We start from the raw sequence: 144,179 nt of genomic DNA, 5'->3' as shown, positions 1-144,179 counted from the left end.
CATGTCAGCACGTTTAAAAAATAAACCGTGAAAGTTATATTCGGACGATACCTGATGGTTGACAACGATAATGGAACATAGTTCTGAAACAATTGTAATCAAGTGTAGCCAAAAGCGATAACCTGGCGGATGTCACTCCTTGTCTTTTTGTTATTATACCATAAAATTTGCCAAGTTACAAAAGTAACGGATAGTGTTCAAATGATGATATAATTTTTGAGACGATATACTCGGATAGTACTAAAAGAAATTTAGATGTAACAGAAACATTTTCAAAAACCGTTACACGATATAAAATATGCCGTAATCTGCGGTCCCGTTCTCGAGTTCATATGCTCTTGGCTGTATGGACAACGCCATGTTTGGAATCGTGAGAATTATCTACTCAGTATCGGTTTACCTAAGTTCAAATTAGAAATCATACCGCTTTCCAATGAAAGCTCGCCGATGATTGGATGTGTGCATAGACAGCAGAAATAATTTCGTATATGGTCATGCTCAGATCTAAAAGTGGAGCCTTAATGAAAGGAGATATTAATCAGATTGTGGGGTTGGTCATTGAATGATATGCAAACAGACCAAAAAAGTAATCGAAAATCGAATAATGACAGTATCTGCAATTGGAGTTCAAGTGTTGTAATTCAAAAAGATTTCAATTATATTGCATAACGCTCCATTCGCAGCTCAATGAATATACACTCCCGATAGTGAGCGATAATAAGATATTCGACCGATGCGCAGGACAGTTATATTGCATATACCCATTAAAAAGTTGGGCCAGTTTCCACATTGCATGTCTACAGCGATCCTGGGACGTTTTTACCAAACTACGGTAAAAACTATGTACAAAACAAATATTGGCCAGTATGCTCTTCACATTTTTCATAATTCATAAAAAAATGTTTATAAAAGAAGGCCACAGTCCAATGGAATCTTACTTATTGATTAAGTAAATAAGCAAACAGTTGTTTCAATTAAAGTATATTATTTAAAACCTTTCTTTTCAAATGTTTTCTTTAATTTTATGTCAGTATGTTTATATCATAACGGTAGATTCTGTTTATTTTTTTCCAGTTTAAACATATCCATACTGTATCATTGTTGAATCGGATAGAAAAAAACCCCCACACAATTCCAATACACGTTTGGCCGTCAAGTTGTTCTTAAACTTTAAAACTTAATAAGCAATACTATGGCGAGGTACATACAATTTGTTCTGATTATTTTCACAATAGCATCTTCAGTGTATTCTCAAGAGAATATAGCCCCACAGGACTCCGGGGATGATAAAGTTGGAACCGATCTAGACGGAATGAAACAACTCTTCAATGATGTTTTGTCGGAGTAAGTACTGTCTTCTATTCTATATGCTATAGCAGTACATAAACATAAAGATAATTATATTGAAACGCGAACTCGAACTTTTGAAACTTATGTTAAATCAATATAAACATATAATTGTCAATGTAAGGTGGTGTGAACTTTTGATGAACAATGTTTTTCACCAGGATAGCACTTTTTACCCATATGAAGTGTTAAGAATATTGCAAGAGTAATATATTTTGCATCTCAAAACGTTCATTCATTAGGACGATATGTTTAAATTTGTGTGCATGGAGATATAACCTTTGTTGCACTGTATATTTTTTATATACAATTTTAGGCAATATTCTAAGAACCCAACCTGTGATAATTTCTCGGGATATGTGTGTATATAATTTTATATACATTTTTCAGAAATGTTTGCTTGCTTGGTATACAATCTTATGTTATATTATAACTTTCATATCAACATTTTTTATGTGTTTTTTCATTCAATAACTATTTAAAGACCATCTCAAAATTTCTAGTTACTTGGATAACTTTCATATCATCATTGTACTATTTTAAATATGCTTTGCTTCGTCATTATTATTAAATGGCCATTAAGATTTATTTTTGAAGATTGTCAAACAGAGGAAACATCATCAGACAAAAATACAACAAAATTGAAATATTGACAATGTTGACATATATATTATAGTTTAAATATGTTTCGTATTTTGTCTACCATTTATTGGTTTGAGTGTGTACTTGATATACTCGTATATAAGGAAGCGTCCTGGTGCTAAATCACAACGTTTTACAAAACGAACCAAATTTAAATAGGATTTTTAAGGTCAAACCATAAAATTGCAACATTTTTAATTCCTAATCAGAATTTAAAAAGCCTCAATAGAATAATTGAAATCCTAATTAGGACTTTGTAAATAGGTTTATTTATTTGTCCTAATTGATATGTGTTTTAAAACGATTAATTAGGAGAAACCAAACTTCAGATTTAAAAAGTATCCTATTAAGGGTTTTTCATCTAATTAGAAGACTAAAGGTCTTTTCTTTTCGTATTTTTGAATTATTTAATTGTGCAACCTAACTATCAAGAAAAAGTAACCCATGCCCTGCTAATGTTTTTAAATAGACATGGCCCATCTTCCAATCAATTCAACCATAATCATTTATTATTGCTGGGAAAAAATAAAAAGGCTGGCTGAATAAACGAAAAGTAAAGACCATAATGAGATGGTTTAAGTAAGTTTATTTATTCATATTCCATATATATGTTAAATGACAACAATCAATAGTAAGTACTGAGAAGGAATGGAGTGTCGTATAATTACTTCTCTGATTCGAAGTCAGTCAAAATAATGCAAAAAGAGACAACACTGTCATTTGGAGGCATTTTTTCTACTGAAATGTATATTTGTCTGGGGCAAGACAAAGAACTGTAATACTGTTTACAAGAAGCTCAAACTGTCCAGCTACACACGTTGATATGCTTTAAGTATAATAACTAGTATATTCTGTCTTTCGCGCTCAATTTTTTACTGAAATATAAAGTAACGCGCACTTATAAAAAAAATTTAACCTAGAAAATTTGCAAAATAGTCTGTTTAAGAATATTTGATACAAAGAGAGGCAAGCTTTATGTATGCAGAATTATTTTAAAAAAGTACACGCAGTGAAACTAAACTTATGATTTAGACGAATATAGTATTTTCATGAATTTGATTGTTATTTATATCTAGTCATGATTATTCTTATTAAGATTTTTTTCTGGATCTATATTATTCTTAACTCGCCTTAGTTAGATTGTACTACATGTAGGCAAATTTGACTATTTTGTAAAACCTACTCACTCTAATACTTCAACTGTTTATTAAAAATAGGTGACTTATAGTTTTATAGCACCGGGCTCTTGTATATGCTGACGGAATTTGTATGTACAAAAAATATCATATGTCAATAAAAATAAAATACTTATACAGAAATACAACATTGACCATAAATGACTGAATAGTATTAAATTTATTTAGTTTTAACATGTGTTACCATTTTGACAACCTTTGTTGTCGTATAGCCGAGCAAAGGGAAAACGGGTGACCTTAGCTTTTTGATGAATTGGACATTAAGAAGTAACAAAATAATTATTATATGATTGATCTAATGCAATTTTGACGGGTTTAGATAAAGAAGCAATCAAACACCCCGACGATTCTTAAAATAAATTCGACAATTAAAATAAAATGAAAAGCAAGGAAGAGGGTGTAATTTTTGTATAATGCGTAACTAGTATTTTGTCAAACAAAAATAAGGTAAATTTCGGTGGCACTTTAATGAAAAAGAAAGCCTGACAGTCAGTTGTTTCAAGAATGGCTAGTGTGCATCAAATATAACCAAATCAACATGTATACAGTTTGTAATTTAGGTTTTTAAAAACACTAAAAGTTTGTTTAGAAATAATATATTTTTTACTATTATGTCTTTTACCAAATTTACGTAGGTTAAGTTGAATTGTGCTAGATGTGATGTATTATATTTATATACTATTTCAACAACATACTATATCATGTTTTTATAGCGTCGAATACACCGAAATACCGTGTCCGTTCCTTATTCATACTATATTGTGTTCCACGCCCTTATCCGAAGTTTGACGGAATGACCCGACAAGTTACGATTTTAATATATTTCGTGTATATTAAGGGAGATAAATCGAAAAATACTTGTTTGTTTTGTCCATAAGAAAAGTAAAGACGCTTATACAATAATCAACATTGTCTTTATAATGATGCAAAACTTATACAAAACTAGCTATATTTCAATTATAAGATTTTATAACTCACCCCTAGTATAACATTTACTTACGACAACTAAGTTTGTTCACTGAATGAATGGTGCTTTTTGTTATAACGTTCAGCTTGAGAGACATCCTACGGCGGTTACTCCCCACTTAAAGTTGCAAAGCCAAGTCATCTGTCTGTCACTTTAGTTTTGTTTCATTTTATTATCATGTCTTATCAAATAAACAACACGAATCTTTGATAGACTCATAGCAATTTGAACTTGTTACAGGAGGGTTTGCAGTGAAAACCGCCATTTCTCTCTAAATGCTTAGCAGTTAATGATGAATAAGATATACTGCTAATCATTTCAAACGCTTCCTCCGGTGGTTATGTTTTAAATTTTGATACCGGCGATGATCATACGATTTTTGCTCTATCTATAAACGACAATCTACCAAACAGAAATTTTGTAACTTCAAATGATTATTATAACGGTTATCGTTGTTGCCTTTAGATTAAGCCAAAAACATCATTATGTTGCTCCGTGGTTTTAAATGTAATATTGAAATTCATATGAAATGAAAATTTACAAGATTGCGAAGTGAAAATTGGTGTATGCCGGACAATTTACACCATGGTAATTAAACACCTCTTTACACTTATCAGAATCAATTAAATTGTAAACAAAACACACGATCTTGTTCTAGAAGTATTTTAATTGGTTTTATGAACATGCGCAATGAAATGAAAATGTCAGCATTAAAGCCATTCTTATCCAAGGCAATTAAAAAAGAAAACTAAACAAAACGAAAGAACAATAATAACCTCGTTACCGTTACGGCGAGTTTGTGATTAAATAGGTTAAATACATAAGGTAATTAATTAAAAATAATCATTTGCCTTTGAATAATATCGGATTTCAACTTATAAAGGTGATTTGTTAGAATATCTTTGTTTTGCCATCTATTGCTTTTACTTTTTCATCAACCATTTACAAAAAGTGCATGTCACAGAATATGCATGAAAGAAATGTTATTTTAATGCTATGTTTAATTTTACTGAGCAAAAAGCAATACTTAGGCAAGTTTACTGGCCGTCTAACTGATTCATTTTCATTACTGTATGTTTTGCACCGACTAGGTGACTTATATTCATTACTGGATGTTTTGCACAACTAATGGGCGCAATTAAAACTGGAAAATGACAAAGTACGTAACAATTATAATCGTTCTGTTGAAGATAGTTCATTTGACAAAATCTTACGAGGCGAGGTTACCGTTAGATTCCAAGGAGGATAACATTGGCACAGACTTAAGTGGAATGAAAAAGCTGTTTAATGATAAATTATTTCAGTGAGTATATCTACAATATTTTTAAGTCATAAGCAGATCTGTTAAACACCTTATTTTTTCAGCATCTATAAATTAGGCAGAGCTGATTCCAGAATGTTTGAAAATTGAGATTATTGTAACAACCATTTCAAAATATTCGAGTTGGTTCAGTCATAAATAAAATGACTTGATTATGTATAAGGTTATACTTTTTTGACGCTGTATACGGTTTCGAGTCAGGCTAGCGGGATAAATGTTTTAATATATGTATTATTTTCAATATGGATATTATTCACTATAAATATACCACATCATTCTTATTTAATTCCAGGCACGTAATGAGTAAATGAGTTTTAAATAAATAACTATGCCAAAGGCACTAAGGGAAAACGTTTGCTGACCACCTCAAATAAATCTGGCACATTTTCATTTGCAAATATTATAATCATACAGTACTCTCGGTCGAGATGACATTTTCTTCATAAAGTTTCCCGTCTAACTAGGTTTTAATAGTTATCCATTTAGGAAAAGTCTCATATGGGCAGTATTTGTTTCCTGCCTCACAACAGTTCTTACTAAAGTATAAAAGAAATATATGTAGAATACGTTAAAGCCTTGGTTTCTAATTTATCTTATTATCTAATTTTATAAAAATCTGGAAACAAAGTGATCCCTCGGAAACATCAATAACAACAAAATTACATAAGTTTGATTGAGGCTGTACATGGGGAATAATGAATAAGTGCAAATCCCTCACCCCCCTAGCACCGACTTGAGCGATACATACTTGTACTGGCATCAATGATCCCGAAGGACCAGACAGTTTATTGATCGATCTCTACTTTGACCATTTATTTGAATAACTGTTAAAACAGATTTAACCACGAACATTGACATGACTGTGTTTTTTTGCTAACAAATATGTTGTGGTGAAATTCTTATCGTATCCACTAATGGCAAAACTGTATTTATTGGTACATTTTGTAAGATGTACCATTAATCTATCAGATGCTTGTATTGTTGATATAACTGAACACAAGTGTTACACCATTAACCGCGATGCAAATGAAAAGAAGTTATTTTCTAAATAGCAGACCTACGTTCTACGTCTGGCCCATATTATCCAATTTTTGATATTTCCACGTGTTACAGCTAATTTATAGTTTTAATACCTTAAGTTCATTGGTTATTTCCGTTCTTGTATCAAAACGTTAAGTACCGTGAACTATTCCCGCAGAGCTTTTCGAATGAATTTAATCTTTAGATGCATGGAAGTGTATGTGATCTGTTTTGGTAAATGAGGGGGTATGCAAAATGTAGTCCTACTTTGTACATAAATGAATAATCAGTCTTATATAAATCATATGAGGTATCTTCAAAAAGTTTGCGGAGTTTAACTGTCATTTTCTCTTTGGTAAATAAAAACAACCTAAGTTGATATGAATCGAAACTGTGTTTATTTCTAAAAGAAGTTTTACTTTTATTGTAAACTTTAATATCTTTTACGAGTTATGTGCACTTTAATATGTGCAATGTGAACAGAAGAGACGCAGTCCACATACTTTTTTTACAACTCTCGTAATTGATTTATGTTTACTGAAATAATTGTGACTCAAACATTGTGAATAAATTAAACTAAAACGAACACATATTTATACTACATAATAGTGTTTTGAAAAAATGGAAGACAAACAGGTTAAAATATCGTTTATTTTGGAGTATTGCGGAACACCTCGGTTAATTAGGATTACCTCCCCTGTAGAGCTTCTGACTCGAAATGCAGGTATATGTCGTCATAAACACCAATTAACACTTTTAAAATCTAGCTTTGTAATAAAAGATTATGTCAAATATCTTTGCCTACCTGTGGTTTTTCTAATCAGTAAAAAGTTTTTGATTCAAACAATTCGGAAACGATTATGCAAACACTATATCAACTTCAAACAAAAGTCTAGAAAAGCGCGTCCTTTGAATGGTTCAGGAAAGTCTTATGAAAAGGAGATATCAAAAATGATTTTAAAAATAAGCTAAATTGTCTACATGTCTGTTGAGGGAGGATTTATTGCCCATATAAAGCAAGAGTGGTGGACGTATCCTTCTTTGAATTTCATACATAATTTTCTGGCATTTACACCATTAAACAACCACTGCTAATATTGCTACAAATATCAACAGTCCGACTAAATAAACGTAACGGGACAAGACTGCTGCTGAAGGCCATATTTCTTTTGAAAGATAAGCACATTTCCTGGGACAACACAATCTTTCGCTTGAACTGTTCTCATTTACTGTCCAGTTACATGCGTATCATTGATATGCGGTTTTACATGAGTTACATAATACATGATACATGATAATATTTTGACCATTTATTCCGCGTATGACAGCACTTGTATCAATAGACATATAAACAGCCTTGCGGTATAGTAAAGGAATTCTTGTGACCATGACAAGTCAAATTCGACTTTTGTTGCATTGGATATTTATAGCCAGAAAAGATAATTATTATGACATAAATCGATGATAAATATCGATGAGTTTTAAAAAGAAGCATTCGGAGCGCCTTGACGATTATTTATTATCTCAGAGAGGAAACAGGTATGACAATCAGAGTCATTTAAAGAATGCCCATAGCAAATCATATATAACCAAACAAGAAACAACGCCAACATATAAACAGTTTGTACTTTCGCTTTTTAAAATATTTCCTTTTTTATTTCATAAATAAGGTACCTTTTACTGATCTTTCAAACAATTCATTTTCTTCAAGTGAACTTGTATTAGGTATAATGTGTACAAACTAACTCAACAAAACCCAGCATTTACTTACCAAAAATTATGTTTCTGATGTTTGAGCGTATGTAAGACCAAAATACCGTTACTATTCTGCATATGCAAAAATGGACAATACTTGTGTATTTGTTTGCTACAAAAAAGGAAAACAGCCTATAAAATAATAAAAATGTCCTTTTTATGATGCAAAATTGTTTAAAAAGGAAGCAATGTTTCAATTTTTAAATCGACCAGTCATCCCCTTTTAACTTATTACAAACTAACTTATAACGACAATTTTAGTAGACTGAACAATGCAGCGGTTACTTCACCTGACTCAATTTATGTGACCACAAGCAGGGCTGAGGATATGTACAAAAGCATATAATCGTTTATTCCTTCTGTCATGGTAGTTTAATTTCATTTAAAAAGAATGGATAAGGTACAAAGACGTTCTATGAAGTAATATCATTACAGACGACATTCCACTGTACGGGAAGTTTGTAACCGATCAATTTCAAATAATGTTAAATTCAAATAACTCACATTTTAGGATAATAAATCAAAACGTCATTCTGTTGCTCGGTGCGTTTTCTATAGATGTTTTAAGTGAAATAATGATAGATCTTGTGAAATATTTATAGGAAAAAAAAATTACGAACTTGCAAAATAAAATTTTATGTGCGGTGGTGTAAACATTGCATTTTCATCAGCTTTTGAGAGTGAACTTAAATGTACATAAAACGCACAATATTGTTTAAGAAGTAGTCTTACACAATTGGGTTTTTTTACTATGCACAGATAAATGAAAATAAAAGCGTGAAAGCCATTCTTATGCAAGGTAATTAACGGAAAATAAATGAAACGACAGAAGAAATAACGGGAGGTTTGTCAACTACGCTACGCTTCACCCTGAACCCCTTTACATTTGCTAGCCTATTATTTAATCATTTTTATATACTTGTCGATTTCTCTAATTTCTATGTATTTAAGTAATCACCCGTCCGTGCTTTGCCTTGGGCACTGGCCGGTTTTTGAATGGTGTGCTGCTTGGCTCCTTGCCGGTGGTCATGTGTTGATGGCTCGTGTTAGGGTTGCATTCATTGAAGCCGTCCTTTTTTGTTGAGGTTGCTTTAAATTTGTTTTACATATTTGATAAAATAGTTTAGAAACATAACATGCATTATACTCTTATGATTAACATTATCGTTCGGGCAATATCGAATTTATTTAGACCATTCAATACTTATTTTAAGAATATCTGCTATGGTTTTCTATCTACTTACTTTTGTCATTTTCAATCGACTTTTTTTCAAAATATGAAGAGTATGCCTGTCACAGAATTTGACTGGAGCAAATATTTAATTTGTTGATAAGAAAAAACGAAGAAACAAGTTTATAAACCGACTAAATATTTAGTTTTATTAATTTATTTTTATTTATCGCAATAGGGTTATTGATGGGAACAATTAAAATTGAGAAATGGAAACAATGTACGTCATAGTTATATTGGTTATGCTGCAGATAGTTCATTATACAAAGTCTGCCGAGCTCAGAATAGCTACGGATTCTGTGGAAGATAATGTTGGCACGGATTTAAGTGGAATGAAAAAGCTGTTTAATGATAAGTTACATAAGTGAGTACATTTTAATTATCGTAAAGTTATAAGCAGACTTGTTAAAAAGCTTCAGTTAGTACAGTACAGTTCGATAATTAAAATCCTATTACTGCAGCATCGATGAATAAGGCAGAGCATATATTGTATTCGTGGACGTTCATTTTATACCCATACAACTTATCACTTAAATACATGCAAATCTCAAAGCGAAAATACGCTTCAACGCATTGAAAAATCCGTATTATGTAAGTGGTAAATACGGTTCCATAAACGGAAGAGCCGGACTTTTTCACGTTGGTTCCCTTCATAATTGTTTATAACATGGCATTTGAAGCCTCTTTGACAGAAATTACGTATTTATTTGACAAATAAGTGATCTTGAATTTAATTTCTTGTCAACAATACATACGTTTCTGAAATAAGTAATGGAAGTAAAGTTTATCAAACAGTTTTTGTATTTAAACGTAAAGGTCTATAATAAAAGTATAATTATGTTGTGGTCATGTGAATTGTATTTTGCTGCCCGCAAATTGGGTGAGACATTTGGTCTCACAAGATGTAAATTTTCCAACACTGCTCGTGGCAAAATACAATGCCTCAGAAAGCAAGCAACAACAGCATTATGTACCATGTTTATCAACCATTAATGTATATTCGTGGTAGGTTAATCGGGAAAATAAATTGCCGGTCATACTTTCCGCTGATAGGAAGAATTCATGGTTAAATTTTATTTTATTCACTGTTAATGTACTATATCATTCTTGTTTAATTTTGGGCTTGTAAAGGCATGAGTCATTGAGTTTTGAATTATATAATTTGCCCAAAGGACTAAGGGAGAGCGGTCCTGCAGACCTACTAAATGAATTTGGTGCATTTCCAGATGCAAATGGTATAATTTTCAAAGTTTCTACATTCTTTTAGAAAAGCTGCCATTTCCCAAAAGCCCAGTTTCCGACGATTTTGCCTTCAATATTCAGACTAATAAGAACCTCAGTTACCAACCTAAGTTTTGTCTGTTTGTTTGTTTCATTTTACGCCTTTTTCAACAGTATTTCAGACATATAGGCGGGTAGTTTCCTAACCATCGTTCCTTGAGAGTTACACCAGTACTACACTACCTTCCTCCGCGCTAAACTACCAAAGCATCTCCCGGGAATCGAACCCACGCCAGAGAGGTAACTGGATTAGAAGTCTTCGACTCTAATCCCTCGACCACGGAGGCGGTCGTCTCCCACTTAAGTAAGTGAGAGTACAAGTGAGAGTACAAGTTTATAGACAACAGGTTCGTGAGCGAGGTGCACGTTCTTCATGATATTTTAAATAACAGATTGTGTACTTCCCCTCTGATGTAAGTGAAAAAGCTAGCAATCTATGGTGGCTGATTTCTGCCATTTCGTGTCTTTGACTTTTCGCCTTTCAAACTTCGGAGGCGAAGACACGATGATATGCTTACTGTGTTCGCCTTCGACTTTTGAGGGCGCCGACACGAAGACACGACTCATTTTAGGCAAAATAACGATATTTTCATAGGCGAAGACACCAGATCTTCTTCTGCAAAATTATCATCTTGTATATCCAGTAACGCAGGAATGTGCAAATAACGTAAAATAAGCGCAGTAAGCACTTACTCATTTCTCCCAATTTGGTGTACAGTGAAAAATATTGGTCCATTTACTTATCGCTGTAACCACTTAATTGCTCAATTCTGGAATTGCCTTTTTGCACATTCCTGCGTTACTGGGTATACACGGTGATTATCGTGTCGACGCGAAGAAATCTTCGTATCGGCGCTCTATATTTGTCGTGTCGTCGCCTCAAAATGCGGAAGTCGAAGGCACAATAACTGGTCAATGTAACGTGTCTTTGACTTTCGTGGCGAAAACACGACACAAAGACGTCAAACAATAAACAAGCGAATTCGTTGAATTTATATCCCCCGCCGAGTACTGGTTATTATTAACACAACAACTGAAGACATAAGGCTTTATTTATATAATAATCATGGCATAAACTGTAATATTCTTTGAACTTGAAGCCTTGTACCTTCAAACAAGAAGAAGTTTTAAGTTTTCACTATATACATACAAGGAAAATCTATGACCCCCTGGAGTGGGGCCAATTTTGACCCCAGGACTAAAATTTGAACAATTTTGGTAGAGGACCTATAGGTTATATTATATACCAAATATCAAAGCTCAAGGCCTTGTACTTTCAGACAAGATTTTTTAAGTTTGCATTTTTTGAAACTCCTTTTCTGGCCCTGTGACCTACTTATGCAACAGATTGGAACCATTTGATCAACTTTGGCAGGGGACCACCCTAGTATCATTCCTGTAAAGTTTGGTTGCTGTGCAGTCATTTGTTTCTGAGGAGATGTTGTTTAAAGAAATTGCTGACGACGCACGACGACGGACGGTGGGGGATCACAATAGCTCACCTAGATGTAAAAACATCTTAATCTCCAGACTTCATTGCCATTTTCAAGGCATCAAGAAGGGATCTCACAATTTCCAAATATTTTAAAATGTTATTGTTACAAATCATTTTAATTCTTCTTTAATAAAAACTAGAAATGTGTCCATAGGACACGGGTGCCCCAACCGCGCCACTGTTCTGTCAATCTTATGACTCTAGGTCAAATATTTTTTGAAAACTAAAAATCTTTTTACTAAGTAAAGGGCAAGAACTTTACAAATACTGAATAAATCCCCAAGCAAACCCCAAGTTGAAAATTGCAAATTTATACTACTGTAGGGCAATAACTCTAACAAAACTGAATAAGTTCACATGCAAAGTCCCAGGTTCATAGTTTCACAGTGAGGGGAATTATTATTCCTGTAATTTAGTGATGTTGATCATTATTCCTGTAACGTTGGTCGATTCTAACTCAAGCTCTCAAGGATCAAATAACAACATAATGAAACAGTTTTTACTAAGTCAAGGGAAATAACTCTACAAATACTAGATAAATCCACAAGCAAAACCCCATGAACAAGCTAAATATGCTGAGCAACTTTCCAATAAGGTTTAATGACTCTATGTCAAATCCTTTTTGAGTTACATGCGACACATGTTGAAAATTGCAAATATTTTCTAAGTCAAGGGCAATTACTCTAAAAATACTAAATAAATCCAGACGAAAATACCCAGATGCACAACTACACACTCTGATCAACATTCCTGTAAATTATCATGACTCTAGGTCAAATACGTTTTGAGTTACATGCGACTCAAGTTGAAAATTGCAAAATTTTACTAAGTCAAGGGCAATAACTCTAAAAATACTAAAATTATCCAGACGAAAATACCCAGGTGCACAACTTCACATGCTGATCAACATTCCCATAAAGTTTCGTTGAATTCCAGCCATTAGTTGCAGAGAACTACTCCGGAAACGAAATTCGGACGGACGGATGGATGGACGGATGGAAGGACGGACGGACAACGCCAAAACTATATTCCCCTCCCGATTCCATCGGCGGGGGATAATAAAGCCAACTTGATAATATTTACTATTAGACATAATTAACCACGTAAGAAGTATACATGAATGTTGTTGGCAAAGAAGAGATACAAGATTTGACATTACCCATTTATATTGGTGGTTATAAATTTCTCTAGAAAAGAATATAATTATATACTATATCAAAAACCTCATTTACAACTTTATATACCTTTTTTCAAGCAGTATTCTGTAGCAGTATCCATATGATACATTTATATTGTTTTTAGATCATTACTTTCATACTTATGGAAAAAAGTGCTCATTGTAGACCTATCCAATATAACATAATGAAATGGGTTTTATTGCACTCATGACATATGCTTCTAAATTGTGCTCTTAAAATACTAGAAACTGTATCAAGCTGTGAATTTTTCATTATTTCTTATAAATTTTAAGACGTGTTGCAGTTCAAAAATAAAAACATTTTTATAAGATTTGAAGTATGTACTAGCGGTAACCTCTTTATATCATTACAATGGTAAGTTCACGATAATTAACCCCATGCTGATAGCAATTGAAATATGTCTGTTCAAAAATTCTCGTTAGACTGGTTAAGTGAACCTGATGTCTATCTATCATTCGTAAAGAATCAAGCGTTTGAACACAAAAGACTCGTAAAGAATATATAATGATTGTTCTTTACGGCGAATCTGTTGTCATGTTCGTACTGAACTGATGTTCTTAAACTATTTTGTTATAAGTAATTTGGTAACATGTTCAGCTACATCATGATAAGTTTCATTACATGTTTGATAGTCGTTTTGACAATGATTGTGTCTGTGAGGACACAGGTTATGTCAATGCCTGCGGATTTAACAGACGATAATGTAGGAACAGATTTAGAGGGAATGAAGCAACTTTTTGTTGACACACTATCAAAGTAAGTTGGATTTGTGATTTAGTAGGCTTTATTTATCTGAGACTATAAGCACAAGAGAGCGACATTTTTTGTTTATAATGGCATTTTTCTTGGTACAAATTAACAACATATCTTTTTAGGACCAACGTTTTTTATTTTTTCCTTTCGTCAAAATGTATGTCTAGATCTGAAGGCATTTCCACCTGCCTTATTTACATAATTATATTTTCCCCTATATTGACATACCTTTAAACTGTTGCAGTATGAATATTTGCATATATCATGAATAAGGCAAAGTCTTGAACACCGCATATTGGAGTAAACGCACTTTGGGTAAACTTTGCAGCGCACTTTGGAGTCAAACGCACTTTGGGGTCAAAGTCGACAAAATGACTCTAACGTGAGTTAATACATGTATGCTATATATCAAGACATTTTGACTTCCAGAGTATTGAAGATTTAGCTGAGTTATGCTTAAATACTGAGTACTTACTTTTTTTCGATATAAATAATTATATTATAATTTGGCATCCATCTTGGAAGATTAAATTAGAGAAAAGATTAAACATTATTAAATGTTTCAATTTTTTCCCAGTAATGACAGGATGATACCCCCTGAATTATTTTTAATGCAAGTCTTTTCTTCAACTTTAAACATAGAAAGAATTATAATTAACTTACAAAGAAATGTTATCCCACTTTAAGGGAAATTCCAGATTTTTATTGGATCGTCACCAGTCCTATCGTATAAGGATAAAGATTTTAATCAGGTGATAATATGTGTGTCATGCAACCTCTACAATTATCGGCACACAACACTCGTTCATGGGTAATACTTAAATAATATGTTATCGAATGTATTATTACACTCAATACATATCCAGCATACATGAATTTATATATTAACTGTGAGGTCTCTACCATTGACATTATAAGATATTACATTGAAATATCACTAAAATTCATTCTTATTGATTTAATTTTAATGACACTCGAAAGTTTATCTGGTGTAAAAATGCATATGTACCTGTAATACACATTTTGGGGTCTTACTGTGACACCAAAGTGCAAAACGCACTAAACGCACTTAGAGATTAGATACCGAAATGTGTTTGACCCCAAAGTGCAGTGTTACAATGCCCCAAAGGGTGCTCTTACGAAGAAATTACTTTTACAAAAGTGTAAGAATTTCAAATCAATATCTTTAATATATTTTACGCACAAAGAAAGTCCACGAATTTTTTGGATAACCCCTCGTAACTTATATTATTAGTATTCTTATCAAGTATAAGAAATCCTTCAGAGAACATGAACGCACTGAAATATTTTAATTGCGGGAAAATGTCAGAACACAGAAAAGCTCCATTTTGGAAGGATAATAATCATATGAAATGAACTGACCGGAAGTGATAGAGACTGTATCTTAATCATTGACAGCCTACGACGACAATGATATTGACTATAATGAAGTAAGTACTGTAATGTATATTTGATTTTATTATATACTTATAAATGAAAATTATTATTGACAAAATTAATATTGATTAAATTAATGCGTATTTTCACTGTAAGAATGAATTCTTAACAGCAGTGAAACATAATTTCCGTATTTTCACTGGTTTCTTGCTGGACTTCTTTCTTCTTAATTCAGCAAATAATCAAAATTTTAGGGGACGTCTATCAAATTGTCATGTCAAAAAAGAGAAAGATGTAGTATTTAACTTCATTTAATTTAACCTCGAATTTAGATTGATTGATATTTATTCAGGTTAAAACACACAATGTATTTCGAAAGTTTGTCAAACATAAACATCACATGAGGCTCATTATTAAATAATAAATAATAATAACATTGTAGTTCTCTCAAAGAACATTTGTTTTCAAAAAACATAATAGAAAGTCCCCTATGTGAATGTGGTGACATAGAAAACACATCTCATTATTTCTTCTCGTGTCCAAGGTACCAAGATGAACGAAATGTCCTCCTTAATAATTTAAGTGAAATAACAACTGTCACAACGTTTTAGTTTATGGTGATAATTCAATTGCTGACGATTTAAATGAAGCAATAGTCCTTCATATACACTCATATTTGCACAGAACAAAACGTTTTGAAATGTAATAGAAAGTTATTGTTTCGACTAATATGAAATAGAGATTTAGATGCATAATATCTTCTCAAAAGTATATTATCAAATTCATTCATCCATCAACTCCATAGTATTTTAGTGACCATTCCTGTTGTCTTTCTTTTTTTATTCTCTCAAATCTGTCTCTTATTTCCTACCATCTATTACTTAACAATTTCAACAATTAACTAACGTTTCCATTTCTTTATTTTTTTTAAAAAATTTTCAACATGTTTAAAAGTTCTATTATTTTTCTTGATAAGTTTAAACGTGCTAATTTGTGCATTTATCACTTACGTGTATTTATGCTATAGAGCTATAGGGTTTTCTTTCACATTTTTATGTCAATATTCTATTATTAAGGTCGTTTCGATTAGGAAAACCAGAGTGTAAATTGCTAACTTTCCTGTACATGTAAAAAAGCAAGTTTATATTGAAAATGTTATGTATATTTAACTCAAAAATGCATATAATTGTTACCGTTTTACATACTGTTTGAGATAGTGATTACGGAAAGAGTTTCTAAAAAAGCTTTCAAGCTTTCTACTCAATCCGTACTATTTATTATTTGTCAATAATCATGTAAATGTAATACTTATAAATAAAATATTTTTAAAACTAATAAATAATAATAAATAACATAAACTAAAACAATACTTTTCAGACAAGCATTGTACTGATTCGCCCGTGTGAATAAGTATGAATGTCTCTAACAGGTACAAAATCTTCTTTCATATATGAAGGGCATTGGTTTATTAACAATTTTAGAAACATGATTAAGACGTAATTGCTTATTTCTGTTTTCTACATTTAATTAAGACATAATTGCAAGAATAACGTTATTGACACTTTCTGTAGATCCCTAATAAATTTATTTTCACAAACTTGAAGCTTACTTTAAAAAAACTTCTTCAGACTCGGGTACCAAATTAAGAAATTTAGAGACTGAAAATTTATTGATACTTTTCCCCCGAAATTGGCAAATTTCATAAATAAAGTTTCATTTTGACCCAGTTTGTACGGTTACTTCAGGGCAAATGTTCTTAAGCAAATCGTGTAACAAGGCTAGCTAAAAAGTCTTTTAAGATATTTTCATTCTTAATGTAAGGGGCGATTTAAATAGATCAATTGAGACCTTGGTAATTAATAAGTGAAATAATTGTGTTTGATAGGAATTTTTACACATGTTATTCATTTGGTTATAATTGTAATTAACATCAAAGATTGTTCTATAATAGAGCTTGAGCTCACCCTGTTTGTAAAGGCTAAAAAGTCAACGTTTCATAACTCGTTTATTTAATAAATTAGACCGTTATAAAATGAATACTAAACTCTTTACCTTAAGTGACTAATATTTGCATTTGGTAAAGATTAATTTGTATATGCATGGTTGCAAACAATGAAGAAGAAAGCAAGAGAAAGTAAGACAAGGGCAATATTTTATATGAAAATAGATAAATAAAGTTAGTTTCTTTTTATGAGTAAAATTATCTAAACTTTCAATCAGGAGCAGTGGTCTGGCGACAGGACACGCAAATTGTGACCAACACGTCTCGGGCTTGAAAGTAATCAAGATCAATGCTTACCGGGGTATATTCAGAATTATACCGTCATTACGGTACAAGTGTACCTGTGAGTGGGCGTTTGATTTTCATGTGACCGTCTCGGGCTTGAAAGTAATCAAGATCAATGCTTATTTTCAGAATTATACCGGTCATTACGGTGCAAGTGTAACCTTGAGTGGGCGTTTGATTTTCATGTGACCGTCTCGGGCTTGAATGTAATCAAGATCAATGCTTATTTTCAGAATTATACCGGTCATTACGGTACAAGTGTACCCGTGAGTGGCGTTTGATTTTCATGTGACCGTCTCGGGCTTGAATGTAATCAAGATCACTGCTTATTTTCAGAATTATACCGGTCATTACGGTGCCAGTGTACCCGTCAGTGGGCGTTTGATTTTCATGTGACCGTATTGTAGACCTGGTAAAAATAAAAGAGATACTTCTTTTTGAGTATACGATAAAGTGCACTTATATACTACAGAGATAATTCATGTCGCCAAATATATGTTTCCTTAAAATAATTATATTTTTCTTATAGTTTTCTTTTATAAAAACACATCTTTTATAAACTCTGCATCGAATATCTGAAATCGAAGGTTTGATTCTAGTTTTCAGGAAACGAAAAATTGATGAATAATTTCAATAATTATTGTAGTTGTGGCGGCGTTTTCAATGTATCGAATTTAGCGTCGAAATGGACTATGAAACTCTGTTTCATCGTAAAAAGAATTTACCATTTCGACACACTCATACAATTTTTAATATTAAACATGTAACTATTTTACCATATACTTTTAAATTAATGCTCATCATAGGTATGAGGTATATTTTTCATTTATGTTTTAATAATGGATTTACAGCATTTTAGATGGTTAGGATTTACAGCATTTTAGATAGTTATTACATGTGAAAGGTAGCAATGGATGTGAACTATTTAGTCATTTAAGAATCAAAACTAACAATTTTATCTGATCTACAACATACTTTATCACTACAACAACATACTTTATCACTACAACAACATACTTTATCACTACAACAACATACTTTATCACTACAACAACATACTTTATCACTACAACAACATACTTTATCACTACAACAACATACTTTATCACTACAACAACATACTTTATCACTACAACAACATACTTTATCACTACAACAACATACTTTATCACTACAACAACATACTTTATCACTACAACTTTACTAATGACGAAAAAGCTCCAAGAGAAAAAAAGGAAAAAAAAAGACAGAAAAAAAGGAATAATAAATAAATTTTAACTAATATTTAATTTCTTATAATTAAATAGTAAAAAATGATAAGAAGAAAAATAAATAAATAAATCCTTTTGGAAAATGAAAATAATACCCCATTATTATCTGAGGGGAACATGGTTTGGCAAGTAGTACATTTTTTCTATTGTTTAGACTTCAGAAAAAAGAACATGTACTGGTATTACGAAACATCATTTATACCGCATGATTTCAAATCATACCTGTTATTCATAATCATTACACACAAGTAACAAACCTGGCTATATTGCAAGGAGTTCATGTAACCTGACACATTCGTTAGCAAATATTTGCCTGGTCTATATCTACGTTAATACATAAGAAATTGAATTGATATCCATGCCTCAGAACGTTGGAAGAAAAAAGAGCGTAAAGAAATATATATAGCGTTTTACTTCAATTAGAAGTATAGACAAACTGTTTCAGCCATAAGAAATGGAGATTATCTGTCTGTCTTCACTTTTAATTTTGGTATCAAATATTTGCTTTGTTTCATCTCAATTACAACCATTGTCACAACCTAAGGACTCGGTTGATGACAACATTGGAACGGATCTTGATGGAATGAAGCAGCTGTTTACAGATGTATTAGATAAGTAAGTAAATAATTACATATAAATCTGGTTAAACAATCATATTTTACTGTATTATGTTGACGTCATTGGTTGCTATCAGAAATGAATAGAAATCAGTTTTATATTTCTTACAAAATAGCATCAAATTGAAGAAGGTTCAAAAGGTTATATATAAAGCTAAAATCTCAAAGTAATTATAGTTTTGGCTGCAATTACAAGTCAATATATATATTTATTTAATGACTTAACTTGTGAAATAAGTGAAGTAAAAACTGATATAGATATTTAATTACTTTCTCAAAACTAACTTTGTCAAGACTTTTTTGGCAGTATATTGTTTCCTTTCAATTTAATATATATCATTCCATTATTATACTTACGTTACGATATTTACATCGGGGCTGAAGGAATATGACCGATTCTTTTTTAAAACGACGCAAAAAGATTCACTTGTATCAAATGAGTCTATTTTTTTTATAAAAATAAAAATAAATACCCACGAAACTCGATTCATTAATAATACACTGAGTTTAAATGAAGTTTGCATTTTCTGTTGTAATTTGGGCTTTGTGCCTGATGGATGACTATGGTTATCGTTTATTTTCAAAATCAAAAGACATAGTCCTGCTCTATATTTTAAATACATTTTATCGTAACCAAAAGCCCGTTTTCTACATATTATTTGTTTGAATAATGAACGTTATTCGATAAAGGCCATCGGGTTCTTCCAATAAAGCTACAAAATATACTGCAAAAAAACTTAAAATGATTTGGTAAGAAGAAAATACTTCTGAAAAAAAAAATCCAAAAAAATATTTAATACTGTACACTACAAGTATAAGACCAAACTGTTTTTTTATTTCTCTTAAATATGACTGCATTTTTCTCCTTATGATTAACACATACCGTTATTATTAAAGTTTATCATTGCATATTCATGTTAATTTGATTACGATGCATTTCTCATAAAATCGGCTATATTTGTCCGGGTGACCTTCATTTATACCCAAAACACAAAGAAGTCTAAAGATTTATTTTCAATATTACACTAAAACGTTTGTGAAAAGTGCCTTTTATTTTGTTTTACAAGACATATAGAACGATGAAACCATTGTTTTTGAGTAGTTTTATTTATGTATATATTTATGGTGTACAAGCGGTAAAGGACAAAGGTAATAAAACTTCTCAATTAAGGGACGTAAAATTCACTACTAGAGCTACCGGGCACATTATGTTGAAAAAATTGCTCTAAAGGTTATTTTAATGCGCTGGATCTGAAGATTATCATTTTGACTATTGCTAGTTTGAGATTTTTCTCCTTTTCGTATTTTCATTGTCTGCAAAATTAATTTTATACTTATAAGGGGCTTGCTGTTCATAGATAAAGACTAGAAAAATGCAATGTAAAAGATCTTAAAGAATATCAAGTCCACATTAAATAATTTATCTCTTTTTTAAGATTATTATTATTTATAATTTATAATTTTATTGATAATTTTGAGACGTTCAAATCCCAAGAAGCTTTAAAATCAGTTTCAATTTGCAGATTATGACAAAGATCCGTTTTGAAACTTAATGAAAAGAAGGACTTCAGACTATTAACAGACATATTATATTTATCTCTCTTTGTCAAATCTAAACGATTTAATTTACCTGTTATATATCTTGAAAAAAAAGTTGTTGATCGGTTTTACAAAAATATTTGATTTCATCATTCTACACTCCAAACATGATTGTAGTAATTATTGTAATCAGCACCTTTTCGTATCGCCTCTGTAGAATAGTGGCGACATATAGGGACAGCATTTCCGTTGTCTATTCGTCCGTTTGTCTGTCCGTTCGTCACAAAACTTTCCCTGACTACTGCTTAAACACTACTGGAGCAATTCCATGTAAACTTTACAGAAATGATCAGTACCAAGTTAAGTTGTGCAAATTGTCCGCATTTCCAAGTCCTATGATTGTTCTTAGAGTTATGGCCCTTCAGTGATGTTTTATTATTTAATATTGTTTGGATTACTCCTCTTATATCACTAAAGCAATTTCAATTCAATAAAAGCTTACAGAATCGATCTGTAGCTCAAATACTTGCGCATATTACACGGGTTTTCTGGTTGAATGTTTTTTTTTGCTGAGTATTAGCCCTTGAGTAAAAACTGTTTTTGTATGTTGACAGCTACACAGAAGCTTATCCGGACTACTTCGCATAAAATGAAAGTGCAATTTCATCCAAATTTTACAGGAATGGCCAATACCATGTCTAGTTGTGCATTCAACTAATATTTTACGATTCAATGATTTTGTCACAGTTATTGCCCTTTGAAGATCTTGTACGTTTTGTGATTGATATTGTTACTGTGTGTGTCTAACACTTGAAAAAAATATATAAGATAAGATAAGATAGGATAATTGTTTATTATAGTGACATATGCAATGAACATTTATACAGTACAATACATTTTAACAAAGAGTTATGCACCCGGCCCAATGGACCTATTAGTCACCTTTTATAATAAATAACATTAATTATATAACTTTACATGATATGACAGATAACGTGGGGGAAATGGTTTTGGTAAAACAACACCGAATTATAAATATGAAAGTATGCACATACTAGTATAACAAAAAAAAAAAAGTTAAATGAGACATAATTTTTGTTGAAATGCAAAACCTAAATTATTTTCATAATTTAAGAGAAAAGTATACTTCGTCTAAACAAGTAAGCTTTCATTATATATTTGGCTGTCTTTCTTATGTGATCAGTCATCAACACACGTACTTTTTCAGAAATGGTTATATTCATGTCCTGAACACAGTCAACATTAACAAATATATCGTTTCTTATGTGTCTATAAATATCACATGATAACAAAAAGTGGGTCTCATCCTCTACTTCATTTCTTTCACAAAAACGACAAATTCTGTCTTCCACTGCTTCTCCAACGAAACGCCCAGTCTCAGTACGTATAGGAAAAATGCCAAATCTGAACTGACATAAAAGTGACCGTTCATGTTTTCTTAAATTAAGTGAAACATAATCTTCCTTATCAAATGTATCTTTAAACAGTTTATATTTACGAAGTTTCCTACATGATTGCAAATCGGTCTGCCATTTATTACAGTACAGGTCTCGTATTTTATCTCTAGCAGTAGACAGACTAACTGTTGTTAAATCTGTAAAATGCTAAATTAAGATCACTAAAAATCTTTTTTATATTTGAAGACCAATTTTCACATGTACTGCATTTACCGTAATCATATGAGAACACGTTTTTGGTTAGTCTATCATCCGGCATTGATAACAACCTGTTCCAGAATCGTATTATAGGCAGTTTCTGTCTGAGCACACTTGGTAGCCATCCTGAATCTCCATACATTGCTACGAGTGATGCAAATCTATGTACACCAAAAAAGTATCTTAGCGCGCGGTGATAGACATTGTCAACACATTGGTACGATCTGAAGCCCCACGAGGAGGCGCCATACTCCAATATCGGACTCACACAACTGCCTACCAGCTTTTCAAATGTGTTAATTCCAGTATCTTTCAGATTGTGAATTTTACAGATTATGCTCCCTAAAGCTCTTCCAGCACCTTTAGATAGGGATTCACTATTAAGATTAAAGTTCATTTTCTCATCAAAAACTATGCCCAGATATCTATAATGATCAACGGTTTATAGAACATTTTCACAAACTCTGAAAATAAATGCACTGCGCTGTGTAGGTCCTCTACGAAAATGGACACATTTGGACTTATCAGTATTTACTAAGACGCGCCACCGTTTGCACCATTCATGTACAACATCAAGCATACACTGCAAATTTATTTCTAAGTCTGAGATCAGCGCTATGTCATCCGCGTAGAACAATGTAGATACCATCATAGAACCAACGTTAATTCCAAGCCCAATACTATTAATATCGTGAATAAGGTCATTTGCAAACACGGACCAGAGCGTCGGCGACAGCGTACACCCCTGCTTTAATCCAGTAGTACAATCGAAGCAATCAGTGTGGACGAAAGAATTTGGTAATCCGCTATTATTTATGCGAACACAAGCCGATGCACTAGCATATAATTATGTTTTTAATAGAATTATAAACTCTCCCATCGACATTGTTAAGTAACAGTTTATACAAAATTAAGTCTCTATCAACAAAATCAAAGCACTTTCTTAAGTCTATAAAAGCAGTGAATGTGTTTTTGTTGTTACGTATAATGCTATTTAGTGTAAAAATATGATCTTCACAAGACCTGCTTTTTCGAAAACCATTCTGTTCATCGGCCATAAGATTGTTTGATTCCAAGTATGCAGAAACACGTTTGTTAATAAACGCAGTATATAATTTGTTAACGCAAGACAGTAGACTGATTCCTCTATAATGTAAGGGTACTCGTTTATCAGTATTTGGATCCTTAAGAATTGGGAATGTATCCGATTTACGCCAAATTGATGGGATAATGCTACATTTAAATATCAATTGAAAAAGTTCCTTCAACACCGCAATTACTGCTGGAAATTTCAATACATCATACGGAATACGGTCAAATCCCTTAGCTGACCCACTTTTAGCTTTCATAATAATACTGGAGATTTCTTCAATTGAAATATTTCGGTTCATTAAGGCATAAACACTATCATTTCCTTATGGTTTAAGCACTGCCTGTAATGTATATCATCATAATAACCAGTATCTGTACCGTTATATAATTTCTCAAAATCCGATTTCCATCTATTCAAAACTTCGTGTTCATTTCTGATAGGGGTTCCATTGTCATCAATAATTATATATGTATATAATTATGCAAATAAAACAATTTTCAAACATCGAAGAATATGTAAAATGTGTACTGCAAATATTTGTGCATATTAAATTTAATCAATAAATTATATGTATTCATTTCTTATTGGAAAAATTGACTTACATGAAATGTTAAATTCGGTAAAATCTTTATAAATAATGCTTATTGGAACTTACAATATTGACAAATCTTAATTTGAGCATCATTGTTATGAAATGAAGCTATAAACAAGTTTGTTACAGGATCTTTAAAGATTTCAAGTTTTAAAATTTGCCGGACCTCCTCTTAAACAATTTTAATAAAATTTTAAAGGAAGGATTGCTAGCCCAGTTACTTGCGCTTATCATTCGGGTTTTCCGGTTTAATAAAGTTTTGACCTTGAATAAAAAACGCGTTTTTCATGTAAATGACTTTTGCATCGCCTGTCACACAGTAGCTGCATCGCGCTATTGGCTCTCATGAGGCGACACAGATGATCACTGGTCGCTCTCGTTTGTTTAATAGCAGAGTTCGGATAAAATAGTGACATTTAGTGATAGTTGAGTACGGTATAAGGTCAGTACATTTACATACAATCTTGAAACAGGATGTAATACTTTTTTCACTCTAAATTGTTTCATTGCGTAATTCTGATTATTAAAAGATCAATGCAGTTCTTTATTGATTAGAATTCATTCTATGCAATATCGGTTGATTTATCAAGTCAATGCAAAACTTCTCTGAAAATTTGCAGCGTTTGAAGAGAATAGTCCAGTGAAAAAGCATTTGCATTATTTGTAATGCAAGTAATTCTTTTTCACTGTATTGCTGTCTAAAGAATGTCTTTGGAATAATTCTTACAGATATCTATATCTTACTATAATAGATGAAAATGCGTAATACTATTTTAAGAGAAAATAATTGAGCCGCGCCATATCAAAACGTACATAGTGCGTTTGCGACCAGCATGGGTCCATACCAGCCTGCGCATCCGCGCAGTCTGATCAGGATCCATGTTGTTCGCTTACAAACCCTATTACAAGTAGAGAAACTGATAGCGAACAGTATAGATCCTAATCAGATTTCGCGGATGCGCAGACTGGTCGGGATCCATGATGGTCGCAAACCCACTATGTCTATGTTGGCTTTGTCATGACACGGCTCATATGTGATTTGCTCTTTTCTATAACAGCTACGAAATCATTTTGGATATTGGTCACGCAAATGTTATAAATCTCGGGATTCACGCAAATGCTCTAATAACAGAGAGCCTTTTGACCATTGTCTATGAGCTAACGTCCCTAGACCTGAATTTGAATCCCAATCACTTCAGGATTTTTTATTCTGTTCATTTGCATTTGTTTTGTTTAGAATGGAAGTGGTTGTAAGAAGCTTCTAGTCAATTTCTAAATACCTTAAATTGGTTTTGCTTTAAATAGATTTCTTACGGATTGGATATTTCTGAAGATAATCAAGATGTCTGTCCACCGCAACAACAACATCATCAACAAAAAAAATCACGTTTCCCGCAATCTATATGAGTTATTGATTTGTACACCTTACTGATGCACTCTATTGAACTTTTTTTCTGGTCCCTTCCGGATATTCAGAACCTTAATTTCATTCTAACAAAACGAAGAATAGATTTATTTGTTTGATAAAACTTAAACCTGTAACTAAACCGACTGATTAATTCAAAATAACTCCTTTTGAAGATTAATTTACTTGGCATTCTTTCGAAAATGGCATTTGTACCGGTGTCATAATCCCTCTTGAGTTGACTAGTCCTAAATACGACCTTGCATGAACACTAGAAAACTAGAACTTAGCATGTCGTTGATAATTTGGACTGGGTGTCTTGAGCACGAACATTTACTCGCTGATATCGTAGCTCATAACGATGTGACCGCTGCTTAGAACCGCTGCAGTTGGGTCAGGCATAGTGGTGCATTTATCTCCGAAATTGAATTTTAAGTTTTTCCAAACAGAACTGTTATCAAAATGTGATGGTAGAGGAGATAATATTGCCAAAATATGGGTCCAGGTTTTATATCAACTTCAAACTAAGGCACTGATTCATGTTAGGCCAAACGCAACCTACTTTTTCTCAAAATGTCAATAATTCATTAATGAATAACTCGGCCCTTTTCGTCGCTTTCACTCTCTACAAGTTCTCCCGTAGTACCATTCTGAAGATGAGTAATTTTCTTTGACACCAGCTCGACAATCCAACAAACAATTAGCTACCCCTAAAAGTAAACATGTGATCCTGCTTCTTGGTATAAATGTATGAACCATACATATGAAATATTCAATAAATATCATTTAAATAAATTTGTACGGTAATGAATTTCCATAATACAAATAACAATTTTAAAACTGACAAAAGGGAATAATCAAATCTTATTTTGTTTGCGTAACACAATTCCCGACAGTCCACTTCATTTCTGTCAATCTCTCTGGATTTTCACTATCCAGATGCGACCTTTAATTCTTCAGTTACAATTATTGATCAAAATACAAGCAATAACTATTTATTTTCAATATTTAGTTTCCTTTTACAATTTTTGTGGGAATCTTATGAAATAATTCAAGCGTAACACATACCATCATCGCTATCAATATTTTTTTTTATTCACAATTAAATATTCAGGGAACAGGTTCCAACATCTACGAATTTTGCCGCCTCCCAACAAGAAGTAGCTGTCAATATTTCATCTTTGTAGGCGTTCTGTCCCTTCTTTGAAAATGTATTGGTTATGGATATTGTCATTTATATGCTCTTTTGTAAGATAATTTTAGATAGCGAGGTTAAGTTTAAGTCTTTGGTTTGTTAAGATATTCAAAACTTCAGTCTTATAGCAACACATCATTGTACAAGTGTAACGATAAAAATGAATTCCATTGCAACCATAGCGCAACAATGTATCTGTCCCATAAACAAGTAGGTGAAGACATAATAAAACATACACACGAGACAGAAACATAATATATGTTAATCTATATTTTTAAGGCTATTGTGCCTCTGAAATTAATAAGTGTTTACTTCTTTTTGGCAAGTATAAATAAATTATTTTATAACGTTTAAATAATGGTTTAGATCATGTAATATGTGTGTAATATGATGAAAGTAGTAATGAATGTGAAATACATAGTCCTTAAAAGAGCAAGATGTACGTAAACAAAGTAGTTATTTGACTTAAATGCAAAAATATACCACTAAAACATATAATATATATAGATAATATGAAAACAATAGTTCTTTACCAATGAAAAACGTTTTGAAAACTTTTACCCACACCCCGAATAAATGAATAGAATTAAATAAATAATAAAAAAAATAAATATAAAAGCTAGATAGATTGAAATACAACTATTTCAGAGGCATAATTGGCCTTTGAATTGTAAAAAAGTCTATTGTAATGTTCTATATATTGACAGTCCTGAAGGTTAAAGCGGTGTTGATATGACGTTAAATTATTAATACAGGAATCATTTAAATTATATGTACAATATCATACTTCAACAGCAATTACAGATGGCTCAAATATCAAGAGTATCTGAAACATGAGCATTTAATATCTTCTATATATCAATAACTTATCAAAGCAATTAATCAGAACGAAGCTAAAAAAAGCAATGGTCAATGTAGTAAATAGTTTAGTTGTATCAGACATAAGTAAGGAAACTGTTATCGTGATTTGAAATTTAGTGGGTTTTTTTTTTTTGAAAAATTTTGAGGAATGCATACCATCAGACTGTCTTTGTCTTCTATTTTGGTGTTGTTACCAAATATTTACTTTGTCTCATCTCAAATAAAAACACTTACGCAACCGATAGATTCAAACGATGATAATGTAGGAACTGACTTAAATGGAATGAAACAACTGTATACCGATATATTAAAAGAGTAAGTGAATGATTGGTGTAATGTTGTTGTTGTTAGACATTAAATATAAAATTAAATACTTTATGTTGATATATCTTCAGCCTTAAGGAGAAAATGATTTTGCTTGCACTTGCATGTTAACATATGTATTAATAATTAATAACTTATGATGTAAGGGCTGTAGGCTCTTGAATTTGTTACAATGCAGTTCAATTAATGTCATTAGTATTAATTTTCCAAAACATGTTGTATCACTTGACGGTGAAATTGTAATTTTTTAAAAAAGGCCGACCGAAATCGAGTCATAAAAATTAATATGAAGTTTAAAATCATTTTTGTATTGTATAGTACTAGACGCTTGAATATATTGTAATAGTAGAAAAGACGCAATTCTTCTTCCGTAGTTTTTAAAAAGCATGCCCCTAGATTCATGCTATTTTTTTATGAAAATTTTGAAAAATATATTTAAAAGTATAATATTGTGAAGTGAACAAAACTGTACGAAACGGCACTTAATCGCACACAGATGATCACTGGTCGCTCTCGTTTGTTTAATAGCAGAGTTCGGATAAAATAGTGACATTTAGTGATAGTTGAGTACGGTATAAGGTCAATACATTTACATACAATCTTGAAACAGGATGTAATACTTTTTTCACTCTAAATTGTTTCATTGCTTAATTCTGATTATTAAAAGATCAATGCAGTTCTTTATTGATTAGAATTCATTCTATGCAATATCGGTTGATTTATCAAGTCAATGCAAAACTTCTCTTAAAATTTGCAGCGTTTGAAGAGAATAGTCCAGTGAAAAAGCATTTGCATTATTTCTAATGCAAGTAATTTTTTTTTCACTGTATTGCTGTCTAAAGAATGTCTTTGGAATAATTCTTACAGATATCTATATCTTACTATAATAGATGAAAATGCGTAATACTATTTTAAGAGAAAATAATTGAGCCGCGCCATATCAAAACCAACATAGTGCGTTTGCGACCAGCATGGGTCCATACCAGCCTGCGCATCCGCGCAGTCTGATCAGGATCCATGTTGTTCGCTTACAAACCCTATTACAAGTAGAGAAACTGATAGCGAACAGCATAGATCCTAATCAGATTTCGCGGATGCGCAGACTGGTCGGGATCCATGATGGTCGCAAACCCACTATGTCTATGTTGGCTTTGTCATGACACGGCTCATATGTGATTTGCTCTTTTCTATAACAGCTACGAAATCATTTTGGATATTGGTCACGCAAATGTTATAAATCTCGGGATTCACGCAAATGTTCTAATAACAGAGAGCCTTTTGACCATTGTCTATGAGCTAACGTCCCTAGACCTTAATTTGAATCCCAATCACTGCAGGATTTTTTTTTTCTGTTCATTTGCATTTGTTTTGTTAAGAATGGAAGTGGTTGAAAGAAGCTTCTAGTCAATTTCTAAATACCTTAAATTGGTTTTGCTTTAAATAGATTTCTTACGGATTGGATATTTCTGAAGATAAGCAAGATGTCTGTCCACCGCAACAACAACATCATCAAAAAAAAAAAAAAAAAAAAAATCAAGTTTCCCGCAATCTATAAGAGTTATTGATTTGTACACCTTACTGATGCACTCTATTGAACTTTTTTTCTGGTCCCTTCCGGATATTCAGAACCTTAATTTCATTCTAACAAAACGAAGAATAGATTTATTTGTTTGATAAAACTTAAACCTGTAACTAAACCGACTGATTAATTCAAAATAACACCTTTTGAAGATTAATTTACTTGGCATTCTTTCGAAAATGGCATTTGTACCGGTGTCATAATCCCTCTTGAGTTGACTAGTCCTTAATATGACCTTGCATGAACACTAGAAAACTAGAACTTAGCATGTCGTTGATAATTTGGACTGGGTGTCTTGAGCACGAACATTTACTCGCTGATATCGTAGCTCATAACGATGTGACCGCTGCTTAGAACCGCTGCAGTTGGGTCAGGCATAGTGGTGCATTTATCTCCGAAATTGAATTTTAAGTTTTTCCAAACAGAACTGTTATCAAAATGTGATGGTAGAGGAGATAATATTGCCAAAATATGGGTCCAGGTTTTATATCAACTTCAAACTAAGGCACTGATTCATGTTAGGCCAAACGCAACCTACTTTTTCTCAAAATGTCAATAATTCATTAATGAATAACTCGGCCCTTTTCGTCGCTTTCATTCTCTACAAGTTCTCTCGTAGTACCATTCTGAAGATGAGTAATTTTCTTTGACACCAGCTCGACAATCCAACAAACAATTAGCTACCCCTAAAAGTAAACATGTGATCCTGCTTCTTGGTATAAATGTATGAACCATACATATGAAATATTCAATAAATATCATTTAAATAAATTTGTACGGTAATGAATTTCCATAATACAAATAACAATTTTAAACTGACAAAAGGGAATAATCAAATCTTATTTTGTTTGCGTAACACAATTCCCGACAGTCCACTTCATTTCTGTCAATCTCTCTGGATTTTCACTATCCAGATGCGACCTTTAATTCTTCAGTTACAATTATTGATCAAAATACAAGCAATAACTATTTATTTCAATATTTAGTTTCCTTTTACAATTTTTGTGGGAATCTTATGAAATAATTCAAGCGTAACACATACCATCATCGCTATCAATATTTTTTTTTATTCACAATTAAATATTCAGGGAACAGGTTCCAACATCTACGAATTTTGCCGCCTCCCAACAAGAAGTAGCTGTCAATATTTCATCTTTGTAGGCGTTCTGTCCCTTCTTTGAAAATGTATTGGTTATGGATATTGTCATGTATATGCTCTTTTGTAAGATAATTTTAGATAGCGAGGTTAAGTTTAAGTCTTTGGCTTGTTAAGATATTCAAAACTTCAGTCTTATAGCAACACATCATTGTACAAGTGTAACGATAAAAATGAATTTCATTGCAACCATAGCGCAACAATGTATCTGTCCCATAAACAAGTAAGTGAAGACATAATAAAACATACACACGAGACAGAAACATAATATATGTTAATCTATATTTTTAAGGCTATTGTGCCTCTGAAATTAATAAGTGTTTACTTCTTTTTGGCAAGTATAAATAAATTATTTTATAACGTTTAAATAATGGTTTAGATCATGTAATATGTGTGTAATATGATGAAAGTAGTAATGAATGTGAAATACATAGTCCTTAAAAGAGCAAGATGTACGTAAACAAAGTAGTTATTTGACTTAAATGCAAAAATATACCTATAACATATAATATATAACCAATTGTCAAAATAAATCACATGAAAACAATAGTTCTTTGCCAATGAAAAACGTTTTGAAAACTTTTACCCTCAACCCGAATAAATGAATAAAATTAAATAAATAATAAATATAAAAGCTTAAGATTGAGTTAAATACAACTATTTCAGAGACATAATTGGCCTTTTAATTGTAAAAAAAGTCTATTGTAATGTTCTATATATTGACAGTCCTGAAGGTTAAAGCGGTGTTGACATTACGTTAAATTATTAAAACATAATCATTTAAATTAATGTACAATATCATACTTCAACAGCAATTACAGATGGCTCAAATATCAAGAGTATCTGAAACATGAGCATTTAATATCTTCTATATATCAATAACTTATCGTAGCAATTAATCAGAACGAAGATAAAAAAGCAATGGCCAATGTAGTAAATAGTTTAGTTGTATCAGACAACACTAAGGAAACTGTAATCGTGATTTGAAATTTAGTGGGGTTTTTTTTTTTTGAAAAATTTTGAGGAATGCATACCATCAGACTGTCTTTGTCTTCTATTTTGGTGTTGTTACCAAATATTTACTTTGTCTCATCTCAAATAAAAACACTTACGCAACCGATAGATTCAAAAGATGATAATGTAGGAACTGACTTAAATGGAATGAAACAACTGTATACCGATATATTAAAAGAGTAAGTGAATGATTGGTGTAATGTTGTTGTTGTTAGACATTAAATATAAAATTAAATACTTTATGTTGATATATCTTCAGCCTTAAGGAGAAAATGATTTTGCTTGCACTTGCATGTTAACATCTGTATTAATAATTAATAACTTATGATGTAAGGGCTGTAGGCTCTTGAATTTGTTACAATGCAGTTTCAATTAATGTCTTTAGTATTAATTTTCCAAAACATGTTGTATCACTTGACGGTGAAATTGTAATTTTTTAAAAAAGGCCGACCGAAATCGAGTCATAAAAATTAATATGAAGTTTAAAATCATTTTTGTATTGTATAGTACTAGACGCTTGAATATATTGTAATAGTAGAAAAGACGCAATTCTTCTTCCGTAGTTCTTAAAAAGCATGCCCCTAGATTCATGCTATTGTTTTATGAAAATTTTGAAAAATATATTTAAAAGTATAATACTGTGAAGTGAACAAAAATGTACGAAACGGCACTTAATCGCACATTACATGTAAATGTTTACTTAATTCTAAAGTTTGATTTTTTGAAACATTTTCGCATACCTGGAGACATGCATCTTTTATATATTGTGCCGTAGGGTTTTTCACCTAACATATAACCTAATTATCTTAAAGCTCTAATATTTAGCTGCATTGTAAACGTGTTATACCGTTAAAGTTATTGTGAAAGTGTATTTTAACTACATCTTTACATCTTTTGTACTGTAATCTAAGTTATCTAAAAGTTACTTGTGCTAGTGATCTTCATTTATATCTCTGAAAAGAAACCGATTCGTAAGTCCGAAAACAATAATGTACAATATTGCACTATTAGAACGTTCCAAAAAGTACATTTTGGTTTGTGAAAAACATTCCGTTTGCAGGACATAAAAAATAACTGTTTGATAACTATTCTAAGTTTATTGTAAGAGTTAGCGGTCAATAATCATAACATTTATCTTATAAGTAAAATAATGTGATTGTTAAATAAAACTTCAAGTAATGATACTTGAATGATTATTTATTATTATAACTGACTGTCAAAATGTATTGTTTACAAAACTATTAATTCCCCACAAAAGACATTTACATTTCTAATTAATTTAGTAGAATTCACTGAAAATATTAATTCAATAATAGATATAATGATATGGCACAACTTTAAAGCAATTATTTCTTTGGTGAAAAAAATAATTCATTATTTATATGACACGCAATTCACTACTTTAGGTTATGAGACAATGAAAAATCAATAGAAGTGAATGTTTCACTCCCAATTTGACTCCATATGTTATATAAAATGTTCTTTAAAAGAATAATACTTAGAGGTTTTCAATCGGCGTTCGAAAACGTTTCCATTATAATTAATGAAATGAATTATCAGCTATAAACACTGACTGAAAATGAAAACTTAAAAAGATAGACACAATGTGACTATTATGAACATAAAGTGAAATACTCTTAACTGTAATGTGCTCTGTTATTTTGTTTGGATGTAAGTACAAAAACTTTTGCTTTCATTTTTCATGAAAATGTTCTAAATCTTGGGAGTTTATATCTTGCACAGTCAAAAAAATTATGTTTATTTGTTTGTAAGCTGGTGTTTGTGAGCTTGATTCTTGTTCGTTTATAGATTTTTTTTCTTGAGATGCATTTGCGTACCTTTTGTCATGATATGAAGTCTTCGTAAGAAAACACTTCCCTTTTAAAAAAGCTCTGAACGTCGATTTTCAGTCAGACATATATAAAGGATAATCCTTTTTTGTTATAAATATAAGATTTATTTTCATCGAGTGGTATAAAAATAAATATTTTATGGGTGGCAGTAGCAACAAGTGATAATTTTCGTTATCAATTCTGTATTTATAGAAAAAAGGCTAGATATTTCTGTTTATTATATATTACATTTTTTCTATTTTTTGACTTTACAATTAGAAAGATTCCCCCTTAAATTTTATGAATTGGCATAATTTAGAAGGAAATAGTACGGCAGACACTAGTGAAAATACGGAAAAATATGATAATATGCATTGAAAAATAAATGTCTACAATGAAAATATGGGAAATGAAAGTGCGCATTTTATGTTATTCTAATATTTCTCAATAATTCATTTGATAAATATAAGTATATAATTATTGTGAAGTTTACATAATCTATATACACTGCTGCAGCCATTTTATGGAAACTGTTTCATAAATATTTTTCAGATTATACAAACGTTTGTAAGCTATCGAAATCTGTATGGAACATTTCAAAACTGTACCGATAATATGAATATCACACCGGTTCTATGATAATTTATATAAACGTTACATTGCCGAATGGTAATATATTAACGTCACTTTTGCCAATGATACTATAACCGTCACAGTTTTCCTTCACAAAAAACAAACGGTTATCAAATGGCATAAACAAACAGTATTATAAGAGAGTCCTGTTATAGCTAAAATATCTTGCAATTAATTCTTGATTATATACTGAATATTTAAACACCTAAAAATTATTATACAACGTAAGATAGGAAAAAATAATTTTCAAAATAAAAGAAGTACGCAAGCTAGCAAGTACTTAAGTCAATGCAGGTGAAGCAAGCAAGGAAATAAACCTTTTGATAGAAAAATACTGTTGACTTTTCAAAGTAGGCACCCATGTTGCTTATATATATAAATTCATATGAGCTTTAGATTCAATTCGTATGCTTTTTTCATTCTGACATTTTGTATTTCTTTCTTACATTTTAATTTGTAATTTTGAAACTACTTTATGTAACTACCTAACAAGTTTAAGTCCATATATGAGTACGAATCGGAGTATTTTTGACATTTATATTATATACGTATCTTAAGTCTACATTTGCTCTTATGCGGTTAGAAGAGTGAATGACCTATCTAGGCGGTTCCAAATTTGTTAGCTGAAACATAAAGATTATCGGTTTTAAAGGGCATTTGATATGCATAATTAATGCAGGACAAAGTTTAGTTGACAATTGTCGATAACAAATTGCTTATCAACAAATATTAACTTAGGCTAGTAATATGTTGTTTATGAATAAATATGTCACAACATTAGACAACTTGTAAAAAAGCACCAAAAAAACATTATGTCGCTTTAGTGTTTGAAATTATGTTTTGTCCAATAGGATTGTAGTATTTCAAATGAATCGTAGAACATTTACTTTGGTAAATAGCCAAACTGTTAATCAGTCTAGTAAGCTGACTGTTTATAAAAATAATTTCAAACACTAAGTCGGTTAAAGGTTATTAGTACGTATTCACAAAATTAATTTGGTCGCGAAGCTGCGCCGCGCCTGACCTATACTTTAACTTAACGTTTCTGCGGCATTATTGTGAAGAGCAAAGATTAGATTTAATCTGTACAGCAATTACGAATGTACACATGCAATGCGGATGCAGTTGGATGCAATTTCTTGAATGTTTGCTTTCTAATTTTATAAACATGATCCTCATCTAGCAAAAGATGTTTTTAGTTTATACCGTTGCAAGTGTGTGTTTTGCAAGATGTTTTGCATCTTTTTGTTTTAATTTGATTCGTTTTTGATTCGCATTCAAGTTTGATATTTTCTTATTATATTAATATGCTCTATCTCTTTGATATTTATATCTTTTGCATAAATGCATTTGCTTTTTGAATTATGACATGTTTCTTTTCTTGAATTTGAAAATATTATTTTAATTCTACTAAATAAACCATTTTATATAAACTATATACATTTTTTATATTTACGTTTAAATGAAGAAAAAACATATTCGGCGTGATCATATTGTTAAAATCGTAACAACAGAATACTATGAAATGTGGAACATACATGTTTTTGCAAAAATTATGATAAAATATATTGAATGGTACCATGTTGAGTGCAAATAGGTTCCATAATTCACAAATAAAAAACAACAACAACAACAACAACAAGAACAAGAAAAAAGACAACAAAAAACCACGTTATACATCTGTAAATGGCTTGGTCCATTACCCAGTTTATCGACTCTATCTTAATCTGTGATGAGAGGCATAACATAATTATTTTTTTTAATTTATGAGACAAACATCCGAAAGCAGTCCGTAAAAAAAATATAAATTTGACTCCGCACAATTTCATATTTATTTTTCATATTTGTTTTTAACAGACAATAAAGTATATTTGAATGATATAGCACACTATTTCATGAATGAAATGAAATTAAATAAATTTGTTTGTCTTGATTGCTCTTGACATGAATAGATAAAAGAGGGCTAAGTTTGAGAGACAATCTGCAATACGAAACGTTACCGTTAGTAATATAATATTTACGTAGGTATCACGTGTATGTTAAAACACAAAAACACAGCGCCTTTTCTAGGTATAAATTAAAAAGAGATTAACCATAAGACTACTCGTATAACATACAGCAACACTATCAATGTTAGCGTCTAAGAAATAAATACACTACTATCTGAGAAATGCGGAAACTATTTAAAACATTTCTTGTGTTGTTACTCTTAATTTCATTTGCAACCTTTTCGTCCCAAATGGGCATATTGTCGCATCCAGAAGATTCTGTAGATGACAACATTGGAACGGATCTCGATGGAATGAAGAAATTGTTTAAAGATACATTAGATAAGTAAGTTCTTGAATTTAAAAATTGGCAAAATATAACAGATTTGTATGCTTGTCGTTTCTTCTGACAATACACAAATCTATGAAATAAAATAATAGGAGGAGAAGGGCAGCAATGAAATGAATGAATTTCAATGTTAACTGTTAATGCAAAAGAAAAAAATATGATTCTGTTTCTTGCATATAACATATAAATCATATCTATCATGGTGTTGGTAGTAATGCCGTTACAAACCATCATTACGATGTAAATACTTTTACGTCAACATTGTTATATTGCTCTCAAAATAAATGTCATTAAGCCATATTGCAAATATTAGTAGTTTTTAAGGAAAAAAATAAACTGGTTTGGACCTACAAATTTTGATATGCAGGGTGACAAAAACATTTTAGAGTTTTATTTGAAAGAACCAGTGTAAAAAGAAATTAGAAGGTAATTCTAATATTGTTATTGTCTGTACGTTTTGCATTACAAATGAAGAATTTACAATGAATGAAGATTCAACAGATTGTACAAACGATCACCTTTAAAAGTATTGTAAATATTAAAATGTACAAAAACGAATTTGGCTGTCCGATATTATACACGTTTTAAAATGATTATGATTAGAGTGAAGAACGATGTGGTGATAGGAAAAGAGTTGTTACACAATCAAGTGACATTTTGCTTTCAGAAATATGTAGTTTGCCCTTTTTACGTTTTTTCAAAGCGCTTTAATTAATATCAGGTTTGGATAAGAAAAAAAAAAAACAGATTAACACATATTTAGTTTAAAAACGAAATAAATATAAATGCCGCTAGAAAATAATCTGTATTGAACGATAAAGCACTACTTCCAGTTAGTTTCAGGAATTTCTCTTATGGCAGATGTGTACTTTCAAATCATCTATTCGTGTTATAAGGATTATGAATAATACCTTTAGGTTTGGGGATTTGATTCCGTTTGCAGGACATACACAATAAACAGTAACTGTTGATAAATCTTTCTGGTGTAAGCTTCTAAATTAAATGCCATGACACGGTCAAATGTCATTACACTCATCCTGTCGTGATTGTAGAAAAAAGTTTCAGAAATGTTACTTTCTATTTGATTGTTTGAGTTATTATTATAACTGAAAATTCATTTACATGTCAAAAATTGTATTGTTTACGAAACTAGCAATTTAAAAAATATATAAGCCGCGTCACGACAAAACCAACATACTGTGCTTGCTACCAGCATGGATACAGACCAGCCTGCGCATCTGATCAGGATCCATGCTGTTCGCTATCATTTTCTCTACTAGTAATAGGGTTTGTAAGCGAATCTACTAGTAATAGGGTTTGTAAGCTGGATCTATGCTGGTCGCAAACGCACTATGTTGGTTTGTCATGGCGCGACTCATATATATTTTTAAGTTAGCGTTTCTCCAGATGAGGCAGGGTTCTGTTTAGCAATGTATTTGTATCTCTACTGTTATATCCTGAAATATTAAGAAAATACCACTAGTAGTATTTACAAGTATAATGGTGCACGCTTGTAATGTCGAAGTTAAAAAAATAATCGTGAAGTTACGTAATTTCTATATTACACTGCTGCGGCCGACTTATGGAGAAATTTAATATATTCATAAAGATGTTTGCAGGATAGACCTTTCTTTACACATGGTCATTTAACTGTCGAAAATCTTTATCTATCACTAATGTTCAAGAGTTTGTCACTTTTCAATTAGGCTATTTAGATTTCCGTTACATTTTTTCCTTTTTATCTAAAAACATACTTAAGTACCATCTAATTGGTCCTTGTAACTCAAGTAAATATTTTTGGCCGTTGATATCTAGATGGCTCGTCTGTCATGAACTAAAATCAGACTAGAAACAAGTCGTCAGCTAGACAGTATTGAAATGCAAATAAAGGTAATTAAATGTTATGTCAAACAGTATAAGCATTCATGTTTTAATTTGATATTTTTATATAATTATATGTATTGTAGACAATGGTTTCTCCTTTGATATATTCACGGAATTCAATTCAATTGCTGCTTTTTTAAAAACATATCATGTTTTCCTTCTTTAATTTTAGTTTAAAATTTTGATGCTACCTCAAGTAAGTTTTTGTCATTTTTCACACCCATATACGAGTATAATTTGAGCATCTTTTACAATTATTTCACATATCTTATGTCTATATTTGTTCTTCATTTAGCTGAAAGAGTGAATCGTTTTTATTGAATGCCATTGACATACATACTCAATGCATGACAAAGTAGGGTAGACAATCGTCAATAACAAAAATATTTGCGTTGGCATGTAAGCTGTTGAAGATAAATAAGTGACATAATTAGACCACTTGCACAAGAAACAGAGCTACTGTAACATGTGAACGCTGTAAATTAAATACTTATTTACTTTTAAATTATCATTTGAGAAATGCGGAGAATATTGCAAACAGTTTTTGTGTTGTTAACCTTTAATTCACTCGCACTGGTTTCCTCTGAATTTGTCGTCATAAAATCACAACCTGAAGATTCTGCAGACGACAACGTTTGAACTGATCTCGATGGAATGAAGAAACTGTTTAACGATACATTACATAAGTAAGTTCACGCCTTTCAAATTAGAGAAGCATAAAAAACACATTGACATAAAACTGGTTACAAAGTTCTGGAGCTCTGGACTTTGATTGGTTCCATTTTGCAGTCACATATCTTTTTGCTCAATTTAAATTTCTGCAATAAAACACTGTTTAAGTGATTAACTTACTTTTAAACAAACAAATTGATATACGTAGACTGGGTAAAGTCAAAGTACATTGTAAACTATCTTTATTTTATCTTATCTATTTTGAACAACTTTCCTTTTTCAATAAGTGGCAAATTTGAGACGTTCAAACCCCATGAACACTAAAATTATGTTATACATAGTTATATATATAGCTATCGTGTTACAAAACTAAATAAAACTCGTTTCAATTTGATGCAAAATTATATCAAGATCGATTTGGAGTTCACTATTAACAATTGATTTTTTGAAAAAGTGGACAAACTGTACAAACTGACTGATGCAATATTGTAAATTATTATTTTCCCTTGTTTAATATAAAAACATATGTGGCTGTAATTATTATATCTAGAGAACCATGTAATATTGGTTGGGTTGAAACTTGCAAGTAACAGAAATGCTTGACTCCAACAAATATATACAACAGACAACCTATAAAGTTTGAATACTTCTGTTTCTTTGTTAAAGCGCTGTTCGGATTGATAAATCACTTAAGTGATGCTTTAAAACTCTTCATAAGCGTTGTTTGATTTTGCCGGGTTAAACATTTTCAGGTTGTTAAATAGTATATTAGGTCTGTAAATGTTATTTAAATTATAAAATGGCATGGAAATCCTGCTCAGTGTTTATTAGTAAAAAGTGACTTTATGTCCATCCAAGTGAAGTGAATGTAGAACATTTGAATACTGTCTGATTTAAATTGATTCATATCTGATACGCTTTTACGTTTGATATTGTTCATTTTATAGTTTGCTCTATCGTTGTTTTCTCTTTGATAATTTTCCTTTGTATCAGTTCATTGGCTTTGGCAATTATGATATGTTTCTATTCTTAAATATGAAAATATTGTTTTAATTCTACAACACGAACCTTTTTATATAGTACTTTCTTTATTTTCGTCCATTTCATGCATTTTTGTCTATTATCTTAAATATATTTAACCTACATTTTTTCGTCATTAGTTTGAATAAATAAATGACATATTCGGGGGTATTGTAAAAGGAGAGTATATTAAATTATTTGTATTGAGGGCTCTTGACATGAAAAGATAAAACAGGACTAAGTGTGAGAGTCAATAAGAAAAGTTACCTGAAGAGATATTTACATAGTTACCACATGTATGTTAAAACACAGCGCCATACTGAAACAATTTTAAAAAGAATAGGAAAAAATGACATTAGCCATACGACAAGTCGTTCTGGAAACAACACTTTAAAAACGTGAGCTTAAGTACACTATTGTTGAAGAAATGCGGAACATTTCGCAAACGTTTTTAGTGTTGTTAGTCTTGAATTCTCTTGCTATCGTGTCGTCCGAATTTGCCAGTATATCGTCACATCCGGAAGATTCTGCAGATGACAACATTGGAACGGATCTCGATGGAATGAAGAAACTGTTCAAAGATACATTAGCTAAGTAAGTTCTTGAATTTAAAAATTGGCTAAATATAAAAGATGTCTACGCTTGTCGTTTTTTCTGACAACACACAAATGTGTAAAAGTAAAATAAGACTAGCAGAAGGACTGCACTGTAATGAATAAATTTTGATTTTAAAATTAATGAAAATGTATTAAGATCTTACACCGGCTGCCGGGTACAGGCCGGAATATCTAGCTCGAGAGTAACTGATTTACGGCGGTAACGAGGCTAGAATTCTGATCTGTTTATAATTCTTTTTTTCATGTATATTATAATTATGTAAACCATATTTCGGAAAAAAATAACGAACCATTATATTATCATTTAGCTTTTTTCTTATCGCAGCGTATAAAGCTACAACTTCACTGATAACCGCAAAACGACTTTAAGAACGCAATGCATTCATAAAAGGCGCGTGGGGATGATGTCATTTAAAAGAAGCCACTTGTCTAACACTGAGGTGTAAACAGTAAAAATCAAATTAATTCTAAAAAAACTTAAAAGTAAATGTGGATGTGATATGGTCTTCCTAACATTATTATTTTACAAGTCTAATGCCAGGGAATATATATATATATATATATATATATATCAGGGAATGGTGAAAGACATAATCTTAAAAATGTTAATGACATAGACAATTTCTGGAAAACGAGACTTCGTGAAAGTAAAACTGTTAGTAAAGTTAATGTGTTTTAAATGTTAAGTTCAGTAATGATGCAAAGATTAATATAACGTATTAAATTGAGTTCGAGAAAGATAAAACTCATATGACATTACAGAAAAGTTACAGCCGTTTCCCAACAATTACCCTTACTCTTTCTGTGGAATTAAAATTGGAAAAAAATAATTATAAGAAAAAAGAATAAAAAATAAGAAAATAAAAATTGTTTTTACATAATTTCAATGTTGTATTTATAACATACTTTTAGTAGAAAGTGTAATCATATTTTGATAATTTCACAGTGAAATCATTATAATTATATATTATTTACAATTTACAGTAGAGTATATCATAAATGCGCAGTAATATCAGCAGAAACACGTTCTGTCTTAAGTATAATGCATTATAATGTATAAGAAGTACATGAAAATTGCATATAACTTGTTACCATTGTAACAAAAATTGTGCAATTTAACTTCATCATTCTTTTTCAACACGAACAGTGGATGATTTTACGCGACAATCATTTATAATTGTTACAATGATTAACAATACTCCAAAGCATGACATAAAAAGAAAATTCGGTTGTTTTTTTTTGTATCATTTGTATGTCTCCACTCGTGAACATCAACTAATATATTTTCACTAGTGGCAACACCTATCGAGAAAATATTACATCTCGTGTTCACTCATTCTAACATATTTCGATTTTACATCCAAATGAAACTCAAACTATAAGCTATATTGTTTTACCCTGGCTGTCTATGCAAGAAGCTGTTTATATATAGACAAGCTTTCGAATTCGTTCTTTGAATTTATCAGTATTTAGTACTGATTTTCTTCATTCTCATGCTCAAATTGATTTTAAGATCAGTCGATCTTCTCATTACCATGCCTGTGCTGATTCTATTTGCAAAGATTTGTCACAAAATAATCATAGAATGAGATCAGAATGTCATTTTGGAATTTTTATAAATTTAAAATGAATTACTTTAACAATTAAAGTTTAACCAAAACGAAATCTGCTTAAATTCAAATGAATTATTTGAAAGAAAATGAGCACGTGCTAAAAAATTGACCACCAAGGCCTATAGCAGTTAAAAGCGTGTCAATTCCGTTGCATCAATACTTACTGCATCAACATGTTCTACATTAGCACTCGGATCTGTCTTATTGCTAATAAACTTTAAAATATTTTTTTTTGGCAAATAAAAAGTATTCTCTGTCAGAAATTCAAAAACAGTCTCGATGTGCCAAATTTTGTATTTATTTAGGGAGATCAATTTCGATTGTTTAACTACTAGCCGCCTTTCTGTACAATATGTAAATATCTTGTTTCCTTATATAATTCGATTCATTAGATTTTTGTTTATTCATATAAAATATATTTGATCAAATGCATATATGCCTTTTATGTTATGTGAAAAAAACAGACTTCCTCCTGTTAGTTTAAAATATGCAGTCGAACAAACGTCACTAGACTTCTAATCCTGACTTGCCACATAGTTTAGTTTAAGACATTTCTGGTTAAGCAAAAGAAAAAAATGATGGTCAGACTTGTGATTGTATCATATTTTGTGTTTGTGTTTATTCAAACGGCTTGGGCTAAGTCAATGCCTACGGATAATGCCGATGACAATACTGGAACAGATCTTAGTGGAATGAAAAGGCTATTTAATGATACATTGTCTAGGTGAGTGATGCAAGAACGTTTTAGTCTAATGATGTCATACTTTTTTGTGATAAGTAGGTAAGTTAATAATGCATGAACGTTTTAGCCTATAGACGAATCATTCGCTTTTTGTGATAAGTATGTTTAGGATATATTTTTGTTACTTAATAACAGAGCTTGGTGTAAAAGTTTTGTCGTACCTAATAGCATAAGCTACAATTTACAATTTACGTTCTAAGTAAATATTTATATTGCTATTTAAATATATGTATTATAAAGGCGCTCAGCTATGCGACTTATAGATTAATTAAATAATGATACATTTCTATCATTTGTATCGAAATTTGAAATACTTATGAAATTGTACTCATCTTAAGAACAAAACAACTTTATTTGAATGTCTTAAAAAGCAGATAATGTCACATATATTTCCCAAAGATATTTAATGGCCGATATGCAAATTTGCAAATTACTATTTTTCCGCCAATTTAGAAACTGAAAAAAAAAGGTTTAATCACACCGGCTCTGTGAAATGAGCATACTAACAGAAAAATGAAACAGTACACTTGGTAAGGAAGGTTTTAACACTTTTAAAGAATATGGAGGGTATTAAATGTGTTAGGATTTAATACTAAATTTATTGACCAGGTTGGATAAAATGATATTATGCGAGTCTCTGGCGAGCATAATTTTTAAGAAATATATATATCAATTTTGAGTGCATTGTTCTAAAAGTGTTCAGATGTGCATGAATATAATCAATAAGTCCGATATGCATTTGGACGAAAATAGTATAATGCAATAATCCCATTCTAACATGCTAGAAAAGATGAAAATTGAAAAAAAAAATTGAACTTTATTGGCCTTAGAAGTTTTTTTGTAAGCATTTGATTCTCATGCTGTTAATATACGGTGTAAAAATGCACTTGATTGTCCCATCTGTTTGAAAATGGAGTAGAAGGAAGCGTGTCAACTAGTTCAATTAACAATAATTAATAATTGAATCGACATGAATATAAAATATTCTATTTATCACATACCAAAACGTAAGACTGTTTGAATAGAAAAAGAATCATTTTTCCCACCACGCGCGCAGTTGTGTGAAGATTTGGGGTCTGAAAAAGAGAAAATAGGAATCCCAAACGTCAAAATTGAAAATGATGCAGGCTCGGTATGATTGAGCCTGTTCATACAACTCCACTTAAACAAAGTGAACAATTTATTTTGTACTCAGTACTAAATGTCTTTGCTTTTTTACTCTCAACTTAGATTGTTTATTTTCATAAACCGAATATCATTTCGGAATTTTAAAAAATAATTACTTAAACAACTTAAGTAAAAACTAAACAAAATTTGAAAAGAAGTTTATAAACGAGAACGTTTTGTTGGTATAATAAATCCATGGATTTTCAAGACCTTCAGAGAACAATACTGAAACACAATGAAAAAATCGATTGTATCCTTTCTTATGTAAAACATACTTTTATTACAATGGACAGAATAACCTAGTAAGATTAAATTAAGTTTATTAATCTTTAATGATGAGCTACTACTGTAAGATGTATGTTTTCCTGAATAAACCTTTCGTTTTACGGTTCACGAACATCTGCACAGTCGATAGACAGATAGACAATTATAACTAATATGCAAAATCATATGCAAATTAATAAAAAAACATCATTTATTTATATAAATTATTAAACATCATAAACTAAGGATACCTGATAAGTTGGATTTTGTTTTGTTCTTAAACTTAGTAAATTTACAGGATAATGAACCTTATTGGTACTCTCATTTTTTTTGAGAATATTTATAACTTTATAAGTTAATTCATAAAATAAACTTATGTTAAATAACTAGCCTGTACATTTTATTTTAGAACTATCCTTTAAATTGTATTATACAATGGCAAAAACTTGTCTTGTAAATCCTATTTTACAACTATCCTTAAATCTTATTTGAGAATGGAAAGAATTTTATTTTAGAATGGCCAATGAGATTCCCATGTTTCAATTTGTAATTAACAATGACCAATGAAAATTCTCCTTATATTCAATTTTTTCCTGCAAGTTTTAAAGGAAGTCAAACTGAATTTAGAAGGCCTCCGGAAAAAAGTACTTGTACCAGTTGAAGCTTTACAAAAGTTTCTTTTAAAAACCAAACTTTCTAAATCGATCATGTCAACGGGCAATAAAACATCATGTGTGGATCAAGAGATGGGTTTGGGCGTCATAAACTCCCGCACCACTGAGGTTTGGAATGTATCTAAAATCCCTGTGAGATTTTGATATCAACTTAATGTATTTTAGGCGAAACCCACGCACTAGTATAAATGTCTCCTTTCCGTTACTCCTCCTCACGTCGACGACCATTACCTCAAAACTTTGCGGCTCCATCTGGTAAAAAATCCTGTAAATATTGCATAATTGAATAATCGGTAGTTCATTGTTATAGTGATTCGCCATGGACACTTGTTATTATTATGTTTTATATTGATATTTTCTTAAAACAAATGGTTTCTTCTAACAAAAGCAAACAGATAAATGTGGTGATGTTTGCTTAATTCAAATGAATTATTTGAAAGAAAATGAGCACGTGCTAAAAAAATGACCGCCAAGGCCTATAGCAGTTAAAAGCGTGTCAATTCCGTTGCATCAATACTTACTGCATCAACAATTGCTACATTAGCACTCGGATCGGTATGATTGCTAATTAACTTAAAAATCATTATTTGTTTGGCACATAAAAATATTCTCTTTCAAAAATTCAAAAACAGTCTCGATGTGCCAAATTTTGTATTTATTTAGGGGGATTAAGTTCGATTGTTAAACTGCTAGCCTCCTTTCTGTACATACCTTGCTTCCTTATTTAACTCGATTCATTAGACTTTTGTTTGTTCATACAAACTATAATTGATCAAATGCATATATGCATGCTATGTGACAGTAACAGACTTCCTCCAATTGTCAGTTGAAAATATGCAATCAAACAAACGTCACTTGACTTCAAATCCTGAGATGTCATATAGTTTAGTTTAAGATATTTCTGGTTAAGCGAAAAACAGAATGATGGTCAGACTTGTGATTGTACTATATTTTGTGTTTGTGTTTATTCAAACGGCTTGGGGTATCCAAATGCCTGAGGATAATGCCAATGACAATACCGGAACAGATCTTAGCGGAATGAAAAGACTGTTTAATGATACATTGTCCAGGTGAGTGATGCAAGAACGTTTTAGTCTAATGATGTTATACTTTTTTGTGATAAGTAGGTAAGTTAATAATGCATGAACGTTTTAGCCTATAGACGAATCATTCGCTTTTTGTGATAAGTATGTTTAGGATATATTTTTGTTACTTAATAACAGAGCTTGGTGTAAAAGTTTTGTCTTAACTTATAGCATGAGCTACAATTTACAAGTAACGTTCTAAGTAAATCTTTATATTGGTATTGCTATATATGTATTAAAAAGGCGCTCAGCAATGCGACTTATAAATTAATTAAATAATGATACATTTGTATTGTGTGTATCGATATTTGAAATACTTATAAAATTGTTATCATCGTAAACCCACCCCCTTCCATAAAAATAAAAATAGATAAATAAAAATTAAAAAATATTAACAACAACAACAAAGCAACTTTACTTGAATGTCTTAAAAAGCAGATAATGTCATATATATTTCTCACAGATATTTTATGGTCAATATGCAAATTTGCAAATTACTATTTCTTCCGCCTATAATTTTGAAACTGAAACAAAAGTTCAGTCACATCGGCTCTGTACGTACTCATTGTGCGAAATGTGAAATTTTGTGTGAGCATACTAACACAAAAATAAAACTGTACACTTGGTAAGGAAGGTTTTAACACTTTTAAAGTATATGGAGGGTATTAAATAATATGTTAGGATTTAATATTAAATTTATTGAACAGGTTGGATAAAATCATATTATGCGAGTCTCTGGCGAGCATAATATTTCAGAAATATATATCAACTTTGAGTGCAATGTTGTAAAAGTGTTCATATGCGCATGAATATAATCAACAAGTCCGATATGCATTTGGACGAAAATAGTATAATGCAATATTTTCCCCATTCTAACATGATGCTAGAAAAGATGAAAATTGAGAAAATATTTTGTACTTTTTTGGGCTAAGAAATTTTTTGTAAGCATTTGATTCTCATGCTGTTAATATACGGTGTAAAAATGCACTTGGTTGTCCCATCTGTTTGAAAATGGTGGAGTAGAGTGAAGCGTATCAACAAGTTCAATTTATATAGTATTGAGTCGACACGAATATGAAATATTCTATTATCACATACCAAAAATAAGACTGTTTGAATAGAAAAAGAATCACTTTTCCATTGACGCGCATATAGTGTAATTATGGTGGCTGATTTGTGTCATTCGTGTTTTCGCCCCGCGACCCCGCCAAGCGAAAAGTCGAAAATTAACAAGTTAAAATGGCGGGGGCGCGGAGCGAAAACATGCTAATTAGCGAGGGCGCGGGGGAAGTTTAATAAATAAAACTTCGTCCCGCGGGGGCGCGGAGCGAGATTTAAGAAATAAAAGGGCGGGGTCGCTGGACGAAAATACGCTAGTAAGCGGGGGCGCGGGGCGAAGCTTAATAAATAAATCGTCCCGCGGGGCGAAAACACGAATGGCACAAATCAGCCACCATATGTAACGTGTACATTTAATGCGTTTTTATTACGCTATGTTTATCTACAGCAAATGACGTGACGTTCATTTATGCTCGTCCGCAATAACCATTTTACCCTGAATTGAAACAATTTGAAATAAGTGTCTTTATTTTGTTGCCTATTCAAAATCAACTGAATAAATGACATATATGTGCATATGACTCCGTTTTGACATGAACTACGCATTGGAACAATGAAATAATTTTGTGTTGCTATACAAATGAAAGGATGGACAATAACGACTAAATTTCGTTGTCAGTCCTGCAAAAATGACATTGATAAAATGGTAAAGGAGCCAGGGTAGAAATACTTTAAGTGACATTATAATGGTAATCATCCAAATATAAAGAAGAAATGTATTTTCTGTTCGAAATCTGCTGTGGTCATAGTATTATTTTTACAATAGCTTTAGCTCTTACATTTGGTTTGCTATTTCTAATCATGGTCATGCAACTACATAGTTAGGTAAAGAAGCAGACGCTTGTTTTGGTTGAGTCTGTTTTGTTTAGGGGGTGAGTTGTCATACACAAATTTACAATTTATATGTATTTATTTTTTTCAAATGATTGTTATTATCTTAAAAGCTTCTGGGATTGTTGTTTTATCAATTCATTTGTAAATAAGATTGTTATATGTATATTAACGGAATAATTTTAATGAACACGAAATTAGTTCACACCTTTATGTGTATTGATAACGTGATGGTTTAAGCCAATGAAAACATATCAATATTATTACAATCAGGCAGAGAAAAAGTTTGCAAAGAGTAAATCGATAATCTTTATGTAGCAACAAAATTTGAATTGCAAGTATTTCTTCATATCTTTTCGGCAGGATAAACTGTCCGAGGAGGGCCAGGCATTTTCGTATCGTAAAATGGCTGCCATTTACAGTATCAAGTGATTATCCCAAGCACCACCGCGACTTAGCGCGGGAATTATAAATATAGCTAACCTCGGCATAGGATGGAAAATACCTTTTTCATATTTTATTGTAATAAATATTTACAAACTAAGTCTTTCGGTTTTTTTATCAATATATAACCAATAATGATGTTAGTATAAATAAATAATCATATCTCAAATCTGTGACTATGACTTACAATGAAATTCTATCTTTAGTGTATTAAAAAGGTTTTAAATTTCCTGTAATTTTATTCTGTGATTATGCTTCAAAGCAGTCAATTGACCGTGAATTTTCTTTTCATATTTTGATTTCCTTGAAATCATTTTTCTCATCTGAAGGCATGCAACTTTAATATGATGATACATTAATTACATTCCATGAAAATGTTTAAAGATATAAAATATCTCTATGACATGTTTGTTCATTTTACATTACACCTATAATGCAGCAAGCATAGAAAGTCTTCACAAAAAGAAGTATGCAATCGTACCTATATTACATGCGAATGCATGTAATACTTTTCTTGTTTAGAAGTGTTTTTGGCCCATGCGGCATATTGATTTTCATTGCATAGTAAAATATAAAATTGAACACAATAATGACAAAATGAGAATTTATTTTGACTTATACCTAAGCTGTATATTTATGCTTGGATGGACGTATTGTCACTTCAATCACTCTGTCTGTGCTGCTGTATACTTTTTGAATTAAATATTTAAAAACATATTGTTGTTATGCATAGATACGTTTATACAAAAGTATAAACATAAGATATTTTGATAAAAAAAAAAAATAAAAAATAAAAAAAAGGTTTTGCATTTCTCTCACATGTCGGTGTATTACTTATTATTTAATTTATGCATGGCATTTGTTTTTGTATTTAGCGTTGAATACTACAAATAATTTCTTTACTGTTTTAGAATTTCATATGTACCTAGAATACAATATAGAGTAGATTATTGCCTAAGTATAAATGTATGTCTATGAATATTTTTATCTTGCCACTTGAACTTGTTTCATACCCCTAATGAAAAAAGTCCTCTTTTTGTATTTATAGTTTGTATAAGTTTCAAACAACTGTCATAAAAATTATTGTGTTTTTTTTTTTTTTTTTTTTTTTACCGTACCATGTCTTAGACAGCACGGGACTTAAATAAATAAAATAAAATAAATATGCTCAAAAAACTTACCTAGAAACAGGCTCGTCATATGTATAAGTTATTGATACTTAATTTCTTTTAATACAATATGCTGATCCATACATTATTTGTTTTATGATAGGTAGATAACTATACAGTATAAGTTGATATCATGCTGTGAGGTCATCTTATTGAATAGAGTGATATTGACATAACGAAATTAGAAATGTAAGTCAAGTGCATTTGACAAATATTAGCTAACTCAAGTATTGTCTCATATATTCAGTTAAGCAGTTTACCTATTAAAATAAACAAATAATTAGAGAGTTTGAAATAAATTCCCCCATGGTTTTCAATGTCATTAGCTCATTAGTACTTATTCTAAACTAAAAAAAAATATTACAGCATGATACACAATATTTACACAGATGTTGTCATGGGGTTTTATTAAGAAATACACTTAAACTAAACGACTGCTGACAAGAGAAGAAGAAAACAAACAGTCAAGTTGTTTTTATTTTACAGGAGCAAATCGTCAGTGGGGCGAATTATTATCGTTTCCCTTAGTTGTTTATTTGTTATATCACACATAATAATACAAGCACGTTGAACAATATAATATATCCAGAAACTGAAGTTTTACATGTATCAACCTATTTAGTTATAAAGTTATTCTTTATTTTCTTCTTAATATTACAGATATATGTTTTTTTTTTTTAATAAAACGAATTTGTTTATGCATTGTATACTTTTACGTCATTTATAAGAGTTACATTACATTATTATATTATTTTGTTTTTAAAACAGTGGTTATTCATTATTTATATCTGATTTATGATCATTGATGTTCAAATTATTCTTATCTTTTCTTTTCCTTTAAATATATATACTGTTCTGTTACTCCCAAAACTAATTGACGTACTCGCGATCGTATGTAAAAAATATCAATAAAAATCATTATTTTACTTTAAACACATATTATTTCAAACAAATATACACATTTACAAATTTAACGTTACAAGACATGAACTGCATAAAAAACAAACATACGCACGCACGCACGCACGTACCCCTACAACAACAACACCACCACCACCACCAACTACAACAACACCTTAAGCCCACACCACATGGAAACGGATGCTTATTTATATAAGTCTTATCTTAGCAATAGCAATCACTCAGTATATATCCCTGCGTTCTCTGACGAAAGCAGCGGATGATGATGTTGCTATCTGTAAACAAGTTAACGCGTGACTTGACACGTGACCATATTTAATTGAAAACATGTTTTAATTTATTTATTTATTCTCGTTTAGTTATGATACCAGGATTCGGCCAAGAGAGGACCAGTCACAGGTTGTGCATGTCACTACCAAATTTGTGCCGCAGAGTATTTTAGAGTTTGACACATCAGAACAGAAATTCTCCGTCCTTGGCTACTTCCGGATACACTGGACAGATGAAGTTATCACGTGGAATCCCGCCGACTACGCTCAAACTAACACCATCAAAGTACCCGTCACAGAGATATGGACTCCAAGTCTTATAATATTAAAGGTATATAAAATAAAAATTAAAGACAAAAAGCTTGGAACATTCTAAATGTAAAAATATAACCATATAAACCATATAACCTTGGAAATGCAGAAACTATATATCGTTTAGTTTGATTTTTGTAAATAAATATATATAACCGTAATGATATTATAAAGATTTTAAATATAAACCGAAAAGTTTTATTGAAATTTTTTTCATTTTTCTTTTATTTAATTTAATAAAATATTGTAGTTTTTTTTTGTGCAAACATTAATATACACATTTTTCTTTACCACATTAACAAGCCGATATCTCGATCATTGCAAATTAACTTTTAACTAGTTAAACAGCTATGCAAAGTTAAATAATTAGTTAACTGAATGACATTTTACCAATGCTTATACTTGTAAACACCAGCAGGTAAATGAAATGTTTGACAACTGTAATCATTTTCAAAATACAATTACAACCAAATCCCTATAAATGTCAACATATATACATTTTGTACTTTCTGTTTCCACAACTATAATCATAAGTGTATACATAATGTATTGATTCCTTTTATATCTATAAATATACTTAATTTAGATGGACGTTTAATCTATATATTGGTATAGATTCAGTCATGAACTCCTAAAATTAAATTATTATTTGCTTACATGTTTTGTTTCTTAGCGTTGGTTAGTCCTTTTGTTTTCGAGGCTCTTATCCGAAGTTTGACGAAAAGAGCCGAAAAGCTGCGATTGATATTTTACATTTCTAGGGATCGCTTATAAAAATGTATTAGTTTCTTTCCAAACAGTCCAGCTGTCACAGAAGTAAAAAATTAAAAAGTTTTTTTTAAGGTAGCAGACTTTAAACAAAGTAGCATTTTGACTTCCATACATAATACCGATTCATCGTAATTATACCAATTGCCAACACAGTAAAAGTAGTTCATGAATATGGCTAATATGTATTTTGCTTTGAAAACTGCAATAAAATGCAAAAAAAAAAAGATTTGAAATATAAAATTGCAAGCATTTCTGTGGCATAATGGGCCTTTAATATTAATCTGTCATTATAAATAAATATGACAATTATTATTATCTTCAGGCATTTGACGGAGACGGTGTTGTTGGAAACAGCAATACAGACATTGCTAAGATCTCGGATGTCGGGTACGTTCAATGGGTCCCTGAAGGAATCTACAGGTAATGCATTATTTTAGTTAACCAGGTGCTTAACCTGTGAAGCGGCAATGACCGTGATTTTAATTTGAAACAATCCATATTATTAATTTTTAGTGTCATAAAAAAAGTGTTTGAAATATTAAGTATTTATGCTACAAAAGAATTTCCCAAACAGTTTTTACATATATATTTTGTTTAGTATGGCTAAACGTTTTATGATATGATATCAGGGCTCAATAAAAACGTGATGCCAATGTACGAACGACCGGTAGGGCCATTTCAACTTCATAAATTCCCGATTTCATGTTAATGAATTCACAATTTAAACTTCGTGAATTCCTGTTTTCAACATACGGAATTCACGAATTAATGTTTCCAGCTTCATGAATTCACGGTTTCAACTTCATGAATTCACGATTTCCACTTCATGAATTCACGATTTCAATTTCACGAATTCAATTTCGTGAATGCACGATTTCAACTTCATGAATCTTTGATTTCAACTTCATGAATTCACGATTTCAACTTCATGAATTTAAGTTGAAATCCTTAATTCGTGAAGTTGAAATCGTGAATTCGTGAAGTTGAAATCGAAAATTCATGAAGCTGAAATGTCCTTACCGCCCTTCGTACCAATGATATGATAATCCTGATGTAGAATTGATTTACGATATAGTTCTTGATAACAAGTTTTAAAAGAAACAAGGAACTAAATTTGAGCATTTGGATATTTACAGTGTTGTGTGCCATGTGGACATCAAATACTACCCATTTGATGAGCAGACATGTATAATAACATACTACGTCTCCGATGAAACAATTACAACAGTTGAGTTGGACCATCCTTCTGATGTTAACCTGGACGAGTATACTGCGAACTCCGCATGGAGGATTGCAAGCATCTCTCAAAGGAGATACCTCCTCTACAATACATACCACATTGACGTAGAGTTCAAGGTCCAGAGACGAGCAAACTTCGCTACATTCACCCTCATAATGCCGCTGCTTATGTTAGCGTTCCTGAATGTCTGTATTTTTCTAGTACCAGTTGGTTCCGGTGAAAAAGGTTCATTTGCCATCACAATTTTCCTGTCTTATGGAATCTTTGTCACTATTGTTAGTGATACCCTGCCCGACAATTCCCTTCAAATCTCTTACTTTCTCCTCTTCATCATTGTTCTATTGTTCATGAGCGTTCTTTCAGTTCTCTACACAATTATTCAGGCTAAATTGATGTCAAGTATCGGCGACAAAGAGTGCTCCATAAACTGCCTCAGACCAAAGAAACGATCGATCTCCAACAACAAAGTAATACCATTTGATCAAGACGACGCTATGTGTAACACGAATGGTAAACCTGAAGTTTGTACCGTTGATGTTGATGCTGAAAACGAAGATGATGATAAGTATACGTGGGCAATGTTTCTTGAAAAGCTGGATTCTATCTTATTTGTCGTATTCCTCGGACTGGCTCTTGTCCTCTCTTCAGGATTCTTCAGTCTCATGCTAAGGCGGTTGAGCGAATCTACTCTTCAAGACTTATAATTTTTCGACAGACATTTCAGATAGGTGTGTTAAAGAAGTAGTCTATTGCATATTCCATTCTAACTTTCAGTTATGAAAAACACTTGATCATTTGTAATGGGCATATAATATTAAAAAAGCAATATCAAAACTTAGACGAAAGATGTACTATAACTGGATTTGTTTGAAATAAATCAAAAGCTGCGTCTTTTACATATTGTTAATCCGGTGATTTAAATAAATGCAAATGGTTAAGTCACATGTCAATAAGCAAGACTCGAATTTACTGATCGAACACATACAGTTGAACTCATACAGTTAAATATTAACTACGGTCTCTTGAACTAAACCATCTAGAAATAGTAGATGTTTGTATCATATTTTAACTTATTTTATCATTTATGTATAATTGTAAAACAGTTAAATATTATATTCTATCTGAAAAGAAGTGAAAGCAGTAAACAAATACATCTGTATTACATGAATGATTTACAAGAATATCGAACTGTAATGGAAATTGAAAAAGTCGAATTTTGTCGGGTAATATCGTGATCAAACGGTAGAAGAGTTTTATGTTTTTTTTTTACATTGTTTATGAATAACCTCATTTAAATACATTTTTGACATGTGAGAAGGTTCACGTGACTATATGAGAAATACTAATATTGCAGCTATAATTCAAGATTATGGAAAAGCTTTTGCAAATACCATGAAACTGCTCATTAGAGATCGTAATTTCTAGGTTTGTGTTTCCTTTGCTATATTACTAGAGTGAAACATTTTGTTTATTTTTTTCATGTACAACACATTTGTCATATTTAACTCTTTTATCATTGCATAATTGAGCCGCGCTTTTACAAGTAGAGAAACTTTATGGTGCAGGCTGGTCTGGATCCATGCTGGTCGCAAACCCATTATGTTTGTTTTGTCGTGACGCGGCTCAAATTATATTTTGCAATTCATATAGCATCTTCTTATTCTTATCAAAGTTTGGAACGCCTCACATGTGTACTGGTTTATGTTTACAAGTCGGACTTGGTACATAAAACTTAAAATCGTATAACAAAGCAAATTTCAATTTATTAAACTTCTATAAGTAATTTAAAAAACAAAAATACAGCTGTCAAGAAAAATTCCACGCCCTCTGTGTTACTGGTCCCAAATGCTACGTAATGCATAACATGCATAACTAAGATGGGAACCAATGAACACTTCCTTATATGGTATCGTATTTGTCACTAACAGTCTACGAATTTCTTTGAATCATATTATGACTTCGTGTAAATAACTACTTTGAAGATTATTACAGATAATTATAAGATCTTATTATAATATTATTGAAATAAATGTTTGCATGTAAACAAAAGAATACTCCATATAAAGTGTGTAAGTTTAAAGATAAATAATTTCACCATTATATTACAGACATTATACGTTATATTTTTTTTTCTTGTATCATGTTTTGAATGTGTGCATTATTTCAAATAAAAAATAGTAAAAAAAATTAATAGTGTTTTACTTCTTATAATTTAAAAACGTTTCAAGAATCTGTGTTCGGTAAATTAATCTAACTAGTGTAACAATGGCTATATCAATATTGGTGTAGTTTCAAAACCTACCGGCCACTTATCAGATGATCTACGCTACTAATTGCAAAAGACACGCCGCTAAATGAAAAATACACGTCATTAATTGCAAGCTATACACCACTTAATTCAAGATGCACGTCACTAAATGCAAGATTCATGCCACTAAATGCGAAATACAGGTCTCTTTATGCAAGATATACGCCACTAAATGCAAGATATACTACACATTTTTTAAGATACACATCACAAATTGCAAGATACACGCCACTAAATGCAAGATTCACGTCACTAAATACATGATACACGCCACTTATTGCAAGATACACGCCACTAAATACAAAAAAAAATATGCCGCAAATTGCAAGATACACGTCACTAACTGCAAGATACACGTCACTAATTACAAGATACACGAAACTAAATGCAAGATGCACGTCACTAAATGCAAGATACACGTCATTAAATGCAACATATTTTAAGATACATGCCACTTTATGCAAGATACACACCCCTTAATGCAAGATTCATGCCACTTAAGGCAATATATACGCCACTACATGCAAGATACAAGTCACTTATTGCAAGATACATGCCATTAAATTCAAAATTATGCCACGAAGAACAAGATATACGTGACTAATTGCAAGATACATGTCAGAGTTTTCAAGATACAGCATCTTTATGCAGTTAACATGTCACTAATTGCAAGAAGGACGTCACATTTTACAAGACATAGCAACTTTATGCAATGTTCATGCCACTTTAAGGAAGATACACGTCACTAATTGCAATATTCACGTCACATTTTACAAGATATAGCCACTTTATGCAAGATACATGCCGCTTAATGGAAGATTACGCCACTGAAATCAAGATACACGTCACTAATTGCAAGATACGCGTCACTTTTAACAAAATATAGCAACTTTATACAAGATACACGTTATTTATTCCAAGATACACCATCTTAATGCAAGATTACGCCACTAAATACAAGAAACACGTCACTAATTGCAAGATACACGTCACCTTTTACAAGAAATAGCCATTTATGCAAGATACACGAAAACAAATGCAATATACTTGTCACTCAATGCAAGATACACGCTACTAGATGCAAGATACAAGTAGCTATATTAAAAAAACATGCCATTAAATGCCACATATTTTAAGTTGAACTTCACTTACTGCAAGATACAGGTCATTTTTACAAGATGTAGCCACTGGATACAAGATACACGCCACTGATTGCAAGATTCACGCAACTTAATACAAGATACACACCACTTATTGCAAGATACACGCCACAAAATATAAGATACACGTCACTAAATACAAGATACACGCCACAAAATGCAAGAAACATGCCTAGAAATACAAGATTCACGTCACACTCCACTAACTGCTAGATACACGCCACTTATTTCAAGATATACGAAACTAAATGCAAGATGCACGCCACTTATGCGCGATACACGCCACTAAAGGCAAGATACATGCCACATATTGTAAGATATACGCAACTAAATACAAGGTACACGTCACTAATTGCAAGATACATGCCATTTTATGCCAGATAACCGCCACTAAATACAAGATACACGTCACTTATTGCACGCTACACATCACTCAATGCATGGTACACTCTACTAATGCAAGAAACAAGTAACTAAATGCAAGATACATGTCACTAATTGCAAGATACACGACACTATGTGCTAGATACACGCCACTTAATGCAAGATACAAGTCACATATTGAAAAAAACACGTCAACATTAAATTCTTTGATACATGCCAATTAATGCTAGATACACGCCACTTAATACAAAATATACGTCACTTATTGCAAGATACACGTACTTATTACAATATATAGCCACTTAATGCAAGATACACGCCACTAATTGCAAGATACACGTCACATTATTGTAAAATACACGTCCCGAAAAAAATTCAAGAGACATGCCAATTAATGCAAGATACATTACAATTAATGCAAGATACACGCCACTTAGTACAAGATACACGCCACGTTATGCAAGATACACGTCACATATTGTGAAAAACACGTCATCAATAAATTGCAAGAAACATGCCAATTAACGCAAGATACACGCTCAAGATAAACGCCACTTAATGCAAGATACACGTAACTTATTGCAAGACACATGCCACGTTTTGCAAGATACACGTCACTTAATACAAGATACATGCCACTAAATGCAAGACACACGCCACTAATTGCAAGATGCACGCCACTGTATGCAAGATACACGCCACTAAATGCAAGATACACGCCACTTATTGCAAAAAATTGGAAAGAAATATAAAGCATAATATCGTTCATTTTCATAGTTTGAACTCTTTAACGGTTAAAGAATCTTACATACCGAGGTCCAGGTAAATGTTGTATAATTTTTTCCAACTTTGTATCATTCAGTAGCGTACCTTCTATTAAACTATAAAAAGATTAGTGACGCTTTCAACTTGGACTCTGTATCTTGGCATATCTTACATAATTAAGCCAATAATTAAATAAGGAAACACATGGTGATATTTTATTTGAATTTGTATCTTCGATTTAACAACAGTGGCAACTATCATGTTTTTCTGTTAAACCTAACACTAATTTTCACCCACTAATTCAAAATAACGGAAAACGGAAAAAGAAGACTTTAATCGCAACAGCATAACTATGCTACATAATAAATAATTGATAATAGCAACGATAGATTAGCATTTACAACACGTTTATGTTCTGAAGGTAGGTACAGCTGTCAGCACTTTAAGGTATTAATTTTGAAACACATCTCATTGATTTCCATCGAATACAAACTCAGTATTGAGCAAAGGCGTTTAAAATGTGTTTTTTTTGTTATTTAAAGTGATATTTGGTGTCCATCTGGGCTCCTTGCCAGTTGTCCTGTGTTGCTGGGTTGTGTGGCGGTTTCGTTAATTGAACGCCAATCTTCCTTGATGATCTTGATTTTCATATTTCATGCATTGATGAGGTAAAATTATAATAAATTTACAGATTATAAAAGTCACCCGAGTAATCAATATGCTCCTTGACTCACATAATATCTATGAATATCCTTCGGGTTAAAAAAAAGAGCTGCGCAGTCCTTCGATATTTTTATCCTATACATTTATAATTATCAATTATTTATGGAAGCACTGGAAGCACTTTTGACTTCTGACTTAATGACTTTTGACTTGGGAGTTATGACTTTTGACTTGGGAGTTTTGACTTTTAACTCAAGACTTATTACTTCTTAGTTGTGAAATTAATTAATTAAACCACACTTTAAGAGAGCACGTGAGTAATGAGCGAAGATGGCTGTGCTGTGCCAAAATATGAAATTCGTGATTGCGTGTTGTTTTCTGTGCACTCTGTTGAAGATAACAGCTGGTGTGGTGCCAGCTTATCTGCCTTTGTCGTCTCCGAATGTTGATAAAGCATCACTCATTGAAGAATATTTCAAACAAGGTTTTAAATACAGTGAAATTCTTGGATTTTTGCATGGTATTTTGTTGTCACTGCGTCAGCTAAAAAGAATCTTGAAGAAGTTGAACCTGAAACGTCGAGGTGTACATTTGCAATCGCAGTTGAAAAACGTTGTTCGTGTAATTGGCACGGACATGCATTATAGTTGACAGTCTGTCGGTTATCGGACGATATGAAAGTGAATCATAATTGGATGTAAGCCATAAAGATGTTATGGACATAATGAAGGCAATAGATCCAAATGGTGTTGAAATGAGAAAGCACATCGACTTAAAAGACGTTTCTATTGTGCAAAAGGGTCAAACAATATTTGGCATTTAGATGGTTATGATAAGTTGAAACCATTCGGATTTTGTATACACGGAGCGGTAGATGGTTTTAGCAGGAAAGTTATCTGGTTAGAAGTTTCTGACACTAACAACGATCCAAAACTGATTGCGATATATTATTTGGATGCATTGACGCGCATTGAAAAAACACCTCGGATACTTCGTTGCGATGCTGGAACAGAAAACACTGTTGTTTGTCTTCTACAGCAGTTCTTTCGGAATGAAGCAACCGGCCACTTTGCTGGTAGTCACAGCGTTATTGTTGGAAGAAGCACTTCTAACCAGCGCATTGAAAGATGGTGGGGTACGGTACGTCAACAAGGAATACAGTGGTGGATTAACTTTTTTAAGGATTTGCGCGATTCTGGTCGTTTCAATGAACTCGACATTGTGAATATTTGAAATTTTGTTTCATGAACCTAATACAAACACACCTGGATATAATTGCTCAACAGTGGAATGTACCTCAGCACAATTCCGACGCACATCACGGAAAACCTGACATTATGTATTTTTTACCTGAAACGTTTGGCGCGCTTGATTATGGTACGGTGGTTGACAAACGTGATGTGACCTGTTGTAAAGACATGTATTCAGTTCCAACGAGAAAGTTTGACGAATTCAGCGAATTGGCTTATCTGTTAAAGCCCGACCTCCAAATGCCAGTAGATGCCGATTCGGCATTGAATTTGTTCCTGGAGTTGAATGATTTAGTGGCAAACTCGTATGAAGACTGAAGTCTTTTTAAGCCATAACGTTGTTTTGTAAGAGAACAAATAATCAACACGATCCATCGTTATCATCATCATCATCTACATCATCATGATTATCATTATAAGTATGTTTATTGCAATGATGATTGTCATGATGCTGCTCCTCATGATGAAGGTCGACTTTATAATTTAAATAATTATGTTGTTGATGATAAGCAGAAGTTTATTTTGATGATAATGATTATAATCATGACGATTAAGGATGATGATCGTGATGATGTTGTAAACTACGGTATTATATATTTTATAGTTCATAACGTTAGTGGCATATGTTTATTCTTATGTTTGACAGTCAATTATAACAAACGAATATGTCACGAAAGTCAAATGTTATTTCTACGTTCAAAAACATCATGGCTCACAAAGTTCTGTTTGTAACCGTTAACGTTTCAGTCAAGAAAAACTACGGACCTGTGACAAGTGTAGACCGAATTAGTCTGTGCAGGTGTGCAGACTTACTAGGGCCTATATACTTAACTTTCAGTTTATTAGAATCTGGCTATTAAAATAAATTCACTGCCTCACGTTCAACTTTGTAGACCAAACGCCCTAGTACGAAACTTGCACGGAATATCTAGCCAGTACTACCGTATTCTTCCTAGTAATCGCCCAGGGCGCTTAGAAAATTGTGAAAGGTGGGCGCCTATTAGGAGTCAGGTCTTACAAAAAGTATACAATATGTTAGAGTCACAGCTATGCAAATTCTGTTGATATCTCGTATTTAAAGTGGTCCCGTTTACTGACAAATCACTACAATGGGTTTGAAATGTGAATATTCACAGTCTTTCCTTGTACAGTGAAATTTTCTAGGCCCGCGGACATGCATAAAAATTTAAAATGTCGATTGTGGTCAGTTGATTTTTTTTTCTTTTAAGACAATTCATCCTGGGCGCTTAACCACTTACAAATGGAAAAGAAGGGATGGGCGCTTATAGAAGCATTGGCTCTTATTAGGGCGAATAGGTAGTTATCCGTGGTAAGGTCAGCTTCAAGAATTTCCAGGATGACGCATTTGTAAAGCTAAGGACGTTTAAAACGATATTGCAATGACACTTCGTGCACAATGGTCTGACTTGTGACTTCGTATTTCTGACTATTTGTGACTTTTGACTTCCTACTTGTGAGTAGTGACTTCAAACACTTGTGACCTTGACTTTTTACGTTTCGACCTCTATTATAAATGCATGGAATTAATATATGGTTTGGGGATTGGCAAAGGAACAGATATTCAACCGCTATGAAGCTGTACGTGTATCATAAAATGCAACTAAAAATATAATAATTCGAGGACTTGGTGCAAAACAATTGTATCTCCTTCTTTATCTAGTTAAGGTTACAACCGTTTCGCAACAAGCCCTCAAAATGGATTAAACAACTAGACTTTTTCTAGCTCTAGTATAAACCGCCCGTGTAGGGCAAGGTCATGTACCAAAACTATGATTTTTTGTTCTTATTCCACCAGTCCTATTTTGACATAGCACAGCTTTGGATACGAGACACTAGCACACGGAAGGTGGTTCTTTTTGTTATATTTTCCTTCAGATGACAGCAATATCATTCCCAGCAAAGCTTCTACTTAAGCTCACGCGAATTAAAAACTACAATAAGAGCGTCATGGGCAGCACACTCGACTATTCTTAGTTCTTGGTAGTAAAATGAAAACCATCTTAGTCGACAAGGCAGTCAATTTTAACAAAATGCTTGACAGAGTTATCTACCCAGGTCTTGGGGTCATGGTGGTTAACAAGTCTGCAAAATTTCAAAGCGATAAATTAAGGGACTTAGAACATAATTGATGTGGTATGAAAAATTGGACAGAACATTAAACTAACGCCGACGCCCGGATGAGGTGAAAGCTCTACTTATTCTTCGAATAGTCGAGCTATAAATTACAGGATGTAAAATCAAGGACGATGAACACAATTGTGTTCTAAAAGCACAACATGACAATATCTTTTTAAAAATGTTAGTATTTATTATTATATTGATTTAAAAAAAAACTTTTATTTAACAATAAACAATTGAAGTAGAAAAAAATCAGTATTTATTATAATATTGATTTAAAAAAGAACTTTTATTGAACAATAAACAATTGAAGAAGAAAAAAATCAGTATTTATTATCATTGATTTAAAAAAGAACTTTTCTTTAGCAATAAACAATTGAAGTAGAAAAAATAAGTGTTTAAAAATCACCAGGTACAATTACATATCATAGTAAGAACTGTCACTGTAAGATGACAATGCCCCCGAAGCGCGCTTTGACATTTCTTGGAGCAGCGAACTAGTAGTTGGGGCTGTTTTTTCTTCTTTGCATTTCTATTTTTAATGTTGTCTATGACTTCCTTTATACGTTGTTTCCTATGTATGTCCTGTAAATTACAAAAAGATAAAATTTCGAAAGGTGCTTCATTTTGTGCTTCATTTTATCAACATTGCTTACCTGGTGTTTTAATAATATTATTTAATCACTGTTGCACAAGAGATAGTATTTTGTGATTTTGTGTACTTCATTCAAACATTCTCAATTAATTGAAGTTTCAGAATTACAATTTTCTAATACTAACCATTAACGACACAAAGAATACTGTCATGAGATAATCAGATTACACATGGTTTAGTTGTTTTAATAAAACATAGCAAATATATTCCGTTACTAATCTTTATTACAAATGGCATATTCTTATTAAAGGAAGGTAATTATGGGACAACAGGATATCGGTAAATAAAACAAAATCAAGTCGATGACCTAAAAGAATTGAAGATGGGAAGGTAGCGGGCACTACAAACCAACATATTTTTTGATTTGGCCTAAGCACAAAACTCAATGAATCTATGAAGCGAAAAGCACAGTATTACGGAATACCGTTAGGGCCATCGTGGTTGTACGTTATATTCCAGAGGGCGACACTGTGATAGTGCGACAACACGATGGTGATAGTACGATGACGACAACGCATTAACACGAGGACGACAATTTTATAGACTATCACATTATTGTCATCGTACTATCGCATTGTCGCCATCGCACTGTCGCATTGTCGTACTGTCGTCATCGCATTGTCGCCATTGCATTGTCGCGTTGTCATCATCGCACTATCGTACTATCGTCACTGTACTCTCGTACTATCGCCATCGCGTTGTCGCACTATCACATTGTTGCCCTCTGGATTATAACGTTCAACCACAATGGCCCTAACGGTATTCTGTACAGTATTACTTATAGCAAAGTTTTTTTTATTATTTTGATTTCTGACAAGGTCTAGCTGATCAACTAGCTAGCTGAACCAAAGTGTTTTTGAGCCACTTATGGCCTCCTGGGTCTAGTTCTGGCATTCAAATATAATATGCCGTTTTTTCATCTGAGGAGGCATTTTGTTTCCGTAATGTACAAGTAAACTATAAATATGGGAACGTCGAATGTGTTTGACCAACCCGAATCCAGTGATAAATCTAATTCTCATATACATGGAGAGGACCAGATGAATAACCTTGATGAATAAAATTGGTGTGTAATTGTATTTTATGCATAATCAGTCATTTAAAGAAGAGTGTTTCTTTGTTTTTTTAGTTTTGTGAATGGTATTAATACACTAAACGAAATCGATCATTCCGATAACCTTTTCTATGTACATGTATATATAGTGGTCAGAATGATTATGTATATATATATATACTTGTATAGAATAATTACAACGATTCTTGTATAAACACTTATCATAGTATCATCATTTTATATCAGTAAATGCATTTTGTAATAATTCAATCTTAACAAGAAGCCAATAACTGATTTGGCATATATTTTGAAAACTCGAGCTTATCTGCAAGTTTAAATATTAGTACTTATAAGTTTCATTAAGTATAGATTGTTTGATTGATGGAAGTTAGACTCGGTTCCCCCGTGAGGCTTGAAAGGAGTCACTTTTCTTACATTGAGGGAGAGTGTTAATTTCTTATGGTAAACGCATCTTGATCTCAGTGAACAAAAATACACAGACCGTCCAAATTGTATTGCCCGATTAGTGATGGATATGTATAACATCGCTAAATTACATTATTTAAGAAGAATATTCAAGCAAACTATAAAAACTTACATCATCTGACAAATCGCTTTCCGCCATGTTGCATCTCCTTGCTTAAAATGAGCGGCAATACATCATCACAAATTACAAGTCACAACTTAGAAGTCACAAGTCATAACTCCCAAGTCAATAGTCAAAAGGGCCCTCCAGTGCTTCCATAATTATTGTTCAATTGCCATTAAAATAAATGTTCTTTCGAAATAAACAACTAATCTATCTCAGCTTGACATGAAAATAACGAGCGTACTGTGAGTTTAGAGATATACTATGCCAGTTTTGGGAAAATACTTTCAATTCAGAAATTTGTTGAAATATAAGGAATTTTTACTGAATATTTCTAATTTGAATAAAATTATGCAAACATTATTTCCTGGAACCTATTTTTCCTGTCACTGTTCAATTTTTTTTTGGTCGTAACTTAAAAAAAACGGCCATGTTTATTTTATCATATTATGTATTCATACATTATTTACCTAATAGAGTTTAAATGTAACCTCTCTCTGTGTGTATTAAATATGTTTATGTCATTAAAAATTGGACTGCGTAGTTATTATCAATACAATGTATTTTCAAATATCAAATTAAACATAATATAGAAAATAATTATTAATGTAAGTCCATCAGTGTATCCATAAGTATTATGTAAAGTCGCATTAGGCCGCCATTATATAAAGTCAGTATTGAACTCTAGATATACTCCGACAACTTCATAGAAGCGCAAGAGAGTGTTTCAATCCAGAGTTTTGCAAATGTGGGGTTATCCAAACTAACCCGAGACTCCAAATAACTTAATTTTACATAATTATACAGAACTGCAAATATATCGAAAAATAGGCATCACATTGACCATCCGACTGTGAACGCAGGTTAACCGTAAAGCTTGAGTCGTGATAGTTTAAATACTCCTACATTTACTGGAAAATCCCAAACATTTCTAATGTCGGAGTTAATCTATAGAAAGACGGAGAAAACAATAGATTTATCACATTCTTGTACCGCTTTTTTCAACTCCGTTAAAATGCTATTGCACGGCCGTGGATTAATTTGCGATCTACAAACATGGTGTAAAGACCTCTTAATGTTAACGTTATTTTGTTATGTTATAAATAGAATAATATATTTGTGTAGGCACATTACTAAAATTGTTGAACACGTTGAATAAAATAATATTATGCTCGCATCAGGTAATTTATTCAACTCGTTCTTTTTATAACCTTTACTCATTTGTTTTCCTAAGTATATTATTAGAGGCTTGAGACAAATCATTGAACGCCGAATACGACTTCTGAACTGTGTTTCCCGCGTCTGTTTAGCCTACCTCAATAGCTGTTTGCAATGATTCAATGCTTTATTGATATGTTTTTCTCGTAATTTTTTTCTGATTCGTACTCAAAGGGGTGAGTGGCAAATTGTTTAACATCGACGATCTTAACCACTCGGGCACGAACATCCCCTGTAACAGACAGTAAGTAGTGCAGGATGTAAACGAATTTTCATTAGAGCAAAACGTAAACAGAGATAATTTTCTCACTTCCACTCCTACACAATCGCTGTATTTATTGCAATAAAGGAAACCAAAAAGTAAAAGTTTAACTTTAAATTTAGTGGGTGTGAGAAATTGTTCTGGATATATACATAAATAGGTTTAGTATAGAAGCGTGTTTGGATGACTGGCTTAAAGGCACATTATGCCCTAGAATAGAACACATTTTTATCTGTTTAGAAAGGGTAAATATGAGTTTTATGACTTTCTAGAGCATGTTAATGCTTATCGCCTGCATAAGTAGGACTAAATTCGAACTAATTTTTTTTGTCTTAAAAGTAGCAAAATGTAAACAAAAAAGTAGTAATCTTGCTACCATACAAAATATTAAATTATTGAATTATAAATATTATTGATAAAAAGCAAAGGACGCAATCGATCGTTCAAGTAAACTTGCTAATGAGTACAAAAGAGCATACAAATGAGGAATCAAAATAAAAGCATTCCTGTTGCATAAAAGACCTTTTAGTAGATATGTTTCTTCTGTGAGTAAGTGAGAATCTAAGCTACTAACTGAATAAATGATAAATGACCTTCACATAGCATGAATAAAATAACTTACAGCATGATCTGATCGGATTGGATAAGAAACTATAAAGGTTATAAATGCCTTCTCCGTAGATTGTATCAACCAGAATTAGATAAACCTTGATTGGATCAACCTTTATTTGACCTTCGGTTGATTTAATCAACATTGATTGGATCGTGGGATCACTCAGTGCCTGAGTTATATATAAACCAGCATGACCGGTCAATGTCAGAAATTAATAAGAGAAGTAAACTTCATATATTATTAACTATTTGACCTACTCAATTTCAAAAAATGCCAAAAGCAATCAAACAGAACTATTACAATCAAAGTCGGCCAAATCATTTGTACATATTACAAATCAATTGTACATATTAGGAAAATGTGATGGAAACAGACTTTAAATAAACGTAAAGCAATCTAAGACATCTTGTAGATAACATAATAAATTTGTACATGATTATTACTGATCTCTCGAACTAACCTAACTAGGTATGTCAGCATTCACACACGGAGTAGAAAGGTTTTGGAAAAATATATCAAATGAGACGGAAACAATTGAAATAACTGTTTATATAATATGATGATGCTCAAAGAGACCCTTAAGTCCCATACTTACGAAAATATAACACAAACCAGTTCAATCATTACCAAACAAAGATAAGTGAAATACATAAGATGTTACAGTAATAAACGAATTATTATCTTATATATGTGCTAATTATACTTGAGACAATGTTGATTGCAAGTTGCACAAAATACTCTCATACCTAATGTTAAGTCTTATTGTTTTGGTAAAGATTTACATTAAAAAACCATCAGTTCATGATGACACTCCACCTCACCATTCCAAGCATTTGTGCTAAAATGCATGTATTATATGTAATCTGTTAAAGCATTTACAAATTCAGTATCGACACGTGTTTTCACATAACACTGATTTTTTTTTAAAATTAGATAACAACATTACGTCACAATGTGGTATACATTTGTATTTATGCAGAACTACTAAAATCAAGCAATGAATTGAATGTGAAAGAAGCATTGGACATTTAATAATTTTTGGTGACCTTGACCTTGCATATATTGACCTGGATAATGCTGTAATGATTTTGAACATTTGTTATATAAACACTTGATTTGAGACGTCTTATAATAAATGATCCGTGCACACATGGTTTATAATTTTCATCTGATCTTTGAAATCTCGCTGTAGGAAACCTTTGTATTAAGCAATACTTAAATCCATTGATGCTTGCAGAAGATATGCTCAGGTAAAAGCTAAATACCAACCCCTTTCCCCTGCCCTATCCTGCCAGGAGTGAACCTATAATACCTGTATTTTTTACCTAGACGGACGATTAAAAAGTCAAATTTGATCCCGTTTTGTTGAATTAAACATTTTGTTTGTTTACGTTATATGAAAATTATCCAAAGACAATGATCACAACGGCTCAAAAGTAGGGGAAGTAACAATCGATTGTTAACTCCTGTTGTGACTGTTGTTTCACATCGCGGAAAACAGTTATCTTTGTTTAATATAATTAAATATTCATTAACGTTGTAATTGTCAATATTTTTTTTCCTTAACCTTATATATAAAATTATTAGAAACACGAGGGCTTATCAAAAAGTAATAGACGGTCCCAAAATGATTTGACAAAACTCACTCCCGAGCTTACGATTTTACATACATCAAACCCCAACCAATTTTAGAGATATCAAAATCCCAAATGAACGCACAAAACGTCAAAATTATAAATGCTGTTGGCTCGAATTGACTAAGACGGTACTCAAAAGTAGAAGTTACCTTCGGAAACAATGAGAAAACAAACAAAAATAATGCATAATTGCAGACTCAGTTTGAAAGTGCAACATTCCTCCAAAAACCCTAGCACATTTAATTGTGTTAAATGCAGGGTTTTTCTTCGAAAACAGGCCAACCAAGGACGGAATATGTTGAGTAAGTAGTTATGCAATACGAAAAAACGAAACATGGTACGCGAAATAAACAAATAACATTGGCATTCCTTGTTTTGTCTGAAAGCAATGACATTAGCATTTTTCTTTTTTGATCGTGGGTAAAAAACATCTGTCCCATTATATAGTTCGTTTTTATTATGAAATAAATTACAATATCGGTCACATGTGTGTTACAATATATCGTAGAGGTATTGACTGTAAGTTAAACATTTCGTTTCATAAGCAACTTTAGTCGCATAAGAGGGTTGATAATAAATTTGAACAAATTAAATACATTTTTTAAGAACTGAAGTTGTTTGACTTTTCAATTTTCAACAGTATTAATTCATATTTCATTTAAGTGATTTAGCAGTCATTTTGCTAAACCTTACCATACAAAAATAAGAAACCGTAACAAATCACCAAAACGACAAAACTGAAACAAAGATGCAAATTCGGTTTAGCAAGTTCTATGACGGTATTGTAATTTCAAACTTCCAGCCACATAATTAGACGAAAATCAACTTTATACATGTAAATGGAGAAAGTTTCATTCAAGAAGCATCCACAAATGCGTTCATACGGCATTCATCATCGTGCCATTTAAAAAAAAAGCAGCGTTAGTCCACATGTAAAAATTGCATGACCCTAAACGAGATAAACAATTGGGTAGAATGAATTAAATAAAGTTTATAAGGAATCGGAGCTTGCAGAGCCTGCATTTTATTGATTGATAAAACGTCTGGAGACAAATTTTAAAAAAGCAAACAAAATATCCTAACGGTTGTTATAAAGTGTTGAAATAGGAATATTTGAATCCATCTAAACACATTAAATAAAAGGAAGTAGAAAAATTACATACACATAATAATGTCGTTCTACACGACTTCCAAGTCGAAAACATAAAATCTACATGTGAAAGTATGGGGCGAATTTTTACAGCCACCGTCCCCATTTCATTGGACTTTGCATTTCACATATAAACATTTTGTGATTTGGAGCACTCCAAATGTATTTTTAATGTAGATTAAACCAACAAACTTTTTATAACATTTTAATAAATAAATTCAGCAAATTTCGCCTACTGATGATGGAACGTCAATTTTTAACTTTAAATAGCCAAAATCAAATCTAGAGTCTTAAACATTACCATACATTTAATATTAAAACAGGGTATCCGCAATATACTTCGTAACAAAGTAATTACAAGTACTAGATGTGTGATGTTAAAGGCGCGCATTCAAACAAATCTCAGGATGACGTGAGCAGTCGAGAAGGAAAAGTAAAGTGATCGCTTGAAAGAACACTATTTCTTTTAACTGGATTGCATTCCTTATTTTATAAAAAATGTTCACCTGTGTGGTCCAAAATCACATTACATAATTGACCATTGAATATGAACATGTTCAATAAACATTCACAGTAACGTCTTTTTTCGTCATCGAAATGCTACATCACATCACACACACTTTTATTGAAAAGCAAAACAAAATGAACAGTTATTTAGATCTTTACAGGAAATAAACGTGACTCCTCCTGGCCTGGTGGGCTAAAGCCTCTAGGTTCGATACTTTCAGTATGTGTTGGATATCTAATCGTTAATTACAATGCAAAGAGACCCTAAGTTACATACAATATGCTATTTGCTTATAATTCTGGAACAAATAGGAATGTAAGGGTAATGTTTGGCTAATGCTTTAGGCAATCTCATTAAAATCGTATTCTAACTGTCACTCTACTACCCTTCTCTAGGTAGGATCTGAGTACATCGCATTCCGCGTCGCCTCAATTTGACCTTTTGATTAGCCAATCAAATCATTGGCTTTAAAATGTTTAGGTGTAAGTCATGAATCTCCGACACCATCGGAAATTTCAATGTAAACGCTACGTAGCGAAGAGTAAAGGATCGAAAACGATGATCTGATTTTAATAAGATCGCTGCTTCAGGTAGCCAACTTCCATACATCTTAAGAATGCAGCACACACGAAAGGCACGAAGAAGGCTATATGTCTTTAAAATATGTGGGTAAGAAAAAACAACAAAAGGTTTTCACATTTTATATAACGTAATTATACGAGGATTTGTCACAGTAACAGTCACACTGTTATCGATATTGGTAAATGGTTAACCCTAGGTACTACTTATGTAAACCGTTTCAGGCTTTCTCATGCGAAATAAACCTTCTGTTTAACAATAAAACATCGGTATGTATCAATTTAAAAATTGATCAGGACTATATTTTTATTTCACGAGGGTTGTCGCAGAAGTAAAGAGACTTTTATTATAACTGCTTTATTAACACTCGTGTCGAAAATTTCTGCTTGAATATAATTTAATGTGTATCAATTTTAAAAAAGCTCTACATCGAAATTCTTTCTTTTTACAAAATCGGAGCGTTTCCAAGGTAACATGTGTGACGGTCGGCAAACTCAAAATTTTATGGCGTCAAGAGAAAATTTGCCCTCTTTAAAATAGAGAAATACAGAATCCCAAAAGAAAGCCCAACACGACTAAATTGAAAATGTTGCAGGCTCGGCCAGTGTGTCCCGATCAGCTGGCAAGCATATGTGTGTCTTCTCGTCCGTTTGGAAAATACAAAGCAAACAACCGCCGAAGAAGGCCAGTGTATCACGCACATGTGTGTCTTCTTTATGGACAGATAGGGAGAAGTTAATAGCGGAAACTCAAAAGACCTTGTCAGACCTTTATATTGGCACTTTTTACAAATAGGTCGCACGCCACAGGAAGTGTGTTCAAACTGGCGGAGACTACGTAGAGAAAGCGCTGTAGGCAAAGTCATTTATGACTTAAGTAAACTTTTTTTTGTGCGCCAGGTTTAAGACAGCGATATATGCATTTTTATGTAGAAATTTTAATATTACATGTATTTCTACGGAATTTTGGAATACTATTATAAAATATGACGATCTAGCCATGTGTTTTTATTTTTTGAGTTTACTAATGATATCTCAAATTTCAACCGTTGTCTCTTCTACTTCTGCGACAACCCTCGTAGTTTCATAAAATCTTATAAATACCGGCTTGTTCATCGATCATGTGTACGTTTTACGTCCAGGCTTCATATAGTACACACTATACACTGTTTTAGAATTGTATGGTAACTTCGTTCAAAATACATCCACAGAGGACTGGAGATGTCTAATAGACACGTCATCCTGTTCATAATTTGTAACAATCTCGTTATGATTTTTGCTCCTCCTAAAGACCCGCCAGGTACTGTCGCACCTCCAACCACAACGATGGGGATTGCAGAAACGCAAACTGAAGATAAGGGAACAGATAACGTTGGATCAGATCTGGATGGGATGAAGGCGTTATTTAATGCAACATTATCATAGTAAGATAAAGGTTTATTGTAAGATGTACAGTAATCTACTTATCTATAATATTTTAAACCATAAAAGATATTGACATTTGAAGGATTTTCGTTAAATTGAATATATTGTTGTAATGAATGTTATATTTCATTTAACAGATGTTTGTTACATTTTTTTCCGACAATGTGCAATATTGTGCGATATTTATGCAATTAAAGCAGTATTATAATGAATTGCTGTTTGAGTCTTAAATTGTTTTTAAACTATCAAATGAAGCAAGTCACCATTGGTTTATTACAAAAAACAATCTTTTATTGTGATAATATTAATACCGGCGTATCTAAATGCACATTAAACTCCAGAAGTGCTTTAATTGCTATTTTTGAGGCATTTTATTATTTGGTTGTGTAATTTATAGCTTCGTAAATGTAATCATTGGCCATTTACCTGAAGCGTGTTTTGTATGGAAGTCAAAATACTATGGTTACATTTTGCTATTTTTGCGGCAAATTATTTGAATTGTTAAAGTAAAATTCACCTTACATGCTCAAAACCATAATAGAAACATTATTATAACATTCATGTTTGCCTTTACTAATGAAGCCTTTTAAGCCCTTTAGAAAAAAACGTATGTTTTAAATAATCATTTGTATTTTATTTAAATCATTTTTGATAGTAACATTATTTGTTTCCGTAGCTATGATACAAGAATCCGGCCACGAATCGACCAATCCCTTGTTGTCAATGTAAACACTACGTTTGTGCCGCAGAGTGTACTGCATTTTGATACATCCGAACAGAAATTCTCTGTCCTCGGTTACTTCAGGATCGAATGGAAAGACGAAGTGATCACGTGGAATCCCGACGATTATGCGGGGACAAATTATATAAAAGTCCCCATTTCCGAAATATGGACTCCTAGCCTAATAATTCTTAAGGTATTCTATTCCTTTTGATCTTCGATGAATTGTGTGTCTGGTTGTTTTGTAAAAACATCGAATCGTCTACTTCTAATAAATTCTTTTAAACATACCTCTAGTAAATTCTTTTAAATGCTTAAATATATTTTGATTGTGTTACCTTTCTATTTGTCATTGTATTCGGAAAACAAGAATAGAAATAATAATTTGTTTTAAGAGTCTTTGCACAATAGCAAATTACGCCATTGCCAATATGTTTTTTTTAAAAGAACAGTACATACTGTTTTGATGTAAATTCTTTCATACCAGTTCAACGGGATTTCATTGTTGATTTTAACTTCTATAGGCCTTTGACGGTGACGGTGTTGTTGGAAATGCAAAAACAGACATTGCTAAAATCTGGTCTGACGGTTCTGTTCAATGGGTTCCAGAGAGTATATACAGGTATCTAAATCAGTATATTTGATGAGAAAACAAAACACGTTAATGCAATTGAGTGCTGATATTTTAACTTTTTTTTCTATTCGATATTACACAATTTAATGTACTGTTTATATTAAAATTACATAGACTGTTAATAAGATATATTTGTATTGTAAATTAAACACTTTGATTCATCATAGTGTCAAATGTTATTTTCATTGCAATGTCAGTTATGTTACATTTAGTTTGATATAACAAATGAATTCAACGCTACATTGTGGAGAGAGAATAATATTGAATTATCTATCAGAAACAATAAAGTAATTAACTAAATATTAACTATTATAATGACCCTGTTTTGCCCTAAAATGATTCTGTATATCTTATTTATTTTTATCAGCGTAGTTTGCAATGTGAACATCAAGTTATATCCGTTTGATCACCAATTCTGCACAGTTACATACTACGTATCTGATGAAACTATAACAACCGTTATGCTTGACCACCCTAAAAGCGTCACTCTGGACGAATACACGGAGAATTCAGCATGGAAAATAACCAGTCTCAGCAAGAGGAAGTACCTTCTGTATAACACATACCACATCGACATAGAATTTAAGCTACAGAGACGAGCTAACTTTGCAACATTTACTTTGATTATGCCTCTCCTGATGTTGGCTTTTCTTAATATCTGCGTGTTCCTTGTTCCTGTTGGGTCTGGTGAGAAAGGTTCTTTCGCAATTACAATATTCCTTTCTTACGGTATCTTCGTTACAATCGTAAGTGACACTCTACCGGACAATTCCCTTCAAATTTCCTACTTTCTTCTCTTTATCATCGTCCTGCTTTTTATGAGCGTCCTGTCTGTCGTGTACACCATCAAACAAGCTAAACTTATGTCTAGTATGGGTGACAAAGAATGCGGCATCAAATGTTTACAACCTAGAAAACCCGTGATAATGAAACCGACACCCTTTGATCCAACTAAAGGATATACGGATGACGAGAATGATCCAGCAGATTGTAAACCTGTCAGCAGAAATGACGAAGATGATGAGATATATACATGGGCAATGTTTCTGGAGAAACTCGACGTGATTCTCTTCATCATCTTCTTTGCTCTGGTACTATTAGCAACATCTGCTTTCTTCAGTCTGATGCTTCAGAGAGTAAGCGAGGATAAGTTCAGTCAAATCTAAGTTACGTCAGATATGATACAATGGGATCTATATGATATCAAAGTTTTTAATTTAAGTTTTATACCGGTATATGACACGTGTTGTGTGATTTTGTACATAAACAATCGTTTGCAGTGTTTCTTTTTATTGTGTAAAAGAGTAAGCGAGTTCAGTAAAATATAGGTGGCATTAAATGTACTCGACATGTTTTACAATGTATTTTTAGACTTTTTTTGTATATTAATCACAATGAGTACATTAATTGAACGTGGGCGGTATTAAACATTTTAAAAACATTTTAACAATAAAACAAGCAGTCATGATGACTTCAATGTGAATTCTAGTTGTGCTATATGATTAATTGTTCTGCTAGTTGGTCTTAAAGACTTCGCCGCCTACGAATCTTTTTCACATAGGATATTTTAGATGACCTATTAAAATGACATTTTCCTTATTGTTTTGCTGCCAAGATAAGTTTAACAAGCAGTTAATTTCAAAAGATGCAATATCATTACAAATATTGATCAATGATTTATGAAGAAATTGACAAACATAAAATGTTTAAACAATCTCACTCATAAAAATATCGCCTAACTCTGTTTTAATGTTTCCGATACAATACGAACAATATATATTAGAATTTGCCGTTATCCAGGTGAATAATTCATTACTTTTGAATAGTAAAATATTATTTGAATATTATTTTGGAAAGATCTATAATAGTGATTAAAATTTACATTCACAATTTACACTTTAATGGGCATAGTGTCACTGTAACATTCGCCAAATAAAATTTAACGTGATTAGAACATTCGAAAATTGTAGCTTACATGTGCACATTGTCATAAATTTGATATTGTTTGGTATTTTTTTTATATATTTTTTATTTCGATTTAGAATTTTTCAATACGTATTTCGTTATTTTCTGTTCATTTATTGTTTTATACAGATCGTTTATAAAATTACTTGGACTTATTATGACTGTTCAGTCAATTTTAATGTCACAAGGTTGGCATGTAATTAGGTTGTAATACTTAAAGCTTGTTATATTGTGAGTACCAAAATAGACCCAAAATAGAAAATCTATCAAAAATAATAACATTTGACCGTATATGTTTTTATTTGAAGCGACGATTTTATACATGTAATTGCAAAAATCAATGCGCACATTATGTAAATAATTTTCAACCGCCTGAATTTTTGCCAGAATTTAAAACACAAAACATGTAGCTTATTATTCTCAAATGGAATTTGAATGTTATTATTCAAGTATTGAAACAGATTTACAAAAGGTTTAAATACGAAAAGATAACATAACACAATATACTATTTTCTGAACTTCTTATTAAAAAAATTAAGAATAAAAAGAATAAATAATGGAAACTATTTTTAGAATAATTATACATTTTTTGTACTAAAGATCATATAATTATACTATCTCTACCCGGCCGGCCGTACGTTTATGGCGAATTTTAAGTTAATTTTGAAAGACAAACCATATGGTTAGTCAAACAAGGAGTGCAATTGTACATCTAAAACACTTTCCTTTGCCAAGTTTTGACAACCTTCCTTTTGCAATAATTCAAAATTGATAGCATTGAATGAAAATTAATATTACTAAAAATCCTTTGTTTTTTTCTGAAAATAAAAGCAATAAATCTATCATTTTTATACAAAATAATCTGTTCTTGCTCCCTTATTTTTTTTCCAAATGTTTTCAATTTTTTATATATTAATTCATGTTTCGTTATAGTTTAAAAAACAATTACATTGGCCAATTATCTGAAACTATTTTCAGCTTTATTGCATTTTTGCAATACATTTAGTTATAGTGCTTTTGTATTTTGTGTGGAAGTCAAAATACCAGTTTGTTTACACTTTGCTACTTTTATTATAAATTATTTCAAAATACATACTCCTTTTTAAAGTAATGTTTATATTACATGCTCAAATACCATTATTTAGATGTTATATAAACTCATTATAATTGTTCTTTAAAACACTAAAATATGTATTTATTTCTAAGACAGAAAATGCCTTTATATTTTAAAACATTGAAATTAAAATATTTGTGAGGTTCAGACTTTGAAAGCTACATAACGCTCAATAGATTATCAAATTAATGCATACTTTAAAATTAAACATTATATTATAATACAGGATATGAAGACAAAATAAGTTAAAGGTAATTTTGTTACATTAAGTCATATATTAAACAGACATGATGCATATTTCTTCGTGTCAAATATAGATTTATTAGCTTTTATATTTCAAAAGGTTGATAATTACAATGACGTTTCAACAATAAATGATAATGGCAAATATTTTCGATAAATATTTACAGCATAATGCCGCTGTAGTTATCTGTATTAGAGATACATGTATATCTTTTTAAATAAAGGTGGTAGTTTAAGTAGCTGTAATTTGTGTCATATATGAAGTTTCCTTTCACCATAATAGAAGTATTTCGGGGTACATTTCTAGTTATGTTGTTGATAACTGTTAAACATTGAAAATGTTGGCAAAGTTCGTATGTTTAGAGGTAGATTGTTTCACTCAGGTATGGCAGTTGGGAAAAAAATAATGTAGTTGATATACGGCTTTTGTCATTTGAGTTCCTTAAGTTGTAGCGCGTGTTTGTTGGATCAGGTAGAGGTGAAGCCAGGTATTCAGGTGCTACATTGTATGTCGTATTTAATTTTGTAAAACAAAACAAGTAAAATGGTTTCCTGCGGTGAACATTTTAATGATATAAAGATATTTGATTTAACTATTTTCAACATTATTTGGGGGAGGGGGATAAATAAACGTTTGTAACAGGAACATAGTTGACTATTGGAACAATATAGAAGAAGGTCTTTGGAAACTGTATGTGACCGTTGAAGACCGGAGAAGGTCGAACATAAAACAATTATTTCTTTTTAAGAAAATGATTAAATAGCCCTACCATTAACCGGTTTAAACTCCCCAGCAGTCATTATTATGCTGCTGACCGTTCCAAGGCGGCGCCCCACTGTGTTCCTCAGATGTATGTCTTATGTTGTTTCATACTGTTTTGGTGACACTTTTGCTTGTGTCCCTTGTTGTTTTCTCGTCTACGGTAAGTATCTTCCCCATTGCCTCTAGTTTTTATTTCTTTGATTACTCCCCACCCCCTCCCCCCGGTCTCCTGTCCCCTTCCCCTTTGTGGGCCTATTTTTATTTTCTTTAAATTCCTAATCAGTTACAATTTAATTATCATTTAATGATTAACCTGTCCGTGCTCTGTCTTTGCCCTGTTTTTGTTTGGGGTCCCCCTGGGCTCCTTGCCATTGGTTCTTGTTGCTGGGTCATGTGGGGGTTGCGTTCATTGAACGCCGCTTTTCCTTGTTGATCTTGTTTATCATATTTTATGAATAATTCCGAGCAAAAAAAAAATAAAGTAAACACACAAGTTTACGCAGAAAATATCTCTATTTATTATGGCAGATGCCACTACGAATATTTTAATTTCGTAGATTTTCAGTATAAACAATTTATTGTTTGTAAAATTTGAGATAGATATTGAAGAAACATTGATAATTTTCAAAGACATCATTTAAGTTTTTCCACCTTAAACGGTAAAAGAATTATAGAAAATTAGAAATATCACGTAATAGATTTTTGTTCTCAATTAGGTGTAATTCGGACTAATTCCCTACAGGTAAATCCGTAACGTACCGGCAAACGGTATTTAGCTGTGTTTTCGAAAAGGTCAATTAACCAATCATATACGGTTTACAGATCACATGATCCTCCATGTAACGAAAACAGGTCACGTGCTCCTCCATGCCTCAAAAGTTAAACGCGTACCAATACCCTGCGGTCTCCAGACCGCAGGGAATAAGTCTATGATCATGACGTCTCTGCTCTAATGTTTCCAAACTGATCTCATTTTTAAGATTATTTATAGAAACAAGCCTCGTAGCAGCCGATTATATTCTAGCAAACTCGTTTTGTATTCTATCTAAAAGACCAAATTCATATTGAAATGCATTTCCCAATACGTCGTCAGCATATTTCATAATAGTGTTTATCTTTTATGTTTAATGATATTAAAATCTTTATTTTGAAAGATGTAAATTTCAAAAATGCACAAATATTCCGCGTGCATATTGAAACAAAACTTTTCATTCGATATATATCAAAGTTGTCTTTTCATTTATAGTGCTTTTTGTCTACTGACAGCTTATAGTTAATTAGCCTTGTCAAGGAGGGAATAAAGAAAAAGTTTATTTTATTCTTTTGTGTGATGCAGCAGGTACGAGAATGCTGCTTCATGAGTGTACATTGAAAAAAACAATACTAAGCTCTGCCTGGATAGACCGGGGCTCTGCCTGGGTCAACCGGGGCTCCTCCGGCGTCATCCGGGAACCACCGGCATGAACCGTAGCTTCACCTGGGCTCTGCCTGGATGGTCCGGAGCGAATCCTGAGTTGTTAGTTGGGAATTACCGTAGTGCTGCCGGGGTAGGTGTGACCGCAACAATAATTACACCCCGGATCTTCCCGGATCATCCCAGTAACTAACCGGGTGGTCCTTGGCTCTGCCTGGAATAAGTGAGACCGTAGCTTTAACCATTTCCGTTCATTTAACAATAGAATAGCTAAGGGAGTCATCACATTATTACTTAAATAATAATAATAATAATAATAATAATAAGAAGAAGTTTGGGATACTTTACTTTAAGATTGAATGGATTGAATTGAAACACGAATTGGTCATGTGGAATCCCAATGATTTTTCGTGTCCGGTCCATAACTTTCTTATCTATGAAGGGATTTTGAAAATACATGCCATATTTGTTCACCATAATTAATAAATGTGTCATGCGCAAAACACATTATGTAACAATCCCTATTACTCAAATATGGGACAGGTTAAAGTATATTTACAAAAATAAATTGGTCAGACTCGGCGCAGCCGCGTACCAATTTAATTTAGTAAATACCTACTAATAAATTTTTACCAGCTTTACAGTTTACCGAACATGATCCAGCAGATTGTAAAGTAGATAACAGAAATGATGATGATAATAAGATATACACCTGGGTACAAAACGAAAAATAAAAAATGTTGCAGACTCGGTTTGATTGAGCCTGTTTATGGTAATTTAGATCTAGATGTAATTCGAAGAAAGCACTAATCCTAATGTGCTAATGATAGATTAAGTGAAATACTAGTTTATCATACTTTTTTTGCGGTGACATTATTAAATGAGATAACATTTGTTTAATGGCGTAAACTGTATTTAAGTCCTTTAAACCGGTAATCATATTTAGTTGATTAGTATGTATATTTAAGTAATAAAAAAATCAGGATAAATTATTTATTTCCCGACAAAAGTGTTTTTTTAATACATGTAAGTCAATTTGGACTGATAGTTTTTTCTTGTCAGACTTTTCTAACCCTCTACTTTTACAAAGAGTGTGAAAGCACATACATACTAGTACTGGACATTTCAGGGGTAAAAACTAGAACAACCATATTTATATGCACGTATCTGCGGTGAAAACATGCATGGTATATTTATTGTCCCCCGCCTTTTCGAAGAAAAAAGGGGGGTATAGAAGTAGGCTCCGCCCGTCTGTCCGTCCGTCTGTCCGTCCGTCACTTTTTCGTGTCCGGTCCATGACTTTGTCATTTATGAAAGGAATTTAAAATAACTTGGCACAAATGTTAATTATAATAAGACGATGTGTCATGCGCAACAACCAGACCCCTACCTCCAGGGTCAAAGTCGCACTTGCTCATTCAAGGTCAACATTGTCTATTTGAGGGTATATGTCGTGTCCGGTCCATAACTTTCTTATCTATGAAGGGATTTTGAAAATACATGCCATATTTGTTCACCATAATTAGACGATGTGTCATGCGCAAAAACAGTTACCTACCTTCAAGGTCAAGGTCACCCTTGGAGGTCAAATATTAACATAGTCTGTTACAGGGTATATTTCGTGTCCGGGTCCGGTCCATAACTTTGTCATTTATGAAAGGAATTTGAAATAACTTGGCACAAATGTTTGTTATAATAAGGCAATGTGTCATGCGCAACAACCAGACCCGTACATCCAGGGTCAAGGTCGCACTGGCTCATTCAAGGTCAACATTGTCTATTTGAGAGTATATGTCGTGTCCGGTCCATAACTTTCTTATCTATGAAGGGATTTTGAAAATACATGCCATATTTGTTCACCATAATTAATAAATGTGTCATGCGCAAAACACAGTCACCTACCTCTAAGGTCAAGGTCACACTTGGAGGTCAAATATTAACATAGTCTGTTACAGGGTATATTTCGTGTCCGGTCCATAACTTTGTCATTTATCAAAGGAATTTGAAATAACTTGGCACAAATGTTTGTTATAATAAGACGATGTGTCATGCGCAACAACCAGACCCCTACCTCCAGGGTCAAGGTCGCACTTGCTCATTCAAGGTCAACATTGTCTATTTGAGGGTATATGTCGTGTCCGGTCCATAACTTTCTTATCTATGAAGGGATTTTGAAAATACATGCCATATTTGTTCACCATAATTAATAAATGTGTCATGCGCAAAACACAGTCACCTACCTCTAAGGTCAAGGTCACCCTTGGAGGTCAAATATTAACATAGTCTGTTACAGGGTATATTTCGTGTCCGGTCCATAACTTTGTCATTTATGAAAGGAATTTGAAATAACTTGGCACAAATGTTTGTTATAATAAGACGATGTGTCATGCGCAACAACCAGACCCCTACCTCCAGGGTCAAGGTCGCACTTGCTCATTCAAGGTCAATATTGTCTATTTGAGGGTATATGTCGTGTCCGGTCCATAATTTTCTTATCTATGAAGGGATTTTGTAAATACTTGCCATAATTGTTTACAATAATCAGACGATGTGTCATGCGCAAAAATCGGTCACCTACGTCCAAGGTCAAGGTCACACTTGGAGGTTAAATACTTACATAGTCTGTTATAGGGTATATTTTGTGTCCTGTCCATAACATTTTCATAGATCAAAGGATTTTGAAAATACTTCGCACAAATAGTCACTATAATAAGAGGATGTGTCATGCGCAACACATGCATCCTACCTCCAAGGTCAAGGTCACACTTAGAGGTCAAAAATTAACATAGTCTGTTATAAGGTATATTTTGTGTCGGATCTAGAACTTCTTCATAGTTCAAGGGATTTTGAAATAACTTGGCACAAATAGTCACAATAATAAGCCGATATGTCAAGTACAACACCTGCACCCCTACCTCCAAGGTCAAGGTCACATTTAGAGGTCAAAATTTAACAGAGTCTGTTAATTGGTATATTTTGTTTCCCGTCCATTACTTCTTCATAGATTAAGGGATTTTGAAAATACTTGGCACAAATTATAGTCACAATGATTAGATGATATGTCATGGGTAACATCTGTGTCCCTACCTCCAAGGTCAAGGCCACACATAGAGGTCAAAGATTTACATAGTCTGTAATAGGGTATATTTTGTGTCCAATCTATAACTTCGTCATAGTTCAAGGGATTTTAAAAATACTTGGCACAAATAGTCTCAATAATAAGACGTTATGTCATGCACAACATCTGCTCCCCTTCCTCCAAGGTCAAGGTCACACTTAGAGGTCAAAATTTAACATGATAATTTTTTTTAATTCCTTGTTTCATTTTATTTTTTTAATAAATTTATTGTTGCATTTATCATAATTTTAGACTGAATGTTCTGAGATCCATCTTCTTTTCAATCTTTTGAAATAGCACAATTTTATGCTTCATATAAAACTTCCCGAGGCGGGGGACGTTGGTAACTCTGTTACAAATTCTTGTTTAACTAGATATGGGGAGAGCACTGAGATGTAATGTAAACAAAATTTAAGATGAAAGAACATACAGATTCTGAAGTAGTCATTACTTTGAACTATTTATGCATGACTGCAAATTCACTGACTCTAATAGCTGTTTTGACACACAGTTAAGCATTGACAATAAGGGTAAACGGAATTAGTTTAATAAAAAAATGACTGTTATAATTCTGCTGCACAAAATTGTAACTAAAACATGACTGGCATTTCAAATCTTTCTTTTTCATTCTTATGCTTGTGCTTAAGGATTCCTCTGTTGTTGGGTCGACATGTCTCTTAACAGAATGAAACATTACTATCACATAACAATAAGCCGATCACACTTAGATGTTAATACTTTTTGAAAAAAAATGCATAGTTGTTGTTATGTGTACATTTCTGATTTCTCAGACGTAAAGTAAAGGGATTTTCTACCAAAACGTTACAAATTATCACTGTTAGAATAAGTAAAAACAACAAAATATTATTCCTAATGGTTAAGTATAAAGTGAGGATTCTCGACGTGTATTTTTTTCAGCTAATGTAAACAAGCATAGGCTAACTCATAAAACCACCCAGAATCATTATCATGCTTGAACTTTTAAGAGCAAAACATGGTAGTCATTTAACCTTAAACTATATTAGTCATTACAAAAGGGGAAAGAACACATTAAAAATATTCAAATTAGATCTAGTTAAATTTAATAAAGGGTGTAATCACGTACTTTAATTGACAATTAATGTCCGTAGTGTTATAAGATTAGGTTTCACGTTTTCTTGATTTTAAAATCAAGACGCATTTTGTGAAATCATCTTAGCTCATTTTATGCGGAATGGTATTCTTTCACAACGTTCTAATCGGATGCGCGCCGTTGCTATGGTTTCAATAAAAAAAAAAAAAAACTTTTTAAAAAAAATGAAAGGTCAAGCCGAAAATTTATTTTTCAGCTTAAAATATTGGTTTAATCAAGTTGATAGCTGGCCACAGCTATATGACCACTCTGGCAATATAATAGTTGCACTCGATGACTGAAAGGCTTTGTTACGGTCTTACTAGCGTTTATAGGAAGCACGGCGGCTCTTTCGTTTGATTTACGACTGCTTCTGAGCGATCGTAGAAAAATGCTCTATCTTACGATTATCGTACGTTTGATAAGACAGTTTCCAAATCGAACGAATGACGAACAACACTCATACGATTAAAACGGACATACAATTGTTGATTAGGCGGCCTCTGATGCAAATATTTTTGGTATGTAATTATCTGTTGAAAAGTTGTAGTACATAGCAATCGTTTATTATTTTAAAATCGTTTTTGTCAACAGGGCTAAGTTACGTCACGAGTTTTGATAACATATCAGTTAATGTTGCCAGTAGATACTTCGTAAAAACAACATTATGTACAAACTAATATTTTAGAACAAGACAAAATGCTTAGCAAAGAGCCTCAAAGTTACCTCCTAGGTGAGGTATTCAAAAATATAGAAGGCATTCCATACAAATGAAATGAAGAAAAATACACAATAAAACTTTTTGTTAATAAATATGATTTTCCGTAAGCAAAATTGTATCTTAGTCAGTATATAGTGTCATAAATATTGACTGTTACTTCGTAGGTACTTCTTTTTATTACTTAAGAAAATCGTTGAATAGTTCCGTGCTGTTTTTCAATGAGATATTGACGACGAATATTTACTTAGTAATTGATTAAAACATATGGTAAATTAATTTAGCAGTATCATCTGCTTATATTTCTTATATCTTATCATATCAGGCTTTATACAGGACATATGGTGCATTTCTGCTGTTAAGAAAATTCTGGCTTTTTTGTTGTTCTGAAAATACCTCTTAACGGTTGAATTACTGAAAATGTTTTTTAGATTCGCGTTCCTGTTTAAATTGATATTTTTCAATAACCTCGTTTCTATCTCATGCCCTCCAGTTCCTGTAGGGCCTCCTGTTACTGAAGAACCATCTACTACACCAGGATCGGCAGCATCGCAAGCTGTTGATCTAGAAACTGATCATGTTGGTACAGATTTAGATGGGATGAAGGCATTATTTAATGCAACTTTATCGGAGTAAGAATGTTATTGACTCAACGCATGCACCTTTGCTTAGCATCGATGCTTCGCTTTATATCAGGTTTGCAATTAATGGTTCTACAATTCTGTACTAAAACTTTGTTATATGAAGGTAGGTGGTTTATTTTATGTTTATTCATATAATTAATGTTTTTATCAAATATTTTTTAAATAATTTAAGAGTGTAGTTTGACATTACCTCGCTGCAATCATAATGTGAAAATTGTTTAGGTCTTAGGTTCATATAAAAACCTGTTTTTTGCAAAATGCTTATTTCATAACTCTACAACCTGTCCACATGGTCCACGTGCATCTGGATACAAAGGTCAGAGCGATTTTAAATTTATACTCTAGATTCAATTATGCAATTGTGCTGAAAATAATAACCTCTTAATTGGTTGCCAGGATTAAATTGTGTTTCATATTGGCAAAAATTTCAAAAATAAATAAGAATAAAATGACAAAATAAAAACAAACAACAAACTCGCATACCTTCATTTTCCACAGTTATTTCGCAGAATTGAAGCTCAAAAATTCACACGCCTGATTTAAAGCGAATCATCAATGGTACTCAACATGTGTCTTGAATGTGTGTGATGAAAACAACAGGATAAATCCCAACACTTACTTTCGTATTTATGCATTAGATGTTGAAAAAATATTCAGATGAATACAAAATTAAAAATCATGAGAAAGGAAACAAATATATTTTGATAATATTTTGAATGATGAAAGAATAATTTAAGAACTTAAATATTATACATGGAACATTTTTACACGATTCAATGTTCATTTAACACTTTACTTTTAAGATAAAAAAAGATAAAAACAAATCACACCATTTTTCTAAATTCACAGGAAGGTAAGAAATAAGGCTTAAGTGAGTGATGTGCACTTATTCATTATCACTCATGTACAGACTCAATCAAACCGAGTCTGCACTTCTGATGTTATTTTGTTGTGATTAATGCTTCCGAGGGATCAGTTTTTTTCCAGAATTTTGTTCTTGTCAACAGCAGGTGTCAAGTGCCGTGTGGCAGCCGTAAAAAGTTGCCCCGTACTTCACTTCAGTGTTGTTATATATTCTAGTCCTTCGGGATCATTGATGCCAGCACTATAAAGTGTTGAGAATTGAGTACCACTCAAGCCGGTGCTGGGGGGCGTGAGTGATGTTGCACTTATTCATTATCACTCATGTACAGACTCAATCAAACCGAGTCTGCAATTCTTATGTTTTTTTGTTGTGATTAATGCTTCCGAGGGATCACTTTGTTTCCAGAATTTTAAAACGTTAGCGTTTTTTTTAATAAAAACGTTTTAATCAAAAATTATTTATTTCAATATTTTTTTTATTACTTTATTTCTTTTTCACAGCTATGACACAAGAATCCGGCCAAGAATTGACCAATCCCTTGTTGTTAATGTTAACACTACCTTCGTGCCACAGAGTGTTCTGCATTTTGATACATCAGAGCAGAAATTCTCTGTCCTCGGTTACTTCAGGATTGAATGGAAAGACGAAGTGATGACGTGGAATCCCGATGACTTTGCGGGGACGAATTATGTAAAAGTTCCTATTACTGAAATATGGACACCGAGCCTAATTATACTAAAGGTATAATAACAATTTTGACGTGTTTATGTGCTGGAATATGTGTAGAATGTTTGGTTCAATAGAGAAGTATCAGAGGTTTCTGATTATACTGACACATGTTAAGAGGAAACCTAATGGTAATTATGTAGAAATTGACAGGACTTGCAAAATCATAACATGTTTTTATTTCTTATTATTTCTTTACAATCCATCTCGATACTAGCAAATTCTTCAGACTATTACTGAATGTTTTCTTCTATAGGCCTTTGACGGTGACGGTGTTGTTGGCAGTGCTAAAACAGACATTGCTAAAATCTGGTCTGACGGTTCTGTTCAGTGGGTACCAGAAAGTATATACAGGTATCTAAATAAGTATATTTTATAAGATTTCTCGAACACATGTTATATAACGAGGACTTTTAGATTACTCGAATACATCTACTATTACGATGACTTGATTTATCATATTCAATTCAGTTACATAAATGAACATATATGATAAAAATCAAATGATGTTTATAAGGTTATGTCTCAAAGATTGTATGTGCATGTAACATATACAATCCTGAAATCGTGATTGGGTGTTATCAGTGTCAAAAGGGAATTGCTTTTATTAAATATGCAAATAAATGTGAACTTTATTTTAATGACATAAATAATGATGACGAAATTTGAAAAAAAAATTAAATTTGTTTCTAAATAGCGAGGGATGCATACTAACGATTATAACGATAAATAACCACCAATTAGTTTGATATATAAAAATATCTCTTTATAGCGTGGTTTGCAATGTGAACATCAAGTTATATCCGTTTGATCAACAAGTCTGCACAGTTACATACTACGTGTCTGATGAGACTATAACAACCGTTATGCTTGACCATCCTTATAGCGTCACTCTGGACGAATACACGGAGAATTCAGCATGGAAAATAATCATTCTAAGCCAGAGGAAGTACCTCTTATATAACACGTACCACATTGACATGGAATTCAAGCTTCAAAGACGAGCTAACTTTGCAACATGTACTTTGAATATGCCTCTCCTGATGTTAGCCTTTCTAAATATCTGCGTGTTCCTTGTTCCAGTTGGGTCTGGGGAGAAAGGTTCTTTCGCAATTACCATATTCCTTTCTTACGGTATTTTCGTTACAATCATAAGTAACACTCTACCGGACAACTCCCTTCAAATTTCTTACTTTATACTTTTCATCATCGTCCTGCTCTTTATGAGCGTTCTTTCCGTCGTGTACACCATCATACAAGCCAAACTTATGTCAAGTATGGGTGACAAAGAATGCAGCATCAAATGTTTTCAACCTAGAAAACCCGTGATAATGAGACCGACACCTTTTGATCCAACAAAAGGATATACGGATGACGAAAATGATCCAGCAGATTGTAAACCTGTCAGCAGAAATGACGAAGATGATGAGATATATACATGGGCAATGTTTCTGGAGAAACTCGACGTGATTCTCTTCATCATCTTCTTTGCTCTGGTACTCTTAGCAACGTCTGCTTTCTTTAGTCTGATGCTTCAAAGAGTAAGCGAGGATAAGTTTAGTAAAATATAGGTGTCATAGACTATCTACAGTCATCTACAGTCAACTATCGTTATCTCAACATCGCTTTTCTCGATATTTCATTATCTCGATGAAATTTTGAAAGTCCCGATTTTCTAACTTCTTTATCTATATTGGAAATATTTGTTTATCTTTTTTTTTTTTTTATTTCAATATTTTCAGTATCTCGATGTAAAATTTCAGCCCCAACAGTTATTTCCACACTATCATCCTTTGTTTATCTCGACTAATAATTTTCTTTGTCTGTTCCTTCAGACGTGTGAAAAACACAAACTAGACAATAATTGCTCAATAGCCCGTCTCATAATGATGATTATGATTGTAACAAGTTAAGCTGTGTTTATAAAAGTTGATTGACTTATGTCCAAAATGAGTTAATTTTACGTTCTTTATAAATATTCGAAAACATTATCAATTCATTATGACTTTAAATGTAAATGAAATAGTGGAAGTATAGAAATGCTATCGTTGCAATATTGTTTCACAACATCACCACCAAATCCATCAGCGGTCGAACAATCTCGAGAAATAACCCGGGAGAATATCCAGACCAACCACCTTGAAAACAATGTTTTCACTATATTGGTGTATAACTGAGTTAACCTCACTATGTGTTTTTATTAGAGACACCCGTATTTCCGCTGGTAAACATCCGCTAGTTAAATATCCTTTGTTAAATATTGACTAGGCCTATGAAAACAAGACATGGTGGGGATATCATAGTTTATTTGACAAAAGGTATGCACATTTATTTTGTAAAAATCAGATGCTGCCTTATTCAAACCCTAATATGTTTATCTCGATATTTAGTTATCTCGATATTTTTTGGACGGTCCCGATGACTTCGAGATAACGAGAGTCGACTGTATATAGAATGTATGATAAGATGTACATAACAAAGTGTACACACTTTGAGAACCAATGTTAAATTTTATCTGAATAGTTGTTTTACAGTGTGTGTTGTTGTTGTTTTTAGATTGACATGAATATATGAATCATAATGATTCACTTTACATGTACGGCATAAAACAATTGAAAAAGTAACAAAAAGACTATAACATTAAGCAGTTATGATCACGTGTATGTGACCTTTTACTGATTTTATTGTTTGTTTTTATTTATTAGTCTTCAAGGCTAAGGCCACTTCAAATCATTTTCACTGAGGATATTTCAGAGGATGACCTGTTAAAACTTACTGCATAATTATAAAAAAAAACATTCGGATATTTTTAATAATCGCTTGAACAACACATGTTTGTTATGGCTTTGCATGTCATTCGATATTTATATGTTTATTAGTTTCTCTTTTGTTAATATATTATTCAATTTAAATAGTTATAGTTTTTACATTATTTTTTTCCTGTTTATTTATCGGTTAATACACTTACAGTTTGTTTATTTATCGTCTTATACACTAACTTTGTTTATTAAATGATTTAAACTTATTGTTTTTGTTCTTTCAATTTTACTGTCCTATGTTTAGCATATAGTCTATCATATTTGAAGTACGTTAAATTGTGGTGTCCAAAATGCACAATCTATCAAATAGATTTAACATTTGACTTCTCTTGTTTTAATTTGTTGTGAATATTTGATATTTGTGTATAACTTCGAAATTCCTAAAACAAACAGTGTATTCATCCTACAGTTGGATTTTAATGTTTAATCGAATTCGAAAATGATTATTTTACAAAAGATTCAAATCAGAAATCAACATAGCACAACATGACATATTTTTAAATTTTACATTTGGAAAAGAAACACTCACAAAAAATAAAATTAAATAAAATTAAATAATAATAATAATAATAATAATAATAATAATAATAATAATAATAAATAATTTAATAATAATAAATTAAACATTAATGATAATAATATTAGTAATAATAATAATAAATAAAAAAAAGATAATAAGGATAATTAATCAGCAACATATCTAGGTCTGTCTGTACGTTGTTGTATATTGTATGTTCGTCTTGAAGAAAAAACAAAACATATGATTAATCAAAAGAGAGTGCAACTGAAAATCTGCGACATTCTGTGCCGGGTTTTGACAATACTAATTTACAATAATTCAAAGTTTAAAGCATTGAAAAATGAATATTATTAAAGTCGGTCATTTTCTGTATCTATATAAATACAAATGTGTTAATATTTCATTATGAAACTAATTCGCATAATAATATCCTCTTATTCACTTAAAGACATGTTATGCTACAGAAATGCATTTTTTATTATTTCTTTAAATCTTTATTTTTGATGTTTTATAATTGCCATTGACCAATTGCCTTAACTATATTTTGCTTTTAGGCATTACATACAGTTATAGCGATATAGTTTTTTGTGTGAAAATCAAAAAAATAAATTAAAGATTGTTTACACCTTGCTACTGAAACATTGCTATTAAGATATTGGTACGGATCATCTATGGAAAGCTGCATTACACACACTAGATAAAAACAAAAAACATGTACTTACTTTTAAATTCATTTACACGTGTTTCAACAAAAGTAAACGGTAGATTATAGTACAAGTTACAAATCTATATTTAGTTAAATTAATGTATACATTAATACTGTTACAGTAGCACTTCAAGTTTATGAAACTGACGGACTGAGACATGCTTTTAAATTTAATACATTTAATTTCAATAGACACTTTTAGTAATCGTGCATTTTAACATACAATTGCAATACATTTTAAGTATTTAAAATATTAACAAGATTTATATTCACACAAACAGCATAACAACCGTGTATTGTGGCAATCACTAGAATAAACAAATTACACAGCAGGTTAATTCTAACAATACAACTCTCTTGTCCATTCTATTAACTATAAAAAGCATAGGTAAATAATTAAGGTTTACATTATAGATATCTATGTTTGAGAAATATTTTAATAAATATTTATCGCGTTTGAGTGTTAATAGTCTGTGTTACATTTTACAATAATTGTTTAAAAACATAGAAAGATCTTACTGTGTATGTGATGTGTTTAATACTTAATTATAACTAAAAACAAATCATAAGAAACCATAGAAAACAAACAAACACGAACAGAAAATATTATATTTCAGTTAAGCAAATGAAAATACTTTTTTTTCTAAAACACAACAAAGCTTGTTTTTAAGATACAACAAAAGGTAGTCTTGTTTTTAAGGAGCTCTGGTTCTTACATGAATTGTGTATGTGACTAGAAACATATTTTTGAAAGTGAGGTACGGGTAACTTTTACAGCTGCTACACAACACTTGACACCTGCTGTTGTGTAAGTTTGTACGTTTTCATCGTATCAATATAACTTTTAAATTGTGTTGAGCGGTCATTTACGGGAAAATGTACTTCCGTGTTTTATTTGTCATACATCTGTTATAATTACATTTTAACATTTTTATCTTTATTCATCTATCTAGATATTTCACTTTAATGTATTCTTGCTCGTATATGCCCAAAGGCATCGTCTTAAAAGCAAAATACATTTCATATGAAACTTAATTTCAAAAATACCCGCAAATGTGTTCATCATATAAGTATGACACATAATTGCCATTCGATGAAAGTAAAAGAATTTTTCGTGTGCGTGCCAAAATGAGAAAACAACGGGCGCAACAAAATAAATGAGAATTTAGAAGCCTGTGTATCACATATAAGATGGCAACAGACAAATGATTAATACAGGCGGCATATCCTTAAGGTGAATTAAAATACTGAATTCAAGTGAGAAATACTGGAAAACCCCAACCATAAAAGTAAAAATAGAACAACAACAACGAAAAAAGAGTTATTTTTCAGCCATAGCGGAAAACGCAAAGAGATATATCAAGAAACGAAAAACAAATTTTAAATCAAAACAGAGAAAAAATATTAAAGTGCAAAAACATTCGAATTGGTCACCACTGTTGGGTGTATGTGTAGAAATAAAAAAAAAATACACACGGAATATCAGTCATCACACATTATCAATACCATAATTATAAATAACTTATATAATTATAAAAACATATCAATAGTTGCGACCATTGGCTCAAAACGTAATCCAATGCGCCGTATTTAACCGGAGGGGACTTTAGGCTTACCCTCTGTCCGTCTGTCTGTCCGTCCGTTTGTCTGTCAGTCTGGAAAACTGGATCCCGCGATAACGCAAAAAGTACTGACAATATTTTTATGAAACTTGATATATAAATAGATGGCAGTGTGGAGATTATGCACGTGTTTTTGTTTTCTTTCTGTGTTGAAAATTCGGGTTGCTATGGCAACAAATAGTCTGAAAATATGGCAAATTTAACACATAAATTGGATCCAGTGATAACTCAAAAAGTACTGAAAATATTTTTATGAAACTTGAAATATGGGTAGATGGCAGTCTGGAGATTATGCACATCTTTTTCTTTTTTTTCTTGTCTGGTTGCTATGGCAACAAATAGCCTGAATTTCAAGAATTCTAATTAAATGTCAAAACTTTATTGAGGCATATATTCTTTTGAGTGACATTTCTACTTTTCCATTTTTTTCACATAATTATTGCCACCAAGTACTCATATGCATATTTGCGGGGTTTTGTGTAACGAGTTTTAGAAAAAGATTCTATTTTGCTTGGTTTTACATTAAACATTTCTTAGTCTAGCAGCGAACCTTTCTAATCATAAAGTGCCCTGGTGAATATTGCCGGGGATTTGAAGTTAAATGATTGCTTACAACATTCAGGCTCTTCGGTCATTTTCAACACTGTTCTGTGTGCAGCTCATAACATTCCTAGGGAATTGCCACCAAACTGTGAAAGAGCTATTATTATCAAGCGTTTTTCGAATATTTGTGGGGGCTTTATGATTTAACAAAGTTTTGAGGAAATTATGGTCCTGACGCTTTATGTTTCTTTCATATAAAAGTGAATAGGAGAGGATTCATTTCTTTTCTCAAGGTCACTGATATTTCTGAAAGGATGCCAAGCTTTATAATTATTGACATTAACCTTTTTCGTGGATTAGAAACCAATTTTAGCTTATAATTTTACATATACAGTCGTAAATAAAGTGTGTTGCACAATGTTGAGTAAAATACTGAATTATATTGGTCGAATACACAGCTGTCACATAACTATAAGTATTGCAATTTTGTACAAGTCCAATAGAAACAGTATTGTATTCAACAATCAATAATGACTTTTTTGTTTCTTTGTTCTCCTAGAACAAATTTGATAATGATTTTCTAAAGATTTAAACGACGCTATTGATAGTGATTTGAACTCAATGTTTTGGACTCGCAAAATAAAAACAAGGAATAAAATAGTAATACCATAGGGACTCTTTTGATTAAACATACGTGTTATATTATAAAGAAATTGAATATGTTGCTTTCAAAACTTAAACACGTTTTTTTTAACTAAGCCACCTAAGTCAAACCTACAAACCTACAATAAGTGAGATGAAGAAATAATATATACTTTCTTAATATAACGTCTGGAGATTTTTTTGTTGAAAACATGCATTTATTTTAGTTCGAGTGCGTTTGCAGAAAAATGTAGCTTGGTATTTATTTGACAATAAATAACATTTTACACATAATATGCAATCTGTAAAAAAATCAATTAATCTGTTGGACAGATTTAGATGCAATTGCATAAATTTTGTTTTCTTTTATGTCAATAAAATTAGGTTACTTTTCAAGTTATAATAAACAAATCTTCGCAAAGTTAATTTGTCGGGTAAGTTATACGTAAAGAAATATAATAAGATTATTCTATTGCCAGAACGCTTGTTTTACAACAAGCCTAAAAGTTTACTTTTGGGTTAGATATAAGGTAGAGTATAAAAAGGCATGACAAAACAAATGAAATGAAGACATATGCAGAATTAAAACTGTTTTGAAAGCTCGTTTCCTTCTTGTTTGATACGTGCGTACATTAATACGAATACATAATTGCATCTTAGTTAATATATAATCTCATAAATATTGAAAGACAGTCCTAGATACTCTTTACGGAAGTTTGAGTCCCGTGCTGTTTTTACGAGGAAACATCGCTGACCAATATTTACTTAATGATTGATTAAAATATCTAGTAAGTCGTTCAAATATTGTTATAGTCTCCTGCCTATATCTCATATATTATCAGTCCAGGCTTCATAAAGGACATACGGTATATCTCTACGGTCCAGTAATAGTCTGGCAATTTGGTCTGATAAAAAAATCTGAATAGTAGAATTGGTGAAAATGTTTTACATAATCGCGTTCGTGTATAAAGTGATTTTTTTTAATAACCTCGTGACGATCAGCAGCCCCCAAGTCTTTGTTACTGTGGGACCACCTATTACGTTCAAGACATTTTTTGTTACTATGGGGCCACCTGTTAAAAAAACTACGTTCGGCACAGCAGCATCGCAAGCCATTGATAAAGAAAGTGATCATGTTGGATCAGATCTAGATGGGATAAAATTACTATTTAACGCAACTCTGTCAGAGTAAGAATGATTCTGCATTAACACACCTACTCAACGCATACACATTTGCCAGCATTGATTCTTAACATCAAATCAGGTTTGAAATTAACCGTTTTACGATCTGCGCTTAAACTTTGTTAAATCAAGGTAGGTGGTTGTGTTTATTGTTAATTCATATGATTTTATCCAACAGATTAAGTTATATAAGCTGTAGTTTGGCCTGGCTGGCTGTTATTATATCAGGGAGTATTCTGTATTTAGTTGCTACAATCTTTCTTGAAAGATGTAAATTTCAAAACCCCATAGCTATTCAACGTGTCTCTTTATACAAAACGTTTTCTTCAATTTATTAAAATTATGACACCTCTATAATCAAATTTATCAAAATCAATACTTTTATTTTCTACTGAAAGCTAAACGAAATTATCAGTGTCAAAGAGGTAACACAGCAACAGTTTGTTCTTTTATCTGATTGCTGCAAGTATGCGAATGCTGCTTCATGAATGTGCCTTCAAAAAAGTTTACGCTTTCATGATTTTAATGAGTTTTGTCATTTTCCGATTATTACAATTTTTATCAAACAAGAAAACGGTCATAAAGAATTGAAATTTATTCTCTAGAATCTACTAGACTGTGAAAATAATATGTTGAAATTCGGTGCTTAGGCTTCTGACCGTTCCAAGAGGGTGCCTCTCTGTGTTCCTCAGATGTATGTCTTGTTGTTTAATTCTGTTTTGGTGACACTTTTGTTTGTGTCACTTGTTGTTTTCTTGTCTACAGTAAGTATCTTCCTTTTTTCCTAGTTTCATTTTTTTATTCCCCCTCCCTTCCCCTTAATCTTTAATCCCCTTCTCCAGGGCCATTTTACTTTGTGGGCCTATTAATAAATCAATTAGTTGTTTTCTTTGATTTCCTTGTCGGTTACTATTATTTCTTTTTAAGTATTTAAAAGTACCATTTATTTGATTATCCTGTCCGTGCTCGGCCTTGCGCCCTGTCCTATTTTTGTTTGTGGTCCTCCAGGACTCCTTGCCACACGTTCTTGTTCTGGGTAGTTCGGGGTTGCGTTTATTGAAAGCCGCCCCCCCACCCTGTTGATTTTGTTTATCATATTTCATAAGTGAAACCAAATATATAAATTTAAAAAGAAATAAAAATGACCAGAAAATAAACACAACAACCTTGATTTTCTACAGTTTTTCTGCGAAAAAGGAGCTCCGGAAATTACACACCAGATTTGAAGCGAATCATAAATGGTACTCAACATGCGCGTTAACTTTGCGTAATTTTGGTATATTTACAAATCAACATGAAAAATGACAACCCCTTATTTGCATAGCAATGATGTATTAAATGTTTAAAAAAAATTATGTCTACGCGTATTTTCAATGAGTTTTATCTTTAAATTGTTGTTGATTTAGCAATTAACTAATCTTTACAATAAAATAAATAACGAGGTCATCGAATTATTTTTTTTTTCAAAGGAGAAAAACCTATTTAGAAAAGAGAGAGAGAGAGAGAGAGAGAGAGAGAGAGAGAGAGAGAGAGAGAGAGAGAGAGAGAGAGAGAGATGTCTGATCCGTAAAAGTTGGCACATTTAATCATTTTTTTACCCACAATCTGGGGACAACAACTGCAATGTGGGGACAAATTTTATGTCCCAACATCAACGGTGCTTATTTCAAAGCTAAGGTTCAGCCCGCAGTTTTTGTAACAAAAAATTAGTGTTGGGACAGTTGTCCCCATGAAATCATCTCTCACTCTCATTTCCTAATTTTGTCGAGGAGTACATTTACGAGATCATTCGGAGCACCTCGCCATTAACCTAAAATTTATGTATAAGGGAAAGGACCGAAGTGCTACGATTGGTACCGGAAGTGTCCCGTTTAATCATTCGGATATCCAAAATATTACGCGCGAGGCATTTAAAGATGGCGACAACTAAACGTAAAGTTTTCTTTACTTATGCCACTTGTTTCTTTCAGCTTTTGATATGATTTCATTTATTGTACGCTTTTTAACAAAGAATAATGTTTAAACTGGCGTCCCTTTGGCTATTTCTTAGATAAAAGGCAATGGCGGTCCACTGTCATGACGTCCCACTTTTAATGTTTATACTCCAGTAGACGTGAAAAAAGTTGTTTATTTTTAATTGTGACATCAGGGACCATACAAGACCGGGACGAGCAACTATAGATTAGCGTCACACTCAATGAGTTCAGTCAGACGCAGACATAATGGCATTTAAATGAATTTCCTGATGCTTTAAGCTGATTATAGGGATAAACATTATTAACAGCATCGTAAATAAACATCAGGGAAATTGTTCTATCGGGACAGTATTTCTGAATTATGTATAACAGAATCCTTTGCAAAAGTAAGTGTCAAGCCCTAGGTACTTAATAAAAACTACCTTTCCTGTGTCAAAGGTTGGTCACTGACTTTGATTTTATTCAATGTTTTGTTTATGTATCCTTTTAAATTTTCAGTGCTTTGAAAGGGGTGGGAAAAAGTGTGATATTTATGATCTTTTCCTGATATTTTCCATAGGACGTAAAAGACTTGATCCGCTTCAGACAGCAAAACTATGGATAGAAAAAGAGGAGGATCCGCCTGGCTTTAGAATTTCACACTTTGGCATAAAAGGTATAACTTCTGCAGTTTAATCTACAAAGATAGAAGATAATTCACATGTACTTTAATTTTTTTTTTTATTAATGTCTTTTTAACAGTATTTCAATTATATTTAGATGTGTAGTTTCCCAATCATCATTCCTAAAATTGAAAGGTAACATCCGCACTAATCTCTTCTCCTTGCTTAACTACCAAGTGCTTCTCCCTGGGATCAAACCAGAGAGATCCACTGTCTAGTATATGACTTGGTGCAGACTTTATGTGATATGATGCTTCCATCCCGGATGGCCTAGTGAGAAACTGCAATAATAAATCTGGATATACTTCCTTGTTATTTCTCTTTACGCCATCTTGGATGGAAGCACCGTATCACAGAATTATGTGCCGTTTCACATACCAGACAGTGAAATCACTGGAACTCGAACCACTAGATCAAGGAGCATTAAAGCAGCATGCCCCATATTTATTTAAATTAATTTTCATTGTAATTTAAAAATTATTTTTTTTATTAATAACATTTTCAAAAATAAAAAAAAATGTGTCACATTGTGCTTATTTTGGCCTTCTTGTCAGTCACATTGTAGAATTTTTGTGATATATAAGAATAACTTTTAATTTAGAAACTTCAAGTTACATTTTTCTTTGTTTTGAAATTACAACATTTTTTTTTTCAGGAGTGCTACTTTAAAAGAGCTTTTCTATTAAGATTTTTTAAAACCATTTATATGTATAATAGTACCAAGGTAATATATATTTTCGATTTCAAGGTCTTCAAAAGTTTTGCTAACTGCTTTCATTCAGTTTCTCATTGCACCTTCAATAATTGACCAATATAAGTCCTTTTTGTAAGGTAGATACATGTTCCTTATTTGGCTCTCCTTCATCTAGGGTCATTGTCAGTGTAATTATTGCAGAATGGAGCATTGTATATACAGATTCCCCTACTTAATGATGCTTTTTAATTTAATTAGTTAAGATCTCTCATGCTTAAAATATGTACATAGCATGCATTTTTGCATATTTCATAATATGCATGTTTTAAAAAATTTGTATTTTCAAGGTAGGGGTATAGTGACAAAAGTGGAAAGATGGCAGGGTGACTTCCTTCTGGTATATAAAGGTGAGACTATAAGTGCTGAAGAAGGAGAGAGAAGGGAAGAAAAAGATGGTGGTTCAGACTTCCGATTTTTCTTCAAAGATCTGTGGTGAGTAAATTCTCATTTTTCAGAATTTAATTTAATGGGTTTGCTGCCTATTGTTTTAAGTTATTTTGAATGAAAATACCTCCTTGAGAAATTGAATTTTATGGAAGTAGTTATAACCATCAATTTATCTCTTGGATTTAACATGAGCAAATACTGCGATGTGGGGACTAAGAATCAAGTGGGGACACAGGAAGTGGAAGCCATTTTAATTGTTTTGGTCTATTGAAATGGAGGACAGGGTGTTTGGCCTAATTGTTGCTATTCTAATAATTTTCGTTCTTTGCTTGATAGCATTGTTGACCTTACTATTTTTAGTATTGAGAGTGCTTAGAGTGTCACAACACTGGTTTTACTTAAACTCTTAAATGGGAAACCAATGTGATTAATTCAGCTGCAGAGTGTTGCATGCTTTCTGGATAACATTATAAATGAACTGGTTAGTACAGAAAATCTCAAATGCAACTGACAAATAATATGTTTTGTTTTGTTTTCTATACAAAATATTAATCTTTTCAAAGAATATTTCAGTTTAAATTACTGACCAATTACTGCAGAACATACTGCAATGATAAAATAGAATTACTTTTGTTGGGGGTGGGGAGGGGGCATTCAGACTGGCCATGTACACCAAGTTACATTTGTTTATGTGTGGATGAATGGATAAATGCATTCATGCAATCGTATATGGATGGCTGGATGGCTTAGAAAGTGATGCATCTGGTAAACGAAAAAACCAGTATGGCTTGGGACAGTGTCCAAGTTGGGTCAGGAAATCAAACTGTTCGATTAAGATTTTTTCGAGTGGAATTGAACATATTCTGAAAAAAAAAAATCAAACTTCATTTCTTTCTTGGCGTCAAACTCAAAATGGCTGTAGGCCTGATGAAAAATGAATTAACGCCTTCATTTTTTCAACGTTGAGATAAAATCACTGCAGTAAAGGCTAGGTAGTCTTTTTGAGGAAACCTTCATCCAAAGAATAATCGAACAGTTAGAGCTATATAATTTTTTTTTAGTAGAAATCAGTAATTTATCCTTTCCCACTTTTTGTTGTTAAATTGCTTTTAAAACCTTTGTTTATATATTATTGTTTCATTTCTGCTGACATACTACATTAATTTTATCAGAGACATAGATAACAGAGATAGGCCTTTGCAGCCTTGCTAAATTCTGAAATAGCTGACATACTTGCATGTTTACCATTCTGTAGCAAATCAATCGCAACTTTTCGGCCCTTTCCGTCAGTCTTCGGATAAGGACCTCGAACACAATAGTATGAATACACAGAACGGATGCGGTATTTCGGTCTAACCTACGCTAAGAAACTAAACATGTAAACAAATGGTAATTTAATGCTTTGAGTTGTTGGAAAGTTTATTTCCAATATATCAAGTAAAAATCCACCTAAAATAAGTGAATTCATACATACAAAAGCAAACAATACAATATTTGTATATTTACTGTTATGGTTGTAAAAACCGAAAGTACAAAAAACCAACGTGTTGACATTTAGTCGTATTTGTTTAAAATCATACATCAATGGGCATATTTAAATTACAAATTGTTGTCAGACATATTTTCAATCATAAGTGTACCCAAACAGACATTACTTTTCTTTTGGATGTCAAATATGTACACTCGTTCTACATATTCTCTGTTTCTATTTATATCTGAAACCACGTGGTAGAACTCCTTTCAATCCGTATTGTTTCCGAGGTTGTTATAGATAATAGCCGAGGACGTTCCGAATGGTAGCAAATAAAACTCACTACATATTACCTAATAGAGCAACCCGGCCTATTATCGACACCTTAAGGCATTTTATACTTAATAAACGATAGCTTTTAACTGCAGCTGATCCTTAAAGTTTATGTGTTACCTCCCTTTGACCTAACGGAGCAAATAAGTAGAATGTTACGGCGTTTTTGCATATTGATTTTACATACCGATTTATATGAAGAGGGTGATATGTGCATTATCGACATACTTCCGGGTATTTTCGACACCCAGAATGTAAAAGAAATTTAATTCATATTTTATTCTGGCCTGTAAGTAATAGATCTAGATATAATGTCAAGAAACTGTCTGAAGTGCAACAAACACATAACATAATGAAGACGCTGACATAGGAGGCATGAAATCCCCGTTTGCATTCATACATGCCATCACAGCTATCTGACATTTATTGTTAGACACAATTTGATACACATGTTTACTGCCTTAAGGTGCAAGCACTCTAGATACCAGAAGTCACAAATGGCGAGAAATCGCTTTCATCAGTGTTAAGGTTCTTCTTGGATCCCTCACCTTTAATTTCCTCAGCTAAATACTAACGAATCTTGGAAAACCAGCTTCTGATCATCTCATACGAGAAAATAGCTCGCTCTCTCTACCAAGCGCCTGGGGCTTTCTCTCCTTGATTCCAGGGTGTCTCTTAACAAAGCCATCGTACCTTAAAATGTAACTTATTGAATAGGTTGTTATATTTATAGTTTACTGGTAAGGCAGTAATTATCATTATTGTTGTTTATTTTTGTTGCTAGTAAGTTAGTTATCATTATTATGATTGTTGTTAAAATATATTATTATTATTATTATTATTGTTGTTGTTGTTATTGTTATCATTTTTATTGTTGTTGTTGTTATATAGTAAGTTAGTTATCTTTATTATTATTATTGTGGTTAAACTTTATGATTATTATTAGCTCTATTATTATTATTATTATTATTATTATTATTATTATTATTATTATAGCAAATTATTAGCTTATAATTAAGAGGAATAACAATTTTATATATCACCCTTCGTCTGGAAGATTGTTTTTAAAGGGGGTTTGTTTCTCATAGATGTCCTTCGTATCGAAGCTGCTTTCTAATCAGGGAGTACCCTATTTTGTTCATTAATTAGTAGATTGTATAATCCTCCAAGCTAGTCTCTTCATCAGCAGTGAGAAGAGTTTTACGTCCTGGTTTAACATGCTCTAACGGCACACGGCCAGCCAGTTTGTCCAGCAGAGCCGCCGCTTTTTTTGCCATACCATCTCGTACAAGTACAAGTCGGATAGCTAGCTGCATCCCCTCCGGACAATATTGTTGCGGTTTTACCATACTTGTAAACATAAAACACAAGCCATGGTCCAAGAAAAAATTCAACCTCTAAAAATATAGCGGGTGTTGACAGGAACCGTACATGAACGTATATTATGTTCCAGGTGTCGATAATAAACTGATATCATGAAATCATGGGTGAAATTTCGACACCCACGTGACTCATACGTGACTGCTGAATCTGACCTTATGCCATAATGTAAAATTTTTATACATGCTAGTTTATATATTGGATGATGTTTGGCACATACACTTTTATAAAAGACTTGACTTATAAGCTGACAAACAAGGGTACTGTCCTTAACAAGCTTAATAAGAGATGAAAATCGCTTATCTTTTTCGTATACAGTGCACTCAATGATCCGCTGTTTAGGACAAAAACACCAGAATTTCGCAGAGACTTCCAGGAATCAAAGACATGACGTCATTCTCGCAGTCTTTTGTTACATTTAGGAATGTCAGTGTACGAATAAGTGACAAAAGTGCAGGTGTGACTTTTAAGTGTCGAAAAAAGCTGTATGTCGATAATGGACGGGGTTGCTCTATATATCTCATACTGTTATATTATATTATATTTTTGACTTTAAATATGATATTTATCATATATGAATGTACATATTATGGAATTTTTTTGGCCAAAATTTGGATGTTTATATGATACTGAAACTGATATTGTTCAAAATTTCAGCAAGACATTTTATTTTATTTAAATTTGTTAAGTGACTGATAGTTTTCATTAATGTTTTAAAGTGCTTTGATCTTAGACAAATGGTTAAATTATATGATAAATATATTACAATAGATTAATCATAAGATCAAAGATTGTACTGAACCAACAGTTAAAGAAGTGTGAAAGCTTTAATGTTTTTAATTTGCATAGCTATAAAAGAACAGAGTAGATAAGTGTTATCACACTTTATTTACCTATTTTATTATTTTTAATTGTCACTAATTGGTCAGAAATTGATTAATTTTTTTTATTTTATAATCTTTTAATATCACAATGATTAAAGAAAATCAAAGGTCAATGTTTGCTAATATAAACAGCAGAGTAGTTAGTAATTTACACCTTTAAGAAATGAGTAACTGTTTATTCCTATCAGGGTCATTCAAATAGTATGGTCCGGAAACGGGCCGATTTCACGAAATATGTTGTCTCGGCAGGGTCACGTGATTTGGTAATTTTCCGATCGTAATCTGGCATCGACTATCGCCGTATAAAAAATCAAATTACGACAAAATTTGTTGTTAAATCTAACAAAGAATTATTGTAACCTAATCCTTATTACATTAACTTATCGTTTTTTACTTAAAAAAGAAATAACTTTATTAATTTTCAACAAGGAGTGTATGTTGGGCAACAGATCCTGGCTTTTAAAACATTATTTTCTGAACCATTTATCAGTTTTCCACAATTTTAAACATTTTTACAGCGCTTCATGTCGTTAGAATTTTCATTTTTGCCCTTTTATGTTTATTTAAGAAGATTTAATTGTGACCCCTTTTTCTTGAGCATCGACATTACGAATACAAAATATCACGTCTAAATATTACGGCTAATAATGTCTGAATTCCATGGAATTGCCGTAAACAATGTCCATTGTTGTTCCCTTTTATTTCTTACTTGTTTATTTTTAAATATGATTACCTTCGACTGGTAATTATAAAGCATAGCCGTTTATTTCATTGAGCTGATAATTGCTAAACAAAAGGATGTCTTTTCCTACCCCAATACTTCTTCTTGAAATATATATTTTTGCAACAAAAGTATAATATTTTATTTTTAAAACTACATTTTAAGATGAGAATTGATATAAAAGCAAATAAGTCACATAATCTACCACCTTTAATATTAATATAAAGTACATGTACATTGCGTACTGCCGTATTATCTACACAGATATGATAATCACTCTCAGGTAAAAAATCGATACCGAGACATCATATATCTGACTGATAAGGATTTATATAAGGCGTTTCCGGACCATACTATTTGAATGACCCTGTTCCTATATAAACTCCATATTTTTTTTTCAATTTTTATACTTAATGTATACCCTCACAATGTCTGATTGAATGGAACATATTCCTTCACGGCTCTGAGGTCATTAAAACATAATTTTAATGACACTTAATTTAACTTAAGGTGGATCTCATTGTCATAACACTTATTAAGGTGGATTCAATGATAAAATTTGACTACTTCATTTTTTATAAATTGTATAATAAAGATCTTCTAAATACATCAATGTAATAATAATTCCTTTTTTCAGGTATCTAACTTAATAACGATAAATCTTTTCTTTCTTTTGATTATTTTTAATTTAATAACAATAAATCTTCTTTTTTTTTTAAATTATTTAAAAGAAAAAAACATTCTTGCAGTATTCAGCTTTCAGTTTAGTATTGTACTATAATGGCATTAATGTATGGATCATTTGATACTTTAATTGTTGTTAAAGCTTGATTGCACAGTAACTGGACATCTTTGATCATTCAAATCCAATCAGTGACCATTCAAGTTATAACAACATCATTGGACATATCACACCTACTTATAATCCCATTATAGTACCAAACTAAATTTGGTAGCCGAAAAGACCAGGGCCGAAACGTCCAGGAGGTGAAAAGACCAAGGCCGAAACGTCTAGGAGAAACCAACTACAAGTCATACAATTATGAATTTTATATTTTCTGAATGCTTAGACAATTAACTTTAGCTGCAAATAAAAACGTTTTCATGTTTTCTTGTATATATCAATATTTTGTTGTCATAAGCAATCATAAGCTGTCAGTTTTTCTTTGAGACAGAAAAGTAATTTTTGTAATTGGATTATTCAAAACTACAAACTGAAGTTAATATAATTATAAGTAATTACTGACCAGTGCAGACGACACTAAGAATTTTTTCTATTAAAAATGTTTTTCAGTAATCAGCTCAAATATACATGTATGTCCTAGTATTTGTATTTTCATTTATATTTCAGCATTGATGCAACTGTAGAAAGTGGGTATTTATGTAGATTGGTAAATCATGGAGGCAAGCATGAAAGAAATGCAGTTATGAAAGAAATTAATGGAAATCTTTGTTTGTTTACATCAAGGTAAGAAATAAAGGCTGGATTTTGTTTGAAAAGTTACATAACTTGTTCACTGTGTCACGTTGTTGTCTCAGTTGTTCAACTCTATAACTGATTCTCCAGCCCTCTCTTCAGATGCAAATCTGCAAATTTGGAACATTCTTATTTCATTTCAACTACTTACACTTTGGTTATCTAATCTTCATGTTAGAAATGGACTTTCATTTATAATTCTAGAAGATAATTTTTAGCCAAAGTTACCAATGTTTGAAAATACTGGAAATTATATAACTTTGTGAAAAAAAGTAAATAATATATATGCCAAATGAGTATTATTGCAACAAGTACTGATAAGAAACATTTGCTCTGCACTTGCAAGGTAGTCTGCAAAAGCTATATATCTAGTTGGTTGGCATTTTGAATCTCTTAAATTATGATAACAGCATTCTAATTTGCCTGAATTCTCTGCAGAAACAAAGTAAGGTATAGTTTTACATTGCAGTATAACACATCTCAATAATTAGAGAACCATTACACCTATAGTCTTCAAACTCTATAAGATGATCACTCTCATTGATAATAAGACCCCTATTTGGGCCATGATGCATGAAGGTAAAGGTCACAGTGACCTTGAATATAAAACCCTTTCTGCTCAATAGTTAGAGATCCATTTGACCTGTAACTTTCAAACTTCATAGGATGATCACCCTCTATGATCCTTACTTTTTTAGGGCAATGATGCCTGAAGGTCAAGGTCACAGTGACCTTGAATGTGAACACATTTCCCCTTAATTGGATACATACTTCTAAGAAGCTTCAATTAAGATATTTGTATCTTGCGGCGGGAAATATCAATTCAACGAATTTGCTTGTTAAATTTTGTATTAAAGCAGTGGGTGGAGGTATTAATCACTTTTAGTGATAGTTCTATTTTTAACTTGACCAAATCTCTTAATTGTTAAAGTTTATTGTACTGTTTATATAATACAGGTACACACAAAACGATGTTTCAGCATCTGGTTAGTTGTAAGTTCATTCAATCAAAGCAGTGTTTGAATAAAAGTTTGTTGAAATTTTAATTACAGATTTATCAAGCCAGGGGAGGAAATTCTGTACGATTATGGAGTTAAAAACTTACCTTGGGAAAAGAAAACTTGTAAGGTAAGACTATTACTTTTCTAATGTCATTTCACATTAAGTGTCAATTGTTCATAATAAATTCTACATCTGTAGATTCTACAGATAATTATGTCTCCCAAGCCGTCTGTCTGTTCATCCACATTTAGCTTGTCCAGATTTCGCAGGACAAACTACTGGTCGGATTTCGACCAAACTTCACAGGATTAATTGGTACCAAACCCTAGTTGTGCAAATCTCCGGCATGTTCTGCTTCACGTCACAAAATGGCTGCCAGATCTAAAATTAGAAAAACCTTGTCTGACCATATCAGGTCAAGCTGTTGGTGGGATTTCGACAAAACTTCACAGGAGTGATCAGTACCAACCCTAGTTGTGCATATCAGTGGCATCTTCCACTTTGCTGCACAAAATGGCCGCTAAAGCTGAAAAATTAAAAATTCTTGTTTGGCTTTCACGAGTCAAACTGCTGGCGGTATTTTTGGGAGACATGTTTTTGTGACAAAAACCCCTTGTAGTTAAACTTTGGTTTTGAAATACATTATAATGGTTAGGTCTCTACAATGTGCAATTTATGATTGTTGAAGATACCTAGGTATACATATATTTCTATTCCTTTTAATTTGTTTTATCTACCTCCCCTGACAAAATTGATATCAATTGACAGTAGTATGTTATTTTTTATTTATTGAATCAAAAATATTCATCATCTTGTGAAACAGCTCCTTTTAAGAGCACAAATTAAATTACAGTAGAACTCAAACTCTAGGGTCCCATGCAAAATAAGTTTTCCATGGTTCGAGCCATCCAAATGGCGGCCATTTTGGATTTTTTAGTTAATGTGTATGACCTACAAGAGATCCAACATCAATATTGACTTCTTTTTACGTGTGTTATACCTTTATGAATAATATGAATAAAACAGACATTTTATTTTTCATTGGTAATATATTTTCATGCACATTTAAGACATGAATTAAATGTATGTGTACATAAGTAAAATAACTTACACAAAGATAATTTATCATATATCTACATTATGTTAAATCGATATTAAAATTAAATATGCATAAAGAGTCATATAACACATGATAGCTTTTTGGTATAATTTTCACTTAACTCCTTGATTTCCAGTAGCCAACTTGGCTCTCCGCCGTTACCGAGTCCTTTACTGCCAAAGCAGTTATGGAAGTTAAGTTTAAATCTCCCGATTTCATGCAAAAAATTAAAGACAGAAATTGCGTGTGTGTATTTCAATTTATTTATCCTTGCCACTGGTTGCCCATATGGGTGTGTCTTCCAGAATACTGTAGGTAATAATTATGTAAGGGAGGATAGTGCAAGATACAGAAGATGCCCCAATCCAGAGGAATCCCTGGTTCTTTTATATACAAGGTGTAAAGCACTATTACACGAGACCTCGGTTTTAAGTCTTCTGAAAGGCTGCTTGTAACTTAAGTTGGCCAGCCCGGGAATCGAACCCACATCTCGAGATTACAATTCTCACGCTTACAATTATTGCATTGTACCGATTTAGCTAAGGGGGCTAACGATAGAAATGGCAGTTTGCTTTACCAAATTTATATGTATAATTAAAGCATAAAAAGTGAATGAAAGTCACTTTACTGGATTTGTTTGTATATACACTAAAATGTTATAATTGTGATAATAACACATGCACTGTATGAAAGGGAAGCTAGGACAATGATATGTTGGAGGTGTGAAAAAAAGAATTATGTAGTCGACTGAATAGGTGTAATAATCACTATAATTGATCTGTGGGGACCTAAGTTCTGTTTGAGAGTTCAAGTTATCAAAGTTCGAGCCATTCGAGGTAGAATAAAATAGTATAAAGAAGACAAAAGTTTGGGTCCGGACATACATGTAGAGTTCGAGAGATCCCGTGTGTTCGAGCGATTTGAGTTTGAGTCACCTAAGATTAACTATGGTTAAAAATTTAAAGATTATCAATAGTCTCAACAGCCTAATAATTATTATAATCAGGGTGCTGATCTCAAATTATTGTGTTAGTAAGATTATTGTTGCATAATGCATTTTCAAATCAGACAAATAAAAAGCTTTGTCATATTACATGTATAAAATATTTATAACATAATTTTCAGACACAGGTTGGTATTGAGAGAAAAGGTGACCCAGGGTTGTTTATTAACTTTGAAGAAAAGGAAATTAAGGATAGGAGGATTAGCACTGAGGATAAACAGTCAGAAAACTATGGTATGGGCATTCTCTGAAGATAAGATTCATTATAAAGTTTAGGGCATATCTTCAGTAACGACAGTCTGGTTGAATTTATGTAGGCAGTTCTTTTTTACATCCATTTTTAAAGTTAAGGAAAATAAGTTTTGAGAGCTGTAGAGTTTGAAATTTACAGTGAAATTTTGACCAACCTCCCAAACCGAAAATCATTGGCCATGTTACAACAAACAAATTTGTTTTCTGCTTGTCATCTGTAAAATGTTGCCTCGTACTACATCTCAGTGTTGTTGTATTTTTCTGGTGCTTCAGCATCATTGATTCCAATACTGTTTTTTTTATTGAAGATTGGATAACGCCTAAGCTTGTGCTAGGGGCCATTAGACATTTGGCAGTTTCCATTATCTCTCATGAACAGTCTCAGAGACTGCAATTGGTTTTCATAGTCCAAGAAGCATCTCCCCTCTTCAAAACTTTTCCTTTAACAGGCATTAAAACCCAAAGTGACTAGTTTTATTTTGCCTGATCCTGTTATTGAAATAATTATTTTTTCAATTTTTAAATGGCATCATCATCATCATCTTGTATTTTAATATGTATCAGGTTTAGAGGCTTTGGAGGCTGCATACAAGACCCAGCATACACCTTGCGATCTTAATATTTCAAGTAGGGACAAGAATACAACTACAAATGAAGACAAGGATGGTCATACAGAAAAAGGGCAAAATGACAAAATGGGTCCAGACCTTAAAATTCAAGGACTAGATGTAAATATGGCTACAGCAAGTTGTACTGCAATGGATGTTGAAATAAGTAATGTTTATGAAGATCAACAACTGAATGTACAAGGACTAGAGATAAATCCAGGTAAAGCCATTGATACTATGAATTCAAATGAAGTATTTGCACATGCAGACATAAATAATAAAGAAAAAATAAAAAATGACAATGAAGATCAAGACCTAGAAGTTCAAGTGGATAAAGTCAGTAATACTGCTATGAATATTGAAATAGATAATGTTGATAATAGAACTGGTGATACAGAAAAAGATTTAAAACATTGGAACAGAAAAAAATATATAATTTCAAATGAAGTATTAACTCATACAGACATTAATAATAACAAGGAAAAAAGAAAAAATGACTATGAGGATCAAGATCTGGAAGTTCTAAGGGGTGAAGTCATTGTTGTTGCTATGGATATTGAAAATAATGATGCTGATAATAAAACTGGTGGTACAGAAAATGATTTAGAAGATTGGAACAGAGAAAATAATATGACTTCAAATGAAGTAATAACTCATGCTGACATTAATAGTGATACAGAAGAGCAACAATATGATGAGGGTCAAGTACTTGTAATTCAAGGGCCTGAGATAGATGAGGTTAACGCCAATGATATTGCTGTGGATATTGAAATAAATAATTTTGGCAATAGTACTGGTAATACATATAATGATTCAGAACCCTCTTACAGAGAAATTGATTCAGCTACAAATGAAGTATATACTGATGAAAGTGAAGATATTTACACAGCACAACTACTAAATGCAAAGGAGGAGCAAGTTTTCAAAATTCAAGGACCAGAGATGGATGCTGGTAAAGTCAAAGATACTTTAATTGATATTGCAATAGTTGATATTGGTAATAGAATTAGTGATTCAAAGAGTGTTTCAGGATTTGACATTGATCATGAATGTGATTTATTTAATAGTAAGGAAAAAGTTGAATTAACTAATTCTGATTTTGAAAATATGTCCTGTACTGATATACAAGAAAAACATTTTATTGAAATGGATAAAGAAGCAGATATAGAAATTCAAAGATGGATAAGGTGTAGAGAAAGTAAGAGACAAGATCAAAGAGTAGAAATTATTGATGAGGAAGTGATTAATCAGAATGCTGAAGGACAGTATTATCAGAGAGATGTTACTGGTTTAGAAGATCATAAAAATGTAACTGATATAGAAGTACATGTAATTAAAAATATTGATGGACCTGAACTACATAATGTGAAAGAGGGATCTGACTCGTTTTCAGAGCAAGCAAATATTGGTAGTATAAGCAACAAGATTTCACTACTGCAAAACACAGGTAAGATAATTTCTATAAAACATTTTCACACCTATAGCAACATGCTTATAATAAAACAGACATACATGTTGATAACCATTCAGGATTATTTTGGTTATAATGTATTAGAGGTATTCTCGTAACTGTATTCTTTATTATCCCCCGCCGATGAAATAGGAAGGGGATATAGAAATGGTGTTGTCTGTCCGTCCATCTGTCCGCACATACACAACATACATTAGGGGGTTAAGGTTTCTGTACAAATTGACATTATAAGGTTCATTCCGTACAAACGGTAGTCGTGGGGTTAAATTTGCATTATGGGGTTAAAAAATTTGTATTGTGGGGTTAAAAAGATCAAAGGAAGATCAAAGGAATAACCCCAGAATTTAGCTCTGGTAAGTACGTCTGGGCAAGTAAAAAAAAATTAGTTTTTAGGGGCCATCTAACTGTAAACAGAACAAAAGAGAACAATTGACTTCATTCCGTAATAATAGACTAAAAGTAAGGGGCTATGGCCCTCTGTTCAAACAAAAGAAAATAACAAAAGAAATGGCCCATTAGTCCAATTTATGCCGAGCATCCGTCTGTCCATCCTTCCGTCCGTCCTTATACAACTACAATATAATTTTGATAATATAATTTTTTTTGAATTAAGAAAGAAAAAAAAAGGAAACAAAGACTTGATAATACCAGACTAAAAGACAAATTTCTATTCATATAAATAATATTCCAAACTAGATGTATGTGTCCGTTTTAAAAATGTTGTGTAGCTGTAACATACAGGCTATTTAACATTAACAAAATTAATGTTTAATGATATTGTATGTTAGAATATATGAATTTGATTTGATGATCATTGAGCATAAATTTTCATTCTTATGTGCACTTGTATTCTAATAGTAGCAAATAAAAAGACCAAATGACATAAATGTCATAATTAGATTTTGATGTCATTTTATCTCAATAAGATGTCCTTTACTATAAGAGCTATTTTGCTTGGGATTGATCAGTTTTATGAGATTTTTATCATAATAAGTAAAGAAACAAAATTCATTTTGACTGATATTCTGAGGTACATACTTCTAAGAAGCTTCATTCAAGAGATTTTTATCACACGGCGGGGGATATCAATTCAACGAATTTGCTTGTTATATATAATAATATGGTTTGCATTATTTGACAGAAAATGTTGCATTATACATGGCCAATTAGATTATTTTAAGCTTTTGATTCATTTGAAATACAGGTGAGCAAATGTCACAACCAAAGAACACTATGTATTTAATCATGCAATTAATATTTTTATAGTAATAACAGTATTGTACAAAAGGTTCTAAGTGCATCACATGATAAATTTGCGAGACAATCAGCACACAATTTTGTCCGTATTGGTGCATATATAGACAATTGGAAAAAATTGCAACCTTTTCATTATGTGAAAATAATATGTTTTACAGTATTATGTTCTGGTTGTGTCTGCATTCTGTCTTTAGTTGTTCAGGCAGGAATTACCAGAATTGGCCTGACATTTTGATATTATCAACTTTTAGACACATTTCTTTCAAACATTTCAAAACATCTTAGCATTTAGAATAATATTTATGTAATGTAAAGAAGAAGAAAAAAATAAATGTACAGGCCAATTTCGGTAATTCCATGCCGATTCCAGTTGATTCCAGTGAATCGGCCGATTCCGGTAAGTCGTATAGCTGATTTTTGTATGAATATTAAATCTTGTAATTCCAGATTAATGTATTAGGGATTCCATAGGGATCCCAGGGTCAAACACTGTCAAAATTTCTCAAAAGGTTCTGGTCGACTTAAAATAAAATCCACTTAGCTTAAAATAGGAAAACCTTTCACATCTCTTCCTGAACCACTTGGTTAATAATGATTTAAGTTTTACAAGAGTTAGATGGAACTCTGAATAGTTATAACTTTAATGATCTTCATCTATAAAAGTTCAGGGCTTAGATATTTAGCTAGAAGACCTATAGTCCTCTTCAAAGATTATTTAAATTATAGCTCTACTGTTTAAATTGGCACAACCAAAGGAGGTCATAGGTTTTTTTCACCATATACATGTCGTAAAAAGTGTAAAAATCTATCCTTTTAAACCAGAAAAGGCTAGGGCAAGAGATTGTTTAGTTCACCTCTTCAAAGACAAATTATTAAGCTACTCACCCTATATTTACAGCTATTGACATAGATAATTGTCTGATTGCTGGAAACTGGTCCAGAAAACATTTTTTTATCATTTTTGTACTTTATGGGTCACATATCCTGCTAGATAAGTTGCTTTAAAAAATTACTGTCCTGAAAATGCTCACAAAATATATTTCAGGTAAATGGGGAGCAGTGGCTATAGTAAAAGGAGGGGAAGAAATTGGTGTTTATCCAATGGAAACTGATCTTCTGTCTATCGGAAGGTAAGTTGTTATTTATCAGTAATTTCTTGATAATTTTCAATGATTGTAACACTTCATTGTAAACATTGCTCTAGAAATACAATTACACATTCACATGAGGTAGCAGGGCATTAGCTCCCTATAACTTTACCTCCCAAAATTGGTACTTTTCTCTTAAAGAAAACATATTTTCCTAAGTCACTAATGATTCCCTTTGAGGAAGGAAATGTCAAATTTTGCAATTAAAAATAAAACATTAGTGATAAAGAATAGCACGCAGTAGTTAATTATAGAAATTAAGAGAATTATAAGTTTGTGTACTTTACTTGTATATTTTTTATTTGATTTTTTTTCTTTTTTACTAAATTTGTATTGCTTTTTAAGAAGAGGATGCTAAGCTGCCCAAACAAGTGTGAAAAAGGCCTGTCATATATTTAAATTGTTTTGTAAACCGAGAAAGCCCTTGTTTTGGGTACACTGGTTTGTATTGCACTTTTAAGGATGACAACAAGATTATCAGCATGAATATGATAACATAAATATGTTTTGATTTGTATTTTAGTGCTGAGACAGATGACATTAGAGTGAAAACAGCAGTAAAACATGAGGCATTAATAGAAGTAAACCAGCAGGGAGAGGTAAATTAAGTTTTCTGAAAATTCAGTTTTCTTAAGCATCAATTTTTGTCAAAATGTACTATTTTGAATTTGGGCATAATTTCCCTGATAATATGTTGTCCAAAGTACTTATGATGACCAAATATTTCTTTAAAAAGGTTCCTTAATGAAGAGATCATTTCAGGTCTATCAACCTCTGCAATATTTATTTAAATGTTACCAATGTCCTTTTGTATAAATTTAAAGGTTGAGACAGTTATTTCACTTTGTTGATTTCAGATATTTCTGGTTAATTCAAGTACTCAGAAAGTTGAGCGCCTCTCTGATAATACTATCTTTGAAGTTGGTGGGAGAGCATTAAAATGGAAAGCTAAGACAGGTATTTGATAAAAAAGATATCTTGTAAATTCAAGTTTATTTTTAGAAAATTCATTTAATAGGGATCTTGTTTTGGCCTTTATAAACATAGAAAAAATGTAAGCTCAAGTTCTTATGATAACAGAGCATAAGTTCATTAATAAATTGTATGCAAACATCACATAAATTATGCATTTTTTAAAGTAAGATAATGGAAAACTATTAATGAAAAAAAAAGAAAAGAAAAAAAACTATTATCAATTTTTTGTCTGTTGATTACTGCAATATGAAAAACTTAAAATTCAATAATGTAATGCCTATATGAATGATGTGAGACATTTGTTAAAGCAATTATAACTTGTATCATAAAAAAACTAAAATAGCATCAATTTCAAAGCAAATTTGATGTGTCTAGTAAAGGATGTTCCAGACTATTATTCTTTTAATCCACACACCATTGGCTTTCACATGAATTTCAGGACATGAAATTAAGAAGTCCTCACTATTGAACTCTACCCTCTCTCTCTCTCTCTTTCTCACTGGCGAATGGGGACATTTCCAAAAGCTGGAGAAATACTGTTTAATGTCTGCTAACATATAAGGACTAGGTCAATGCAATCATTTTCATGTCTCATAGTTTTCAGAGTTTCAAAAACCTTTGCAAAACATAGAATTAATTTTTAATGGCCTACATACTACAGAATATTATGAAACAATCTTTGTTTTTTATGTTTAATGTCTTATTCAAAATTTAAAGTTTTTTTATGGCTGCTATTTAATAGTCGTTCAATGATCATTTAGTACATTAAATGTAAATTACTACCTTTGTGTTTGCAGGTACTTGTCAACAAGATGAAAAGGTGGAGTTAGTTGTTTTGAGAGAAAACAATGCTTTCAAACTGGCTGGTTATGGTGAGCAACAGCAAAGCAACATGATTACAGACAGCAAAATGGTATTTTTCTTTATATCATTGCTCAGGACTGTTCTGGCCTATTTTTAAGTAATTGACCAGTCGCAGAACATGATATCTGCCAGTCTGATAAGACAAAACCTTAGACAAACATGCATCAATTGTGGTGGATACAATTTGATGATTAACAGGTTTAACCGTCAGATTTGAAGAATATCTAATGACATCTCAATGTGTTTTTGTAAATTTGGTAATACATTATACTTTCACCCCCTCACATTAGAGCTGTCATCGATAGAGACAATATCGATATATCGTTGATATTTTTTTGCCGATCAATAATCGATACACATTTCAAAAAATCGATACTTTTGACTAATTAATTAAATGTCTAGAAATTATAAAAAAAACACCCAAAACATATACAGAACAGTTATTTATGTCTTTTGTTATATAGTGGAAATATTTCATAGCAATGGCCGGACAAAAAATATTGTCTGGAAGAAAAATGCAGTGGACAATACACTGTACAGAACATGATTTAACTGAAATAATTTAAACAGGTATGAAAGTGAATGACAGACAAGTAATTATATATTATTATTGATATATCGGTGTATCGTTGATTTTAGTCATCTGATATCGATATATCGTTGATATGCTTTGCACTGAATCAATGACAGCTCTACCTCACATAGAATTAAATGAATTTTGCAGTCTAGGAAAATAAAGTTGGCTAAAATGTTTATGTATAAATAAACTACAAAATAGTTATTGTAAATGAAAATCATATTTAAATCAGGCTTGTGTGTTTATAGGCACGTGTAAAATATTCTGATTATGGAGTTTCAGTCGATATTGTCTTTTGTTGGTCTATTGTCTCTATTTTACCATCATTCCATCATAGAACAGGAATAAAAATCTTTACCTTGATCAGGCTTGTTAACAGAATGTATATATATATATATATTGGAGAAAAAAGAAAAATGTCTGCTTTTGATATCATTACACCAGAATTCCTTTAATTCATAGTCATTATATTCAAATAGATATTTACTTGTTTGGAAATAATATTCAGTAATCTTATAGATAATTTTCACTAATGATTTTGGATTATGATCAATCTAAAACATGATATTAGTATGTTCCAGGATCAATACTTAATCTGATTTGATTCTTCGTAAAAAAACTCAATTGTAAAAATATGCAAACTATTAATAAAGTTCTGGGACAATATTAATTTTGATATTAGAATTGTATCTTTATTTTTACTTTTTTAAATTTAGAAATTATCAATCTATAAAACAGTTAAATTTTTACCAGTTAGTACACCTTCATGTTTGTTGAACTACGCTTGTTTACACTAACATGTGGATATATCTTTATGCTGGTGATTGAATTAAGTTTATTTTATTCATCTATTACATCTTGCTTTTCATGGAAAAAATAGATATTTAATATAGTGTTATCTTATTTACATAAATCCGACTTTCACATATTATTCGGACAGTGTCTAAATATTTGTACACCCGCCTAAAGACCAGGATTTTTCATGAAATGATCAAAGTCGCTGCAAAACAAATGCATTTTTGTCGTAACCAACATAACAAGATTTTCAGATAATTATTTAAGAACATAAAATACATGTGAATTATGTACATTTCACTTGTCAATAATACGTTATAAGGGGGAATGACGTCACACACGTGCTGTGTAAAATGGTGTGCCAAGTGTTCCAAAATGTTTGTGTAAAATTATTTCATCATGAAGCAATGTTCATTCAATAAATTCAAAGCTTTTATGTTGAAATTGAATCAGTGATCAATAAAAATATTAATTTCTTATGAGTTCACCTGCCTGTATAATTATTTGAGTAAGCTTTTGCAGTATATTAGATTATTAAGCTGTCTTTAATTTAATATTGTCAAATCATGACATGTAATTTTTATTGTCGTTTTTATGCCACCGCAGCATATGCGATGCAGTGGCATATAGCAATTCACCTTTTAGTGTGTGTGTGTGCATGTGCTTGCGTGCGTGTGTGTGTTATATAGATTATATAGTGAACTTAAAAAATTTTCTTGTAAAAAAATGTTAGTCCAAATTCAACCAAACTTGGCAGGATAGTGTATCTCTGCCAAGGTTGTTCAAATTATGGCCCTAGGGTCAATGTTTAAAAATCTTTTTGTCAGAAACCACAAGGCCTAGAGCTTAGATATTTTATATGAAGCATACTCTAGTAGACCTCTACCAAAGTTGTTTAAATTATGACCCTAGGGTCAGTAATGGCCCCGTCCATTTTACATAGACTTATATAGGAAAACTTTAAGAAATCAAAAGACCTAAAGCTTAGATATTTTGCATGTAGCATACTCTAGTAGACCTCTACCAAAGTTGTTCAAATTATGGCCCTTGGGTCAGTATTGGCCCCCTCCCGGGGTCACTGATTTTACAAAAACATCTTCTTGTGTATTATATTATAGGCTTATTAACAATGTATAATGCGGTGGCATAGCATTTTTTTACAAATGCAATCTTGTTCATGCATAGAAATTCATTCACTGACTAAAGGGTTGTTTTAAGATTGATTTTCAGTTGATTATAATTTGCAATTGTAAGTATTTGGTCATAAGTTGCATTAAGTATGAATAGAAAAAAAAATAGAAAAAAGGGTTTAAAGGCTTATAAACATCAATCTGAACTATGAACATCATGAACATGATTGATTTTTCAAATATCACATGAATCATGTTGATGTCTTCTTGTATGTTGGAAGTTCTGACTGATTCCAGGAAGCAGAATCAGGAGTTATTTCGATAAGTTTCTTCACAATTCAACTGAAAGAAAACCATCATGTTTATACTAAACTACAATGCCATTAAGATTTTTTTTCTCGGATATTTTACGGCAACAGAAAGGTTTGAAAATTATTGCAAATAGTAATAAAAACTCATTCCAAAGTCCATGTGTCCAAAAAAAAATTCATCTACTAAGCACTAATGATTCAGGATTTAATGTTAACATTTTAATGTTTTGTCTTGTAATTTTAGTGTTTGATGTTGCACTTTTTCATTATCTCTCATGAACAGGCTCAATAAAACCGAGTCTGCAGTTTTCTAAGCTTGGGACTCTGGTTTGGTTGCTCTCGAGGGATCGACCTTTTACCAGAATATTTATAATTCACAACAGCAGGTGTCAAGTGCTTGTGTGGCGGCCGTAGAAAGTCGCCCCGTACTTCATCTCAGTGTTGTTATATTTTTTCTGGTCCTTCGGGATCAACGACTCCAATACTTTCTTGTGTTGAGAACTGAGTACCGCTCAAGCCGGTGCTAGGGGGCGTGAGAGATGTTGCACTTTTTCATTATCTCTCATGAACAGGCTCAATAAAACCGAGTCTGCAGTTTTCTAAACTTGGGACTTTGGTTTGGTTGCTCTTGAGGGATCGACCTTTTACCAGAATATTTATCAGTGAATTAGTATTCTTATTTATGAAAGTCAGAGGAAATGACTAAACTAGAGTAACATAATCTAGAATTTTTAAATTGCTTATGCTGACATTTCTGAGTTTATGATTCAAAACACTTCTCAATTCTATGAACAGTGTCCACACTTGTTAATGTGCTTGTTTTAGACATTGAATTGACGATTACTATGTTTCCCCAAAAACTGACTCATTGTAGATCATGATGACTCAAGTTTCGTTTCAAATTTTTAAAATATATGGCTAGCTTAAATCTACAATGACTCTTTACTGAAAGTCACTGTTGACCTTGATCAAAATGCACACTGTTAGAAATAAGTAAACTTATAGACTGTTTCCTTATGCATTTATAATTTTTAAAGTTTGTAATTCAAGTCAAACATTGAACATATTGGTTAAATTATTAATTATACTTGAAGGTTTTGACTATAATTGCTTTTTTAATGTTAAGAGGAATGTAATATATTTATGAGCTACATACTTCTTTGTTTAGATTTTGTTCTTAGCAACTTATTCAATATTTAAAAATTACATTGCTCAATGATAATGTTTAAAATAATCAAAATGAAATTGTTCAATTGAACTGACAATTTTTTTATCATGATCTAAAAGTTTGCATCTAGTAATTCTCATTTTAATTGGACATGAGCTTAAAGTTTTTCTCTTCCGCTTTGATGTTTGCATTAATATTGCATTCTTATAGGTAAAAGGCTGTCATTTTTATAACATGAGTTACGCTTTAAAAATACTCTTTGGAGATTTTCGTTTGATAAATCAAACATTGTATCACACTTTCCTTGACCTTGAGTGTCTTTGGTCTTGTTTTTAAATCAATGCAGTCAAAAGGAAAACGTTTGTTTATCATAGAATTTTTGTTTTGTTCTTTTCATCGTTTAAAAAATAAAATCTTTAAACTGATCAGGTAAAAGTTTTGACAAATTGTTTCAGTTTTCAAACGTGTGCGCATGGCAACTCTCACCAAACTGAAAGTAAGCGTCCAATAAATATCACATGCTTAATAGTAAAACTCCTAATTATGCAAATAAACATTTTTGGCAGCAGAGAGTGCCAGTATTTATTACTATTATTACTATTTCATTCTTGATAAGTGTCTGAATATTTAGACACCTTCAGACACGTTTTCCACAGCATATAGTCAAAAAATTCAGTCGGATAATAATTCATGATAAAGATGATATCCATGATAGAAAATAAGTTTCGTATAAAGACATGAGCCCATCATTTTTCGGTCAAAATTTGAGATCTCTATCATTTGTAATGACAGAGATATTCTCATGAAACCTCAAAGTCCATCTGGATTTAGGCACTGAAACAGTATTGGTGTGCAGTGTAATTTCTGGGAAATAAAAATTTTTTATTTTTTTTCTGAAGATTTTCTGATTATAATCACACTACTTAGACAATCTTGGAGAAGATGTTTGTCTAAGGAAAATGGTGGCAATGGCAATTATTGAGTAGATTGGATAATAAGTTGTAATTGAGAGACAGGTGGCGACTGGTCAATTACTGAACAGACAATAATAGGAATCAATTAACTTTGCAGAAATTTAAAAAATCATTAGTAGTCTAATAGTAGACATTAAATTTTTCTTTGTTTGAATGCTTTAATACAAAGTATAGAAATTGGTTAATAATTTTAAGTTTGTTCAATTAATAGGACTATGAAATTTACCACTTAAATGTAATTAATTTTATCTTGGTATATATTGAATTCTTACATTCCCATAAAACACAATAACACCAAAGTCAGATATATCGTATAATTTTGATATTACAAGGAATAAACAAATGATATTGTGTTACTTTTGCAGCATGGCTTTGTACCAAATTCAGACTCTGAAGCTGAATCTGATGTGGTTCCCTACCCGGTAAATGAATTTTCTCAATGATTTTGAATATGTAGACTACTGTTAGTAAAGAGAATTATATAAGGAAATTGAACTACTTTAAAAGAAATTTCCAAATACAGTATAAGTACTTATTTCTGCGGGCTTAATATTCTGAGATTTTTGTTAAAATAAGGAGTTTTTTCCTTATTTTAAAGTTCTGCGTATCTTATTTCTGCAGTGTTATCATTCCCGCATTGATGTGCTTTATTTCTGCATTTTATCAATATATTTGTACAAAATTAACCAATTTAAAACAGACAACATTATTTATTTGTTAATGTCAGAATACTTCCAATTAATAAATGCAGACAACTGATAAGTGTATTGTGGTGATCATCATGCAAAAACGAAAAAGAAAAACATGGAATAACAGCAATTTTAATATATTTATAAATATGAAGCATTCTTGCATTTTACTGTCTTGTAAGTACATTATATTCAAGTGGATAAGTGCACATACGTAGGTAAGTGTGAAATAAACAATGGCATAAATCACACATAGACACAAGAAACATACAAATACAAAAGAATATGTTTATTGCAGGTTTTAATTACAATACAAAACAATGGGCCATTATTTTATCAAATCTTTGAAATTTTAAACAGCGAGTTCAACAAAGGTAACTTAAAATTAAGGCAGTATAAACTTGTCAAAATTATAATTGCTGTTTTAAAAACTATTTGCAAAGTATCAAGCTTGGGGTGAGCGAAAATCATACCAACATGATATTTATTTAAAAAGTACAGGAAAAGTAATGACTATTCTCCTATCTTTGTTCAAGGTATATGCATAAAGACATTGTTAATGGCTAAGGATGCATGGTTGTGTAATATACAATACCAGTAGATGAAAATGTTACAATATTTTCTTAAAAGAATTAAAGGCTTAATTTTCTGAGGTTTTTAAATCTGTGGTATTTTAATCATACGCAGAAAAATAGCAGAAATAAGGTTCCTGCAGTAAAAAAGTACTTATACGGTAGCTTGATTTTTTATTAGCTCACCTGAGCATATGCTCAGGGTGAGCTATTAGGATCACTCTTCGTCCGTCGTCCGTCGTCCGGTGTCCGTCGTCCGTCGTACGTCGTCCGTTGTCCGTTCACACTTTTCAAACGACATCTCCTCTGAAACCATAAGGCAGATCATAATGAAACTTCACAGGGATGTTCCTTGTGTGAAGCCTTAACAAAGTTGTTCAAAGAATTCCATTCCATGCAGAACTCTGGTTGCCATGGCAACCAAAAGAAAAAAAAACTTTAAACATCTTCTTCTAGAAAAACCCAAAGGGCTAGAGCTTAGATATTTGGTATGAAACATCTTCTAGTGAGTGTCTAACAAGATTGTTTCAAATAAAAGCCCTGGGGTCAAAATTGGCCCCGCCCCAGGGGGTCATTGATTTTCCTATATGCATATAGTAAAAACTTAAAAAAAATCTTCTTTTAAAGAACCCAAAGAGCTAGACCTAAGATATTAAGCATGAAACATCTTCTAATGAGTGTCTACCAAGATTGTTCAAATAAAAAGCCCTGGGGTCAAAATTGGCCCCGCCCCAGGGGGTCATTGATTTTCCTTATATGCATATAGTAAAAACTTAAAAAAATCATCTTCTAAAAAACCCCAAAGAGCTAGAGCTTAGATATTTTGGCATTAAACATGTTCTAATGATGTCTACCAAGTTTGTTCAAATAAAAGCCCTGGGGTCAAAATTGGCCCGCCCCAGGGGGTCATTGATTTTCCCTATATGCATATAGTAAAAACTTAAAAAAAATCTTCTTTTAAAGAACCAAAAGAGCTAGACCTAAGATATTAAGCATGAAACATCTTCTAATAAGTGTCTACCAAGATTGTTCAAATAAAAGCCCTAGGGTCAAAATTGGCCCCGCCCCAGGGGGGTCATTGATTTTCCCTATATGCATATAGTAAAAACTTAAAAATATCTTCTTTTAAAGAACCCAAAGAGCTAGACCTAAGATATTAAGCATGAAACATCTTCTAATGAGTGTCTACCAAGATTGTTCAAATAAAAGCCCTGGGTCAAAATTAGCCCCGCCCCAGGGGGTCATTGATTTTCCTTATATGCATGTAGTAAAAACTTTAAAAAAATCATCTTCTAAAAAACCCAAAGAGCTAGAGCTTAGATATTTGGCATTAAACATGTTCTAATGGATGTCTACCAAGTTTGTTCAAATAAAAGGCCTGGGGTCCAAATTGGCCCCGCCCCAGGGGGTCATTGATTTTCCCTATATGCATATAGTAAAAAAGTTAAAAAAAATCTTCTTTTAAAGAACCAAAAGAGCTAGACCTAAGATATTAAGCATGAAACATCTTCTAATAAGTGTCTACCAAGATTGTTCAAATAAAAGCCCTGGGGTCAAAATTGGCCCCGCCCCAGGGGGTCATTGATTTTTCCTATATGCATATAGTAAAAACTTTAAAAAATCTTCTTTTAAAGAACCCAAAGAGCTAGACCTAAGATATTAAGCATAAAACATCTTCTAATAAGTGTCTACCAAGATTGTTCAAATAAAAGCCCTGGGGTCAAAATTGGCCCCGCCCCAGGGGGTCATTGATTTTCCCTATATGCATATAGTAAAAACTTAAAAAAATCTTCTTCTAAAAAACCCAAAGAGCGAGAGCTTAGATATTTGGGCGTAAACATGTTCTTATGGATGTCTACCAAGTTTGTTCAAATAAAAGCCCTGGGGTCAAAAATTGGCCCTGTCCCAGGGTTTATTGATTTTCCCTATATGCATATAGTAAAAACTTTAAAAAAATCTTCTCTTAAAGAACCCAAAGAGCTAGAGCTAAGATATTAAGCATGAAACATCTTCTTATCAGTGTCTACCAAGTTTGTTCAAATAAAAGCCCTGGGGGTCAAAATTGGCCCGCGCCCAGGGGGTCATTGATTTTCCCTATATGCATATAGTAAAAACTTTAAAAAAATTCTTTTAAAGAACCCAAAGAGCTAGACCTAAGATATTTAGCATGAAACATGTTCTAATGGGTGTCTACCAAATTTGTTCAAATAAAAGCCCTGGGGTCAAAATTGGCCCTGTCCCAGGGGTTATTGATTTTCCCTATATACATAGAGTAAAAAGTTAAAAATCTTCTATTTAAAGAACCAAAAGAGCTAGAGCTAAAATATTTAGCATGAAACATGTTCTAATGGATGTTTACCAAGTTTGTTCAAATAAAAGCCCTTGGTCAAAAATGGCCCTGCCAGGGAGAGGGGGGGGGGGGGCAAAAGTCATTGTTATTCATTATTTGTGTATAGTAAAACTTAACATCATGAAATATCTTCTAATGGGTGTCTTCCAAGTTTGTTGAAATAAATGCCCTTTGGTTTAAACTGGCCCGGCCCTGGGGGCCTATGTTCAGGTGAGCGACCCCAGGGCCATCATGGCCCTCTTGTATTGTATATTTACCCATTAAAACAAAAGTGATTGAAGAATTTCAATAATTCTGTCATGCACAGGTGTCTGTCATTGAAAGATGCAATTTCTATTGATGTGTTAAACATAGTTTATATTTTGTTTCAGAAGCTGAGCTCCATTGTGGTGACAAATGCTGACTCTACAACTTCATCAATGTCTGAAGGTAAGTTAAAGATAGAGTTTTGATTGAAATTATTATTGAATACTACATGTTTTGTGTAGCCTGCACAGTTGATCTTATTTTAAGTCAAAACAACTCATTTACCAAGTATAATATTTGTTTCTGACTTATCATTGAAGAAAAAGTTTGTGCTATATATAATTTACACTGCATAAAATTTAATGTTGCAGTGGCATTATGCTTTAAAAATAGAGTGTTGTTTTAAAATTACATGTTAGTTTTGCCTTATTAAGGGAATACTTATTACATTAATAAGTTATTCAGTTAACTGTGTTTTGCAGAAAAGCAGAGGAAGAAAGTTATCTCAGTACGTAATAAAGAGGATCGTGCTGGAAAAGTTGACTACTCAAAGAGACATGCTTGCATTTTTTGTGGACAGTTAGACCTGAAAATTGCCAGACATTTATGTAGCAAAAAACATGAAAATGAAGAACTTATAGCACGACTGCCACCTGTTTCGAAGCCGGGAAGTGAACTCCAGAAAAGGCGTGAAAAAACTTTAAATGCACTGAGAAATGAGGGTGATTTTATATATAACATTGACATTCTTAAATCAGGAAGTAAGAATCAAAGTGGAATAATAGTTGCAAAACGACCATCGGAAGGAAGTCACAATGCAGAAGATTATTTACCATGTAGATATTGTCTGAGATTCTATGTACAAACTGAACTGTGGAGGCATAGTGTTAATTGCTCCTTTAGACAAGATCCTATTGTGAATGAATCTAACAAAAGTGATGAAAAAGAATCTTCAAGATTCATTAAATCAGGCAGGATGTTGCTGCATGGAGCTGGTGTCCATCTTCACAGTGGAGAAACATCTTGGGAGGATGACGAATTTTATACATACGTGTTGGGTGCTTTACAAAATGATACAATTGGTCGAAGCTTAAAGAGAGATTCTGGACTTATTCTCTATGGAAAAACTGAGTTTGAAAGACTGGGAAGAAGGAGGGCAAATGAGGTTAGATACAGGATGAGGCTTCTTGAAAGGATTAAAACTGTTGTGAAGTCTTTGCATGAATCAGACAGTTCTTTTGATATGGAGTCACTGTTAACCCCAGATAGGTTCCCATCATTCATACAGGCTGTGAGGACTGTTGTTGGCATATCAGAAGAGAGAAGTTTGAATGGAGTAATGATGTTTGACAAGCCAGAGCTTGCAAGAAAGGTTGGCCAGATGATAAGGAAGTTCGCTGAAATGTGTGAAGGACGGTCTGTTGTGAATGGAAATCGAGAAGCAAGACAGAGTGTTACAGACTTTCTCTTCCTATATACAAGTCAGTGGAAATCAAAGATCGGAAGTATAGCGCATCAAACAAGTGCTGAGAAAAAATTCAACAGAAAAACTGCATTACCTCTTACAGAGGACCTGAAGAAGATGCAACAGCACCTTGATAAAGAAATTGTTGAGCGAGGTAATAAGCTACAGAAATTTCCTTGCTCACAAACTTGGAAGGAGTTTGCAAAAGTGCTTCTTACAAAGTTGACATTATTCAATTTTCGTCGGGGAAACGAATGTGCAGCCATGCAGGTTGCCAAGTTTCAGCAAAGAAATGATTGGAAGCTCGATAACCAGGAGATATACCAGTCCCTTCAGAGATTTGAACAAGAATTAGCCCAGAGGTGAGTAAAATCATCTAAATTGATTTGAATTTGAGATAATTAAAAATTAGGGAAATATTTCTGATGGCTGTAAAGCTTATAAACAATTGCTTAGCTATCTATGACATTTACTTTCATTACTTGCTTACTGGACATGCCTTTCCATGGATTTTACCCATGCTGGAAAAGTCGATCTGGCATCCCCTATGCCAGAGAAGTCACATGCTGTCATTGGCACTGTACAACATCATCATTTCGCACAGGCTTGAACATAGAACATCAGTAAATGAAAAAATATATTGATAAGATAAACAAGTAAATGTTTCTATGTACAGTCAAACCTATGTTAAAGACCACCTATGATTAAAGACCACCTGGCTTTAAAGACCAAATTTACTTAATCCCAGTGACTAAGTTGAATGGTATCAAACCTGTGAACAGAGACCACCTGTCAATAAAAACTACTTTTAACTGATCCCCTAGGTAGTCTTTATAGACAGGTTTGACTATACTTGAGGTCCGAAATGGGAAATCTGCCATTCGGGTACCTGCCCATGGTTGGTGAGTCTGCAAGCCTCGTCACCGACCAATGGGCAGGTACTCTTGTGACAGATATCCCTATCCTGAACTCAAACACATGACAGAAATTATTAGTCTTTCATGACAGTGCGAGGCATCTTGTTAAAATTCATGTTTTCCATGTGATAACATATAAGGACCTTTTTAGTTGGTTGGAGTAGTATCCTGAAGCCTTTATGAAAGAAACAAATTACACGACTTTAGGCAAAAGTGGAACAATTGAAAATAGTCAGTGACTGAAAATTGTGAAAGGAGGTATCATGTCAAGTAACCATAATATTACATTTTGCTTGATTTTTGGGTTATCTCCCTTAATGATACTTAATAATGCTTGTCTTGAGTATAGCTCCTTAATCATCTGTGAAATCTTATTGAAACTTTACATGGCGATATAAAATAGTGAGAGGAAGTGCAGTGTCAATCAAATTCTACCTTGCTTTGATTTTTGAATTATCTCCCTTTATAATGCTTAATAATGCTTTCCATATGACTCAATCAATTATGTTCTATTGAAACTTGATATTTTTTTTACATGTAGAGACTAATTTTAAGAACATTTTCACATAGTTACTTCGGTCAAGGTCCTTGTAAAGTCTTCATTTATTGGTTGATGTGCAGTGAAATACATTGAAAATTGTGCAGCATCGAGGAGCATTATTCACCTTGAGTGATATGTCTTGTTTAATTTTGATAGCTTGGGGGACATAATTTTGCAGATTTGACAAGTAATAGATCATTTCAAACAAAGTGTTTGAGTAAAATAGTATGTACTTAGTATTACACATACACTTGATTGGCTCAATCGTAGCAAGGTCAAAAAAATTGGGGATTGGCTGAGAACACATTTACTATGGTATTCTTTGATAAACACACTATCAGACAAGCTTATATTAGGGGCATTTGTCATTCCTGTGACATCTTTTGTTTTATTTGTAAATATTTTAGGTTAGGCCTTTAAACGGTTTAAAGTTGTTTATCAAGGAAAGGAGGAAAACAACTTTTATATAACTACATATTTAAAAACCGTACAGGATAGATTTATCACTGTTGGTTGATAAAATTACATTGTTTGGTGCACACCATGTCATATGAGCACATTTCAAGCTAAAGATAATATAACATTATTTCAGAGCTACATGTTAATTTAATCACTATATTATTTTACAGAATGGACTTGGTTGAAGTAATGGGGAAGAGGAATAGAAAAGTACCTGTTCTCCTAACCCAACCAATGAAGGCTGGCATAGAAAGACTAATACAATTTAGAGACATTTGTGGCGTACATCCAGAAAATATCTATGTCTTTGCCAAGGTAATAGAGGCATGGTTATTAATATATTAAATCATTGATCAAATAAACATTTCTTTTCAGTACCAGAATACCCCTGTCAAATAATTTGGCACAGTTGTTAAAAAATTACTAAAAAAAATTAGTTAACCCTTAACCTGCTAGAAGCAAAATTAATTAGCCTTTATCACCAGTATAGAGCCAGGCCAGCCTGCACATCCATGCAGTCTGACCAGGCTATATACTGTTGGCTAACTAACTTCTAATTTTCAGCTTGATATCCCCAAGTATGATAATGGACTGGTCCACAAATGGTAGCTGGACAAATCCATTTTAGAAATTCAGCAGGTTAAGATTAAATCATGCATGTAGCTCTAATTATAAATTTAGTTTGTATAGTAGATCGTTCTTTTCTAAAGAAAAGCTTGTACTTTATCAAATCAATAAATCAAATAATTGTGAAAAAAAGCTTAAGTACATGTAAATTTTAGTAACTTATTTTATTAATAGTAGGGCACAAACACTGAACTTCTTAGATGGTTCCCGTTTAGGTAAACTACATGTAAGTGTAATGGATTTGGACCAGCTTTTGCAGAATGTGCTTTGCATTAAAATATTAAGCTTCTTAAATATGCATATTATTGAAGAAAAATAGTGTTAATTGTTTTTATTAACAGTAGGTCGGGAAATACTTTACCTTATAATTCATGTAAAAATATAGATGATTTGTCAATTTTTTTTCTATTTAACTTTTAAATTGGATTTCTTGTTTTATAGATTTTAAAGAAAAATGTCCGAGTCGGTAGGATTTTAGATACACTAGGTCTGCCTTTCAATCTGGTTTGTTTTATGTCCGATTAATATTTTTATGCATAGGCCAATTTTCCTGAAATATATAAAAAAATGGGCAAAAAGTTTTGTGATAAGGAAATATTGCACAATTATGTTCCTTGATCTCCAGATCAGAAAGTGTGCCCTACTGATTAGGAACTTGCACATAATTTGGTTCTGTGTTTAAATCTTGGTTTAGCTGAAGTTTTAACAATACTGCATAATCATATATTTATTTTAGGGTCAGAAGTCTTTCATTGAAGGCAGTGACAGGCTTTCTACTGGTCCCTACTGGTCCCTACTTTTCCTACTTTTCCCACTTTTCCCTACTTTTTTCTTTTGATCCCTACTTTGCCCTACTTTTTTCTGAAATACCCATATTATCCCTACTTTTTCAATTTGAAATGAAATGAAAAAAGAAGATATTTAAAATGGTATTTCAGTTGTATTTTCAGTTGCAATTGATTAATAGTTCAGGTGTGTGTGTGTCTCCTTGTGATGTCCATCCTTGAAAGACTCATGGTCAGAGCTGCATTACTGGTACTGGTACTGCAGTATGTACTGCAGCGATTTTGCAAGTACTGGTACTGATACTGAATTACTCTTACAAAATTTTGCTACTACTGGTACTGGTACTGCATTACTGTCTTTAAAAAGTAGTACTGCTACTGCATTACAAGGCAGTATTTTTGGTTTTGATAAAAATGTCATTATTTTTACTCATATAGTAAAGCTGTAAATTCCATGTATTATTTTATTTTTGTGAAAAAGTAAGTTATCAAATCTATAAATAATTTGCTGCAATATTCCTTCAAATGTTAACATAGTATTCATCATAAAAAAGCACCAAAGACTTAAAGTAAAATTAAATTGAGATAAACAGAGTCAATAACTCTTTACTGGTAAAAAATCCTTATTGCAATCTTATTACAATGTATTTACTAGTAAAAAAAAAGAGCAAAATAAACACTAATTAATTACTTCTATTCTAAATAATCCTATTTCAAGTGATATTGTTAGCATCATAAAAAGTTTTATTTTACATTGGTATAAATTGAACAGAAGTGTAAAGGTGTGAAAGGCAACAAAAAGACTGGTGGGTTTAAAATGTAAAATTATTGCATTGTATTACAGTTGAATGGTTACTCAACAATAACATATGACATGAATATATGTTGTAATTATTGTTTGTAAAAAGTATGTTCGTTCATTTAAGTTGTAAAAATGTAATGTCAACTTTAAAGTAAATGATTTTATTTCTTTGTGGAATAATGTTTGCAATTATTTTGAATGACACTGTGTATTTATTCAAACTTTAATGAATATAAATTATAAAAGTATTAGTACTATTACTTAATTACTTCCCTCAAAAAAGTACTGGAACTGCAGTACCAAGCTAAAATCAAGTACTGGTACTGGTAATGGTACTGCAAAACTTGGCAAGTACTGGTACTTAAGTACTACACCCTTAGTACTGATGCAGCTCTGCTCATGGTGCCTTGGCAAAACATTCAGCAACATTCTGGCTATGAGGTGCCTCACAGTCTTTCAAGCATGGACTGAGCTGAAGATACATACAGCCTGATTTGGTCTTGGTGATGGTATGTTTTGCTAATTCTTAAATAAAACGGTAAGAAATTCCTACTTTATCCCTACTTTTTTACATCAGAAATCCCTACTTTGCCCTACTTTTTGGTAAAAAAATGCCCTACTTTTTCCCTAGTTTTTTTGGTAGAGGCAGTAGAAAGCCTGCAGTGATGCACTGCGGTGTGTTCTTGAACAAGTGCAGGACCTCAAGCGACCAGAATTACTTCGTTTCCCTTCAATGCGCAAGTACCTGGCCACAGTTATTCAGGTACATAATTACTCATTTAGATACTACTCCAGGAATATATGTAAATCAATAAGGCATGAAGGATGAACATTCAACATTCAAAAATAACATTATGTCCCTGTTTGTCAACAACATTATCTCTGGGGTAAAAATGTCATACAGAGTATCTTTCTTTCGGGGTGTAAATAATCAAATACACTGAAACGCTTTGAAAATACATTTTGAACTTTCGTCAGGACATCATTGAGAATATAAAGGTATACAACCTTACAAACTCTACATGTAGAAATGTCACAGGAGGTAAAGTTCATGCCTCAGAACAGTACCCGTCCTTACTCTAATTTGAAAAATTGCCCTTGTACAACTTTTAACACTTAAACCTTGTGGGGCACATAATTAGAAAACTAGTCAAGATTCAACTTGATACTTTGCAGGCAGGTACATCTAAATGAGTAGATGTGCAGTGCATAAGAAACGTAACCCTCCCTTCCCTAATTTTGGAGTAATTGGCCTTTGTTCATTTTCACACTTTGAACTTTGTCCAGGACATAAATTCAGAAATGTAAAATGTATCAACTTGAAACTTTGTAGTTAGATAGATGTCACTGAGTAGAAGTAAGGTGCTAAGAACTGTAATCCCCCTTCCCTAATTTTGGAGTTATTGTCCTTTATCCATTTTTAAACTTTGAATTTTGTCCTTGACATTACTTGAGAACTATAAATGGTATCAACTTGAAACTTTATAGGTAAGTAGATCTCACTGAGTAGATGAGCTGTGCATAAGAACCGTAAGCCTCCCTTCCCTAATTTCCAGTTATTACTCTTTTGTTCATTTTTACTCTTTCAACTTCACATTTTAATATATAATTATACTTCTGATAAGGGGGTATTCGGCACTTGTGACAAGCTCTAGTTTTGTCTTATATGACAACTACATTAGTTTGTCTATTATTTGCATAATATTTTCATAATTTGAGTGAGTAAAAGCCTTTTCATGATCAGTTTCACCTTTTGGCCATTTTATTATAATGCCAAAAAAAATATAATTAGTTGCAAATGTCTCTAGTGATTTTCTTGAATTGTGTTTGGTAATTTATTCTCATCTGGAAATTAGGTATTATTGTGGCCAATGCAAGCGAGAAATGAGTCCAAAGAAGTGCCAGACAACATGGGAACATGAACATATGCATAATCAGTTCTATTCGCCTTCAAGACGATGTCATTGAACTCGCCAAGATAGCAAAGTTATTGTTGGCAGTTGAGAGTGGCAAAGCTCACCAATTCAAAGGAATTTCCATGGATGATTTAGATTTTGATGGTATGTGTCAGTAAAAAGGAATAAGATTGGATTTGATTGATCCTTTGACAAAACACCATTTATGATTAAACCAACATGTTGTATAATGTATGTATGACCTAGATCTTTAAATGACCTTGGCTGTCAAGGCCCTGTTATTGAATTTAGCTAAAATTGGTGTAACTTTGTTATTAATGGATGGATTTGATTGATCCTTGGACAAAACAACATTTATGATAAAATCAACATGTTGCATAATCTATGTATGACCTTGACCTTGACCATCAAGGTCATGTTATTGAATTTTGCTAAAATTGGTGTAACTTCGTTATAAATGAATTGATTTTGATGATACTTGGATAAAACAACACTTACCACAACAGCAAGATGTATGACCTTGACTTTCAAAATCATGCAACTGAATTTTGCTAAAAAATTGTGTAACTTTGTTACTAATGGGCAGCTTTGGTTGATACTACAAAACAAAATTTTTTTTTGGCAAAACCTGTATGAACCATGAATATGGATATACACATTGATTTTATTTAAGTAATAAAACTCTGTATAACAGTGTTGCTTGTGTGTCTCATTGATTTGTAGCTCAATATTGACATAAAACCCATGACCTACAACCTGCTCAGGTTTCCATGACAAAGCTAATAAGGGTAGTGAACTTGTTTGCAGACAATACTCCACCACCTTTTTAAAATATACGATTTGTAACAAATATTCCAAATAGGTTGAAAGAAGAATAAAGATTGAAAAACAATGATTGAACTGGGGATCAACTGCCATGTGAGCATGCAGAGTAGTTTCTCTAGTTTTTGTGCCTATTAATCAGATGCAAGTACTACAAGTATTTTAATTCCTTATATTACTAGAGTTATTACGTAGAAGATTTAATAACAATAAAATTTACAATGTAACATTGCAACCTATTAAGAACATCATATGAAATACATAGTTACAAAATTATGAAATAAATAAATGCCACAAATGAAGTGGGGTATATTGAAATTGCCACGTCCATCTATTCGACCATTTTAGACATATTGATTATTGTTGTCTGCAGTAGATCTTCTTCACTGTTTAACATGCAACTTCTAAACTTTCACATATTCATCCCCACCATATGAAGTTGTGCAAGTGAAGTTTGCACGGTCCTGTTTTGAAATTTGATGAAATTATATGAAATTTCCCAGATAAATCCTGTATTCACGTCACGTTGAGGGTTAATCATCACTTCTGTGAAAGATCTAGTTATACCAGCAAACTATTGAAATTCTCTTTTACTATTTTCAAGATGTACAGAAGTAAGAAATATTACATTTCTTTTGACGCCAAGTATTTTAAAACACTCATTTTCTAATATAGGCCACAAGCATACATCTGTCTATTTTTTTTTTGGCAAAACCTGTATAAACCATGTACGAGGGGTTATCCAAAAATTCGTGGACTTTCTTTGTTGCGTAAAATATATTTGAGATATTAATTTAAAATTCAAACACTGCTTAGAAGAATTTATAACAAATAAACACAGAAAAATTCATGTGAGTAGCTTTTTACATTCGAACAATATTTTATTTTACATAAACACATGCCGGCGACAGCGGCGCACTCCAAAAATTATTGACGTCAACGTCATAATATTAACGTACAACTTGTACTTCACCGTTACGCAGTCAATGACGGTTACTGCTTCTCAAAATAATGTCCATCACTAAATTTCATATGCCACTTTAACACTAATGATTGTGAAATTTTCTTTTCTCTGTTCGTCTGCTGATTTTTATGAAATGTTTTTGTAGGTGTCAACCCCAAATTACAACAAAAATTTATGATTGTTATATGATATTGCGATTTTCTAATTACCGTGTGTCCGCCATATTCCCGTTGTAAACAATAAAGGCGTCTGGCGTTTCTAGCGATATCAAAAAAAAAAAAAAAAACGGATGTGACGTCCATTATTTTAAAGAATTACTTAAATGACATCATAGAAGAAACATGCGATGTTCAGCGGGTTTTCTACGTTATTTTTTTAGTTTTTTTTTAGCAAAAATATACGATGATTTACTTCGTTTTTCTACCGTGCGCCGGGTGCCGTGTATGTGCTTATTTAAAAGCAATATAAAATCATTATTTATGGACACAATTGACTGTTTCTTTCAAACTGTGTTGAAAATATTCTACAATGTATACTGATAAAATTTCATTACAATACACGTTGATGTTCAAGAGATATTTAAAAAGTCCACGAATTTTTGGATAACCCCTCGTATATGGGTATAAACATTGATTTTATTTGAGTATGAAATCTTGTAGTACAGTTTGCATGTGTGCCTTGGATTTTATAGCCAATATGACATAAACCCATACCTACAACCTGCTCAGGTTCCACTGACAAAGCTAATACTGGTAGGGGACTTGTGTATTGCATACAATACTTCAACCAGCCTTGTTAAATTATACTGATTTTTTGTAACAGATATTCCAGAAGTAGGTGAAGAAGAAGAAGAGATTGTGGAAAAACCAATGGAGTGTGATACTGATCAACTGCCAGCTGAGCATGCAGGTAGTTTTCTCTAGTTTTGTGTTTGTTTGTTTTTTTTTTTGTTTTTTTTTTGGTACTTGAGTTTTGTCTGGGCCATATCTCCTGAAGTATAAGGGGTATCAGTATGAAATTTCATAGATGGGCATAACTGAGTAGATGTGCAGAGCACAATAATCAAAACTCTACCTGTAATATTTTAAAATTGTTGCCTTTTTTGCAATTTTTGGTACTTTTTGTCCAGGCTTTTTTGTCCAGGCCAAAGGGCCACATCTACTGTACTACTGTATACTGTTAAAACGGCATTAAAATACCTAAATAAAAAAGAAAGCCCAGTCATATTAAACATTTAGTTTGTTCAACCAAACTCTTTACTATTAACATGCTGGATTTACACTGTTTTACACTATTCAGTTTTGTAAATTTATACGTTGCATTATCAGCTTATATCTATTGTAGATTCAATTCAAAAGTGTTCATATTAAGGTGAACATGTCTTGTACTTATTCTTTGTTTGGCCATTTGGAAATGAGACAGTCTGACGTAAGAGTTTGTTCAGCTGGTTACCATATATTGTTTTTTCTTGTAGACTGTGAATCTGGCCGAAACACAAAGATACCAGAACCGGACCTCAGAAACAATCATCAACTGACACAAAAAGAAAATGATCCTTGCTAAATATCCTGTCAAAACATGCTAAGTGCACACCACTTAAGGGGGGGGGGGGGGGGGGAGAGGGGGATGGTTATTAAAATAGTCATAAAAGGGAATGCTGTTTCACCTCCGCATGATATGGCAAAGGGCCATATAGTTTACCTAATGTCCACTGTTTGGGGGGTCGGTGGCTTATTGGGTCAGGTTTTGTGTTCGGCTCATAACTTGTTAGCCATTTGGGACTTGCAAATATATTGGCATAAAGATTAATCAAAATAAAGACAATTTGCAATCATAGCAGCTCAAAGGTCAACAAGTGGACACTAAACTGCTATCTTCTAGGTATAGTGGAAATCATGTCAGCTCAACTTTGTAGCATTAGGATTCCGGAATAAATTGCATTTATTTAATGGTCATCATACAGAGAGGATGTGTAGCATGCAAGAACCACATGGCAAGCTCAAATGTCTAGGTCACAGTGGACACTTATTCCTAATATTGATATGTGGAAGGAAATATTTTTGGCTGGCTCATAACTTTGTTATGCATGGTGGGATTTCAAAATAAATTGAATGATCACCATATTAAGGAACATGTTACATTCAAGAGCTGCACTGCCTGCTCAAAAGTCATGGTCACAGTGGGCAATATATATGCTTAGTACCTGTTCCCTGCTAGCACCAGAGGTGTAAGTATGCCATAAACAGTGAGTAGTACAATTGGCCATCATGAAATACTATAACATTTATACAAAACAAATTCCAAAAACCTCAACTACAGTCTGTGTCCATTGTCTCTTAGCAGGGCCATCTGTGTCATATGGACACATTTGTAGTATTTTATCTAGATCACAGATCTATCATTAAATATCTTGACCTGGACTAGAGTGTAATGTTGTGAAACAATGATCTTGGTCATGCAAAGTTTACAGTTATGTCTTAAAATATCTTTAGATACTTAAATATATTTATTTTGTATTATTTTGTATTGCCCCCGAAGGGTGGCATACAATAATTGCACCATCCGTCCGTCTGGTTAACTTATTTTGGCAAGTTGGCTTTTTCTCAATTTTTAGAGACAGAATGACTTGACACTTTATATACAACTTCATAACATTATTGGATTCATCATGTACTTGATCTCTGTAGGATTTTGGGCCAGTAGGTCAAAGGTCAAAGTCACTGTGACCTATAATATGAAAATCATTTTTGTATAACTAAAGTTTCTTGTTACCCACAGTCTTCAAACTTCATAGGATGATTGGTTAAAGTCTGTAGATGATCCCTCTGCTTTGGGATCAGTATGTCAAAGGTCATTGGGTCAAAGGTCATTGTGACCTTTAATATAAAAATCATCTCTTTATGATAACTAGAGTTCCTTTTTACCCACACTCTTTAAACTTCATAACATTATTGGATTCATCAAATACTTGATCTCTGTGTAATTTTGGGCCAGTAGGTCCAAAGTCAAAGTCACTGTGACCTATAATATGAAAATCATTACTATATGATAACTAGAGTTATATTTACCCACAGTCTTCAAACTTCATAGGATGATTGGTTAAAGTCAGAAGATGATTCCTAATTCTTTTGGGGTCAGTAGGTCAAAGGTCAAGGTCTATGTGGCCTTTATTATGATAATCATCTCTTTATGATAACTATAGTTCCTTTTTTATTCACATTCTTCAAACTTCATTGGATGTGAGATGGTCCCTATTGCTTTTGGGATCAGTAGGTCAAAGGTCAAGGTCACTGTGACTTTTAATATAAAAGTCATCTCTTTATGATAACTAGAGTTCCTTTTTACCCACACTCTTGAAACTTGATAGGATGAGTTGTCAAAGCCAAGATATGACCCCTATTGCTTTTTAAATATGAATTAAATAGTTAAATATGCTTTATAGCTGATGTTGACACTTCATACAACTTTATAATATTATTGATATATAATATTATGTATTAACTACTTCATCTCTGCAGGATATTGGGTCAGTAAATAAATGGTCAAGGTCACCATGTCCGTAAATGTGAAACATATCTCTGGAGTATAACCAGACTTACTTTAATTCACATTCTTCAAACTTTATATGATGTTGAGTTTTATTGAGAAAATAACTCAGAATTGTTATTTTGGTCCTAAGGTCACAGGTCAAGTGTACAGAATCACAAATTCTGAAAACCTTTGCCTATTACCAGGTAATTTGGAAATACTAGTTGTTTTTTTTTCCTAAAAAGAGCTCATTTTTTTACTTGCATATTTTAATAGTATTCAGCAGATAATTTTTATAATTTCATGCTTTCGGGGGCATTTGTGTTTTTCAAACGTGGATTCATGTTTATAAGTAAATGGATTTCTATGTAAGTTTTGATAGAATCATTATTTCCAGTTCGGTTGAAGAGTGCAAGGCTGTACAATGACAATTATGAGTTTGATGACTCAGACAGAGACCCTGATTACAATGATGGTAAGCATGTCTTTTGTTTGCATTTATGAAGATTAAGCATGAACAAAATCTGAGCACTCTGAAAACCCAAACAAGTTGCAACATCTATCATTTATTTTTTTGTCTGAATGTTTTTCCTGTGTTTTGAAATTATTTGAAATTAGGTTAGGCATGTGGTGACATTAACCACAACATAGCAAACACAAGCACTTTTTGTGTACTGGATACTTGTAATTTCTTGCACATAGAGACACACCTTATTTTCAAATAAGATTTTGACATTGAATTTTTAGTTTAAGGTTTTTGTTAAGTGTATTTATCTAAATATGAAGAAGAATTTTTCTTATACCTCATACTTTACTATTCAGTTTTTTTTTTATTAAATAGGTCCAACAGATTCTAGTGATTCTGATGGGGAACCAGTAGCAAAGCGCAAAAGTAAGTTTTTAGAATGTCTTTTTAAGCATGAAGTCATGTATAAACTGTTTATCTTGTAAAAATGCAATGCATTTCATATACATGGTCTTAGAGATTTGCTAGATTGAGTTCTTGCTTTATTTATGATATAATTGTAATGCGAATTAATCAAATTGAATTTCCTTTGCCGCAAGAATCTCTAGAGCAACTAATCCGCACCCGTCCAATCTGTCTGTGAAAAACAGGTGTGTTAAGCTAATAACATTTGCATGAAGATTCCATTTTACTTGGCAAAATAGCATATCAAGACAGCAGCTCAATGAAAGACGACCCCCCTTTCCAAAGTCAAGTCAACTTGCAGCTTAGCTGTAATCGTTGTGTAATCAAGATGTGTGCGTGAAAGAACCTCCTGGAAGGTCTCACTTACATCTAATATGTTAATATGAATTGTAAATGTAAAATTTGTGCTGTAGAATCCTATGCGTGAAAGGATTTTCTAATTGGCACAAGTTTGCATATTGAGACCATTCATCGCTATATACCAACCCCATCAGTTTCGCCAGCTTAACGTTATTAGTTAGCCAAATCGTGCAGGGCTGTACTTATTTAAATTGCCATGAAAGGATTTTAAAATATTTGCCACAGTTTTGCATATCAAAAAAATTGTCGATAAAAAACCATGCCACGCTGGCAGCATAAATGTCATTCTGTTTTATTATCAAAGCTCCTCAGGCAGCTAACGGCATTGATCAAGTGCTTTGTTAACATCCTACATGCGTTTATAAACAATAATTTTGCCTTGAATCATAGTCTTAAACACTGATGAAAAACAGTTATTTTGTTCTCAGAAAACGACAAAAGAAAAAAGCCATTGAGAAAAAGATCTAAAGCCGTGGGGAATCATAAGAGAAAAGAAAACCTCCTACAAAAGCAAAACATAAATAGAAAATTAACAAATAAATTGTTGAAAGAATGAATTCACATGTTAAGTACCAGGGTCAATGCCCAAGCAATTAATAAACGGAAAAGTCATTACATTCAGTTCATATCTCGAAATGAACTTCCGGCCCTTGTATCTAAAGTGGGAACATGTATACACCTTTTAAACACAAATGATAGTGATTTAATATTTAAAGTTATAAGATATAATGACATCCAGTATTTAACATCTCACAACTACATTATAGCACATTTTTTTCTTATTTTATAACCAATTCATTGACATAAAGAACAATTGAACTATTATTTTTTTTAACCAAAGTATTTTGCAATATATTATATATCGTATGAACTATTGTTCTGATATCTTATTGCACACAAAGGAACTAACTCTCGCTCCATGTCGACCCCGGCTATCCAGATTACTGGTAAAATTTCGTGCAGTAAAATATTTTGTACATAACTTTTTTTTTTTTGTGGATACTTCATATAATATGTTCTCCATCATTAAACACATCATATTGATTACATAAAAGACATAATATCATTGACTATAATAGTAGACGAATATCATAAATATAAAATTGGATACTATTAAATATAATCACTTATTATCCACGCCAAAGGCGAGGGAATATTAGTTTTGGCTGATGCCGGACCTTACCGATCGACAATAGAAAGATAGATAGTTTAGATACATATTGCAGATATAAGATACAATACTAGAGGATGATGACACAGAGTTAATACGTCAAATATTGAACATATAGCCTATTATATTTACATAGTTAAACTATATAATATATATACAATTAACTGAATTATTAAAGTACATATCGATAGCATATAAGACAATTTGAGATCATACAGAATATAATAATTCTAGTAATACTTATTGAAGAGAAATGTTATCATGGTCTAGTAATTCCACAGGGCAAAATTAAAATGGGGAAAAAAAAAAAAAAAAAAAAAAAAAAAAAAAAAACAAAAAAAAAAAAAAAAAAAAAATAAAAAAAAACACAAAAAAAAAAAAAAACTCGCTTTGCTGGTTTTGGGTCCTCGTCAAAAAAAAAAAAAAATAACAATATAAAAAAAAAAAAAAACACAAACAACAAAAAGAAAAGAAAAAAAAAACAAAAAAAAAAAAAAAAAAAATAATTCCTGTGCTCCCCATAGGCCACGCTTTCGTTCACATACTTAATAGGCGCTAAAAAAAAAAAAAAAAAAAAAAAACAACAAAAAAACGATTACCCGCGTGCAGCTCTGCTTCCCCCATTCCTGTTCGTCACAGCTTGTCCATCCTAATACCTCACAAAACACTCTCTCTCTGATCCGGTCTGTGCTCGCACCTAGCTCTTATCTACTGAGCAAATTATTGTAGTCCAATGGTCATGTCACTCGAGACAGATTAAATTTAGGAAAAAGTTTCTGTTCAATAGCCTTAAGTTACGGAATGAGATATTGTTACCAAATTTGGTTCATAGGTAAGTCTTGTTGAATTTTACTATAATTAGCTATAACTTTGTTATTAACGAATGGATGGATTGTCTTCATACTTGGACATAGCAACTCTTTGGATAAGACCTTCAAGTGGACCAGACTGAACTTGACATTCGCTCATAAATGACCTTTACCTCCATGGTCAAATTAATGTATTTTGCTGTAATTGGCTATAAGTTTGTAATTAACAAATGGATAGTCTTCATACATGTACAACAACAATCTACTTGCAAAAAACAGCCTCTAAGGAGACTAAACTGAACCTGACCTTGATCTTTAAGTTACCTTGAACTTCATACCTTGTTTTTGAAATCATGACCCAGGGTTAAAATTGGCCCTGCCCAGGGCATAACTGGATTTTTCATTATTTTACATAACCATTAATTTTGTAAGAAACCACAAAGGCTAGAGGTTAGATATTTTGATTAGTTTTGCAGTATGTATACAGAGTTATATTCATTTCTGTACTATTTTTTGGCAGCACCTTACTGGTGTTAGTGTCACACTGTAACACTGGATTTCAACAAAACTTTATAGGAACCATCAAAGAGCTATTTTGCTTGAGATTGGTCAGTTATGTTGGATGTTTTATATCATAATAAGTAAAGATAATAAATTGTCTTCATCATTACATGAGGTACATACTACAAAGAAACTTCCTTGAAGTAATTTGCATCATGTGGCGGGGGATATAAATTCAACGAATTTGCTTGTTTCTTCAGGGATTTACTTCAAACTTCAAATGTATGTTCCTTATCATCTGACAAGATTCATATTCCTAGCACCCATATGTTTAGAATTATCCCCTCTGTTAATTTAGAATTTTCTTTGAAAATTAATATATATTACTACAACTTCTTTATTTTTTCATGCATTTACTTCAAATTTCAAATGTATGTTTCTTATCATCATCCACATCATATGTGACAAGAGTCATTACTCTAGCGCCCATATTTCCAGAATAATCTCCCTTTTAAACTTTAATTTTTCTTAGAAATTTGTTGTTTTTTTGTTACACCAAACTTTGTCAGGATGTGTATATAAATGACATACAGATCAAAGTTTGAATTATGGTCATCTTGGGTCAAAAGTAGGTCACTAGGTCAAGTCAAATGAAAACCTTGTTAACACTATAGGTCACACTTTTCACATAGTGTTCATCAAACTTTGTCAGAATGTTTATCTCAGTAATATACTGGTCAAGTTTTATCATGGGTCATCTCCTGTCTTAAACGAGGTCACTAGGTCAACACAGTCTTATTAACACTCTAGAAGCCACAATTTTGATTTGAAATTCCTCAGCCATACTCAAAATGTTTATCTTGATGATGTACACTTCAAGTTTGTTTCAGATTTTATCATAATGGTATGTTTAGAATAATTTGAATAATCAGGCTCATGTGAGCGATTAAAGGCCATCATGGCCCTCTTTTTACCAAAACACATTTATCACTTTCAATGAAAAAATCTGAGTTGAATTTGGAATAAAACTAAAAACTTGACTGGCTTATTTATTATTTGTTGAGGAAAGATATGCTGTAATCACTTATTGTTCTACCAAGAAACATGAAAAATTTGTTTAGTGTTGTTATACCAGAACCAAACCTCTCTGCAATGTTAATATCGAACCTGACTGTAATATTGGCATGGATTGAACCAATCTAGGTTGGTTTTCACCTGACTGCATTGCCTGCTATTAAACTGGAATAAGCTAAAAGGCGTTGCCATGCCTTTGTTTGAATTTAGCCTCTTTGTTGGTTGTTTTATCAATAATGCAACCTGTCTGCGAATTTAACAGGTTGGTAGATCTGTATGCGGTCCTAATAATGTCCTCGGAATGCCTCTCAGTCACTCCTGTCAATTTATTTTAATTAATGTATTCATTGGAACCACGATTGCATTTATCTCCTGTCCACTGTTTGTTTTAATCTCTTGTCCCCTGATTGTATTTATCTCTTGTCCTCAGTAGAATTTATCTCCCGTCCCCTGATTTTATTTATCTCTTGTCCCCTGTTGCTTTTATCTCGTGTCCCCAGTAGCATTTATCTCCTGTCCCCTGATTGTGTTATCTCTTGTCCACGGTTGCATTTATCTCTTGTCCCCTAATTGTTTATCTCTTGTCCCAATGAAATTTAATATATTTACCCAAGCAGCCGTCTGTGGTATAAGGGAGGTAAATTATGAACAAATTGCAAAGAGAGTACGTATTTAAAGCAGTAGAAATGAATGTCTCAAGATTTCCGGATCCTGTGTACCGTCCCCATTTTACGTTCTAAAACGTCTAGAGAGAGAGAGAGAGAGAGAGGGGGAGAGAGAGAGAGAGAGGGAGTGCCGCTCAATCTGGTGCTAGAGGCCATGAGGAATGCTGCACTTTTTCATTATCCTTCATGTAAGACTCAATCAAAGCGATTCTGCAATTCTCATGTTATTTTGTTTATTTTAATGCTTCAGGATCAAATGTTTCAAGATATTGATACAAATCTTAGGTAATTCTCTGTATATACAGTATCAAGTGATTTCACAATTGAGCAGGTTATAATGACGAACCTTATCTAACAGGGATCGATAAAGACGGTAGAAGCCTCAAAAGACTTGTGAATTGTTAGCCAGCGACAGTTCAATAAAATTAGGCCACATCCCTGATTCGCACTTTAACATCTCAATAGGGCCCGCATAGAATCTGTCTACCATGGTATTGCATTGCGTTTCCGTTCGAGTGGAATTCAAAGTACGTTTGATGAACTATATGTACTTTTTTGCAGAAAAAAAAAAACAAAAAATGTCACCATTATTTTGGTAGGAAAAATACCTGTTTCCTTGGCGTAACGCTTTTATTTCCATATATGTTTCCGTTTACTCTCTCTGTCACTTTGATTTAGCGTAAATCAGTTACCTCTTATCTTATATAACAATGCAAATACAAATATAGGAATGACACTCTTTATTTAGCATTAATTATAAACATATTAAAAACGAGCAATATTTTATACATGGAAATTGCAAAGTATCAAACATCAACTTCCTGTAATTATATTATAAGAAAATGTATGAGATGTGTCAACCTAAAAACTAATGTGTCACTTAACCAGATAAAAGAAAAAAAAGAAAAATCGCACATTTTCTAAAATGTAATTAGGCGTCAAGGTGGGAATAGGATCTACGTGTTTTCTCGAGTAAAAAGAGCGAGCAAACAAGTCTATGAATACCAGATATTGACGAATATATCGAAAAATTCATGAACAAAACTTAAAAAAAACCTAAAGTGGAACATACATATGCAGTAATTATATCAGAAACGAGAATTATTTTATTCATTTCAGGTTAAAATGTTTCTTCAGTTTGTGATCCAACAGATTGCTTTTATTATTATTGCGTTCAAATTTTGATATTTTGATGCCTACTATTAGGCCACGGTTACCACTACAGTGACGTTTAACATAAAAAGAGACATCTCAATGTGTATATATAAATATAAGAGAATAAAAATTACTTTAAGACTATACGACGATTTCGGGTTGACTTCACATTTATTATGCTTAAATGTATGTATGTTGCCAAACAAATGTAGTTTTCAGATATAGTCATCGCAAAACAAAGTTGACATTAGTAAAAGTAAAACGAAAGACTCATTAGTTTTGCACAAATTAATCTTTGACATCAAATGTTGTCTCAAGCAGAAAAGAGAATCATACTTAGCCTCCCACTCTTTCTTTCTCTTTTCGGCATATGACCTCACACTTTTAGATAGATTGTCCAAAAAATTAACCACTGAAATAAGGATCCTGTCAAAAGTGTCATGGAACACTTGTTTAACCTTTTCCTTCACAGTTGTGAATAACTCCTCAATTTTTGTAATTCTGAAAAACAATGTAACTATGTTTTAACCATTCAGGCAATTGTTTCACACACAGTCGCCTGAAAGCTTTTGAAAGATTGCTTTATTTTTTATTATTCTTTCGAAATAACCAAGAATGCTTTTCAAAAATATAAAGTTTATGTTATTGCTTAACTCAGTTTAAAATGAAAATACATTATACTATTTTATTTTCACACGTGTTCATTTTTCTCGGAATAACAATTTTTTCCTTAAAAGTTTGAGCCTATGCTTAAAAAATCTTCAAAACTGCAATCATTTCATACTGAATGAATGATATATCGACATCCATATTGAAGGTGTATGCTACAGTAAGAAATCGAATCTTTATGCAGAATAAAAACTCTATAGTCATAGATGTTATTGTAGCCTTGTATAATCTTTTATTTTATCGATCAAAAAAGTGCAAATTTAAACAAGTTTTTTGTTATGTATGGACTGTGACACTTATTTTATGACCCAATATAACACATATTTCAGCTAGACGTATTTAAACAACCTTCCTGACACATCTCAAAGATGTTTGGACTAAAATATTACATTTAATAAGGTTTAAACAAAAACAAGTGTTTGGGCAAAAAAAGGACATTTGGTTATTATTTGAGCCCTAAAAATGGATGGGGTGAAGAGTCAAAACCCGTCTATATCAGATTAAAGGTTAAACAAGTATTGTTGTGTTAAACTATCAAATTTGGAACAAATAAAAAAAGGCATGATATCCATTTTCAAATTTTTTTTTCGGTTAAAATTTATAAGGCAGTATGGATATATTCTATCTGACCTCTCAATGCCATAATTTTGCCCAATGTCTATGTTTAACCTATGATTTGAGCATTTAAAAAGTATTAATTAAGAGTAACAGTGTTTCGTTTAATAAGGCTTTTTATTGTTCAATCTTAAGCATTGGTAAAGGCTTATTTTATGAGCTTAAGAAGCACTGAACGTAATAAGAGAACTGAACAGACTCAAGAATAAGTATCACTTAAGCTCTGTCTTTTAGTTTCCTTGAAAATAAGAATGTCTTAGTTACGAGCAATGATATCGATTATAGTCCAAACATAATGACAACGGCTCAGAAGAACTCTAATCGGAATATAGACTATGCGACACGTTCTTACTACTCATACATAAACATTGGCAACATAACCATTCTTGATATTTTCCTGGTCTACAATATACTTCAAACGCTTCGTTTACAATGTGACCCGGACGCTCATAAGTTGAGCTAGAACTCTTTAATACAATTCCATCAAAACTATCATTGATTGTTTGAAAGAGATAAACTTGTATTTTAGGAATTAATTGGCTCATTTCGTTGTCATTTACAAAGTTTAACATAACATTTTAAGCCTATTACAGCATTCGGCACGAAATG

The 144,179-nt window shown here is 32.2% G+C and overlaps 4 protein-coding genes and 2 long non-coding RNA genes across 12 annotated transcripts in view; 5 read left to right on the top strand and 1 right to left on the bottom strand.

The window, feature by feature from the left end:
- The first annotated feature begins 1,177 nt into the window (after positions 1-1,177).
- Positions 1,178-55,252, top strand: LOC132742614 (acetylcholine receptor subunit beta-type unc-29-like). 5 transcript variants are annotated; one of them, XM_060731065.1, is made up of 4 exons: positions 1,178-1,344; positions 51,598-51,838; positions 52,913-53,010; positions 53,727-55,252. In XM_060731065.1, the coding sequence occupies exons 1-4, from the start codon at positions 1,193-1,195 to the stop codon at positions 54,532-54,534; spliced, it is 1,299 nt and encodes a 432-aa protein (XP_060587048.1). In that variant the 5' UTR covers positions 1,178-1,192; the 3' UTR covers positions 54,535-55,252. The 5 variants fall into 5 exon arrangements, with proteins under 5 accessions (XP_060587048.1, XP_060587047.1, XP_060587046.1 ...); XM_060731064.1 differs by lacking the exon at positions 1,178-1,344 and adding an exon at positions 14,014-14,210; XM_060731063.1 differs by lacking the exon at positions 1,178-1,344 and adding an exon at positions 40,997-41,186.
- A 16,655-nt stretch (positions 55,253-71,907) lies between these two features.
- Positions 71,908-76,212, top strand: LOC132742607 (neuronal acetylcholine receptor subunit beta-3-like). The gene is made up of 4 exons (XM_060731056.1): positions 71,908-72,187; positions 72,865-73,105; positions 73,434-73,531; positions 73,911-76,212. The coding sequence occupies exons 1-4, from the start codon at positions 71,985-71,987 to the stop codon at positions 74,707-74,709; spliced, it is 1,341 nt and encodes a 446-aa protein (XP_060587039.1). The 5' UTR covers positions 71,908-71,984; the 3' UTR covers positions 74,710-76,212.
- A 7,872-nt stretch (positions 76,213-84,084) lies between these two features.
- Positions 84,085-87,795, top strand: LOC132742610 (neuronal acetylcholine receptor subunit beta-4-like). The gene is made up of 4 exons (XM_060731059.1): positions 84,085-84,621; positions 85,999-86,239; positions 86,481-86,578; positions 86,997-87,795. Exons 1-4 carry the CDS (start codon positions 84,410-84,412, stop codon positions 87,793-87,795), a joined length of 1,350 nt encoding a protein of 449 aa, XP_060587042.1. The 5' UTR covers positions 84,085-84,409.
- Positions 87,796-95,780: 7,985 nt separating this feature from the next.
- On the top strand, positions 95,781-129,220 carry LOC132742612 (uncharacterized). 3 transcript variants are annotated; one of them, XM_060731060.1, is made up of 16 exons: positions 95,781-96,889; positions 97,938-98,082; positions 104,178-104,294; positions 105,356-105,431; positions 107,530-107,641; positions 108,224-109,714; positions 112,041-112,125; positions 112,667-112,742; positions 113,001-113,100; positions 113,916-114,031; positions 119,303-119,359; positions 122,920-122,977; positions 123,277-124,621; positions 126,347-126,491; positions 127,540-127,568; positions 129,057-129,220. In XM_060731060.1, the coding sequence occupies exons 1-16, from the start codon at positions 96,700-96,702 to the stop codon at positions 129,217-129,219; spliced, it is 4,305 nt and encodes a 1,434-aa protein (XP_060587043.1). In that variant the 5' UTR covers positions 95,781-96,699; the 3' UTR covers position 129,220. The 3 variants fall into 3 exon arrangements, with proteins under 3 accessions (XP_060587043.1, XP_060587045.1, XP_060587044.1); XM_060731062.1 differs by lacking the exons at positions 95,781-96,889; positions 97,938-98,082 and adding an exon at positions 98,108-99,029; XM_060731061.1 differs by lacking the exons at positions 95,781-96,889; positions 97,938-98,082 and adding an exon at positions 98,108-99,072.
- A 1,114-nt stretch (positions 129,221-130,334) lies between these two features.
- On the top strand, positions 130,335-133,599 carry LOC132742611 (uncharacterized). The gene is made up of 3 exons (XR_009627449.1): positions 130,335-130,450; positions 132,915-133,001; positions 133,567-133,599. It is a non-coding gene; the product is annotated as an uncharacterized LOC132742611 (long non-coding RNA).
- Positions 133,600-142,627: 9,028 nt separating this feature from the next.
- The window catches only part of LOC132742605 (uncharacterized), a 23,106-nt gene continuing 21,554 nt past the window's right edge, over positions 142,628-144,179 (bottom strand). The window contains exon 3 of the long non-coding RNA XR_009627448.1: positions 142,628-142,787. This is a non-coding gene — a long non-coding RNA (uncharacterized LOC132742605). The remainder of the gene's footprint in view (positions 142,788-144,179) is intronic.

Source organism: Ruditapes philippinarum, unplaced genomic scaffold (assembly GCF_026571515.1).
Source record: "Ruditapes philippinarum isolate M1 unplaced genomic scaffold, ASM2657151v2 ctg4250_1_1_1_1, whole genome shotgun sequence".
In the NCBI taxonomy this organism is placed as follows: Eukaryota; Metazoa; Mollusca; class Bivalvia; order Venerida; family Veneridae; genus Ruditapes; species Ruditapes philippinarum.
This window is presented reverse-complemented; position numbering and strand designations above follow the sequence as displayed.

Coding starts and splice junctions, on each gene's coding strand:
- LOC132742614 (XM_060731064.1), top strand. CDS start 14,044: ATGTTCAGCTACATCATGATAAGTTTCATTACATGTTTGATAGTCGTT. Junction 14,211..51,597: donor TTTGTTGACACACTATCAAA/GTAAGTTGGATT, acceptor ATTCTCGTTTAG/TTATGATACCAGGATTCGGC. Junction 51,839..52,912: donor CAAGTCTTATAATATTAAAG/GTATATAAAATA, acceptor TATTATCTTCAG/GCATTTGACGGAGACGGTGT.
- LOC132742607 (XM_060731056.1), top strand. CDS start 71,985: ATGTCTAATAGACACGTCATCCTGTTCATAATTTGTAACAATCTCGTT. Junction 73,106..73,433: donor CTAGCCTAATAATTCTTAAG/GTATTCTATTCC, acceptor TAACTTCTATAG/GCCTTTGACGGTGACGGTGT. Junction 73,532..73,910: donor GTTCCAGAGAGTATATACAG/GTATCTAAATCA, acceptor TATTTTTATCAG/CGTAGTTTGCAATGTGAACA.
- LOC132742610 (XM_060731059.1), top strand. CDS start 84,410: ATGTTTTTTAGATTCGCGTTCCTGTTTAAATTGATATTTTTCAATAAC. Junction 84,622..85,998: donor TTTAATGCAACTTTATCGGA/GTAAGAATGTTA, acceptor TCTTTTTCACAG/CTATGACACAAGAATCCGGC. Junction 86,240..86,480: donor CGAGCCTAATTATACTAAAG/GTATAATAACAA, acceptor TTTCTTCTATAG/GCCTTTGACGGTGACGGTGT.
- LOC132742612 (XM_060731060.1), top strand. CDS start 96,700: ATGTTTTGTTTATGTATCCTTTTAAATTTTCAGTGCTTTGAAAGGGGT. Junction 114,032..119,302: donor TGATTACAGACAGCAAAATG/GTATTTTTCTTT, acceptor TTACTTTTGCAG/CATGGCTTTGTACCAAATTC. Junction 124,622..126,346: donor GAACAAGAATTAGCCCAGAG/GTGAGTAAAATC, acceptor ATTATTTTACAG/AATGGACTTGGTTGAAGTAA.